Raw genomic sequence first — 141,601 nt, 5'->3', positions numbered from 1 at the left:
TCACAGAATCATAGAACGTGTTGGGTTGGAAAGGACCTTTAAAGGTCATCTAGTCCAACCCCCGCTGCAGTAAGCAGTAAGGAACATCTCCAACTAGATCAGGTCGCTCAGAGCCTCATCAAGCCTGGCCTCGAATGTCTCCAGGGACGGGGCCTCCACCACTTCTCTGGGCAACCTGGGCCAGGGTCTCACCACCCTCACAGCAAAGAATTTCTTCCTGATATCTAATCTCAATCTCCCTTCTTCCAGTTTAAAACCGTTCTCCCTCATCCTATGGTTCCCCTCCCTGATCAAGAGTCCCTCCCCATCTCTCCTAGAGCCCCTTTAGGGGGTGGAAGGGGCTCCAAGGTCTCCCCAGAGCATCTCTTCTCCAGGCTCAACACCCCCATCTCTCTAAGCTTGGGATGGGGGAGAGAACAGCACGGGTCAAAGTGAGAAAACTTGTGGGCTCAGACAAGGACACTTTGATAGGTAAAGCAGAAGCAACACAAGGAATTCATCCACTGCTTCCCATGGGCAGGCGGGCCTTTGGCCGTCTCCAGGAAAGCAGGGCTCCATCACACATAACGGATACTTGGGAAGACAAAGGCCGTCACTCTGTGCGTCCCCCCCTTCCTTCTTCTTCCCCCAGCTTTATATTGGGTGGGAAATTAACGGGAGGAAGTTGAACCGCTTTTTTAAAGAATATAATTTCGTCACCCTCAGCGTTCGATCCGCCGTTTCGGGCCTAGTTGGGAAATCTGTGCAGTTCGTTTAGCAGTAAAAGGTGGTAAATAGGAAAAAAAAAAACAAAAGCAAGATATCCAACTAATAACCAGAAAGCACTTAATCAACCCCAAAGTTTGGAGATATTTAGTCTCCAAACCGGCCACAGCACGTTGCTCGGTAAGACAAGCTTCCCTGAAACATAATTTTGGCAGTGGCCCCCCCAGAGAACGATCTCTTAATGGCGCGAGGTTCGTTTAGGCGGACTCTTGATCTCCCTTTTCCCTCCCACGGGCGACGAGACACTAATTATTTTCCACTCACACCAATTATTTCCACTGGAGCAAGCGGTTCCCCTTCGGATTATCGCTGACCTGGGCACGAGCCCATCCCAGAAGCCAAGCCGAAGGCTCCGTCTCACGTTATTAAACATCCCAAGACTTGAGCTCCTGAAATGATTTCTCAGCCTTTGGCGCTGGATTAATTAGTTAATGGTTTTCAGAGCGCTCTGGACGCGAGCGCTTTTGAAGTGCTGTTAGTGGTGAATCTAGAGCTGTCGACGCTAACAAAAAGCACGCACTTAACTCCTCGCGTTACTCTACACTTCTCACTTTAGTATTAATAAAAATACCTCTTTTTAGAACGCTTCTCTTGGAGGGCTCCGGCTGTCAAACGACTAAATATCCACACAAAACTGAGCGCAAAACTCCTCGTCAGCTTTTCTGCACTGGCAGCAAATTTGCCTTTTGTGCGGCTTTGACGGGGAGCATCCGTAGCGTCCCTGAACTCGCAAACGTGTCTCGCCCCAGGCGTGCGACTACCTGAGCAGCGAGCGGAATCAGCCGTGCAGGATTTTCTTGCCGTGCCGCAGAAGGTGACCCTGGGAAAAGAAGAGCAGAGAAATGAGCCTGGTTGTCACACCCAGCCAAGGGGGACGAGCCAGGGGACCCCCACCCCACCTCTGCCCTCGGGAGCGGGGCCGGGAGGGACCCTCCGCGCAGAGAGAAGGGGCCTGGCACGGATTTCATCTCGAGCCCTCTTCCCGAGCCCAAAGCCACACAACTCCCTCTCTTTCTCAGCCCCAAAACCAGCCACGCCAGCCCCTTTGCCAGCCCCGGCAGCAGGAGTCCCGCTCTCCGTGTCGGGCCCCAAACCGGCTCCCCCTCTCTGCTTCCTCCCCACCTCTGCAGCCCCCCTGGGCGACGCTGAGGCAGCGCAGCCACCCCACAGCCCAGCACCCCCAGGGCCCCACGGCCATGAAGATGCGCAGTGCCGCGTTACGGCAGGCGGATGTCCCGCGCGCGCGGTACGGCCGTACGGCCGGCGACTGCCCTCCACTAGCTATCCGGCTAGACACGGATTTTGATGCTTGAAGATCTCTTTCTAAATACAGCTTTCGACAATCTCTTCGTAGTCTGAACTCCTTGACGTAATAAAAAATGATAGAATCCTTAGAGACAGAAACAGGCTTTCTTTGCCTTTTAGGAACCCTACGGCACAGGCATTGCCACTTCTGCATCTATTTACACTCCTCAGAGAACACAAATTGGCTATTTACACTTCTACAGAATAGCTGCTAAACAGGCAGAGGTCTTTAGACTTAGATGTTGACACTTATGATACGGAACATCTAATTAGACTGGCTCTCTGTTTAGACATCGATGCTGACACTTGAATAGCTCTTCATAAATACAGCTTTTCCGAATCTTTTCCTAGTCTAAGCTCCTTGATAGCGTACAGAATCGGAGCATCCTTAGAGAGAGAGCTTTTTATTTTGATCTCCTTTGAGATACAGAAATGAATATTATTTTTCAATAGCTGTAAAAAGAAGAGCTTGTTCTCTATTCCAGTGCCTCGCACACAGAGTTCCAGGTCTGAATGTTTTTTAACAACCACACCCCCCGCCCCCCCTGCCCAACTTCCAGACATTTTGGGGCCTTGACCCGCCTCTCTTGGGGGGAACTCCGTGTAACCCCCACATCCCCCACTCACCTGCTCCTCCGCCGTGTGGGCCGGGGGATGGAGAGCCGGGGAGAGAGGAGGTGGGCGGAGGGGGAATGGCGGGGGCGGCTGAGCCGGCAGTACCTGGCCATCCCCGCCACCGCCGTCTCGCCTGAGCAGGCCTTGGCCGCCAGCGAGAGCAGCCTGGAGCATCGGCGAGCTGTCCTGGCGCCGGAGAACCTGGACCAGATTCTCTTCTTGTACCAAAACTTTGATTTTTCAGAATGAGTCAGGAACAGCAATGAGGCGCGGAGCAGGAATCCCCACGCCGAGCCTTTCTGGGGGCCGGTGGGGTTTAAATCAAGACCCGTGGTGGGGATTTGGGATGCTGAGTATTTTGCCAAATTCCTGCGGTTTCAGCATCGCTTTGGCAGCGAGAAGGCGTGAACGCACCGCTGCCTCCTGGCACTCGCTTTGTAAGCCTCTCCCCTCCGGAGCCAAACTGCTCAAAACTCCTCCCTTTAGATGGAATTAAAAAATCACTCAGTGCTGCAACATCCCACTTCTTTTTCTTTTTTTAAAAGGAAACAGCCCCCAGGTTTTTTTGGTTAAAAACTCCCAGTCCTCCCAGCTGGCAGGGCTGCCGCTGACTCCAGCCTTACTGGGAGGCCCGTCTTTGTTTTTGGAAGGCAGCCGGTTTCCCTTTGGAATCGTTAAGGGCTAGAGAAAAACGTTACTTTGAGGTTTATTTTGAAAAATACAAGCCTTGAGAAGCCAAAGAACGTTCCCACCCGCCTTCTGCTTTGGGGAAAGGAGTTTACGGAGGCCCAGACCTGAGGATTGGTCCTTTCAAGAGAAAAACAGAACCAAAATACAGATTTTTTTTTCTTCTACTGAACATGAATATTCAGCAAAAACGAAACAAAGTCATGAAAATCTGGTGGCCCAGAAACAAAAAAAATCAGCCTTTGTTACACTGTCGGTAGAGACAAGACACCTTTCTTTCCATTTCCTTCCTTCAACTAATCAAACCCTCCATGTTCCCTCCCAAACGCCACGTTAATTTATGCAAATAAGCACCAATCAATAAAATAAACACGCAAGGGGTGCTTTCAATATGACCGAGACGCCTCACGGCCACCCAACACCTTTAACCACCCCAATTCTGCTGCCCTGGAACCAGCGGAACGAGTTTTAAATCATTTAATTATTGTGCAAAGAGCTAGAGCGGGGCAAGAACTTTAAAATTCACCAACCAAATTTATTAAGTAAACAACAAAACACACGTGAAAACGAACTTTATCTCTGTCAAAAGGGTGCTGCAGTCCAGATCTTAAACACTGCGCATGACCATCAGGAAAAAACGTTGTTAAATATGATGACCGTTTTGGGGCTATTTCCCCTATTCCATCTTGTTTTAGAGCGGGGGCGACCGTGTGTTCTTGAATCCTCAAAGCCCAGCCGCTGCCCGGATGCAGAGAAAAAGGTGGGGTTTTTTAAGAAAAATGGTAAAAACTGACCTCGTGGTTGGTTTGGTGTCAGTTCCCAGGTGTTACAGGAGGAGGTCAGCGGAATGTGGGGTTTTTGTGGCTTCGCCACCCTTTGAAAACGCTCACGGGGCTTTTGAAACATCTTTTGGGCGATGGAGTCTCATGTGAGCGTTTCTCCCCTGGATCTTCTCAAGCACCCTGAAAGTTTGAAAAGAAAGGGATTTTTAAGTCTTTTTTTTTTTTAAATTTGCTAGACGAAGCTTCGTTATTCCTACTTTTGGGAATTCTTATGCTTTGCTGTGTGGTAAGACAGAGTTTCGGATGTCGGTGGTTCAACAAGACAGATCGTGGGGGATTAAAATATTGGAATTAACTGTGCGATCGCTTAAAATTAGTCTGAATTGAAACCCGAGGGATTTTGCTCGGTGCGGGTGAGTGGAGTGGGGAAGCCTCAGGCCGCAAATCCTCACGAAACTTGAGGGTTTTTTGGCCAAAAAGGAGAAACGCTGGGATTCTTGCGCAAGGCGGGGGGGCACCAGTTTGAACCTCAGGGCTCAGTGAAGGGTCTCCCCGACTCCGAAAACACTGATTTTTTGGGGGTTGAAAGTCAAATAAAACTGCCAAGCGGCCCTGGGGGAAGGGGAATCCTCGAGCTGCCCTCCCCCTCTGCCCCCCCCGGGTGGTTTTTGAGCCCCAAAACAGCCGGTTTTGAGAACACAAATGAAGAGCTGACCTTCCACACTTGCCACAGGGGAAAAAACCCGGATCTCCAGCACCGCTGTCCCAGCACCAGGAAGCACCAGGATTGATGGAGGAGCTGCCGTCATCGCGGGGCTTCTCTTCCCGAATCCCCAGCTTCGGATTTTCCTTGGGGATGATGCAGCGCCTCCTCTTTGCGCTGCAAAGGGCCTGTAAATCAGGTAAAAAACCAGCTTGAATCAGCTGTGGACGGCAAAGGAATTAGATTTTTTGCGCCGGAGGTAACATGATTTATCAGCCCAACCCCGCCCGGGTGGACTCTGAACACTAAACAGTCGAAAAAAAGCCACTTTAATTCAACTGGGAGGACCAGACCTGGAAAGAAAAACCATATTATTTCTCTATTTTAAGCGGAATAGTGCTTTCCTCGGCAAAAATCTATCCCAACGGGTTGAAAACATGGAATTCCGAAGCACCAAAGCGACATGGTGACCCCGTTTCTACCAGCAAAAAATTACGAATATTTCTGTGAACCAGATCCGCTGTTTTTTAAGGAATGTTTTCACAGATGGGTTCATGGAGCAGCGGAATCTGGCACAAAATCCCCTCCCCCCAGCGTTTTTTCTACCTCGTCTTCAGCCTTTTCCTCCTCCTCCGGGTCTCTCGGGCGCTTTTTCTGCATCAGGCGAGGCCGAGTGCAACCAAAACACATTTTTTTATTCCAGGTGTAATAATATTTGACGCATTGAGACACAGTTTTAGTCTGGATCTGCCAGGAGGAAAAGCAGAAACCATTTAATAAGGGAAACGTGGCAGTATAATATCGAAGGGGCAGATTGACGAGGATTCTCTCCTCCGGTTCTCGCAACGCAACGTCTGGGTGAGATCAGACAGAAAAGAAACCTTCATCTGCTAAAAAACGCCGTCAAGAAGAGTTTTCAGGGCAGAATTCTCCATTTCACACCATAATCTGTCATTATTCTTTTAATATCTCTGGTATTTTCTCCTAGAGATATTAAATATTCCCTTGTGATCACACATGAGAGCAAAAACATGTCTTGTACCAGTGCTTTTTTAGCAAGAAGAAGCATCCTGAGAACAGGATTCCAACCCACGACTCAAAATACAACTTTCTGGGTTAAAATTGCCCATGCTAATGAGCTACGCCTCGCTCTAATGGCTTTACCTGCTTCTGTATGAGGCGGAAATTCTTCTTATGGATGTAAAAAGCCTCTTTAAACAACTGCTCCTCCACTGGCGTCCAAGTATCCGAGCCTCGGAATTAACTAGCAACACGCAAATGATTAGAATAGGCATCCCCCGCCTCCAAAAGCCCCAGAAAGGGATTAAAATGACTCTTTTCCCCACCCCAAAGGAACATTTTTAAGACTCAATTCAATCAGAGCAAAAGGAACGGTGGGATCTGTTCTCCTCGTTTACCTGTGTAATGATAGTCAGCCAGGGGATGGGATTCGGGTCTCCGAGGCGGCCCAGCACGCAGCATCTCCGCTGCCTCCTGCGAGATTTAATAGGGAAAAAAGACTTCGATTCCTCCGGAGGAGGAGCCAAAAGGGAAATTCTCACAGCAGACGCCGAGGGATGTTAAATCCCTTCTTTGAAGAAGAGGGAGCAAAGCAGACCCGCTCGGGGCTCATCGAGGGCAGACCTCAGGTTTTATCTATTATCCCTTCATTTGGGAGTAATTCTATTCTCCAAATCATCCCAGAATCAAAACAAACTCTTAGTGATGCACCAGGAGAGGGGTCTGGAAGCCCAAGAGATGTTAATGAGGCGACAGGCAGCACCCAAGAACCTCCTGCGCCTTCAGCAAAGAGATTCCAGCCCGCGCAATAGGAAACTCGGAGCGACTCCCAGCTCAAACCAGTAACAAAGTCCGTTCTTAATTAGAAATTGCCGCTTCTTACCAGCACGTCGCCTTGTGCCTCGTGCAGGCAATGCAGAGCGAGCTCCGGGTTGACCCGTCCCCCCGTCCCGGCATTGGGAGAAGCCAAATTGAGCAGGTTTGTAACTACAAACGCAACAAAAACCGAGAAAAAGTCAAGTTTTCCTCGAGAAAAGGGGTGATAGGAGAGGGAGAGAAAACAGGATGAGCGCAGCAGAGGCCGGAAATGAGGAAAAGGCAGAGAAAAAAGTCCGATACCCCAAATATCTCTACTTTAAAAGCTCAGAGAGAAACCTCCCCTCTCCCAAGGATGCTGCAGATGAGGTGGGTTGGCTCCAAACGCCCATTTTTCATGGAAGACACTGCCAAGAACGTTGCCTGTTACTCTTTAGTCACTCTCCCACCAACACCCATCCATCTCCTTCCCTCGAACGTGAAGGCGGGGAAGAAAAGGAGGGAGGGAAGCCCAAAAAGGTGGATTTTTCAACCCCTCGTATCCCTGGGTGGGGTGAAAGTGGAAGAAAGGCGTTAGAAAAACCTTTCTCCTGCGTCTCCAGGTTGGTTTCAATGTCGCCCCAAGGTTTCCAGATCAGCCACGCTCCCTCTTCCTCCTCTTCCAAACGGGCTGGGTCCTGGAGGTCGGGAAGCTCCGCTTGGAATTGGCTGCCGACATTGACGCGCCTGAAAGTGTGAGGAAGAGGAGGTGAGGAAGGTAAGCGAGGAACAGCTCCGGCAGGATAAACACGTGCATATGTGAGGAGCTGTAACAAATATGGCCCCTATTTCCCAGGAAAACACTAATTGCTCTCCTCTAACAACTTCTCCAGCACCACCACGTTACTGTTCTGCCTCTGGAGTCCTCTTCGGCCCCATTGGGCAAGAAAATTGGGGTTTTTTCCTCCTCAAAACCTGTCCCAAGTGGTGAGGTTCACTCCGAGAAGAGCAGTGAGCCGCAAGAGCCACCACCGCCGAACACCAAGTGCTTCGTAATGTTGTGTAGAATGTGGGAGGCCGGCAACGCTCCATGACAGCGCTTTGCCAGGCATTTTGGCACATTTGTGGCCAACTTTGGCTCCAAAAACCTCCCGTTGAGGACTGGCCGAGCCACTGGGAGAAGGTCAATGTCAACTGTGAGGGCCCACGCAGCCCAGGCCTTGCACCAACCACATGCCAGCTCCTCAGTGGCGGTTCCCTTGTGCCCTGTTTTCCCAGAGTTTGCTCTTCTTCTGACGGCTGGGCACGCATTTTAGTGTTTCATCAGCCAAAACCCCCAAAATCCCTGGCCATTCTGCCCGGAAGGTATGAAAAAAAAAGCCTGAGAGAAAAATCATTCCGCCAAGACCATCCTTTAGCCTTCCTTGCCATCCTCAAGTATTTTTCATTGCGTGTTTTTAATGCTTACATTAAGTTGTTACCCCAAACTCGCACAATCAGATCAGGTCATGGATTTAGGAGGAACTTAAATCGCAACGCAAAAGTGATTAACGGCTTACCTACTTCCCATAAATTCCACCCAGCAGGCCCCTGGAACCTTTACCAAGTCCGTTACCAATAGCGTTAATTACCACCAAGCCCATTACTGCTGTGTTATTTGAATAGAATTGGGGAATTTAAGGGAGTCGTGACACTGAGCTACTAAACTGCTGACCGGTGGCTCACAGAAGCCATTCCAGCGTGGGATTTTTGCTAAATACACTCAAAAATCACTAAAATCACCACCCACCTCCTTCCCTGCTGGCAAATTCCTTGTCGTGGATGGTACCGAGATGGGAATCAGCCGGTGAAGCCACTGTGACGTCCCCCTGAAGGCATCTCAAATCTGGAGGGACGGTTTCCATCTCCTGCGTCCCCTGGCGATGGTTTCTGGGCACGAACAAGGGCACGGGGTGTATTTTCTGGCCTCCAAGTCCTTCGCATCCCAAGTCCCTTCCGAATTGTTTCTCCGTTAAAGAAAATGAGAAATCCTGTTAAATAACAAGCGCTCAAGGATTTCGTTTCCCTTGACTTGATGCTCCCTCCTTGCTTTGCGCCATCGCTCCCCGTGAAAACACCTGATGGCGACCTTTTTCGGTATATAACCACCCGACCGCAGTTCTTTCGGGCAGCAGGAAAGCCCTACCTCTGCCGTTTCCCATCCTCCCACCGGATCTACGCCTGCTGCTTTGTGGAGGACGAGCAGACAGGGTGGTGCATCCAGGAAGGCTTTGGTCTGGTGCTGGTGCTGCACGTCACCTTCCCCTGCAGGGCCACGTTGCTCTTGCAAAGGCAACTCTGGAGAGCAAAAACCCGTGCACCAAAGTGTCTTGTGGGAAGTGGACAAGAGCTAAAGCAAAAGCCACCCAAAGCCCTGCAGCACACAAGAGCCTTGCTTTCAGGGCAGGTGGCTGAAAAGGTGTGGAGCAGCCTTTGCCACTGCTCCCCCTTGGCTCCCCGCAGAAGGCAGGCTGTGGCTGTGGGGCTGCTCTTGCAGGCAGGCAGCCCAACAGCTTTTGCTGAAGAGACGAGGCAGGGGCTCCAAGCTGTGATGGGCCTGGAAAGCTGCAGGCGGCTGCTCGAGACAGCGTACCTTCTCCGTCCCCTCCAGCATGGCCTCCAGCAGCAGCAGCAGCAGCAGCAGCAGCAGCAGGTCCTCCTGAGGTGGGCTCCTCAGGTTTGTCCCAGCGCAGATGGCCAGGTTGGTGCAGCTCCTCCTGCTGGTGGACGCGTTGCGGCGGATGTGGCGCAGGATGGAGAGGAGCCGCTTCAGGAGGAGGCCTTTGGCCGCAGGCAACTTGTCGTCCACCCTGAGGGAACAGAAGACAACGTTAAGAAAGCAGGTGTTGCCCAGAGGCATGGCCGAAGCTCGGCCAAGGCAGGTGGGAGGCAGCGGCTGTGTTGCACAGCTTTGGCGGTGCTCTGAGGCAGCGGTCAGGGCTGCTGCTCGAGAGGCAGGCTGCTGGCCACACTTACGCTTTCAGCTCTTCCACTTTTGCCTGCTTGCTCGTCCTCTGCAGGGCTGGCATCCCGTGCTGGTAGAGGTGGCTGACGAGGAGCTTGGTGGGGATGCTTTGGAGGAAGTTGTGCGATGGCAAGGGCTCCTGCTTTTTCTTGGGTTTGTTCTTGGCTTTTTAACTGGCTTTGATTGTTTTTGATTGGTTTTCGTATTTTTTCGAGTTGTTTCTCGGCCAGTCTTGCCCAAACTTCCTTGTGTCAGTGCGGAACTCTTGTGCTTGTGCAAAGGAAGAGCTGTGTGTGCATCTCGAATGTTTCCAGGGCTGGGGCATCTTTGGTGCCCTGTTGCTATTGTGTGGGCATGGCCAGGGTGGGTCTGGCTTCTTCTTCAGCCACCCCTTGGTTAGCTGAGGCGAGGGCTAGCTGAGGACAGCCACCCCGCACTGGCTTTCTCATCCTCAGAGTGAAACGCTGCCAAGTCCAGGCCCCAATAACCTGGGTGGCGCTTCAGGGGAGTCCAAGAGTCTGTGGTGGTCTGCAGTGGTCTGCAAGGGTCTCCGGTGGTCTCCAACAGTGTCTGGAGGTCTCTGGCGGTCTCCAGCGATGTCTGGTGGTCTCCGATGGACTCTGACGGTTTCCAGCGGACTCCAGTGGTTTCCAGTGCGAGACCAGCAGAGACTGCCGGACAGCACCAGTGTCGGGTCATCTCCGGTGGTCTGCAACGGTCTGCGGCACTCTCTATCCATCTCCAGCCATCTCCAAGGGACTGCTGCTGGTACTATGGGGCTCCCGGCCTGAAGATGGCAGCCCCTTTCCTTGTGACATGTCCAGCCCGGCCCGGAGTGGGGGTCACGGGGACGGGGAGAGGAGGCTGAGCAGACTGTCAAGGAGAAAGAGCCAGCTTTGGAGATGGGCAGCCACGGGAGATCATCTGGGGCTCTCCCTTCCTCTGCCAAGAGCCCCCCAAAGAGCTTGTGTCCTTTTCCCAAGCTTGGAGAAGCTCCAGTGTTTGTGCCGTCTCCTCAGCAGCCCCATGCAGCACCTGGAAGCGCCACCATCCTGCTGCTTGGACTTCTTAGAAAACCCAGCTCCCCAGCCGGCGGTCAGGCACCTCTCTGCGCTCTGCACACCGACAGCTGAGCCCCAGCAGGGCAAATATCCACAGATAAAGAAGGGGCTATGCCAAATTCAAGCTTGTGGTTAATTCCAACATTTGAGTCACTTCCTTGCCATCTTTAAATGGCTACAAGAAGGCAGACCAGCAGCAGGCTGCCCCAGCAGGATCCGGCTCCTCTCCCTTGCTGTGGTGGATCTGATGGAACGGCCGTCTGAAAAGACTTTTCAATCAGAAAAAAAAACAGAAGTGGAGACTTTGGAATTCAGCCCATTTTTAAAACAAGAGGTCTAATACATCTTGGAGACATTTCCTTACTTCTCCTGACAGTTGTTTTCTAACAAACCAAGAAGGATTTTTAAAATGTTTTAGTCCTGTCTGCATTCATGCCCAAAAAACAACTTCACCTAACTTTTTCTTTTCAACTCCAAGCCAGTTGTCATCACTGATGAGGCTCAGGCTGACATCACTGGAGAAAAATCCCACTGGCTTCAAGGAAATCAAAATTTACCACTGATTCCAAAAGCCAAGAAAACCAACCACGGTTCCCAGCTGGGACGTGGCTCTGTGTCAGGACATAGAATCATAGAATCATGTTGCTGATGTTGGAAGGGACCTTTAAGATCATCAAGTCCAACCATTAACCTACCCTGACAAAAACCACTTCTAAACCATGTCCCTAAGTACCACATCTACCCTTTCTTTTAAACACCTCCAGGGATGGTGAATCCACCACCTCCCTGGGCAGCCTATTCCAATGTTTAATAACCCTTTCAGTGAGAAAGTGTTTCCTAATTCCTGACATAACTTGAACCCGTTTCCTCTTGTCCTATCACTCATCACTAGGGAGAAGAGGTCAGCCCCCATCTCTCTACAACCTCCTTTCAGGTAGTTGTAGAGGGTGATAAGGTCTCCCCTCAGCCTCCTCTTCTCCAGGCTAAACAATCCCAGCTCCCTCAGTCGTTCCTCATAAGGTTTGTCCTCCAGACCCCTCACCAGCTTTGTAGCCCTTCTCTGGACACGCTCCAACACCTCAATGTCCTTCTTGTAGTGAGGGGCCCAAAACTGAACGCAGTACTCGAGGTGGGGCCTCACCAGTGCAGGGGGATGATCACATCCCTAGTCCGGCTCACCACACTATTCCTGATACAGGCTAGGATGCTGTTGGCCTTCTTGGCCACCTGGGCACACTGCTGGCTCATATTCAGCCGGCTGTCAACCAACACCCACAGGTCCTTTTCTGCTGGGCTGCTCTCGAGCCACTCTGCCCCAATCCTGTAGCGCTGCATGCGGTCGTTGTGACCCAAGTGCAGGACCCGGCACTTGGCCTTGTTGAACCTCATACCATTGGTCTCAGCCCATCGGTCCAGCCTGTCCAGATCCCTCTGCAGAGCCAACCTACCCTCAAGCAGACCAACACGCCTGCCTAGTGTCATCTGCGAACTTACTGAGGGGGCATTTGATCCCCTCATCCAAATCATTGATAAAGATATTAAAGAGAACCGGCCCCAGCACTGAGCCCTGGGGGACACCACTTGTGACTGGACACCAACTGGATTTAACTCCATTTACCACCACTCTCTGGGCACGGCCATCCAGCCAGTTTTTTACCCAGCGAAGAGTACACCTGTCCAGGCCATGAGCAGCCAGTTTCTCCAGGAGAATGCTGTGGGAAACGGTGTCAAAAGCTTTGCAAAAATCCAGGTAGATAACATCCACAGCTTTTCCCTCATCCACTAAGTGGGTCACTGAGGAGAAATAACTGGACTCCAGATGATCCAATGTGAATCAACAGAAGCCGTTTATTAAGCACAGATCATCATCTTTTATACCCTGTGCTGTAGCCGTACACGCGACTCGCTTATTTCTGATTAGCTAGTTACACTGTCCACGCGCTGTGCATGCAGTTCGTTCACACATCAGATTGGTTGCAAGAATTCACATAGTAAATTGCTTAGTCATTAGCACAACATGTTTTCTACCTTCTCAGTTCTCGTTTTTCCCATGTACTAATTCCATCTTCTACCACCTGTTTTGCCCTTAATCTAATCTCTCACAGTAGAGAGGCTGGCTCACATGGCCATTTTCTCTCAGATACATTCCTACAATACCCCCTTTTTCTTCTTGAGCCAGCCAGACCTTATGCATGGCATTTTCTGTCATGTCAGTCACTTTGTGGAGAACACACGAGGCTACCATAATCAATAATAATATAACCAACAATAGCATCAGCCCTTGCTTTAGTAAGTCTGATAACCATCCCGTTATACCCCATGAGCTTAACCAATCATCGAAACCATTTTTGACCACTTTTAATTTAGGCATGTGATCCTTCAGATCCCATAACTGCTTATGAATGGATGAGGAGTGGTCAGAAAGATTCATACAACACATACCTTCAAAATCTTCACATCCATGACCCTGAGCTAATAGCAAAAAATCAATAGCCGCTCGATTTTGCAACGTAGCATGCCGAATGCTATCAGCATCAGTAAGCAAGCTAGATATGATTTCAGTTGTAAGGTTTATCTGTTTACTTGCCCAACACCCTATCTTATTCAACATATTTAATGCCGTTGCTGTTCCTAGCGAAGGAAGAATACTTAGCCCTATTCTTTGTCCGAGATTCGAAAATGTTATACGGTCGTCACAGGACGGAGTGAAGGTATGAACTGTTCTCTTGGCTCTGTGTTTACTGCGTGCTCTGCTCACTGTGTCTTTGGCCGTACGCAGGCCTCTGCTCGTAGATCTGCCACATCTCCCCCTTTTTTGTTTAACACCAGACCATTTATTAACAAGGTCGCCATGACTTGTGCTTCTACTCGTTGTGACGCTCTTAGCAGGTTATATACTAAACACAATTAAAAACAGAATCAAAAAGAACCCTGCTAAGGCAATAAATACCCAGATTCCTAAATTTAGCCCAGAAAGCCAATTTCTTTGGATTTACCCACGAGAAATCCTTTTGTAATATTTCAAATACATTGCGGTTCATTAAGTCTTGAATCTTTAGTATTTGAGCTTTTAGCTGATCATGTAAAGGACGAATATTTTGTTGCAACGACATGTCAAAAGCACCTTGGAGATGGTGTTTAACCATTTCTCAGCCATGTAGCAACGTATTCCAGGGGAGAGATGTAACACAAAGTCTTCGAGAGTTGTACTCCCAATCACAATACAGAGAAAGACGTGTTTTTAATGCATTTTGCCGATTCCCTATCCATATTACTGCTGTTTTATACCTTACTCGCGTTAAATTTACACAATAAGATTGATTACATTCTTGTATACTTGCACATTGAGCCAAAGCAAACATACGGATGAGAAGTACAGATCATTACAGAATTTTCTTGCTCACAACTTCTATTTGTTGCAGTATTATCTGTGGTTAGCATGCACCCCGACTTAAGGTGCTTATAATACACCTTCGGTTGTTCAGGCTATTCAACAGTTCTTACAAAATGTCGATCTACTGCTGTGGATGGCAAAGAAGACATGTTTACAAAATTTAAAACATGAGTTGCTTTATACAATCACTCTTGAGGTGTCATACCTACGGGATTCACCCTTTTTTGTTTAGCAAGCATGGTTTTTGAAGTTTGATGCATACGCTCCACAATTGCTTGCCCAGTCGGGGAATGGGGAATACTGGTGACACGTTTAATACCTCATATCTGTAAAAAAAAAGGCCTGTACTTTAGTGGACACATAAACTGGTTCATTATCAGTTTTTATAGTTTTCGGTACTCCCATGACTGCAATGCATTGCAACCAATGTCGAATAACATCACAAGCCTTCTCTCCTGTATGAGCAGTAGCTACAACAAAGTGAGAAAACAAATCAACTGAAACATGTCCAAATTCCGTAATGCGCGTAACATCGGATTGCCAAAGTTCATCAGGTGTAAGCCCTCGTGGGTTAACCCCCGCAAATGATGGCAGAGGAGCCAGCTGCTGACAATCGGCAAAAATACCCACTCTAATGCAGTCAGGCTCTTTGCGAGTGCATCATCCCACTGTCCTGTCAGGGCATAAAGTTGAAATTCTTGTAGGAAGGTGTCCAATGCGTCTTGCAGCAGTAGTAGACTATATCTTATCTGCAACATGCTGTAATGCCTTTGGAGCTGTTGGGGTTAATGAACATAGAACTTATGGGGGGGGCGGGGGCAGGCACAGTGCTTCAGGGCATCCCCTGTACCTTCAAAGTGCGCTCATGTCTCTCTCCCCCTCGCTCATGTCTCTCTCCCCCTCTCTGACCCGAGTCAGCCCCCCTATATCCTGCACTGGATTGAGTGGAGAAGTACAGGCTAGAGTCGCTGCATGCGTGGCCAGTGCATGCAGCAAGTCCCACCAGAGTCTCCTGCACTGGACTGAGTAGAAAAGTACAGGCCAGAGTCGCTGCACGCATGGCCAGCACATGCAGCAAGTCCCACCAGAGTCTCCTGCACTGGACTGAGTAGAAAAGTACAGGCCAGAGTCGCTGCACGCATGGCCAGCGTATGCAGCGAGTCTCACCAAACTCATGATCCAGCTTTGCTAACAGCAGCTGTCTGATACATGACCACATTGTTGTAATCCCTTCTTGTTATCTTCTTCTGTGAAGGTCGGGTTCTCACGGATACACACATAGTTTTTAGAGCAACATATTCTACAACTCGTACAAGGGTACGATGCAAAGCGGCATTTACAACTGATCGTATAATGCTTATTAAACACGGCAAACAGCGTACTAAACATAACAGACAAATTCCTTCCACATAGGCAATGAGTATAATTTGCTTCAACCAGCCCCACCCCCAAGTCCATCCAGCAAAGACATTTCACCCAGTGGTCTCCACAAGTTGCTGGTTCGGTCGGTGCAGTTCCTGCAGCTGGGCATGGATGGATTTGGAGTGGTCACTTAGATTCATACAATACAGTCCTTTAAAATCTTGACAACCATGTCTGTGAGCTGAAAGCAAAAAACCAGTAGCAGCTCTGTTTTGCAGCGTCGCATATCGAATACTATCTACGTCTAGCAATAACTCAGAAATAGCGGTACTAGTAGCATTGTTAAACTTAGCCTTGGCAGCAAGAGAGTCCTTGTTATCACGAATCCTTGGCAGCAAAAGAGTCCTTGTTAGCAAGAGCGCATGCGGACTCCCTGTTCTTGCTGGTACTGTGCTTTGATCTTTTTCCACAACAGGCCAAGATTCTCAAGCAGCTGGATAAGGTGTCTGTGAGTCCATTACAGGCTTATGTCGTCCAAATGTTTTTCTTGCCAGCACCCGAGACTGAATAACAATTGGTGTGATATATGTGTTTTCCAGCACCCAGGTGCGAGTCCCTTGAGTGTATTTACAATCCTCCTCGCCGATCTTCTGTTGCTTTCCCATATTCCACCCCCTTGCTCAAGAGACCGCTTCTGCTGGGTTCATTTTAGTCTCGCAGGGTATAACAGAGAGCAATCTACTAAGGCATGCAATAACATAGACACATATAGGAAAAAACCAAAAACTTATCTCTATGGTACTGCTTTGAATCAGGTGTCCTATTTCTCTTTTTCTGATGCTTTCTCGTAATGCGTATGGCATACTTTTGTGCTAACGTGGCACATTTCGAATCTAATTGGTCCTGTTTGGTTTCTTTTTTTTTTTCTTTCTTTTTCTTTTTTTTCTTTTTTTTTTTTTCTTCCATCACTTACGACTGACATAAAAGTCTGCCTTTGCAACAAGAGCTCAGTTTCTCATTTTTCCTTAAGTTTCTCATTTTCCTACAGAGCATCCTATAGATTTTGGCTCAACTCCTTTTCCCAATCAACCATGATCTTACAGACAAACAACAACCAGCGATACGCCCTGCACAGGCGAGCCGTTCCCAAGACCGTAAACATGTCGGCTGGTGAAAACTCCCCCAATATTTCAGGACTTCCATCGGTTCTACGGCCCATCCTGGTGTATCTACCTGGGGCGCGCTCGCCTTACGTCTAAACACTGTGTATATACAAACTTCTTCACTTGACGGAGTGTCAGCCCTAGTTGCATACGAGAACAGCACCACACCGGGCAGAACACCTGCTCAAGGGGAGTCACTAATGACACTGCACACAACAAAAGCAAACAGTAGCACAGATGCTGATCAGCAGGTGTAAGCTGGCGCCCACACACACTTACACAGCAGACTATAAAACCAGCACTTCTATCTCAGGGAGACGACTGGGGAGGGGAGGAGGTGAGGCGGGCAATGGCAGGAGCAAACAGCTCCGGCTCTGTCCTTCTCTGCTGACGTTCTGCCTCCTCCATCGGCCTCAGGTGGAGCAGAGGGGATCAGCAGGGGATCGTCCCAGACCTTCGGACCTGGCCTGTTCGATCCCCCTCCCGTGGGCTGTAATGCTGCAAAAGCCCCGGCTGCCGTGGCTCACTCCGCCTTCATATCTTGTAAGGTCGATAACACCAACCACCATGTCGTCGCTAACGGTGATGCCTCTTTGCCTCCGTTAACTTATCACTTCCCACAGTTTTTTCCCAACAGCCTCCCATATTTCTGGTTTAAAAGCTGTCTGGGGCTCTGGTGCGAATCCGTTCTCTCTGCACCATATTAACAACCTTCGGAGCATACGCTCATCGTATTTCACCCCTCTCTTAGAGACGATATGCAGGAGAAGTCTTAATATAGCCCCTTCTTCTTTTGTTACTTGTTGCCCCATCTCCCGCCCCGGGTGTCCGTGGCCACGTCGTCTGTTTATTCTGGATTGCCGCCCAGTCCGCCCGGTCTCAGTCCAGCTGAGCCGTCCTCCAGCCGGTGGATCTCCTTCTGGGTCTTCCGCCCCTCGCGTTCCATTGCTCAAGCCAAGCGCCGATCGGTATCACGTCGGGGTCACTATCTGAGGAGAAATAACTGGACTCCAGACAATCCAATGTGAATCAACAGAAGCCGTTTATTAAGCACAGATCATCATCTTTTATACCCTGTATATGCCACTTGCTTATTTCTGATTAGCTAGTTACACTGTCCACGCGCTGTGCATGCAGTTCGTTCACACATCAGATTGGTTACAAGAATTCGCATAGTAAATTGCTTAGTCATTAGCACAACATGTTTTCTACCTTCTCAGTTCCCGTTTTTCCCATGTACTAATTCCATCTTCTACCACCTGTTTTGCCCTTAATCTAATCTCTCACAGTAGGGAGGCTGGCTCACACGGCCATTTTCTCTCAGATACATTCCTACATGGGGATGCTCTTCTGTCCACCCATGCGTGTGCAGGACCTAAAAGTGGCACCTTTTGGCTCGCTGGCATTGCCTGCTATTAAGAAATTCCCGATGGCAGACCTGTACGTGTGTGTGCTTGGGTATTATTCAATTATTTTGTTTGCTCACTTTGTGAATCCCTAAATCAGTTAATGATTAAATGCTGCTAAAATTCAACCTCTCAATCTACCTTACATCATTAATAACTTTTGCTAAATCATAACCGTGTCAAGTATTTTCATCCGCGACACAATAGTTAAGGATGATTGCAGGTAGTTGCTAAGGAGAGGATCAAAGGGAATTGTTTGAAGGAACATCTGTAGCCTAATTATTTGGTCTACCTGGGACACTAAGACCTTAACTGAACATCTGATCAAGATGTTTCTCCCAACAATGCCACTTTGGCAGTGAATACCCAAGTCCAGGTGTCCTTGACTGAACCATCTTCATGATAATACTAAAAAACACAGCTGCAGGCCAAGAAGCCCCTTGCCCAGGTGAAGACCCTTCCTCCAGGCAGGAGCAGTGATTGAAGATATGAGACTGGTGTGTAAATTCCTGAGCAGCCCTTGTAACTGGGAGTGTACTGCCTTGTGACTTTGGTGTCTAAATACATGGAGGAAACCGGCATGGGCTGTGCTTGATGTGTGGGGATCCACTGAGCACCGGGGCCTGAATCAAATGCAGTCTGCATCAGTGGACAAGGGAAGAGCTACGGATATCACCTATCTGGACTTCTGCAAGGCCTTTGACACGGTTCCCCACAACACCCTTCTCTCTAAGTTGGAGAGATACGCATTTGATGGGCGGACTGTTCAGTGGGAAAGAAACTGGCTGGGTGGTCGCATCCAGAGGGTGGTGGTCAATGGCTCGATGTCCAGTTGGAGAGGAGTGACAAGCGGTGTCCCTCAGGGATCTGTACTGGGACCAGTGCTGTTTAATATCTTCATCAATGATTTAGACAGTGGGATCAAGTGCACCCTCAGCAAGTTTGCAGGTGACACCAAGCTGAGTGGTGCGGTCGACATGCCAGAGGGACGGGTTGTCATCCAGAGGGACCTGGACAAGCCAGAGAGGTGGGCCTGAGCGAACCTCATGAAATTCAAGAAGGCCGAGTGCAAGGTCCTGCACTTGGGTCGGGACAATCCTCCTTATCAATACAGGCTGGGGGTTGATGTGATAGAGCAGCCCTGCGGAAAAGGACTTGGGGGTCTTGGTTGATGAAAAGCTGAACATGAGCCAACGATGTGCACTTGCAGCCCAGAAGGCCAATCCCATCCTGGGCCGCATCAAAAGAAGCGTGGCCAGCAGGTCGAGAGAGGTGATTCTCCCCCTCTACTCTGCTCTCGTGAGACCCCACCTGGAGTACTGCCATTTAACCACAAAATTTAACACACCAAATGAGCGTTTAATTTCTACTTGGGGCTTTCATCAGGAAGTGAAAATCTAATCATGGATTTTCAAAGCATCTTATCAACACTGGGGATCCCTCCCGCAACAGAGAACGTGAGGTTGGCTGAGCCCAGCCTAAACAGAACCCAGCAGCCGCGCAGTGCTGGGAAAGGTCTTGCGCATCCCCATGCACTTCTCCTGGTCGATGAAGAGCGAGTTCGCTTTGATGGCCAGGTCATGCTGCAAGACCGACTTGGCACGAGCCAGCATTTGCAGGGTGTCCTCAGTGTCTCTCAGACGCTGCTGAAGGCTCTGGACCGTCTCATCAATTTTGTGGACCTCGTTGACAAGGCTGGAAAACAGTAAGGAACCCTGATTAACGGTCCCATCACGTGGGTGGTTTCGAGCCTGGTCCTGCTGAAGGGCGTCTTGGGCACAGGATCCTTTGTGCCCAGCCTCCTTTGTGGGTGCAGAGCTCTCCCAGCACCCAAAGGCTGGGATACCTGCTCATTCCTTTTGATTAGAGCAGAGCCCTTCTGGCAGGACTATTTAGGAAAAAAATCCCATGACTAGTTTTGTCATCCAGTGATGCTCCTGAGTGCTACTACCCGGGACTCCTCAAGGACCCTGCCGGCCCCGTGCTCCTGCCTTACCGGAGCTGGGCAGTGTCCCGGCACAGCTCCATGTTTGGTCTCCGTGTGCGCTCTTCCAGCCGGGTCTGAGCCACTTTGAACGGAGGTCCTTGGTCCCTCATGGCTTTTTGGATGGCTTCCATGTTCATCTCCATTTGGAAGATTTCCCGCAGCGTCTGCCGTAAAAAAGAAACACACAGATGAATGAAAAAATACCTTCTCAAGTGACAACATAATTTCCTTTTTCGCCTGTCTGTCTGCAGAAAAAACAAGCCTGTCTTTGCTGGTGCTGTCACGTCAGAGGAGGTGTTGGAGCAGTGATGGACACAGTGAGTTACCAGCTTCCCAAAGCTACTGCTTGCAGAAACTGATCATCCATCAATAGCAACTCAGAGAGGGAAGGTTTTTCAGGCATGAAAAATTTTCATTTTTCACTGAAGGACGTGGCACCAGCCCGCAACGCTGCCAGCCCAGTCTCCACTCAGTGAATCAATACGGTGTGGAGCACTTTTCAGGAGGCTTTCCATGAGACCCACTGGTCCGAGCCAGGTGTCCGTCACTGATCTCCACTTCCTCTGCTTGGCAGAGCAAGCACACGGATACCCGTGCAGCAACCACAGAGCACTGAGAGTGAAAGCACGTCCTTGGGGGAGAAGCAAGCCTGCGAACCCCCCGGCAGGCAGCCCAGCAGAGGCCCAGCAAAGACTCTCTGCAGGGCAGCCAGCGCTTCTGAAGTAACTCCCAGGAGATGCAACCAGCGGTGGCCTTTTCTGCTGGAAATCCCTGTGCTGCCAGGCTGCCAGCTAGGATGCGCTAGCAAAAGACAGGATCCCTTGAGATGAAATCACAGTGCCAGCTCCTCCTGCTCCAAGAAGAAAGTCCCCAGGACTTGGAGTTTCTAACAGAAAATGACACTATAACCAGCTTCCTGCGGCCACCGTTCCTCTCCTTGGGCCAGGTCTGCGTGGAGGGTCCTGCTTCGGAGGTGTCCCTGGGAAGTGACAGTGTCACACCCAAAGGGAGGGGTTCAGGCTACCTTGGCCAGGTGGGTCTGAATCTTGCGCTTGGCGTCGGCTGTCTCGGCGATGCGGCTGGTGAAGGCGACGTTCACCCTGTTGAACTGGCACCGCATCTCGTTGGCCGTCACCTCCAGCAGGTTCCTGGTGTTGTCCCGCAGCTTGGCAGAGGCCGCCCGTTCGCTCTGGGAGCGGAGGATGTTGCCATCCGTGAATTTGACCCAGGACTCCGGCACCGAGATCCTGGGAGGAAGGCGAGGCCCCTGGTAAGCCCCTGCTGCTGAAGCTGGACGTGGGCAGGCAAGGACCCTGCCAGCGAGCAGCGTGGGTCAAATGTAGCTTTAATCTACGCTTTTATTTTGACCATAGGTCGTGTTTTAGCCCCAGCCGGCAGCTAGGACCATGCAGCCACTCGTGCAGTTCTCCCCCTTTCCTCCAGAAGGGCAAGGAGAAGAAGGAGAATAGGAGGGGAAAGGGAAGGGAAAACTTGTGTGTGGAGATAAAAGACAGTTAAGTAGAAGAACAATAACAGAAAGGAAAAGAACAGCAACAATAGAATAAGAATGAGAATAATAATGATGATAATAATAATGAGCAGAGAGAAATGGCCCCTCTGAAGCCGGTGTCTCCAGGCAGGATGGACCTGCCTTTACAGTGGACTGGGGACCAGCAGCTCCCTGCCAGGGAAAGGCACCGCGCATCCCCGGGACAGCTTGCTGCTCGCGTGCCACCCAGCGTGCACTCACGTGGCATCGACCCGCTCCACCCCTCGGTAGTAGCTGATGCCGTGGGAGGTGTTCCTCAGGTGGTGGCACTTGTCATCGATGCGGTGGGCCGCCTGCTTGTTGGCCAGGTCTCTCTCCAGCTCGTGCTGGGCCACCCTGTTGGACCTTCAACATGCAAACAACAGCCATCGGTGGGGATGTACGGGTGGAACGGCTTCCTCCCCGTTCCACTTCCCCGCAGCTCCCGCCCGGGCAGCTCTGTCCTCCCATGAGCATCACCGCCCGCTTCCCATGGAGCCTGCGTGGGTTTTACAGCTGCGGGGTGTGGGTAGAGGTCGGGGTCTGCTGGGGGTTCACATCCCAACTGCAAAGGCCCATCAGCCCTACGGCATGAGATAAGGAGCTTCTCCTTACGTGAGCTGGGCTTTTGCCTTATCCAGGTACCCCTGCATCCTCTCCTGGCACGACCTGATGACATCCACTTCCTGGGCAAAGGCAAAACATGTAATGATGTCATCTCTTTTATTAGACCAACTAAGAGAGCTGCTGCATGGGGGAACACCGTTCCCTGGCCCAGCGGGTTTTGGGGGTTGGAAAGGTTGAGCACCTCACCAGCAGTAAGGAGCCAGGTAGGGAACAAGGCTGCAAAGCCTCCTCGGGGCAGTTTAGGTAAAAATAGCTTTCACACATGATCTGAGTTGCCAAGCTTACTGTGAAGAGCTGTTTCTCCACGTCATCATGGACGAGGTCAATGCCCATCCTCTTCTCCCGCTGAAGCAAGCACTCCTGAGCGACCTGTTGGGGACATGCCATGACTGTTGGCTGCAGGGGCAGGGTTCTCTAGAGGGATAGTCCCCATCTCAAGATGGGACAAAAACGGAAGAAAAAAGTGCCCCGGGCAGCTGGTTTAGCTGACAATGAGCAGCCGAGCTGCAACATCAGTGTTAAAGCAACGTGAGGGAGCACACGTGTCCCTGGTGCAACCGCAGCTGAATGCAGGGCCCTGTGTCAGCCTTGATGCTGACCTCGCCAGAGCCTTGTAGCAAGACCTGAGCTTGTGTCTCCCAAACCAGGATTTTGGATGAGCTGCTTATAAAAATAGTGGGTTCTGATGGGCTCAGAATGTGCTGATAGGAGATGCAGCAGATGGCAAGGGATTTGTTGATCACTAACTAATGGTCTCTTCCTAAAAGCTTTCTAGATGTTACGGAGCTGCAGTGAAACTTAACTGGACGTCTGAGTGGCTGCAGATGTTTCAGCAGTGGGCTACAGCTTGCAGGCCACTGCACAGGGTGCTTACCTGGAGAGGGGCCTCCGTCTCGGCCAAGGCTCTCTCCAGCCTTTTCTTCAAGTCCGTGAGGGCGTTGGTCTCCCCGATCATCTCACCCAGCTCACGGCAGAGCTCCGATTTCCAAAATCCAATATCATGGACACGAACTCCCAGGTTTTTGGTGCTTTCTCCTTGTGTTTTCTCTGTCTGCTGATATTTATCCTGAATCATGCGGGAGGTATCAACTCTCAGACGCTCCGCGTTGTGCTGGCAAGTTTCTGACTCTCTGTAGTTGGTCAGGTTGGACCTGTGCCAGTCCTCAGGGGTGTACCGGGTGATGAAGGTTGTTCTGTTGGCAATGACAGGAAGCTTCTTGCTGGCGGTCATCCCCTGGGAACTTTTGGAAAAGGGAGCCAAAGTTGGGTTGATGGCAGCTGGTTTGTAGTAGGTGCTGGGCATCCAGGGGAGGCCGGAGCTCTGAGGCAGCGGGTAGTAAGGAAAACGGGCCTTATAGCTTGAAGCCATGGCACTGATGGCAGGCAGAAACTTGCTAGGTGTTGATCGTGGATGGGCGTACGTTGCCGTTAAGGGAGATCGAACAGGCTGCATTCTTGAACACTGCTCTTCAGGTACGTGTCCTGCACAGAGGAGCAGAGAGAAGACAACCGCACTCAGTAAGCTCCTGCACTTGCCTTCCTTCTTACAGCAACACGTGCAACTTGGAACACAAACAGCGATGCACACAGCACCTACACATTGCCTGCACAGGCCTAAAACTCTTGTAAGCAAATCCCTTCTGACAGCGTCCCAAGCATTTGTATGGATGCTCTTTCTAGAGAAAGATCTGACTTTGTTGCTCATATCTCGCATCAGGTCTTGAAATGGGGAAAAAAACAATCATGGCTGCTCAAGAGAGTGACAGATATTGTGCCCTCATTTTCCTTCAGTCTGTCAGTCCCGTGAAACTGTAGCTGCTGATTCTCTGCTGTTCATCTGCTTCTTTTGGCTGGGTTTGGTATCTGCTGATCTTCTAGTACTCCACATGACATTTTCTCTTTCAAAGTGCCATTACCAGCCCCAAGAGCTGCGTCCCTTTGGACACACAGCTGCTACCAGCCCAGCGCGATTTGTGGGTGAGGGACTCCATCCTCATCCCTCCATATTCACTTGCATTAAATGCTCAAGTGAGCAGTCTGCAGGTGAGCAGAGCTTTGCAGGACTATATCCAAATTTGAACACACACACACACACACCCCCCGTCCCCTCCCCCGGAATCTATTTCAGCCTCAAAAGAACAGCCATCTCTGTCTTGCAAAAGAAGAAAAATGTCCATGGCTCACCTGATGTAAAATCACTGCGCTTGGAAAGGAGATATCCCACCAAGTCCTTTCAGAGGGCTTTGTAAACACCAGCCTTGCAGTAGCCCTAGGAGGAATGGCCACACGTGAAGATTTTGATACCAAGAACTGTGGGTGCTATTGCTCTTTTCAGATTGAGGTTATCAGTCAGTTGTTATCAGAAACATAATGCAGAGGGCCACCAACTGCACCTAACACACCGAATGTGAGGACAAACACTCAGGAGGGTAAGTTATGCTCGGTGGGAAGCTCTTGTAAGGTTGCAAGTGTCACCCATGGGCAGGAATAAGTCCCTGTGGCTGCCGTAGCCAGCTGGACGTGCCCTTCTCCTAACACCATCCCATCCCCACTGCTCCCAGCCTGGCTCAGAGCCCCAGTGAAAGATTAGGACATAAGATCCCTGGATGGGAGTGGGGTAGGACATAAAACTTGCGCTCAATCCTATTCGTAACAGCACGAAAGCCACTCCATTCCTTTAAAAATGGCGTGTTTGCAGGGAATAAACCTGCCCGTAACAGTTTGATGCATTCAGAAGAACACTGTCTCCAAATGCAGCTACTAAATAAATGAACAGCGAATGCAGGAGAATAACGGGTCCTTTAGTTAGGGCAAATCCCAGGAAAATCAGGATGAGTCAGAGGGCACAAGTGCACAGCCTGCAGCTGGGAAATCACTGAACTTTGAGGACTCCAGTTACAAGCCTTGCCCAGTTTTGGCCATGCTGGCATGGGCTGCCCCGGGGCCTGACTTGAGAGCAGCAGCAGAGCCGCGGGCACCGAGTCTCGCCCCAGGATCCAGCCTGGCCGAAGAGGCTGTGGGACAGGCAGCGGGAAACTCTCACCCTCCAAAGAAAGCTAAAAAGCTTTCACAATCACGACCCTGCGAGCCAGTTTGGCAGAACTGAGGGAGAAATGTCTGTGCTCAGGTCCAACAAAGACCACTGTGAGTGCCAGTTCCCTTTTGTTTAGGAAAGAGAGGAAAACCCCTTGGGAATGGACCACAGTCACCTTTCCCTGCATTTCCAGCTGAAGTAAAAGCCCCTGCATCCCTCTGGGGATAAGCCATCCCAGGGTGACACTTTCTGCCACCCCTGAACACAGACACACGATGGGAGCCCCCGACCACCTACTTTGGGTACGTCTGGGCAACAGAAGAGGTACTGGGGAGCATTAGGAGAAATGCTTGGTTTTTCAGTCCTCCCCTCCCAGCCAAAGTACATACTCACCCTGAGCCTCCAGAGGCTTGCGGGTGCCTGGCGGGGGCTGCTACTCACTGTGGTGCTCTCGGGTTCGGTGGCAGCACTGCCAGACACGGCAGCATCCCCAGTGCCGTCCGAGACACAAAACCGGGGCAGCGTTGCCAGGGGCACAGGGTGCTCAGTGACCTCACGCATCCTACTGCCTGCCCTGGACAACCTATTGGCCCTCGCTGTGCAACTCAGTGCACACTCTGGGCAACCTAGTGCCCTTCCTGGGCAACTTGATCCCACCCTGGACAACCCCCGGTGCCATCAGTGGGCAACCCAGTACAGCCCTCGGGCATCCGCTCTGGCTAGCCTAAGGGGGTTTCTCTCCAATTTGGGAAAACACCCACCAGGTCTGCTGTGAGCACCTCTGTGGCCCACCGTATCCAGAGGAAATGTTTGCATTTGCTTCACCTTACCGCGTTAGATTAACTGTGAGCCCTGTGGATGGCTCATCAAATACTCAGCGCATACATCTGTCTTCTCACTGCCTTTCTCAGCTTCCTCTCCTTTTTCCAGCTCCTGCGCTCTGTGCACACGCTCACATGGAGCTGGCCTCCATGAGAAAGCCATGCCTCTGCTGCCAAACATCTGCCTTTAAAGGGAACTCCAACTCTTTCGTGTAGACACACGATTGATTTCACTTTAAAAGACATGTCTTCCTTTAGCCAGGTGAAGAATCAACTTCATCAAACCGAAACGAAAAGTTCAGCACACACGTTGCTTTTCTATAGCTAAACCAGAGAAAATAATTGCAATTAAAGCAAGCCGACCTCTGCCCCTCCGCAGGACACGCACACCCCCTCGGACCAGCCCTGCTCTCTGCTCCTTGCACGCTCCCAGCTCCATCTACGCCCGCTCTCGCTCTCTGCCCGGAGCCAACCGTGTTGAGGTGAATCACTGCATGACCAGGGACACCACTAATTGTTGCAGCAACCACACCCTTTTTGAAGTAGTTGCTAAATCCAGCAATAATCGTTAGATAATATTGTAAATGGCCCACGGGTGCTCTGCAGAGCACACAGAGCAGGACTTCCAGGGCAAGCACCCATGAGCACCCTGATGCAGAGAGACAGCAGGGGACACCAAAATGGATGAAGCTTTGGTCCCACCAGAGCATCCGGAGCAGCTTTTCAGGTGAAGGGCTCGTGACGTACCTAAAAGCTACAAAGTCAAGGAGAACTGGCCTGGGTAAAACAGGCAAATTCACACGCTCAGTGACCCTCAAGCAAGAAGTTATCAACTGCACACAGTAGTAAGTGGTCCCCAAATCCCTCGTGCTCTGGGTACCACACCAAAGTAAGTAGGCTATTTCCATCATCTCCACTTCTTCAAGTAATTAAACTGGGTTCCCTAATTGTGACTACAACTCCAAGCACCGCAAATTTACTAAAACTACAAAACTGCCATTCCTGGTTGTGCTGGGGCATATCCAGTTCTGACGGACACCTGAGAACACAGTTTATCCCAAAGCCTCCAGAATTTTAGCTCAGAATCCGAAAAGGAAAACCAGGGTGAAACCGTGAGGCTGATGTTAAGCAGGGGGGCCAATTTCCCACACGTCACCCAGGTTTGCCTCGTTGACTAAACTGCAATTTCAGGAGATACATTCAGATACCCGAGTACAAAAATATCCTGCCAAAAGCTGTCCATCTTTCTGTCGCAGCTCTACATTCTGGCTGGCTGTTAATCCAGCATTCCTCTGGATCATAAGCTGCCCGTCTGAAAATACCCAGATCCAGGTCTTTTACAGCAGCCGTCATGAGTCTACACGGACCCACAACATTGCCCAGTCGCAGCAGTTTTACGCCGCTTTTGAATATTCCTCTCTCTCCTGTCAACACCGTACCTGCCCAAAAGGGATCCAGTGTCTAGTCAATAGCGGAATCATTTCCAAAAGTCACAGGAATTGATGGAGCATTAAAAGAAAATTAAGCTGTGTGTGGTGCATCCCGTGCTGTCACGCCGAAGGACAAGGATGCTCACAGGCAGCGCAGGCTCCCGTCTGGTCCAGGGCTACTTGAGGGCTTCAAAGAGGCTACAAGACCTGATCTACAGCAGGCTCCATCTGGCCAGGAAACACAGGAGACTTTCACGGGTTTTCCTGGGCTTCCTGCATTCTAGTGAAAACGATGAGTTGTCCATAAAGCATGGAGGGCCAAGGAGTCTGGAGGTGAGGCCTGGGCTGCTTTGAGCTCTGCACATGGCCAGTGGAAAAAGATGGTTATAGCCATGACTGAGCCCCCGGCTGCCAGAGCAGAGGCTGGGACTGGCTGGAGGAGGGCGGGGGGGTTGGGCACCAAAATTGGAGGAGAGGGAGGAGGAGAGGAGGCTGAGCAGACTGTCAAGGAGAAAGAGCCAGCTTTGGAGATGGGCAGCCCCGGGAGATCATCTGGGGCTCTCCCTTCCTCTGCCAAGAGCCTCCCAAAGAGCTTGTGTCCTTTTCCCAAGCTTGGAGAAGCTCCAGTGTTTGTGCCGGCTCCTCCACAGCCCCGTGCAGCACCTGGAAGTGCCACCATCCCACTGGTTGGACTTCTAGAACACCAAGTCTGCTGGCAGGCACCTCTCTCTCATGTTCCATCTGATTTTTATCCTTGGAATACTGTGGTCCACTTAGACCACTCCAGATGGAGTCCGCGGTGCCTGCTAATGAAAATGAAAAAGCGGGGTAGAAGAGGAGGGTTTCTTCGCCTGCAAGTGGCAAATATGTCCAGGCTGTTACAGCAAAAGGCCTTTTCTGACTGTATCCTGAGCAGCCTTCAGAAAAAGGTTAATTCTGGCATGTTTTGGGGAGAGGAATGGTGCTCAGACTAACAGGCAAGAGGAGGAAAGCCGCTGGGGTCTCTGCACGCTGAACCCTCCCCAAGGTGTGCTCCAAAAGGCACCGACGGGCCATTTTGGTTTGGGGTTTGAGCCAGCGACAGCTGGGATTGTCACCTGCGTCCCCAACAGTGATGTGCCAGCCTCTCACTTTTCCCCGAAATCCCACGGCTTCTCCCTGACCTTTGCCTCACGCAACTACAGCCCAAGGCACAATGGCTTTGCATCAGTCCTGGGAGATGGAGGGGGGTGAAGCGCAGTCAGGGAATTGTTACCTGAAATAAAAGCTCTCGAAACCAAAAGTAGTTTAGAGAGGAGATAGTGCTTTATTCGACGTCAGGTGCCAGGGGGAAAACCCACAAATCTAGCACACCTTACCGGGGATATTCACCCATTATTTATACACAAAATAGTCTCATAATTCCGCCTGCCTAATACATAAGCCACCTAGGCTTACATAGCCATCTTTTTCCACATGTGTGTTAAACTGTGCTGCTTCAGCTAAACACTTCTGCGCAAGCGTGAGCTTCTCGGTGGTCGTTTGGGTAAGGAGACCCTTCCTCACATTATCCTTTTGAGGTATTGAGTCGTCTCAGGACAGTAAACGTCTACTGTAAGTTTGCCAACTTCTTGAGGATGCTAAGGATGTTCCTTGAAGTAGCCACGGCTCTGTCCTAACGGGTACAGGAGTACATACGTGATGCATAAAAGAGCCTTGAAGTGATTAACGACTTCTTGTTATCCCATCCTGGGTGACGAGCTACTTCTGTTTGTCTCCTCATTATCACTGTCTGTAACATCAGCTCAGCGAGCAACTGTTTTCTCACACAGTCAGAAGGTCAGGAATGAGCTATTTTCTCACACAGTCAGAAGGTGGGTAAGAAACAAGCAACATTTTCGTGAGCATACTGTTCTGAACAAAGCAGAGGCCTGTCTGCGGCCACAGGCGGAGGCTCGGGAGGGGCGGCGCGGCCTGTGCAGCCCCCGCCCGGGCAGCACCTTCCCCGCCCGAAGGCCTGTGAGGGCGGCGGCCCCCGGGCAGGCCGCTGCCGAGCCCGGCCCTCGCCTGCTCTCCGCCAGGCCCAGAGCGCTGCCCAGCGAGCCCTCCTCCTTCTCCGCAGGCCTCGGGCTGCCGGGCGGGCTTGCGGGGCCACCAGCCGGCTGGGGCGGCCGTCGGGGCTGCAGCCCCCGCTGCCCTTGCCGCGCCAGCGGCCGCTGCCGGGGGCCGGCGCTGCTCAGGGGCAGCTCGTCGGCGGCTTCCCGCCCCTGTCAGCCACCGCCGGGGAGCGCCGGCCCCCCCCGGCTCTCGGCCGCCCCTCGGGGGAGCACAGCCGGCCGGGCCCTCCGCAGGCACGGACCGCCCGAGGGTGCCGGGGGAGCGGACACCCCCTCAGGCAGCCGGCGGCCACGGGCAGAGGCGGGGGAAGGCGGCGGCCCTGGGCTGCGGGGCCGAAGGGGGAACGCGGCCCCCGGGCACCCCCCGCCCGGCCCGGCCCGGCCCGGCCCGGAGCCGGCGGCAGCGGCGTCCTCTGGGGCAGCTGGTGCGGGAGCGTCGGGGCCGGGGCGGGAGCGGCTTTTCTCCGGAGGCAGCGCGGCTCCGCTGGGCCTGCTGCTGCGGTGGGTGACAGCCTCTGCTTTGCCGGGGTTTTGCCTTCTCCCCCGCTCCTTTCTCCTCCCTTGCTGCAGGCGGCACGGTTTGGATTGCTGCAGGCATTGCCCGGCGCCAGCTCGCCTTGTGCCGGTAAGTTATTCCCAAACAGCCCTTAATGCGAGGGGGAAATGGTACTTGAGAGGTAGCTCCTCTGGGGGTGGAGGATGGGAGGGTGTTTGGGTCCATTTGTCAAAGAACTTGTAGCTTTCACGTCAAGGCAAAGACAAATGACTGAGGAAACAAAGCCCGTTCTCAGGTAGACATCTCTTGAGCACATAAAAATGAAAAAAGTGCCCCAGCTCTGTGCTTTTGCCTGCTTTTGTTAGCACGGATTATTTTCCCTTGAGCAAGCAATTCTTAGATAGATAAACATATTCTCTTGCTGTTGGAGAAGGTCTGTCAAAGTCTGCTCCTGTCTTGTTCTGTTGACAGCAATATTTCTGGGCATGTTTCTGTGGCTTGTTCTGAGAAGTTTCCTTTCTGTTCCTTCTCTCATTAGAAACAGGAGCAAATAGCCCTTTGTACATCTTTCTCAGATGCTAATTGTCTGTTTGTTTTCTCCAAGTAGTTTTATGTACTTCATTGACATCTGCGAAGGTCTTCCTAAAGTCCACTGTTGTGAGTGAGATGTGAATTGGAGCCTAGGGAAATAGGCTTACAGAAAAATGTTGTCACTTCTTGAGTTAGTGTTAGGATGTGCTCTGAATTGGGAATTCCGTGGGTGATCTTATGAGAGCAAGGACGACAAATGTACTCCCTGAGACATTCTTCGATTAGTGTATGGCACAGCAGGCATCCACAAGTCCATTGAATTTTTTCTGCTGCTATTGTACGTGTTCTATGTAGAAACATAAGTTAGCAATTTGCAGGGCTTCCTGCAGACTAACTTTGGCTAGATCTAAACTCAAGAGAGCAGAAATCATTTTAAAATTGTTTTTTAAATTTTTTTCTCTTGTTGTGTTTTGTTTTTTTTTTTTTTTTTCTTTCCTGGGCTTTTAATTGGGTTTTATGCCCTGCTGGGGCAGGGAAGGATGTGAGGAGGGACGAGGAGTTTTGGGACTGGTTGTTGGAGCAGTTTGGAGAGTGCAGTTTGTTGTTTGTGTGCAGTGTCTTAGGGCAAAGTGAGGCTTGTCAAAGGGGCAGGTGTCTGTGTGTTTTTCCAAGAGCCTTGCTGTGCCCAAGTGAAACTGGGAGGATTCCCTGCGCAGGCTGCTCTGCCCCGACTGCCTGTCTCCCTGGGCTCCATTCCGTCCATCCCTCTAGATGTTAGAAAGCAAGCCAGCTTCCATCCCATTTTACTTTTTCCTTGAAATCCAAGAGAAAAAAGATGGCTAATGTATGTGTAACCATATGTTACAGATATGTATGTGTAACCATGCATGGATGCAAATTGCCCTTGAGTACCTTTGAGGTGACAGCGATTCTACTTCCTTGCCCTTGTGAAATGAGGAAAGTTTTTTGTGCTTTGTCTGAGTGTGCTTGGGTCCCAGTTTCACCAACTAAGGATGGCGACAAGCTTGTGATTGGTGTGGGAGGAAGTTCTTGTTTCTTGATTGCTCTGCTCTATGGAAAACTTGTTTTGCAATCCTTTACATGGTGGAAACATTCAACTTGCTGGGAAAACCTGGGAGGTGGAAATGTATGTTTGGCTGAAATCTCTTCTTCCTGGAGGCTCGTGTTCATGTGCATGTAGCGTTTTTAAGGTGAAAGTGCCAGGGAAATGCTGCTTTTCAAAGGTCTTTGTGTGATGGGAAGTGGCAGTCCCTGTGCAGGTTAAGCTGCCCCGTGCTCCCTTTGGAACTCCCTGTCCTAATCTCTCTCCCTCTCAGCACCATTACCGATGGTTCTATTTGCTCAGTTTGTGTGCGTCTGGAGGAGAAATGTTTCCTTTTTGAGGCCAGGCACATGATCCGAAGAGGCTGATCATTTCTGACTGTGCCTAAGGATTGAGTTTGTCGATGAACAAAGCGAGAGGCTTGCTGTGATTGTTGCTCTGCATGTCTTTCTTGCTACTCGTGCTCACAAACCCAGGAGAGCAGATTTTGTCTCCGAGGGCTGAAGTTTAGAATTGCAGCTGCTTCTGTTTCTTCAGACAGTAGTTGCAGAGGAGTTCCTGTGCTCTTGTGCCGTAAGAAAATGCTGCTGTGGCTTTCCTGTTCCTCTCTCTTGAAAGGTTGTCCATGAGGAGTGGAATAGAGAGGAGTGTTTTTTGAAAGTCATCTAGAAGGGAACCAGAGCAAGAGGAGCAGTGTGGTGACTGGGTCCAGGCTGGCCACAGAAATGCAGTTGCCCTTTTGTGTACTGCCTTTTGACCAGGGAAGTGTGTACCTTGTGGCAATGAACTGTTTTGTTCTTGTGTCTTGATTTTCAGCCTTGTGGGAGTTTGTCGTTCATCAGAGGGCACCGGCACCTTTGCAAGCTCCAAAAGAGGCAGGTCTCATCAGAAGACCTCAGCGGACAGCCCACAAGCCCATGTATGGCGCATTTTCCTGGAGACTGACTTGGATTCTGCACTTAGTTGCTTCTAACCCGACCTGTCCTTCTGACTGCGAGCAGACTGTACTGGTAAGGTGCTGAGACATCTCTGGCTAATTGTGCAGGTGCGTCACTGGTAGCCTTCTTTGAAAGGAGGTCTGGGAGAGGTGTCTGTGTGTGGGGTGAGTCTGCTTTTGGGGAGGGGAGAAGGTTTCTCTGCCTGCACAAGAGCAACATCCCTGGCGCAAAGGGTGCGGGGGGAATGCCTAAGCACCACTCCTGCTGTGGATTATAGCATCTCCTTGTCTTTGTCCCTAAAGTCTGTCTGGTTTTTTCAGGCTGTGAAATGAAACTCTCAATTTCTGGGAGCTTTTTGCGCTCTCTCTTGATTGCAGTGTGGTGTTTTAGCTTGAGCGCTCTGTGCTCTCTGTCTGCTCTGCCTGAAAATGCACCTGAAAGGAGTCTGCCTGGTTTGTACGCCTATGGGTGAGGTGGCCAGCTGGCCCTTTCCGTGGGGTGGCTGGTGGTGGATGGCCAGAGTGATGGTCATCAGGAATTCCTGCTGTTGGTACTTGCCCTGTATCTGCTTGGGTCCAGGGGTGGAGATGGTGATTTCTGTGGCATCTCTGGGGTCTGGCTCTTGCTGCGAGACCTTTGATGTTGCAGGGGTGGGCTGCTGTAAGCTAAGTAAGCAATCTCTGACAAGAGCACAGTGCTAGTTCTTGTGTGGCCAAAAGCCTGGCAATATTTTCGTGGAGTGCTGCTCACTTGCTTCTGGGATGGTCTGCCTTGTCAGTGCTGCCCAGCTGGTCTAGAAATGACATCCATGGCTTGCTCTCCGTGGCAGTGAAGTGCAGCCCCCAGAACTGCCTCCCAATCTCCGTTGGTCCTGCCTGGCAGTGGAAGCCCATCAAATGGAGTGCAGCTAAGAGTGATGTGGAGTGCCCTGCTTCCAGCAGGGAGAGCAAGGCTGCTGCTGAAGGGACAAGCTGTGAGGATGATGAGAGAGCCAAGGAGCAGAAAGGAAGGATTTCCCAAATGCTGGAGTGCTTGTCACGTGCCACTCCCAGGAAAGAGGTGGGGTAAGTGACTTCAGGTTTGTAAATTGCCAACAGTGCAGACTAAGGTGAGGTAAATCTCAAGGTCCATCTAGAGCCATTTATTAGCTGCCCCAAATGATTAATATAGGTCTTAACAAGTCCAGAGAATTGGTTAGGTATATGAGAAATGCTGGCAAATGGTGAGGTATGCATTGTGTTCCTTAGCACCAGGCATAGGAGAACTTATGGCAAGCGTTACTGAAGGTGGTCCTTAAGGTGGTTACTCAAGAACTCTAAGAGCAAAGAGAAAGTGGGGGATAGAGAAAGGCAAAGCCAGAGCAAAAGCCAGAGATGAAGAGATGGCCGGTGCTGGTTGCAGTGTCTTTTTCAGGGAATCTTCCCAGGCATAATCTTCTTTCTTGGGAAGAATCTTGCCAGGCTGTATCTTCTTTTGTTTCTCCTTTGATCCCCGCTAGGGGCACTTATTTTCCCCTTTGATGTCTGCTGCATTAGCATGGTCCACCCCTCTTGCCAAGGACAGCCTTGTGTCAGGTTTCTCCCTTCTCCCAGGTGATGTGTAGCATGATTTGGGTGGAGAGAGGAGTGCCATAGTCCTACATGTTGAGCATGATGTCTCTAATCTTCATCAGCATATGCGGGGGTGTGCGCTTTCCTATGCATTTGGCGGCTAATGAAGCCAAGGTCACTTCTCGGACACAATGGCCTTGAGAACTAGCAAGCTCACCACACGAGTGGCAGAACTATCCTGTCTTCACAGGGCATGTCTCTTTTAGTTTTGACAACGAATGCTTGTTAGGAGTGAAAGCTTTCTAAAAATCGAATTTTACCCGTTTCTTCCCGGCATACAGGGGTAGCTGAAGTCCTTGCAGTTCCCCCCCGTGGCATGCCGATTGCTTTTTATGGAGTCACTTTTTCACCTTCTTTTTTTCTTTTCCTTTCTGGGTCTGGCATTCTTGAGCTGTGGTAATGGATCTAGTCCCCAAAGTTTGTACTATTGTTTTCCTCTTTACGCGTTACCCTTTTGCCCCTTTTGTTTTGCGCTTCATGAAGGCTAGTGTGATTGGGTTAGAATCATGTCAACTGAAAGCTAAGCCTTCTTGCTTGAGTGCCACCACATAGCTAAGTACAGACAGAAAATTGCCAGGTTTTGTTTTGGTTTTTCTTTTTATTGGTAGCTCAAGTAGAGCAAGTTATTAAACCGCTTTGGAAATAGACCTGAAGTCAAAATTACAAATATGTTAACTTTCTCTTAAACTACTTGCAGCGCAGTGTTGCTCAGCTCAGAATATTGAGTTTGAGTTTTGGTATTTGATGATCCCTATAGCTACAGATGGATGCTTTACACATAGCAGACAGGACCCTGAAGAGAAACTCACAGGAGTTTTTCACGCAGGCCGTGGTTCTGCTGTTGGATGTGCACATGAAACCTTACTGAAGTCGCAGGGTTTTTCAAACGGGTGGTTCTCAGTTAGTTGCAGGCTGAGGAGTTCTGTTGCGTAGCGATGAAAGCGTGCTCTGTGATTCAGTGAGAGCAACTGGTATTTCTGTCAAATACCAAGTGGGTAAAGTTGCAGTCGTAACACTGTAGGGAGTGAGCAAGGAATGAAAACGCACGGGGAAAAAGGACTCTCTGAAATTTGTCAATGCTAATGTCAGCTCTGCTGCACAAGGCAAAGTGTTGTTTTCCTCCCCCATGAAAACTGGCACTCTGCGGGACAGGATGTTTTATGTGCTGCTGTGCGTGATGTGAATAGCAGAATACTAAGCCCATCAGACGATATTGATTTCCCCCCACACTCCCAAAGCTATGATTATTACTGGACATGGATGCTGTTGATAATCCCTGTTTCCCTTGAAACAACAATACTACCAGTAAGGCAGTATTATTTACATTTTTTTCTGCTCTTGATTTACCAATCTTTTTATTTTCCTTCACGTTTTAAGATTGAGTTGTTAGATTGAGTTGTAGTTATGACAGTGATTTGGTTTAATGGTCTTTTTGATTTAGCTTCAGTACGCTTTGATTCGGGAGCATTCAGCTATTGAAATCTTCCCGGGAGGGATCACGTGGGGTCCGTGGAATGTCAGCATGTGCACATGGGTGCAGACACCCACGCACACACATACACACCTTAAGACTTCTGGAAACATGAGACAAGAGGTCATTTCCCAGGGACAAAACTGGCATGGTTCTGCAAAGCTTGTTCTATGCCAATAAAAACTGACACGACTAAATACTTGGTGAGATTTTGTTATTAGCTGTAGCAGAGAGTTGATACTGGAGGTGTGATTCTGTATTGGACACCAACAGGCTACCCTCAAGAAGCGCTCAGTTCCTGCAGAGTTCTGATCAAAAAGGAATAATTCAGGCTGGCAGAGAGCTCTGTTCATCCCTCCTCCTGCTGAGCGCAGGGCGAACTTCAGAGTTAGGCCAGCTAACTTGAACATTATTTGTTCTATCTTTATTTTATTATTTATTGATTGATTATCAGGTGATTTTTTTCTATATTTATCAAATGATCTTTCTTTTCTGCTGCCTTGCACCATTGTATGAATGATAAAGTTGCCAAAGTCCCTACTGGAGTCCGCCTGTGGTTTGTTTCTGGGTGCTGGTCTAAGGTGGAAGGCTGAGAAGGCATTTGGATCCCGAAAGCATTTTGCGGCATCCGCTGGTGGTGACGAGACCAGGTGGGCTGTGAGAGAGGGGACTGAATGCCCGTGGCCATTGTGTGAAACTTGAGGAATTGTGGCAATTTATGGAGTGTAATAAATAGCCAGATCCCTTAAACAGAAATGGCACTTATTTTATGATAGGGACAAAGTCAATAAAGCAAAAGCACAGCGCTGGGTGCATGACTCAAGTCAGAGGCACACCAGCTAACACTTCAACCATGTCTTATAGACATTGAATATTGCATACGTATTCACTCTTTTAGACAGAGTAATTGTTGATAATGATTGATTATTATTAGTCCTTTTTCCCTTCTATTTGTGCGTTTCCTTCTGAATCTTCAGTTCCCTTTTCCCATGCGTCTGTTTCCTTCTGGTAGGATCAGCTCCCTTTTCCTATGCATCTGTTTCCTTCTGGTAGGATCAGCTCCCTTCTCCTATGCATCTGTTTCCTTCTGTTAATCACTTGTGGAGTCTTTTGGAGAAGTTCTCTTTTGTTTCTCTCGGATGTTTTTCTTCATGATGTTTTTCTTCATAGCTGCTGTTAGTTGTTATCTTTGAGGTTTCTCATGTTTCCTAATTTACTAAAGGTTAGTTATCCTTATAAGTCAAAGATTTATAGCCTTGTTATTGTGGCGAAAGCCAACAATACCTTCACTATTTTTCACATGGAGACATTTCCTTGTGGAGAGCAACAGAGTGGGAAGGGCGGCAGCCCCTGTGTTCCCATCACTTGGAGTCTGTACCACTGCGGAACCTCGCTGGCGTCTGCCCCCTTTGCAGGGTGTCTGGCTCTGCGGTTAAGCATACGTGCCCGCATCATCTAAAATGGCCTTTTTCTCCAAGGCCTGTTCTTTGAAGAGAAGTCGGTGAATTACTGCTTTAGGTCCCGAGTAATATGTAGCAATAGAATGACCTTATAAGAAAGACTAACTCCAGTAGGAAGCAGAAATTTGTGTTCTCTCCCCGGGGATCAAGCATGCATTATATCTTAAATAGAGTTGTTAGAGGGAAAGGCTTGTTTGCTTGTATTGTAGGGAATGTCCAATTGCATCCAATGAGCTTGTTTGCAATTTCTAGTCGTGTATATTGCCATGAAAATCAATGATTTTAACTGTTAAACACAGGAATTACACTTTGGGCTGGATTTCATTGAAACTTAGTCTGATGGCTTAGTTTTGCTGAGAGTGTGTCAAATTGCCATCAGTTCACTTTCTGAATAGGTTCCTGAGTTTTAGGAGCCCTAGACCAGAATAAAGTTAGGAGCTGCTTGCAGTATGGCTATACTGCCACCAAGTATTTCTCAGAAATGAGGTGGTAGGCAGTCAATCTGCTTTTTCCTGAGTCTAAAAGAGTATTTGAGAACAGGCTTTACCAGAAGAGCTGCTTTGATTGGTTGCATAAGAAGTTGGGAAAAAAGACTGATGAATTGCCTTGGAAATGAGAAGATAAACTTTGGCTTTCTAAGCAAGTTGTGCAGGCCCTGAGGATTCAGCTGTTCTCAGGGAATTTAAAACTTTGCAGTAGGTGCTAATAGTTTGGAAAGTTAAGTCCCTTAAGTCAAGGCTTTCAGAGCCTTAGTTGGACAGGTCCTGAAAAGATCTTTATGGGCTCTTCCAGCGCCCTTCCCACTGCCCAATTGTGATTGAAGTTCTGAGTTGGAGCGTTTCCTAATGACATATTTGGAAGGAGTCAGGCCCTGTATGTCTTAAGACCTGATCCAGACTGCCCGATTCTGATAGAAATTGTGTCAGTTGCTGCTGATGGTGTCTGAAGTAAAGAGGAGTTAGGTCAAATTTGCAACTCATACAGATGCATACTCCAGACCTCCTGTGAGAAGCTCAACTGATCCCTGCTGCCCTGTTTTGGGCCGTTAGTTAATGAAAATGCACTGAAGGCTGTAGTTAGTAGGAGTCCTGCAATGTTGAGTACTGGGAATGACATTCTAATGGTGAGCAAATGGATCCCCTTTTTCTCCGCAAATCGCTGAAGCAGGGCAGTTTTCCCTTGGGGCGGTTCTGCTCTGACAAGTGACTGGATGGAAAGAGCTGCCCAAGTGCAGCAGCCCTCCTGCCTGTGTGTGTTCAGAACTGCCTTTTTGCACCTTGCTGCTCCTCAGCCTGTTAGCAATTTATCTGCAACTGCCTCAGCTGTGAATGAATGAGTGCTGTTTCATTCTAGCCCCTATGGCCACGGTGCCGAATGGGGTTTCGTATTGTGTCTCTGAGCACAATAAAGCTGGGAGAGTGTTAAAAAAGAGAGAACTGGAAGCATATGAAAATACAGGACTAAGCGATGGAACAGTGTGGCTTGTTTTGCTCTAAGAGGGAGAGAGGTGATGTAGCAAATAAAAGAAAAAAGCAACTCACCCCAAAATAACCCCCCAAAAGCAAACCCGACCCAAAAGCCCTGATGTTTTTACTTATGCACGGAGCAAACTTGCTATGAAGTCCCTGAGGTGGCCCAAGAGCGTGAGCTGAGTGTGTTCCCTGGTTTGCTGCAAGCCCTGGTCTCCAGGAGCCTGTGCTGGCTACCTGCCAGTCCACTCCATGGCTCCAGGTGGGAGCAAGGCAAGGTGTGAAAAGAGAGTTGACAGCATGGCCCTCTCCCTGCTGGCTGTGGGCTTGAAGACCTTAAAGGCAGAGGGGCTCAGGAGCTCACAGAGGTATTCTTTTCTGTAGAACCAGTTTTCACAGCAAAGCTCCACTTGCATCTTTTATTCCTGTCATTAAGACGAAGCTTTTTTCTCACGAACCAGAGATGTGATGCTGCTTCTGTGCACATTGGCAAAGAAGACTCGCATTTGAAAGCTCTCATACTTCTTCTGTGATGAGGAAGACTCAGGAAGCAGGTAGAAGAGATGAGCCCAAGGCTTGTGTCGTGCCAAAGAGAGTAGGGGTGGAAGCTGTGGGAAATCAAGCTCTCCTTTGCTGCTGTGAATACCCAGAGTAGCAGTAGTGAATTGGGTGTGGGAGTTAAGCAGGGTGATTTCCAAGGTGGTATTGGGGAAGGAAAGTGTAATAAACAGCCACATCCCTTAAACAGAAATGGCACTTATTTTATGATAGGGACAAAGTCAATAAAGCAAAAGCACAGCGCTGGGTGCATGACTCAAGTCAGAGGCACACCAGCTAATACTTCACCCACGTCTTATATACATTGAATATTGCATACGTATTCACTCTTTTAGGCAGAGTAATTGTTTATGATGATTGATTGTTATTTGTCCTTTTTCTCTTCTATTTGTGCATTTCCTTCTGGCAGTTGTTTCTGAGGATAGATGATCTTCAGTTCCCTTTTCCCATGCATGTGTTTCCTTCTGGTAGGATCGATTATCATCAACTCCCTTCTCCCATGCATCTGTTTCCTTCTGTTAATCATTTGTGGGGTCTTTTGGAGAAGTTCTCTTTTGTTTCTCTTGGATGTTTTTCTTCATGATGTTTTTCTTCATAGCTGCTGTTAGTTGTTATCTTTGAGGTTTCTCATGTTTACTAATTTACTAAAGGTTACTTATCCTTATAAGTCAAAGATTTATAGCCTCGTTATTATGGCGAAAGCCAACAATACCTTCACTATTTTTCACAAAATGAACATTTCTCCTCCACATGGACACAAATTGAGGAAATAACTCTAGTGGTAATGTGGGGACTTAAAAAGTGAAAAAAAATGCTCTCCTCTCTTCTTAGGCACTTTGGAGGCTGCATGCAGACTCCTGTGTCCCCTTCTGGTGAGGGGCTGCGGCACAGGGCACACAAGGGCAGGCTGAGGGAACTGCCGCTGTGCAGCTGGCAGGAGAGAAGCCTCAGGTATGGCTCTCATGCCTTGAGAGACTTGAGTCATGCACCCAGCCCTGTGCTTTTGCTTTATTGACTTTGTCCCTATCATAAAATAAGTGCCATTTCTGTTTAAGGGATCTGGCTATTTATTACACTTCTGAGCCCAGGCCCATGATCTATAGATGCTAAACATTTCTGACTGTGCCTAAGGATTGAGTTTGTTGATGAACAAAGCGAGAGGCTTGCTCTGTTTGTTGCTCTGCATGTCTTTCTTGCTACTCATGCTGACAAAACAACTACAACAGGTTTTCCCTGGCCCTCCCTTCCCTCCTTCCCCTTCCCTCCTTCCCCTTCCCTCCTTCCCCTTCCCTCCTTCCCCTTCCCTCCTTCCCCTTCCCTCCTTCCCCTTCTCCTTGCTTCCCAATGAGTCAAATCATGATGAGCCTGAAATGCCAGAGATTTTTCAGCTCCAAAACCACTTGCAAAGCCAGAGCAAAAGCCAGAGGTGAAGAGATGGCCGGTACTGGTTGCAGCGTCTTTTTCAGGGAATCTTCCCAGGCATAATCTTCTTCTTTCTTGGAAAAATCTTCCCAGGTATGGTGTTCTTTCTTGGGAAGAATCTTGCCGGGCAGTATCTTCTTTTGTTTCTCCTTTGATCCCCGCTAGGGGCTCTTATTTTCCCCTTTGATGTCTGCTGCATTAGCATGGTCCATCCCCCTTGCCAAGGACAGCCTTGTGTCAGGTTTCTCCCTTCTCCCAGGTGATGTGTAGCATGATTTGGGTGGAGAGAGGAGTGCCATAGTCCTACATGTTGAGCATGATGTCTCTAATCTTCATCAGCATGTGCGGGGGTGTGCGCTTTCCTATGCATTTGGCGGCTAATGAAGCCAAGGTCACTTCTCGGACACAATGGCCTTGAGAACTAGCAAGCTCACCACACGAGTGGCAGAACCATCCTGTCTTCACAAGACAGGTCTGCCACGCTTTCAGGGGCCAGAAGCGTTAGCCTTCTGAGTTCTTTGAAGGCCAGGCCTGCGTTATTTCTTTCCTTGTGGGTGTTTGAGGCCTTCCATTGAAGGCTTGGAGGGCCTTCTGCCCCTCGTCGGGGAATTTGCAGTCCGTCTCATACAGTGCTCCCTTCAGCATGGGTGGCTATAGCTTTGCAATGGGTGAGCCTGATTTCCTTCCTCTTCTTCCCTTCCTTCTCTCCCTCCTCCTTCCTTCCTTCCTCTCTTTCCTTTCCTCCTCTTGGCAGGAAGGAGAGGGAAGAGACAGCTGTTGACAGCTGCCTTCTGTCAAGAGATGCCTTTCAACTGTGGAGATGCCCTGCAGCTCTTGTTGGGGTTTGTGTTGCATTCTGCCTCCTGTATTTTCTTCCGCCCCAGAAACTCGCCTTTGCTAGGCAGCCGCTCTCGATCCTTTTGCTGGGTTTCGGTACGAGTTGCCTGCGCACTTTGGTTTTGGAGCCTTCCGTCAGGCAATCGTGGGCATGAGGATGGCAGGTTTCCAAGTTGCCAGCTGCGCTTGCTTGGGATGAGCCCAGAACATAACCCTTGGGAGCCTTGGCTTTGTTTCCAAGCTTTCTTGGTTGCCTTAGCACGTGTTTTGCACTTTTCTGTCAGCTGTTGCCATTTCTGCATTTGTGTCAAAGCATCTGTAAGGGTTCTTGTTGCCTCTCCAAGAGAAAAAGTCAAATTGGTGGGGCAGGGAAGGAAGGCAGGGAATGGGTTCAAGCTGCATCAGGGTAGGTTTAGGCTGGACATTAGGAAAAAATTGTTCAGAGAAAGAGTGGTCAGACACTGGAATAGGGTGCCCAGGGAGGTGGTGGAGTCACCATCCCTGAATGTGTTTCAGACTCATTTAGATGTGGTGTTAAGGGATATGGTGTAAGGGAGAACTTTGTAGAGTGGAGTTGATGGTTGGACTTGATGATCCCAAGGGTCTTTTCCAAGCTAAATGATTCTCTGATTTTATGTGAGGAGGGACGAGGAGTTTTGGGACTGGTTGTTGGAGCAGTTTGAAGAGTGCAGTTTCTTGTTTGTGTGCAGTGTCTTAGGGCAAAGTGAGGCTTGTCAAAGGGGCAGGTGTCTGTGTGTTTTTCCAAGAGGCTTGCTGTGCCCAAGTGAAACTGGGAGGATTCCCTGCGCAGGCTGCTCTGCCCCGACTGCCTGTCTCCCTGGGCTCCATTCCGTCCATCCCTCTAGATGTTAGAAAGCAAGCCAGCTTCCATCCCATTTTACTTTTTCCTTGAAATCCAAGAGAAAAAAGATGGCTAATGTATGTGTAACCATATGTTACAGATATGTATGTGTAACCATGCATGGATACAAATTGCCCTTGAGTACCTTTGAGGTGACAGCGATTCTACCTCCTTGCCCTTGTGAAATCGGGAAGGGTTTTTTGTGCTTTGTCCGAGTGTGCTTGGGTCACAGTTTCACCAACTAAGGATGGCGACAAGCTTGTGATTGGTGTGGGAGGAAGTTCTTGTTTCTTGATTGCTCTGCTCTATGGAAAACTTGTTTTGCAATCCTTTACATGGTGGAAACATTCAACTTGCTGGGAAAACCTGGGAGGTGGAAATGTATGTTTGGCTGAAATCTCTTCCTGGAGGCACGTGTTCATGTGCATGTAGCGTTTTTAAGGTGAAAGTGCCAGGGAAATGCTGCTTTTCAAAGGTCTTTGTGTGATGGGAAGTGGCAGTCCCTGTGCAGGTTAAGCTGCCCCGTGCTCCCTTTGGAACTCCCTGTCCTAATCTCTCTCCCTCTCAGCACCATTATCTGTCTGGTTTTCCAGGCTGTGAAGTGAAACTCTCAATTTCTGGGAGCTTTTTGCGCTCTCTCTTGATTGCAGAGTGGTGTTTTAGCTTGAGAGCTGTGTGCTCTCTGTCTGCTCTGCCTGAAAATGCACCTGAAAGGAGTCTGCCTGGTTTGTACGCCTCTGGGTGAGGTGGCCAGCTGGCCCTTTCCGTGGGGTGGCTGGTGGTGGATGGCCAGAGTGATGGTCATCAGGAATTCCTGCTGTTGGTACTTGCCCTGTATCTGCTTGGGTCCAGGGGTGGAGATGGTGATTTCTGTGGCATCTCTGGGGTCTGGCTCTTGCTGCGAGACCTTTGATGTTGCAGGGGTGGGCTGCTGTAAGCTAAGCAAGCAATCTCTGACGAGAGCGCAGTGCTAGTTCTTGTGTGGCCAAAAGCCTGGCAATGTTTTTACCGTGCAGGGTTGCACACCGGGTTCATGAGCAGCTCCCAAAGGATGAGATTCAGATTGCAGGTCCCTTCCCTGTAGGAAGTGAGCAAAGAATGAAAAGGCACGGAGAAAAAGGACACTCTGCAAGTTCTTCATGCGAATGTCAGCGCTGCTGCCAAATTAAAAGTGATGTTTTCCTCCCCCATTAAAGCTGGCGTTCTGCGGGAGAGGATGTTTTACATGCTGCTGTGCGTAATGGGTAGAGGAGAATACTAAGCCCACTTAGTTGATATTGATTCCCCCCCGACTCCCAAAGCTGTGATTATTACCGGGCCTGGATGCTGTTGCTAATGGGCATTCCCTTGATATATACTCTGGAACGGGATCTCTGGGATTTTCAGACTTTTTTATTTGCCCTTATTTGCTGGCACTGTACCACATTTTATTAGTCTACAGGACTTCCCTACCCCTCTTCCCCTTCTATTTCTTCTTCCCTTTCCCTTTCCTTCTGGCAAAAAAAGACATTGGAAAAGAGTTACAGAGGAAAGTTGCAACAAAATCGTGTCACCTCAGACAAATCTTACACATTAACAGCGCTTGCAGGGGGCTTGGCATGTGCAAATACTCAGAAGTGAATTGCAAAATTACCATTCCAACTCTGCTGTCACGGGCAGGGACAACTTCCACCAGACCAGGTTACTCCAAGCCCCGTCCAGCCTGGCCTTGAACACCTCCAGGGATGGGGCATCCACAACCTCCCTGGGCAACCTCTTCCTGTGTCTCACCACCCTCACACAAAGAATTGCTTCCTCGTATCTGATCTAAATCTCACCTCTTTCAGTTTGAAACCGTTCCCTCTCATCCCATGGCTCCCCTCCCTGATCCAGAGCCCCTCCCCAGCTCTCTTGGAGCCCCTTTAGGGACTGGAAGGGGCTCTAAGATCTCCCCGGAGACTTCTCTTCTCCAGGATGAACACCCCCAACTCTTGGCAGCGTCAGAAGTGTGCGAAGCCCAATGATGTGTGTCCCCCCACAACCCTGCCGAGGGCCCCAGGGCATTACTCACACCGCACACGCGCTCGCCCATCAGCACGGGAAAGAGCAAGCTCGTCACCTCCAAAAGGCCATTTCCTAAGGAGAAGCGAGGCCCAGCTCCCACACAACTGCTCATGCAGAGCACAGTGTGAACAGGCTGTTCCTCCCCAGGGGCTGGTCTCAGAGAGCCTCCTGGGGGCACAAGGACACGAGCCCCGGCTGAAGGGCCAGAGCCCAGGAGGTGACCCTGTAGACAGAGGGGACGGGGGCTGCTACGCGTACAATTTCCCCACCCCCTCAGACACAGAGGCTTTCAGCAGCCACAAGCGCTGCCAAGCGACCAGCAGCAGGTGTCCCCCGACGGGGTTTACTCCACACCAGTCCTTGGCGGGTTGCGGAGAGGACAGAGAAGGCACCAGGTAAGGTGTTCACAGCAGCATCACCCTGCTCCTTCCATCACACCCCCGAGCCCCCTCTGCTTAACAGGGATGTCCCAGGAGGACCTGGGTAGTGTCCTTACCCCACTCCCCCCTCTGCAGGGCTTGTTTTCTGGTTCATTGGGGTTTTTTCCCCCAAAAAAAACCCAAATTCTGCTTTTGTACTCAGCAGAGCACAGGGTCAGCCTCAAAACTGCAGCCCCCAGACAGCGAGAACCGAAGGGAAGGGGAAAGGACAGTTCGAGCATTCAGCTACTGCGTCCTAGCGGTAATAAACAGCTAAAATCTTCCACGTCCTCCGGGAGCCCGGGAAGATGAAGTATCTCCTGGAGGGACAAACCACGACACATTGCCTTTGCAATAGTTCTTCCTTTGGAGAATCTCCTCTGATTTGGGGACGGATTAAGCTCATCAGTTTGAAAGCAGAGAGCGATGTGGCTGCTGACCCACACCACAGCCAAACCACCGCGTCAGCCGGCCCAGGAGAGCAGACCTTCAGGCGAGGAGCAGCACCGGGAAGGCTGATCCCACCCACGGCGACAGAGGGCATGGCCCCAAAATCACCAGCTTTCCCCCAAAGCTGAGGAGAGGAGAGACCGCATCAGCGGGCAGGAATCGCCTCCCATGATGGTAACTGCCATTACAGAGACAACACCACACGGTCATTTATACAAGCGTTCCAACACGGGGCTTCCAAACCACCTCTTGGGCAATTTTTCCTCTACGATGGTCAAGGAAAGACCTGAAATCCCACTCCAGCTCCGGAGTGTAAGCTAGAGGGGGGGAAAAAATGAAAGGCTTGTCCCTTCAAGATTTTGGGACAATCGCTTGGAGGTTCTGATGCTCTGATACCCAGCCTGGCCAGAGTCGTCTTCCTCCAGAGACTGTGAGTGAGCTAAAACCCACATTGATATGTCAACCTTTTCTTCAATGACCAAACAAAAAAAATAAAAAATCACTCTCATTACCAGATCAAGTTTCATTCCAGTAAGGCTCTTCAAATAATTTAAATATTTATTTTAATAAAAATAAATAAATACTTCTCTTTTCACATTATAAAACTCCCTGGAGACAGAAAAAGACCAAACCAACCCCAACCACAGGGGTTTCTCTCCCAAATCAAAGGACGGTAAATGCTTTCTTCTGATGGTCATCACAAATCCACTTGTAGGCATCAAGTAGATGGTAGATTATTCCAGAAACAGAAGAAAACTCTCTTGGAGGAAACAGTAGTTCAGCACCTTGTTGTTGGGATGAGAAGTTCAGCTCACACCACTGTTGCCACCACCAGATGAGTCCCATTTGTCCATAACGTGACCACGTGTGCTGTGAGAGAAGTTCAGCTCATGCAACTCTTGCCACCACCAGATGAGTCCCATTCGTCCATAAGGTGGCCACGTGCGCTGCGAGGTGGGAGCAGCCCTCTCTGCGATGGAAGTTCACAGCATTTCTTCTTAAGCTTTCCCTTGGCCAGGTGACACCAACCTTTCCAGCTTGCACTTAAGGTGTGTTAGCTAATTTCAAAGAGAGTTACTGTCTCCAAAATAGGGGCAGGTGGGGGCTGGGGGGGCAAATAATCTTAACCACTACTTCTTAACCTACAGAGAAAAACTCTTTCCTTAACCTACAGGGAAAAACTCTTTCCTTAACCTACAGGGAAAAACTCTTTCCTTAACCTACAGAGAAAAACGTCCAACAACAATAAGGTATGAGAAAAATAACTAGAAGAAGGGTTACTCCTGTAGTGCGGGTCTCACAGCAGCTCTTGGTGGAGGATTTCCCACACCATCTTCTTACGGAAGTAAGGCATGTGGGTCTGAAAAGAAAAGAAAATCCATGAAATACACCTCATGGCAGAAAGAGACACAAAATACCCATAAACACCCAGTTAATTCTTTACTATGAAGTTCCTTTTAAGAACTGTCAACACTTGCCCTTCGGGTACAGCCTGGCTTTCACCCACACAGCTCCTAAGAGGGTGACATGCCACCAAAACCAGATCTCCTTGACTACACAACAGCTTACAAGCACTTTCACAGAAGAGCACTGCCTTGGAAAAGAACCAGTGTCTTCATTGGTCAGAGGCTGAGACCCATTTCTCCCAAAGATCCAAAGGCCAGATCCCACAAACCCACTGGCTGCGGTATCTCCCCCAAGCGGGATCTCACTGGGAGCAGACACCTCAGCCGCTGCGTAACTTCCCTGGCTCTTGGCTCTGTATGGAAGAGGCTGGAGCTGTTTAGAACCTTCACTCACCTGTGTAAAGGTCATCGGTCTGTCTCTCGAGATGTAGTCTGCGTATTTGCAGATGAAAACACCGCAGTCGCTTCCGTTCGATTGCTGAGGGATTTCCTAACGAATGCAAAGAAGATGGAGAATTTGCCTCTACCTTCAAGGAAAAGCAACTTGGAAGTAGCACCCATTACCAAAAATACCCTAACCAGACACTCCTGAACTTGCACCATCCCCAATAACCGCTCCCCAACACAAGGAACACACCCCAGGAACTGCACATCATCCCTCCCCTCGGCTTCCTGCGCTCGGATGTTACAATCCAAATTCCTCGCAGGCTGATAAGGGACAGCAGGCTTCCTCCCTGCAAGGTGTCTTGAGGTTTGTACTGTGTCTTTCTGAAGTGACGTTCCTTAAATCGAGTCTTTAGGTGCTGCTTTTCATTATTAACTTGTTGAGAAACATCAGCTCAACCCCTTGCTTTGTCACGTGCCAGGATTTGGGCTGCAAACCAGAAGCCTACGTGCTCTGACAACTGCTAAAGAGACTTGAAATTTGACTTGTGAAATGGGGGCAAAGCCAAATTCACCTTCACGTGGCAGAGGAAAAAAAAAAAAAAAAAACCCAACAAAGTATTCAGCCAGCAAGGAGAGGCACTGCTCAAAGATTTCATCCGAAAATTCATCTGCTGAGATTTCATCCCAGCATGGTTTCCTGGTCCTCTTGCAGCCCGATGTGGTGCCATAAGAAGATGCTTATGGCTGTTCTCTAAAGTCCTGGCCTTATGAGAAAGCGTTAAGAGCTCTGTGACAAGGAGTTCTAGTTCACATTTCAAGTGCAAGTAGTGTTCGCTCACATGGGGCTCCATGCTGTGAATAGTCCACTCTGAAGCATTCAGCTTCACATTTCTTTTTTCGCGGCTTTCTTCTTGCAGGTATTTGCTGTTTAAAACAAAAGAAAAATCACTCTTCATCGCTGTAATTTAGTCCGAGAAAAAAACAGCTGCTGAAAGATCCCAGGAAGACGAATGGCAGGAGAGTAAAGTGTCAGAGGATCCTCAGAGCAGCTGATTTAAGGCATTGGGTGGAAAAATCCAAATCTTGAATTTACAAACACTGCGAGAGGCTGTGAGCTAATGACCAGCAATGAGACCGACAATTCCAACAGAGGCTTCCACAAAAGCCTAAGTTCATTGCTTAGTAGAGGTCAAAAAACCCCAAATCACATGTTATCAGAGGAAGAACAGAAAAACCAAGCGAGGAACCCTCATGTCGTCATTCCACCCTGTGCCTGAATCCCACAGACTGCGTGCACCTCCGGAAGAACAAATACAAAAGCTTTTGGGCCAGTACCTCTGGCCGAGGAAGTTTCCAGGCCACCACTTGCTGGAAAAAAGGACTGGATGCAGACCTGTTCTTATACCCTTTCCCAGGCAGCTGCTGTTAACTGGTCAGGAGAGCACCGCACTAAACCAACGCTTGGTTTCTCTCTGAGGGGCCGCTCTCCTTGCTCTTGGGCTACAAAGCTGTTGCATTAAGGGTTTTTACTCCTTCTGCATCAGTGGCAGAGACTTCTAAGGATGCCTGCTGGCACAACAGGAAAACCTGTCCCCGTTCCATTGGAGAGGTGTGCGTGCCAGCCGACACAGCTGGAAAAGCTTGCTACACGGTACCTGTCTTGAGCGAGAATGTCAGAATGACAAAGAACACCCAGTGGCATCTTGAAACACTTCTTCCCTGAAACGCTTCCCTTTCGTCAACAGCCCGGTTTTATCGATCACTAACGCAGTTGGTGCCCCTGTGCCACGGGGCTACCATGTCTTTGTCTGGGATATAGGGGGAAGGTGGCAGAAGCCAGGCATCCAAGACACTGGCTGGAGGGGACGACGTGAGACTAGATAAGGAGTCACTGTCAGACAACTCGCAGCAAGCGAATCCAAGATTTCTGCTTTGTAATCCACAAGAAATGGGAAAACTTGCAGCCGTGTCACAGGGGCAAAATCCAAAACCCTTCTCCTAATTCACAACACAACAGCACTGACTGAGCAGTTACTTACAGCAAAGTCTCACAAATCTGGTCCCCTTCTTGTCCCAGGGAGTCGTAGTATTTGACCGTCTTCTTTCTGGTGTCGATGACCTGTTATTAAAAGGTGACTGTTAGACAAAGCGCAACCTTCTGCTGCACAAACCTCAATGATTTTTCTTGCTGGCTTTTTCTCCCCACCCAACTCTAAATAACAAGCCCGTTTGACTCACCGCTAGTGTCCAGTGCAAGCGCAAGTTAATGGGCACTAAGATGATGTCCTTGTGGAAGAGATCCACACGCCTGGTCCATCTTCCTACGGCTTCGTAGCCCCCAGAAGTAAGTTTTTCATAAAAGAATGAACTAAAAGCGTGGACTGATGGATATCCTTCTTTCTTACTTCTTTCCATCACAAGAGCCATGTAGAAATTAATGACCTGTACCATAAAGAGGAAGCTTGAGATGTAAAATAAGACACTAGCTTACCAAATGAAAAGCACAGCAACGTCTCTTTTCTGGCCACCCTGAAGTACGCAGCTGAGAGAACTCCAGCCTCAGCTGTCAGCTTTTGTTGTGAGAATTTCGCACTTGGTTACAGTTGTTTGTCAAACTGCACTTTGGTAAAAACACCTGCCACCCACTCCAAGAACCTAGACTAACTCCTGGAAGCTGCACAAGACAAGTAAAGGAACTGCCAGAAGCACTGGACCCTTCAGTACCTAAAATAAGAACTGTGCAGAGATTTCTGGGCTCTGCAGTGCAGCTCATCAAATCACTTTGCAAAGACTTCTGTACACCCTGAAGGGGTGTTTTGAAATAAACGCTCCGTTAGAAGATCCCTGTGCTGCAGCTACTTTTACCTCATCGTTTAGCCAGCAAAGGTTCCTTAGGGTGCGGATGTCCTTGCGCGTGACCCTTAGTTTGAAGACACTGCTCATGATCTCATCCGGCTCACCTTTGCCTAATGCGGCAATGACCTCTCTCTCCATGGCCTGAAATGAACAATTAAATGGGGAAGGACTTGTGAAACAGAGCATCGAGCATGCCAACCTGTGGGCAGCTTTCAACTCAAACACGGCCTGGAAATGAAGCTCAGGTGACAGAGCAACCGCCTTTGCTGGGTTTCGGCTAGGTTAGCAAGCGCCCCTTTTTTATTGCTTGGTTGGTTTCAGCATCTTAACCTAGAACTTTAGGGCCCAGGTTTGCCTCAATTTGTTTTCGCCAAGGAAGCTGAGATAAAACGCAGGGACTGGCAAACACACAGCAAACGCCTTTCCCATGTGGTGCTGCAGCCCTCGCAACGCTGAGGTTTAAGCCAACCGCAGCAGGCATTCTCCATGCCAAGGCAGCTGAGTCAGGAGCCTGAAAGAATGTGAGGGTGGGGGAACTTCAAGGGACCTGAAGCACCAGCAAAGGGGGAAACTGAGGCAGCTACACTGCAGTCAGGCAATCGGGAGCCCAGGCTGTGCATGCAACTGGTTGCAATTTGGACGTTTCCATCTAAGTCTGCCTAAGGAATGCAAATAAACCACTAGGTCTGCTAGTATAAAATACTCTGAACTGCAAGAGCATCTTCTTCTCGGTTGAACGTGGGCTAGCAGGATAAGAAAACCCCTGGTTTTCCTTGTACTGAGCATCACCCCGCAGACGTTGTAAACTCTGGACTTGCTAGCCCTTTCCAAGTCAATCCTCAAGAGGCAAAAAAGGGGGCGCTCAGTTAGACTGCAACTCCCAAGAACAAAAGCAGCCAAAATTCAGACAAGCAGGGGAACCTCAACTCCCCCTCCCTGTTGCATAGCGTAACTAAGTGAACTCCTGTGACCACTGCTACACGCAGCGTAACCATGCCCAGTGTGCATCCACGGCTCGGTGAGATCCTGAGGACGTAAGCACGCAGGATGCTCAGGTCCCCCACAAGCAAGGCAACACCAGGGATCAGGAAAAGCTTCTCTTTCAAGTTCTATCTTCATGGTAGGACAGGTTGAGAGGCAGATCCCATATAACTGTAGGAATCAGGTTAGCACTGCTCTGGGAGACTGCTGCTAAACCCAGACTCATTTTTGCCCGAGTAACAGAAGCCCCACAAACCCTTAGGTTAGAGCGCAACTGAAGGAGTGCGTGGAGCATAAGATGCTTAAATCCTGTAAATCCTTCAAACCAGCTTTAGTGCTGACCTTTGCACCGGGAAGTCACAGCCGCAGACACTCCCTAACAGGTTAAACCCAAGTTCTTCAGATTTCAAAAAGCCTGAAGAACCACCTATAACAAATGGGGTTCCTTGCAGCTGTGTCACAGCCTTCAGTTTTGTCCAACAGCCTGTCAGCTACGGTACCTCTGTGAGCGGAGTAAAGCCGCCTGCTCTTTTTTGCAGCCTTGGGAGTTTCTTCTCTTCCGCATCAAGGGCAGGTGACTTTTGGGCCCCAGCAGGTGCCAGAGGTACTCGGGATAACCCATCTTCTGAGGTCTGAGCTCCATGCTGTTCCTGTTAGACAAAAGGACGTCAAGCTAGCAATCCAGCACAGATTTTTTTCTAGGGGATAGTACAGAAGATCTTGCTCAGGTCTAAAACCGGAAGGGCTTTTGTACACACAGCCAACCAGCAAACTCCAAAGTTACTTTTTGTCGAGGACTGCATTCCAACTGCGCACCCATGGAGTGCTGCACTCAAACTAAACGGAGGCAAGAGAGCCAGAAAGTTAGTTTGCCTTGGAGCAGCATTAAGAACCCCAGCAAAGCCTCCACGTGTAGGCAGCAAGTTGAGATTGAGATTACTATTTCTGATTTCCATGACTAAAATTTAATTTTGATCTCAATCCTGACCAGGGATGAAAGTCAAAGAGATGTACTTCCTATCTCACAAAACAAGACACGACTAAAGACACCACAGGCCAGCTTTGCAGGTAACTAAGCCTGTGCGGTAAAGGCTTTGAGGCTGTACCCAGCTCATTAAAGGGGAAGAAGAAAAATAGCGGGAAACCCTTTGTGATAGTGCTACTCAACAAATCATGTTCCCGCTTTCCTTGGGGAAAACGACCCGCACAAATAGAGATATTGTTGAGTAAGTACTGAAAGTGAGGAGCGCAAAAATTTCTCATCACCAATAGCTAAATTTTCCTAAAAACCAAAATAATGAATATCACAAGCTTACCCCTGCAACAGCTTGTTTCACTGCTGCATCCTGTTCCAGAGACTCTTCTGCTGGTGGGGAGCCCCTGCGAGGAGACGGGGAGAGAAAGAGAGAGAGCAGTGAGCTGTGTACCTGTACTTTCCCACGGAATTCTCAAGAATTCACCTTCGGGATAAGAAATGCTTTTTCAAGGCTCCTGCTGACTGGAGCCCCGGTTGCACATGTGTGACAACATCCTCTCAGCTTCCAGCATGATTCTTTCGGAGCAGCAAGACTGGGATAGAATGAAGCGCTGGGAGCTTTGTAAATTCCTTCCCATCTACCTGTGCAAGACTCCTTTGGTTTCTCTTGATCAGTTTCATTCTTTGGAAAACAGGGAAGCAACCAGCACTTCCTCTGTCAAGTGCTCTGGGATCTACTGGGGATAAAGGCTGCGTGCCAGGGCTTATACTGCAAGGTATAACATGAACGTCTGCAACTCTACCTGCAGCCAAATCGAGTTAGCTTACGGAAACTAAGACCAGCACGGGGAACTACAAATGGGACACCTACAGGATATTTACTTGCCTTCTGTAGGCTAGTCAAGAGAGTGACTGTCCCCATTTGGAGGGAATTATCAGTAAAACCAGGCACACTCTGAAGAGCAAACAAATGCACAGACATTAAAGTTGTCCGTATACATGTGCCTTCTTCAAAACCAAGAATTTGCCTTGTCACCAAAGACCCCCTTTTCCAGGAGGGAGACCTACTACAGACTCTCACGGTATTCTCCCCTTTCAGTCCAGCGTGGTAAGAGTAGGCATCACAAGCTTTGTCAAATGACTTCCCTTGGTAGTTAAAGCCACAAAAAAAGGCAAGAAAACGTTCCTTTTACTTGAACCCATCCTACTCTCTCAGTTCCTTTCTTTCCTTCTCTCCCCTCAAGCTTAGGTGAACCACTGACAATTTAAGCACACAACAGTGCTGCACGGCTAAATAGAGCACTAGTGTTTCAAGCGGGGAGAAGAACAGGGACGGAAAGAGACACGCATACAGAGCCAAAAGAAACAAGAACCACGATTAAAAGAGACTCTACCTGGTCATAAGCTCTCCCTGAGACGGCTCTGGGCAGCAAACGTCTAGCCATTTGATATCTGCACAGAAAACCAGCAGTATTAAAAAAGTCAACTTTCAATTTCACTTTTCAAGTCAAAAGAAGTACAGAAGCCAGAGTTTTCTAAGGTAGGTGAAACCTAAGAAAGATCAGGCATATTAAATACTTCTGTAACATGCGATACCTGTCCTTCTCTTTTTTGCTTCAGTCTCAGCAGGATCGTCCGCAGGTGTACAAATGCTGAGGAAAGAACACACAGAACAGTGGTTTGGAACTTCCTTCAGCTTCTGCCAGGCTGACTCCCCTTCACAGGACCCAAACTTCCAAAGTTACTTTTCATAGCCCAAAGGTTTCCCCCTCCGAGCGCCCCTGGCATCATCTCAGGCACACACACCCAACCGCCACCGCTGAGCATCCCCCACCGACACCCCCCAAACGGACCACTCACACAGAGCTAATTATCCCACTACAGCATATTAGGCTTCTCTGCCTCATTCTGTTAACGCTTTCTAACCTTTGACATTTGTTCCCATCACCAAAAACTCGCGGAAGTTAATATGTCACGTTTCCTTCTTTCCTCAAGGAAAGCAGCGTACCAGCGATTCCTAAGCCATCCATCAGTCACTACACCGAGTTGCAAAGAAAAGACTAAGTAGGACAGGAAAGAAAAGGTGGGAAAGCAACTCATGCATACACCCACTTCAATAACTCACGGCTATATCAGTGCCCGTGAACTAGGTTTTGAAACGATTCTCGGCTGCACCCTTTCTTATTAAGCCTAAGTCCAAATACTAGATCAGTTGATAACAACGATAAAATCCAGTAAAACTTTGTACTTTGGGAATGGAGCACAAAGGTTGTTCCCGGCTGGTTTTTTCCTCTGCTTGCCTCCCAAAATGCCATGACAGACGGCAAGGATTCTTGCAAGAATTCTTTGGTCTTTCTTACACAAAATAATTTCTTTTAAACTGTTATGCCCCCGAACCCTGCTGGAACCCCTGCGAGCCCACGCCGAGCCCCGCCGCCCCGCAGGGGGGACTCTGGGCGAGCAGAGGGGCCGAGCCCAGCCCAGCAGCGTGGCGGGAACCCCAGGGCGAGACACCCCCCTGCGCCCCAGCCCGCAGAGCGGCTAACGGCTCAAGCCCCTCAGGCCGAGGCGGTGGGGCCGAGGCTCCCGCTCCCCGCAAGCAGGCCCCGGGGGGGTTCCGCAGCCCCCACAGCCGGGGCAGGCCGCGGGCGACGGGCTTGGGCGATGGGGCGATGGGACGGGGCGATGGGACGGGGCGAGGCCCTCGGGCAGCCCGGAGGCGGCGGGGCGGCTCGCTGACCTGGGCGGCGGCCTCTCGGGCGGCGGCGAGACCCTCGGGCGGCGCGGGGCGGCGGCGAGGAGGGCGCCGAGGGCCCCCAGCAGCCATGGCCACAGAGGCCTCGCGCCGGCACGCGGCGGAAGGGCGTCCGGCCCGCGAGCCCGGCGCCGCCTCCCTATTGGCTGCCGGGGAGCGCCCCCGCCCCTGCGAAATGGAGGGGAGGGACGGGGAGGTGGCGGGGCGCGCGCATGCGCGGTGCCATCTTGGCGCTGCCTGAGGGAGGCGGTAGCGGCCGCCCAGCCCTCCGCCGCCTCCTCCCCGCTTGGGCCGGGCCTGTGCCGGCCTGCCTCCGGCCAGGTGAGGAGCCTTCCCTCCCAGAAAGCCCCGAGCCGAGGCCTGGACGGCCGTGGAGGGGGACGGGCTCGTTTCCCTTTAGGGAGAGGCCCCACAGAGGCCCGGGGGGCCCGTCGGAGGCCGGAGGGGCCCCACGGAGGACCCAGAGGCTGGAGAAGCCGTTCCGCCTCCCGCAGGACGGAGGCGGGCATCACGGGCCCTTGCGCGCCCCCTGCTGCCTCCTGTGCTCCCCGGCGGTGAGGGAATGGCATTGCCGGGCTTACCCAGCGCTATGGAGGTAGCGCAGCCACCGCTTTTTGCCCATCCGCTGGGGAGCTGCGGTGCCTGCGCCCGGCTCCGCCATGGCAGCGGTGCAACTAGGGACGCGGACGCGGCGTTCGACCATGGTGACGAAGCGTGATGTAGCGGCGGCCAAGGGCCCGCTGCAGGGAGCCCGGCTAAAGCGGCCGCTGTGGGGCTGGCAAGCAGGCTGGCGAGTGCTGGGCTGGCTCCTGGTGGCCTCGGCTGGCTCTCGGGGGCAATCCCTTGCCCTGCCCCGCTGTTAAAGGGGGTTTTTTGATACAGTGCTTCCTAATGGTTTAAGAGCTGTTGCCTCTGGGGAGAAATGTGCACGTGTTGCTGCAGCCACGTCCTGGAGAGACTTTTCTCTCCTGGAGGGGCACATGAGGTGCGAAAACGAATTTTGAAGTCTAAGAGGAGCAAAGGGGGCAGATGAAAGGGCTCAGGGCAGGAATGGCCGTTTGGGGCAGCCCTTGTCACAGGAGGTCCCACTAGCTTTTTATGCCTGCAGGGAGTCTTAAGTGATGGTGGGGTCTGGTTTAATGAAAACGACCTTCCTTGTTCCTTTAGGAACTTAATTGCTGCTTCACTTATACTTCAGGGCTCTGGCCAAGGAAGATGCCTGAGCGCTGGACGCAGAAGTGGATGTGGCAGAGGGCTTGCAGGCAGGCTGCAGGCAGGGTGGGCGGTGGGAGCAGCCCCGCAGAGGTCAGGGCAGCCCCATGCAGGGCCTGCGACTTGGAGATGAGTTGCCTTCTCCCTCCCTCTCCTCTGCCCATCCCGTGTGTCTTAGCTGAATCCTGCATCCGAGAGCTGGAGGGGGCGCAGGGCGTTTGTTTGAGTTCCTGGGTAAGGAAAGATGCGAGGGTTTTCTCGCTTTAGCTCTGTGAAGCCAAAACTCACCTGCAACGCTCCTGTTTCTGTCCACAGCGGAGAGAAAGCCAGAGCGCTGAACCCACGGGACAATATTCCAGGAAAGGGGGAAGGGTGGTCTTTTGGGGAAGGGCTCTTCCCTGCCCCCAAGGCAGATGTGTCCCACGTGAGACTCGTACAGCTGCCCTGTGCCACAGGGTGATGCTGAGGCTTCTCTCCTGCCTTGGGACCCCCTACCCTGGGCACAGGTGTGGAGCCAGCCCTGGGGCTGCAGGATTCCTCTGCCAGGCATGTCCCCCCAGCCGCAGTTTCTCCCACCCTGCAGCAGAACCCACCACAGGACAATTCTCAGAAAAAGATGAGAAATCTTCTCTGGGGACTGTGTTTGTTATTCTAAAGCAGCTCCTCTGTGCTTCCTGGTAACACCACTTCCTTGTCCTCACCAGGACAGGGGTTTTAATGCTGTTAAATGATTTTAAAACACCTGTGTGAATGGCTTTGTGTGTGCTGGAAAAGTACCTGACAGTGATGGCAGGGTCAGTGTGGCTGCGGTGCCCGTCCAAAGGTTTTGTCCCAATCGGATTCCTTTGTGCGTGGTGTTTGGTGTGGAGACTGTTGTGATCTCTAGACGTCAATAACCAAACACATAAAAAAGTGACAGTTTCATTAAATTAATGCCACCAGACTGAGAGTCTTTCTTTTTGGAGTGGAGTCTCTTGTTGCACCGTACATTAAATGTTTTTTTTTTTCCCTCTCTGGCAAAAAATTCCCATTTTTCTAAAGGCAAATACAACAACAGCTGGATGTGCCAGAGGCTGTACGTCGTAATTCCTGGCATGTCTTTACAGTGCAGTTTTACATCAGTTACATTTCTCAGTGCCTGTGATTTATGCAGCTGATGGTCAGGACTTAATTCCTTACTGCGCCTTTGAGCTTCTTGCTCAGTACATTGATGTGTAATGACTCAAAATTAGGATATTTGGTGCACATAAATCCGGAATCCCGTTACCAGACATTGACATGTTTACATGGATTACTGGAGTCCCATCTCCGATCCGATAGCGAATGCAGATCATTCCAGAATCTGAGCTCATTAATTGTGCGTTACCCAAAGTCTCCGCCTTTAGAGCAGCTTCAGTGTGAAAGCAGCTTCACACAGCTGGATGCTGAAGCTGCATATTTCAAATTAGTGGCACAACAAACTGAACAATTAACTTTGGGGCTGGAGGAAGGGTTGGTAATTTTAGCTATACCCCTAATTTTAGGTATGGAAAGCGTAATATACTTAACCTGGCATTTCAATCTCTTTATTTCGCATGTGTTCGGGATGATGCCGGGTGGCACAGCGCTATCCCAGGCTCCAGCGCTGCGACTCCCCACAGCGCGCCTTTGCTGGGGCTTTCGCTGGCTAATCTTGGCGGTTCTTTGCCTTGGGCACCTTCCCCCTAAATATGAGTCCGTTTGTCAACAAAGCTGCCTCATGACTCGTGTGTGTTTAGCCGGTCAGCCCGTTCTGTACAGTCGCTCTCTGTGGAGTGGGATCGCACGCGGCAGCAGAAGCGGTTGGAAAAACAGCTTATATTTCACGCCGGGTAGCTCTGAGGCTGAAACTCGCTCGCTCTTTCCCACTGCCCCAGTTCAGCAAGGTCACGCGTTACAATGCGGCGCCTGTAGTTAAGGTGCATTCATAATACTGGTTCACACCGGTTGCATTTTTCGTTCCCTGTAATTTACAGAGCTGCAGGTGACGTTCACGGCTTCGCTGTGGATTATCCCTTTTGGTTTCCTGCTCGGGACGGGAACAGCTCTCAGCACCTCTCTGTCCCGTTTATGGTGCATCGTAGCCGGTGGGCTGTATTTCACCCAAGCGCCGTGTCTACAGCGTGCCGGGCTGGGGAACCTCACGCGCATGCCAACAGGGCACCTAAAGGCACATGGTGGGAGCAGAGATGACTTTCCTTTGAGGACCTCGCAGCTTGTCCCTGCTTCCCACCCCAAAACGGGCACTCCAGGAGGCAGACTCCGTCTCGTGGCCAAGCATGGGTCTGGGCGGTCTTACTCGGGGTGTAAAATCGCAGACCGTGAACTCGGCTCCTGCCTGAGCTGAGCAGGGCACATCTGAATTGCTGCCCGTCTTCTCCCCTGCCCACCAACCCCTCCCAGACGTTCCTCCTTCTCCACGGGCTGTCGCGGTGGTGTTTGTCACTCAGCTCGGAAGGGACACCGCCATCACCACCACTTTGTGGACCGAGAAGGACTAGGAGTGCTGGGCAGGGGTCCCTCAGCTTCCCGCCACCATTGCCGTGGCAGGGGCTTGCATGGGGGTGGCACATCATCTCACCGAAGCCCGGCTGCAGTGTCTGGTCCACATCTGATCTGGGCTGGGAGGATGGGTTTGGGGGAGGCGTGCGGAGACCCTGTTCTGTCCTCCCAGTGTCACCAGAGAGGTGGTCAGCACTCCTGGAGATGGGCTCTGCTCCCTCCCCTGCTGCGTGGTGCGAGGCAGGGAAGGGCGAGGACCTTCAGGGCAGCCACAGGGGGCTTCCTGGGAAAGCCCCGCTTGTTTGGGAATGTCTCAGCGGTCCTCTGTGGGTGGCAAGTTCTTCCTGTAACTGCTCCAACGTAACTCCCTCTTCTGCTCTGAGAAACCCACAACAATTTATTGTCGTTTAGACGGTTATTCTCTCACCCGATGACCCCTCCCCACCCAGGAAGGGGAACTGGGAAAAAAAAAAACGAATGTATCTGAGAGAAAATGGCCATGTGAGCCAGCCTCCCTACTGTGAGAGATTAGATTAAGAGCAAAACAGGTGGCAGAAGATGGAATTAGTACATGGGAAAAACGAGAACTGAGAAGGTAGAAAACATGTTGTGCTAATGACTAAGCAATTTACTATGTGAATTCTTGTAACCAATCTGATGTGTGAACGAACTGCATGCACAGCGCGTGGACAGTGTAACTAGCTAATCAGAAATAAGCGAGTCGCGTGTACGGCTACAGCACAGGGTATAAAAGATGATGATCTGTGCTTAATAAACTGCTTCTGTTGATTCACATTGGATCATCTGGAGTCCAGTTATTTCTCCTCATCTGGCGGTCTCCGGTGCTCTTGCACTGGAGACCACTGGAGTCCGCTGGAAACCTCCAGAGTCCATCAGACACCACCGGAGACAGCCAGACACCGCTGGAGACCACCAGAGACCTCCAGACAACGTTGGAAACCACCGGAGACCCTCACAGACCACTGCAGACCACCACAGCCTCTCAGACTCCCCTGCTGCGCCACCCAGGTTATTGGGGCCTGGACTTGGCAGCGTTTCACTCTGAGGATGAGAAAGCCAGTGCGGGGTGGCTGTCCTCAGCTAGCCCTCGCCTCAGCTAACCAAGGGGTGGCTGAAGAAGAAGCCAGACCCACCCTCGCTGTGCCCACACAATAGCAACAGGGCACCAAAGATGCCCCAGCCCTGGAAACAGTCAAGATGCACACACAGCTCTTCCTTTGCGCAAGCACAAGAGTTCCGCACTGACACAAGGAAGTTTGGGCAAGGCTGGTCAAGAAACCACTCAAAAACCAACGAAAACCAATCACAAACAATCAAAGCCAGTTAAAAAGCCAAGAACAAACCCAAGAAAAAGCAGGAGCCCTTGCCATCGCACAACTTCCTCCAAAGCATCCCCGCCAAGCTCCTCGTCAGACACCTCTACCAGGACGGGATGCCAGCATCTACCCATGCAGAAGAGGTGGCACCATTTCCCGAGGGCTGGTGGAGGGGGCATGGGAAAGAAGGGCCCATGCAACCCTGGACTATCAACAAAAGAAGTGTTTATTGGTGGGAGATGTTGCAGGCGACCCTGCAGGATGGCCACAGACTTTTTCTTCTCCCACCTAAGTTGGGTGCACAGGCTTGGCTGCCCATAGGGAGGTGGCCCGGTGGCTCCTGCGAGGCCGTTGGTGCCATCTCATGGAAGGAGCCAGGGTGTGCTGCTGTCGTGCCACATCATCCCTGTGCAGCTGCATCCACTTCCATGGGTTCCTCCATGTCTCCAGGTTAGTCCACCTCCATGGGTTCTTCTTGATCTTGAGGTCGAGCCACTGCCACAGGCACCACGCTGCTCCCTGCTGTATTGGCAGACGTTAGCCACACGCCACGCCTTGCTGGATTGACACGCGTAGCCTGCGCATTGTTCTTCAATGCTGCCAGGTGATGCCCATGCCTGGGTCTCACACCATTCCCTGGCAGGCAGACGCGCTCGGGCTGCACCCCGTTACCTGCTGGGCCTAAAGCCAGGCACTGCATGCCGTGGATGGCCGAAGCCAGGAGGATGGGGCTCATGCCATGAGGCCTGATCTTCTTCCTCCTCCTCCTCCTGCGCTGATTGCGCTTCCTGCTCCTGGCAGGTGCCTTCCTCCTCCACACTTGCAGGGCGCAGCTCTGGGGCATCCCACGCCAAGGTGGGCAGCCATCTGCCTTGCTCCTCTTCCTTCCAGCCATGCTTGGCATGGGAGGGCCAGGAAGCTCAGCAAACTGGGGGCCAGCTGCACAGGCCCCTGCTTTTATAGGTGCCCAGCAACAGGCAGTGAGGTGGCTGCTGACATCAGGAGCCCACTCTGATGTCGATTGTGACTCATGCCTGTGGCCAAATACAGCAGGTTTGGGCATGGGGGGCCTGTGGCCTGAAACGTGCCCAAATGCTGGCAGAAGGATGAGGGCCCATGGGGCTGAGGGCCCCTTCCCTGGGGCTTGCTCCGCTCTCCCATCATGCTTGCCCAGGAGAAAGGCTGTCCCTTGGAGACAGGGACCATCCTCCAGCTCCCCTCATCACCCCTGGCCTCCAGCCCCCTCCTCGTCCCACACATTCACAGAAGGAGAAAGCTTGGAAGGCACCTCTGGAGATCAGCTACTCCAACCCCCCTGACAAAGCACGTTCAACTAGAGCAGCTTGCACAGGAACACGTCCAGGAGGGTTTTCAGTGTCTCCAGACAAGGAGACTCCACCACCTCCCTGGGCAGCCTCTTCCAGTGCTCTGACACCCTCAAAGTAAAGAAGTTCCTCCTCATCTTTACATGGAACTTCCTGTGCTCAAGTCTCTGCCCGTTACCCCTTGTCCTCTCACTGGGCACCACTCAAAAGAGCCAGGCCCCATCCTCCTGACCACCCGCCTTTCAACTATTTAGAAGCATTGAAAAGATCCCCCCCCAGTCCTCTTTTTTCCAGACTAAAAAGACACAAATCCCTCAGCCTTTCTTCCTAAGAGACATGGTCCAGTCTCCTCATCAACTTTGTAGCCCTTTGCTGTACCCTCTCCAGCGGTTCCCTGTCCTTCTGCAACCGGCGAGCCCAGAACTGGACACACCACTCCAGAGGCGGCCTCACCAGGGCAGAGTAGAGGGGGAGCATGACCTCCCTCCATCTGCTTGCCACGCTCTCCTGGATGCACCCCAGCATGCCATTGGCCTCCTTGGACACAAGGGCACATTGCTGCCTCACGGTCATCCTCTTGTCCACCAGGACTCCCACGTCTCTTTCCACACAGCTGCTCTCCAGCAGCTCAGCCCCTAACCTCTACTCCTACGTGGCCTTATCCCTCCCCAGGGACAGCACCCTACACTTGCCCTTCTTCAATTTCAGAACGGTTCTCTCCGCCCAGCTCTCCAGCCTGTCCAGGGCTCGCTGGATGGCGCCACAGCCTTCTGCTCTGTCAGACACTTTTGGGGCATCACTCACTCACTCACACTTTTGGATCATCAGCAAACTTGCTGAGGCTGCACTCTAGCCCTTCCTCCAGGTCAGTGAGGAAGAGATTGAACAGGACTGTGCCCACTACTGACCCCTGGGGAACACCACTTCTCACTGACCTCCAACTAGACCCTGTGCCCCTAAACGCGACCCTCCGAGCTCTAGCTTTCAACCAGTTTTCAAGCCACCCCACTGTCCGCTCATCTAACCCACACTTCCTAAGTTTCCTTTGGAGGATGCCGTGGGAGAACGTGGCAAAAGGACCCCCTATTACAACTCTTGATTCCATCAAAGCAATCCTAAGACTCTTCACACATTTGTTTTACAATTGACAGAACCCTCTTGGCTTTGGCCATGTTATCACCTGCTACCATTCACTTCTGAGGATTTGCACATGCCAAGCCCCCTGCAAGCGCTGTTAATGTGTAAGATTTGTCTGAGGTGACACGATTTTGTTGCAACTTTCCTCTGTAACTCTTTTCCAATGTCTTTTTTTGCCAGAAGGAAAGGGAAAGGGAAGAAGAAATAGAAGGGGAAGAGGGGTAGGGAAGTCCTGTAGACTAATAAAATGTGGTACAGTGCCAGCAAATAAGGGCAAATAAAAAAAATCTGAAAATCCCAGAGATCCCGTTCCAGAGTATATATCAAGGGAATGCCCATTAGCAACAGCATCCAGGCCCGGTAATAATCACAGCTTTGGGAGTCGGGGGGGGAATCGATATCAACTAAGTGGGCTTAGTATTCTCCTCTACCCATTACGCACAGCAGCATGTAAAACATCCTCTCCCGCAGAACGCCAGCTTTAATGGGGGAGGAAAACATCACTTTTAATTTGGCAGCAGCGCTGACATTCGCATGAAGAACTTGCAGAGTGTCCTTTTTCTCCGTGCCTTTTCATTCTTTGCTCACTTCCTACAGGGAAGGGACCTGCAATCTGAATCTCATCCTTTGGGAGCTGCTCATGAACCCGGTGTGCAACCCTGCATGGTAAAAACATTGCCAGGCTTTTGGCCACACAAGAACTAGCACTGCGCTCTCGTCAGAGATTGCTTACTTAGCTTACAGCAGCCCACCCCTGCAACATCAAAGGTCTCGCGGCAAGAGCCAGACCCCAGAGATGCCACAGAAATCACCATCTCCACCCCTGGACCCAAGCAGATACAGGGCAAGTACCAACAGCAGGAATTCCTGATGACCATCACTCTGGCCATCCACCACCAGCCACCCCACGGAAAGGGCCAGCTGGCCACCTCACCCAGAGGCGTACAAACCAGGCAGACTCCTTTCAGGTGCATTTTCAGGCAGAGCAGACAGAGAGCACACAGCTCTCAAGCTAAAACACCACTCTGCAATCAAGAGAGAGCGCAAAAAGCTCCCAGAAATTGAGAGTTTCACTTCACAGCCTGGAAAACCAGACAGATAATGGTGCTGAGAGGGAGAGAGATTAGGACAGGGAGTTCCAAAGGGAGCACGGGGCAGCTTAACCTGCACAGGGACTGCCACTTCCCATCACACAAAGACCTTTGAAAAGCAGCATTTACCTGGCACTTTCACCTTAAAAACGCTACATGCACATGAACACGTGCCTCCAGGAAGAGATTTCAGCCAAACATACATTTCCACCTCCCAGGTTTTCCCAGCAAGTTGAATGTTTCCACCATGTGAAGGATTGCAAAACAAGTTTTCCATAGAGCAGAGCAATCAAGAAACAAGAACTTCCTCCCACACCAATCACAAGCTTGTCGCCATCCTTAGTTGGTGAAACTGGGACCCAAGCACACTCGGACAAAGCAGAAAAAACTTTCCTCATTTCACAAGGGCAAGGAAGTAGAATCGCTGTCACCTCAAAGGTACTCAAGGGCAATTTGCATCCATGCATGGTTACACATACATATCTGTAACATATGGTTACACATACATTAGCCATCTTTTTTCTCTTGGATTTCAAGGAAAAAGTAAAATGGGATGGAAGCTGGCTTGCTTTCTAACATCTAGAGGGATGGACGGAACGGAGCCCAGGGAGACAGGCAGTCGGGGCAGAGCAGCCTGCGCAGGGAATCCTCCCGGTTTCACTTGGGCACAGCAAGGCTCTTGGAAAAACACACAGACACCTGCCCCTTTGACAAGCCTCACTTTGCCCTAAGACACTGCACACGAACAACAAGCTGCACTCTCCAAACTGCTCCAACAACCAGTCCCAAAACTCCTCGTCCCTCCTCACATAGAATCAGAGAATCATTTAGCTTGGAAAAGACCCTTCGGATCATCGAGTCCAACCATCAACTGCACTCTACAAAGTTCTCCCTTACACCATATCCCTTAACACCACATCTAAACGAGTCTTACACACATTCAGGGATGGTGACTCCACCACCTCCCTCAGCACCCTATTCCAGTGTCTGACCACTCTTTCTCTGAACAATTTTTTCCTAATGTCCAGCCTAAACCTACCCTGCTGCAGCTTGAACCCATTCCCTGCCTTCCTTCCCTGCCCCACCAATTTGACTTTTTCTCTTGGAGAGGCAACAAGAACCCTTACAGATGCTTTGACACAAATGCAGAAATGGCAACAGCTGACAGAAAAGTGCAAAACACGTGCTAAGGCAACCAAGAAAGCTTGGAAACAAAGCCAAGGCTCCCAAGGGTTATGTTCTGGGCTCATCCCAAGCAAGCGCAGCTGGCAACTTGGAAACCTGCCATCCTCATGCCCACGATTGCCTGACGGAAGGCTCCAAAACCAAAGTGCGCAGGCAACTCGTACCGAAACCCAGCAAAAGGATTGAGAGCGGCTGCCTAGCAAAGGCGAGTTTCTGGGGCGGAAGAAAATACAGGAGGCAGAATGCAACACAAACCCCAACAAGAGCTGCAGGGCATCTCCACAGTTGAAAGGCATCTCTTGACAGAAGGCAGCTGTCAACAGCTGTCTCTTCCCTCTCCTTCCTGCCAAGAGGAGGAAAGGAAAGAGAGGAAGGAAGGAAGGAGGAGGGAGAGAAGGAAGGGAAGAAGAGGAAGGAAATCAGGCTCACCCATTGCAAAGCTATAGCCACCCATGCTGAAGGGAGCACTGTATGAGACGGACTGCAAATTCCCCGACGAGGGGCAGAAGGCCCTCCAAGCCTTCAATGGAAGGCCTCAAACACCCACAAGGAAAGAAATAATGCAGGCCTGGCCTTCAAAGAACTCAGAAGGCTAACGCTTCTGGCCCCTGAAAGCGTGGCAGACCTGTCTTGTGAAGACAGGATGGTTCTGCCACTCGTGTGGTGAGCTTGCTAGTTCTCAAGGCCATTGTGTCCGAGGAGTGACCTTTGCTTCATTAGCCGCCAAATGCATAGGAAAGCGCACACCCCCGCACATGCTGATGAAGATTAGAGAGATCATGCTCAACATGTAGGACTATGGCACTCCTCTCTCCACCCAAATCATGCTACACATCACCTGGGAGAAGGGAGAAACCTGACACAAGGCTGTCCTTGGCAAGGGGGGTGGACCATGCTAATGCAGCAGACATCAAAGGGGAAAATAAGAGCCCCTAGCGGGGATCAAAGGAGAAACAAAAGAAGAAGATACTGCCCGGCAAGATTCTTCCCAAGAAAGAACACCATACCTGGGAAGATTTTTCCAAGAAAGAAGAAGATTATGCCTGGGAAGATTCCCTGAAAAAGACGCTGCAACCAGCACCGGCCATCTCTTCACCTCTGGCTTTTGCTCTGGCTTTGCAAGTGGTTTTGGAGCTGAAAAATCTCTGGCATTTCAGGCTCATCATGATTTGACTCATTGGGAAGCAAGGAGAAGGGGAAGGAGGGAAGGGGAGGAAGGGAAGGGAGGGCCAGGGAAAACCTGTTGTAGTTGCTTTGTCAGCACGAGTAGCAAGAAAGACATGCAGAGCAACAAACAGAGCAAGCCTCTCGCTTTCTCCATCAACAAACTCAATCCTTAGGCACAGTCAGAAATGTTTAGCATCTATAGATCATGGGCCTGGGCTCAAAAGGAACATTTCTCCTCCACACGGACACAAATTGAGGAAATAACTCTAGTGGTAATGTGGGGACTTAAAAAGTGAAAAAAAATGCTCTCCTCTCTTCTTAGGCACTTTGGAGGCTGCATGCAGACTCCTGTGTCCCCTTCTGGTGAGGGGCTGCGGCACAGGGCACACAAGGGCAGGCTGAGGGAACTGCCGCTGTGCAGCTGGCAGAAGAGAAGCCTCAGGTATGGCTCTCACTGCTCATCTGCCACAACACTGACATTGCTTTCTGTGAAAAACAGTGAAGGTATTGTTGGCTTTCGCCACAATAACAAGGCTATAAATCTTTGACTTATAAGGATAACTAACCTTTAGTAAATTAGGAAACATGAGAAACCTCAAAGATAACAACTAACAGCAGCTATGAAGAAAAACATCATGAAGAAAAACATCCGAGAGAAACAAAAGAGAACTTCTCCAAAAGACTCCACAAGTGATTAACAGAAGGAAACAGATACATAGGAGAAGGGACCTGATCCTACCAGAAGGAAACAGATGCATGGGAAAAGGGAACTGAAGATTCAGAAGGAAACACACAAATAGAAGGGAAAAAGGACTAATAATAATCAATCATTATCAACAATTACTCTGTCTAAAAGAGTGAATACGTATGCAATATTCAATGTATATAAGACATGGTTGAAGTGTTACACCCAGCGCTGTGCTTTTGCTTTATTGACTTTGTCCCTATCATAAAATAAGTGCCATTTCTGTTTAAGGGATCTGGCTATTTATTACAATTTGGGGGCTCGTCCGGGATAATTCACTTGGTCCCAGTGGGCTCCGAGACCCCGAGCAGGAGGTGCACCCCACCGATTTCGGCGGCCTGCTCGGAGGACTTCCTGGTGCCTGTTGAGACTCCAAGCTGATAATCCCACGAGAGGAGGGACTCATAAAGCAAAAGGGGTAAGTCTCCCCAGGAAAAACCGCGGTAGCCCATAATTCTTGTGCACGAAGACCCAGGCAAGAAAACAGGACTGTAAGTACTGCTTGGTTGGGCGGGTTTGGGGCTTGATTGCTGTGTGTGTGGAACTCAGACCGGACAGTCCGGATCTGGGGAGCGAGTGTGGAGTCTTTCTAACCGCGGTTCCAATCTCCCACGAGGGAATTGGCCAGTAAAGAGACGAAGCGTCAGAGATTGAGTGAAAGACAGCCCCGGGAAAATTGGGTGCTTGACTGCTCTGGTGAGCGGAAGACAGCCCCAGGGAAAAGGGGAGCGGGAAAGTGCCGGCAGATATACCCCAAGACAGTCCTTTGGGGATAAAATTGGCTAATTGGAATATTGATCCGGATACTAAAAATAAGGATAAAGTTAAAATGATTCAGTATTATATGACAGAATGGACAAAGGAACCTATACGAGCAGACCATTTGTATTGGCCTAGATATGGGTCCTTTCAAGGGTGGATGTGCCAGGCTTTAGACCTTTATGTAAACTTTAAAGAATCATTCAGCCCAGAGGAGAGTGAATATGCCTCCTGCTGGAAAGGGGAGATTTGGCCAAAAGGAGTTAGTACCTTTAAAATATCTGAGATCTCAAGGGAAGAAAAGGAGAAGCAGTGGGATCCTCTGGAAGTTTTGTCCCCTCCCTACCACCTCCCTCCAACAGCCCCCCCTTCTCCTGGAAAAGAGCTGACACCTAGTGCTAGGAGAAGGTCGGACAGCTCTCAGAGGTTAATTGAAAAAGTATCACTTACAAACTCTCCTAGGTTACGGCAGAAAACTTCTGTTAAAGTCAAGGAATCGGAAGACCAAGACACGGTGCAGGAAACACCAGGAGTTACTTTATTCCCCTTAAGGGAAGTACCCCTGGGGGGAGCACAAGGGGGGGATAGGATTTGTAAACGTTCCTTTGACGCCCACTGAAGTCAGGAACTTTAAAAAGGAATTAAAAGGGTTACTGGAAGATCCAATAGGCCTATCAGAAAAATTAGACCAATTCCTAGGCCCTAATATTTATACCTGGGAGGAAATGCAGTCAATAATAAGTATAATATTTTCTCCCGAAGAACGGCAAATGATTAGAACAGCTGGGATGAGAATGTGGGAAAGGGAAAATCAGCAAGGCCCACCTGGGGACCAGAAGATGCCAATAGTACACCCAAATTGGAATCAAAATGATGTAGAGGGTCACAGGAACACGAGTGATTATCGAAATTTAATTATTAAAGGTTTAAAAGAAGCCGCTCCTAGAGGGCAGAATGTAACCGAAGCATTTGATGGGCAGCAGGGAAGGGAGGAAACCCCGACCGAATGGCCTGAAACGCTGCGACCTGACATGAGACAGTGCTCAGGAAGAGATTCAGAGAGTCCCGCGGGGCAAACATTACTGAGAGTTCCATTTGTTACACACGCCTGGCCAGACATTCGAAGAAAATTAAGAGAAACTAGAGGACTGGCAGGATCGGGGCCTGAACGAATTATTGAGGGAAGCTCAGAAAGTATATGTACGAAGAGATGAGGAGAAGGCTAAAGCAAAAGCTAAAATCATAGTAGCCACCATGAGGGAAGGAAATATTCAGAAAAATCCCAGGGTGATGGGGGGGATGGGACGGAATCCTGAGAGGCGGGAGGAGACTTTTAGAGGGAATCAGATCCCTCCCAGAAGGGGACCATCGGGAACTGAGAAAAGGAATGAAGGAAGTGGATGTTTCTATTGTGGGAATCTTGGGCATTTTAAGCAGGAACGTCCTCAAAGGGATAAAGATCAGAATATGTTTAGAGAAATTGAGGATTAGGGGTGTCAGGGGCTCGACCTCCTGGAGGATAGCTATCACCTTGAGCCCTTGATAAACCTAAGAGTGGGCCCCAGGAGGAAGTATTAGAATGTCTAGTAGATACAGGAGCTGAGCGAACTTGCGTTTGTAACATACTTAAAGGATGCGTTATAAGTAAAGAAGTAATTAATGTAATGGGAGCAAAGGGGGAAAGTTTTAAAGCCCCGGTGATCAAGCAGGTGGTTTTTGAAGGTAATGACAAAATAGGTGTAGGGAATATCTTGTTAGTGCCTGGAGCTGGATGCAATCTGTTGGGAAGAGACTTGCAGATCCAGCTGGGGGTTGGAGTAATCCCCGAAGAGGGCAAAATGATTGCAAAAATATTAAGTCAGGAGGACGAATCCAAAATTAATCAGCAAGTTTGGGCTGCAGCGGACATATAGGTTGGTGCAAGACTTACGGAGATGAATAAGAGAACTTTGACTTGGTACCCTGTTGTACAAAACCCTTATATCCTTCTGAGCAAAGTTCCCCCGGAACACAGCTCATTTAGTGTAGAGGATTTAAAAGATGCGTTTTGGGCATGTCCCCTGGCTGAGGAAAGTTGAGATATCTTTGCTTTTGAATGGGAGGACCCAAACACTGGACGTAAACAGCAGCTTAGACGGACAAAGCTACCTCAAGGGTTTACGGAGTCTCCCAACCTGTTTGGACAGGCTCTGGAGGAGCTGTTACAATCTTTTCACACCCCTCCGAAAACTCAAATCACTCACTTATGAAGGAGGGGAGGCTAGTATTAAACAATATGTAATGCAGACTGCAAAGAACTTGGAACAACTAGGAAATAAAGGGTTGCTCCCACAAACTACCCTGTTGGATTTTAAGATCCCTAACACTAAAATTGGAGAACGGGTTTTAGTAAAAACATGGAGAGAGCAATCTTCAACTCCCCAGTAGGAGGGTCCCTTTCAGGTGCTGTTGACTACGGAAGCTGCAGTACGGACGAAGGAAAAAGGGTGGACTCACGCCAGCAGAACAAAAGGACTAGTAGAAGAACCTAGAGATTGGACTCTGACTTCAACTCCCAGGGACACCAGACTCACCTTAAAACGCCAACCAACGCGGTGATGTATGGGAGAGGAACTGAATAACAACTTAGAAATCACAGAAACTTGGGAAGTGAAACCAGAACTTTATCGTTGGTTTCAGGTACGGCCGGGGCAAACCTTAAGGAAAATTAAATATCCTCCTTGAGGAAGAGCACTCCCATTACAGACAGGAGGGTCGGGGTTGTATAAAACTGAAAACTCTCTGTTTGCACTTGCATGCGATTTATATAAAGAAGATAGTCGGCTATATCCTAACCTTGAGGAAGAACTACAGCCCCCTCCAGTACCCTGTAGTATAGCTTGTCTGATACATCCCTGTGCTAGACATCATAGTTGGGTAAAGTGCGAATGCTTAGGTTGTAAGCAAAATTGGTATTACCATTCATCCCGAAGACATCCCTTCTGTTTAAATTGCCGGAAGCAAAATTCGAGTTTGGCTCAAACTCGGATATGATATACCAATATCGTAACATTAATTTGCGGGTGGGAATTGCTAGTGCTGGTTTTGTGGGAAATTCCTGAAGAATGGTGGGAAACAGTGGTCTCTAACTGTAAAAACCGATTGGCTTGGAAAAAGAGATAAGAACCCTACCTGCTACAAGAGCCAGGGATACCAGATCAAAAGAGGATGGAGGGCAAGACCAGGTTGGCCACTGTACTTGCTGCCAAGAAGAATGATTTCTCGGCTGTTGGAAGCACCCCAATAGGCATGAGAGGCAGGAGTATAAGCCATACTGGACCTCCACTCCTCATATTGTTATTAGCGGTATCCTTAGTATCCAGTAACGAATGCATGAAGTGTTACCAGCAGGTCTCCTGGAATAGGAAGATGGTTTCCACGATGACAGTGCATTCGCATATCAACAGCCGCTGTTATAACTGCCATGAGTTAACAGTGTGCAAATACGACCAACATGAATATTGGGTTGGGAAGAATTTAGGAATAGCTGGAACAAGACTAGGAGTACATTGTCCTAGAGGGGAGCAATGGCTCTGCTTTACTAAAGCCGGGCATTGGGACATATCAGATGGAGGTGGGGTACAAGATATGATAAAAGCCAAAATAGTGAGGACTGCTATCTACCAAAACCAATTAGCCTTAGACTACTTACTGGTGGAAGAAGGGAGCGTTTGTGGAAAATGGAACACTTCAGATTGTTGTTTAAAGATAGATGATAATGGGGATGCAATATTGGAAATAACAGAAGAAATCCGGAAAATTGCGCATGTACCGGTTCAAAAATGGGAATCTATGTTAAATGATAATTGGTGGAATAACGTTTTTGGGGGAACCTGGTGGAAGAAACTAGGCTACGTTCTCTTATGTTCAATTGCTTGTTTATTATTTCTTCCTTGCTTAATCCCTTGTTTTATACGCTTAATTATAAGAGTAGTCCAAAGCACACAAGTAGTTTCCATACCCAAGAATCCAAAATTGGCAGCCTCAGGCTCAACTAAAAAGATAATGGTATTAAGGAACATAAGAAATGCTCCACAACAATTGGAAAAAGCAGAATTGATCTATGAACAAAACAAATGGATTAAGCAAAATGAAAGTTATGGCTCAAGCCAAATGTAGTATAAAAGACAAAAAGGGGGAATTGTGAAAAATAGTGAAGGTATCGTTGGCTTTCGCCATAATAACAAGGCTATAAATCTTTGACTTATAAGGATAACTAACCTTTAGTAAATTAGGAAACATGAGAAACCTCAAAGATAACAACTAACAGCAGCTATGAAGAAAAATATCATGAAGAAAAACATCCGAGAGAAACAAAAGAGAACTTCTCCAAAAGACTCCACAAGTGATTAACAGAAGGAAACAGATGCATAGGAGAAGGGAGCTGATCCTACCAGAAGGAAACAGATGCATAGGAAAAGGGAGCTGATCCTACCAGAAGGAAACAGACGCATGGGAAAAGGGAACTGAAGATTCAGAAGGAAACACACAAATAGAAGGGAAAAAGGACTAATAATAATCAATCATTATCAACAATTACTCTGTCTAAAAGAGTGAATACGTATGCAATATTGAATGTCTATAAGACATGGTTGAAGTGTTAGCTGGTGTGCCTCTGACTTGAGTCATGCACCCAGCGCTGTGCTTTTGCTTTACTGACTTTGTCCCTATCATAAAATAAGTGCCATTTCTGTTTAAGGGATCTGGCTATTTATTACACTCCATAAATTGCCATAATTCCTCAAGTTTCACACAATGGCCACGGGCATTCAGTCCCCTCTCTCACAGCCCACCTGGTCTCGTCACCGCCAGCGGATGCCGCAAAATGCTTTCGGGATCCAAATGCCTTCTCAGGCTTCCACCTTAGACCAGCACCCAGAAACAAACCACAGGCGGACTCCAGTAGGGACTTTGGCAACTTTATCATTCATACAATGGTGCAAGGCAGCAGAAAAGAAAGATCATTTGATAAATATAGAAAAAAATCACCCGATAATCAATCAATAAATAACAAAATAAAGATAGAACAAATAATGTTCAAGTTAGCTGGCCTAACTCTGAAGTTCGCCCTGCGCTCAGCAGGAGGAGGGATGAACAGAGCTCTCTGCCAGCCTGAATTATTCCTTTTTGATCAGAACTCTGCAGGAACTGAGCGCTTCTTGAGGGTAGCCTGTTGGTGTCCAATACAGAATCACACCTCCAGTATCAACTCTCTGCTACAGCTAATAACAAAATCTCACCAAGTATTTAGTCGTGTCAGTTTTTATTGGCATAGAACAAGCTTTGCAGAACCATGCCAGTTTTGTCCCTGGGAAATGACCTCTTGTCTCATGTTTCCAGAAGTCTTAAGGTGTGTATGTGTGTGCGTGGGTGTCTGCACCCACGTGCACATGCTGACATTCCACGGACCCCACGTGATCCCTCCTGGGAAGATTTCAATAGCTGAATGCTCCCGAATCAAAGCGTACTGAAGCTAAATCAAAAAGACCATTAAACCAAATCACTGTCATAACTACAACTCAATCTAACAACTCAATCTTAAAACGTGAAGGAAAATAAAAAGATTGGTAAATCAAGAGCAGAAAAAAATGTAAATAATACTGCCTTACTGGTAGTGTTGCTGTTTCAAGGGAAACAGGGATTGTCAACAGCATCCATGTCCAGTAAGAATCATAGCTTTGGGAGTGTGGGGGCGGGGGGAATCAAAATCGACTGAGTGGGCTTAGTGTTCTGCTATTCACATCACACACAGCAGCACATAAAACATCCTGTCCCGCAGAGCGCCAGTTTTCATGGGGGAGGAAAACAACACTTTGCCTTGTGCAGCAGAGCTGACATTACCATTGACAAATTTCAGACAGTCCTTTTTCCCCGTGCGTTTTCATTCCTTGCTCACTCCCTACAGTGTTACGACTGCAACTTTACCCACTTGGTATTTGACAGAAATACCAGTTGCTCTCACTGAATCACAGAGCACGCTTTCATCGCTACGCAACAGAACTCCTCAGCCTGCAACTAACTGAGAACCACCCGTTTGAAAAACCCTGCGACTTCAGTAAGGTTTCATGTGCACATCCAACAGCAGAACCACGGCCTGCGTGAAAAACTCCTGTGAGTTTCTCTTCAGGGTCCTGTCTGCTATGTGTAAAGCATCCATCTGTAGCTATAGGGATCATCAAATACCAAAACTCAAACTCAATATTCTGAGCTGAGCAACACTGCGCTGCAAGTAGTTTAAGAGAAAGTTAACATATTTGTAATTTTGACTTCAGGTCTATTTCCAAAGCGGTTTAATAACTTGCTCTACTTGAGCTACCAATAAAAAGAAAAACCAAAACAAAACCTGGCAATTTTCTGTCTGTACTTAGCTATGTGGTGGCACTCAAGCAAGAAGGCTTAGCTTTCAGCTGACATGATTCTAACCCAATCACACTAGCCTTCATGAAGCGCAAAACAAAAGGGGCAAAAGGGTAACGCGTAAAGAGGAAAACAATAGTATAAATTCTGCGGACTAGATCCAACAGCCACCTAGAACCAACAAATAGGCAACACCCCCTTCCTGGCCCTGGGCCCTCTCTTCCTGCCCTGCAGTGGAAAAAAGCACATCAGTTATTTCCATTTCTCTCAGCAAGACTGAAAGCTTTTCATTGCACTTTCCACCCAACTCCTTGCCCCAGCAGCAACTTGGAAAATCACCTGCACAAATCAAGCGCATCACAGACAAAGGCTCCAGAGACTGCAGATGCTCTAAAGACTTCTCTAGGAAACGCTTCAGTGCATCACGCTTAGAGAAAACCTTGACCACGGCGGCTCTCAAATACTTTTGCAACACTTCCCTGACAACCTCCAAAGGTTTGCACAGACGTTCAGCTACCAACTGCCTTTCAAGTCAAGAAAGCCCACTCAAGGCAGCAGGCTTTCAGACATCCATTCCACACATCTCCTAGAGCTCAGGGGCCACCACTGCTCTGGCAACCACCTGCTGGGCAAGCACACCTAAACATGGGCCTCTGCACACACCCACCTGCCCACCTCTCCTCCTGCCTTTCACAGACAGCTCTGCAGCACCACAGAAGAAGGAAGCAAGTACATTCAAGAGCTCCTTACACTCAAGGTGTGCTTTGAAAACATTGGCCAGACATTTTGCACAAGGCCACCCACCACAATCAAGGGAGCTCCTGCTTTTTTCAGAGAAAGAGAGAGGGCGCGGGGCTGGGGGTGGGCGGGGGTGAAGAGATCAAGAAATGAGCAGACACAGAAATGACACTATTTTCTCCTTTCGACACAACTGGTCCAGGCCAGGGACGGAGAGCACTGCTGGGGGAGAAATCTGGGATGTGTCTCTTTCCAGGCGGCACTTGTGAAGAAGGATCGCTTTACAGCAATTGCTTTATTGCAAACACCGTTCCCCCTTCACCTCCAATGAGTAGAAAGTAGCTCTAAATATCTAAGGAAGGTGGAAGAGGCACTTGGAGTTGAAACTGAATTACGTGGTACCGGCTGAACAAGTTGTCTACTCTCTCCCCTTTCCCAAGGGGAAATTTGACAGGACTCATCACTCGGCATCACTGTGACAAGTGCAGCAGGAGGCACAAAATCAACAGAAAGAAGACAGAGGGTCATGCAGCAGCATGCCTATTCACTCACATCTAACACTGCAAAAGCTGTACCGTTCACAGCTTCCCTGAGAAACAAAACTAAGAGGAGGAAGGAAAACAGCACTTTTGATGTCACCCTGCCACAGGGACCTGCAATCTGAACCTCATGCTTTGTGAGCTCCTCATGAACCTGGTGTGCAACCCTGCATGGCAACCTCTCACTCCAAATAACTCTGACAGAGGAGGGGGGCAGCCCCAAACACCCCTTGTCTTTATGGATGCCAAGATACAGGCAGCAGAGCACAGCTGTCAACAGCAGGCAGCACTGACAAGGCAGACCATCCCAGAAGCAAGTGAGCAGCACTCCACGAAAACATTGCCAGGCTTTTGGCCACACAAGAACTAGCACGGCACTCTTGTCAGAGATTGCTTACTTAGCTTACAGCAGCCCACCCCTGCAACATCAAAGGTCTCGCGGCAAGAGCCAGACCCCAGAGATGCCACAGAAATCACCATCTCCACCCCTGGACCCAAGCAGATACAGGGCAAGTACCAACAGCAGGAATTCCTGATGACCATCACTCTGGCCATCCACCACCAGCCACCCCACGGAAAGGGCCAGCTGGCCACCTCACCCAGAGGCGTACAAACCAGGCAGACTCCTTTCAGGTGCATTTTCAGGCAGAGCAGACAGAGAGCACAGAGCTCTCAAGCTAAAACACCACACTGCAATCAAGAGAGAGCGCAAAAAGCTCCCAGAAATTGAGAGTTTCATTTCACAGCCTGAAAAACCACACAGACTTTAGGGACAAAGACAAGGAGATGCTATAATCCACAGCAGGAGTGGTGCTTAGGCATTCCCCCCGCACCCTTTGCGCCAGGGATGTTGCTCTTGTGCAGGCAGAGAAACCTTCTCCCCTCCCCAAAAGCAGACTCACCCCACACACAGACACCTCTCCCAGACCTCCTTTCAAAGAAGGCTACCAGTGACGCACCTGCACAATTAGCCAGAGATGTCTCAGCACCTTACCAGTACAGTCTGCTCGCAGTCAGAAGGACAGGTCGGGTTAGAAGCAACTAAGTGCAGAATCCAAGTCAGTCTCCAGGAAAATGCGCCATACATGGGCTTGTGGGCTGTCCGCTGAGGTCTTCTGATGAGACCTGCCTCTTTTGGAGCTTGCAAAGGTGCCGGTGCCCTCTGATGAACGACAAACTCCCACAAGGCTGAAAATCAAGACACAAGAACAAAACAGTTCATTGCCACAAGGTACACACTTCCCTGGTCAAAAGGCAGTACACAAAAGGGCAACTGCATTTCTGTGGCCAGCCTGGACCCAGTCACCACACTGCTCCTCTTGCTCTGGTTCCCTTCTAGATGACTTTCAAAAAACACTCCTCTCTATTCCACTCCTCATGGACAACCTTTCAAGAGAGAGGAACAGGAAAGCCACAGCAGCATTTTCTTACGGCACAAGAGCACAGGAACTCCTCTGCAACTACTGTCTGAAGAAACAGAAGCAGCTGCAATTCTAAACTTCAGCCCTCGGAGACAAAATCTGCTCTCCTGGGTTTGTGAGCACGAGTAGCAAGAAAGACATGCAGAGCAACAATCACAGCAAGCCTCTCGCTTTGTTCATCGACAAACTCAATCCTTAGGCACAGTCAGAAATGATCAGCCTCTTCGGATCATGTGCCTGGCCTCAAAAAGGAAACATTTCTCCTCCAGACGCACACAAACTGAGCAAATAGAACCATCGGTAATGGTGCTGAGAGGGAGAGAGATTAGGACAGGGAGTTCCAAAGGGAGCACGGGGCAGCTTAACCTGCACAGGGACTGCCACTTCCCATCACACAAAGACCTTTGAAAAGCAGCATTTCCCTGGCACTTTCACCTTAAAAACGCTACATGCACATGAACACGAGCCTCCAGGAAGAAGAGATTTCAGCCAAACATACATTTCCACCTCCCAGGTTTTCCCAGCAAGTTTAATGTTTCCACCATGTGAAGGATTGCAAAACAAGTTTTCCATAGAGCAGAGCAATCAAGAAACAAGAACTTCCTCCCACACCAATCACAAGCTTGTCGCCATCCTTAGTTGGTGAAACTGGGACCCAAGCACACTCGGACAAAGCAGAAAAAAAAACTTTCCTCATTTCACAAGGGCAAGGAAGTAGAATCGCTGTCACCTCAAAGGTACTCAAGGGCAATTTGCATCCATGCATGGTTACACATACATATCTGTAACATATGGTTACACATACATTAGCCATCTTTTTTCTCTTGGATTTCAAGGAAAAAGTAAAATGGGATGGAAGCTGGCTTGCTTTCTAACATCTAGAGGGATGGACGGAATGGAGCCCAGGGAGACAGGCAGTCGGGGCAGAGCAGCCTGCGCAGGGAATCCTCCCGGTTTCACTTGGGCACAGCAAGGCTCTTGGAAAAACACACAGACACCTGCCCCTTTGACAAGCCTCACTTTGCCCTAAGACACTGCACACAAACAACAAACTGCACTCTCCAAACTGCTCCAACAACCAGTCCCAAAACCCCTCGTCCCTCCTCACATCCTTCCCTGCCCCAGCAGGGCATAAAACCCAATTAAAAGCCCAGGAAAGAAAAAAAAAAAAAAAAAAAAAAAAAACAACAAGAGAAAAAAATTTAAAAAACAATTTTAAAATTATTTCTGCTCTCTTGAGTTTAGATCTAGCCAAAGTTAGTCTGCAGGAAGCCCTGCAAATTGCTAACTTATGTTTCTACATAGAACACGTACAATAGCAGCAGAAAAAATTCAATGGACTTGTGGATGCCTGCTGTGCCATACACTAATCGAAGAATGTCTCAGGGAGTACATTTGTCGTCCTTGCTCTCATAAGATCACCCACGGAATTCCCAATTCAGAGCACATCCTAACACTAACTCAAGAAGTGACAACATTTTTCTCTAAGCCTATTTCCCTAGGCTCCAATTCACATCTCACTCACAACAGTGGACTTTAGGAAGACCTTTGCAGATGTCAATGAAGTACATAAAACTACTTGGAGAAAACAAACAGACAATTAGCATCTGAGAAAGATGTACAAAGGGCTATTTGCTCCTGTTTCTAATGAGAGAAGGAACAGAAAGGAAACTTCTCAGAACAAGCCACAGAAACATGCCCAGAAATATTGCTGTCAACAGAACAAGACAGGAGCAGACTTTGACAGACCTTCTCCAACAGCAAGAGAATATGTTTATCTATCTAAGAATTGCTTGCTCAAGGGAAAATAATCCGTGCTAACAAAAGCAGGCAAAAGCACCGAGCCGGGGCACTTTTTTCAGTTTTATGTGCTCAAGAGATGTCTACCTGAGAACGGGCTTTGTTTCCTCAGTCATTTCTCTTTGCCTTGACGTGAAAGCTGCAAGTTCTTTGACAAATGGACCCAAACACCCTCCCATCCTCCACCCCCAGAGGAGCTACCTCTCAAGTACCATTTCCCCCTCGCATTACGGGCTGTTTGGGAATAACTTACCGGCACAAGGCGAGCTGGCGCCGGGCAATGCCTGCAGCAATCCAAACCGTGCCGCCTGCAGCAAGGGAGGAGAAAGGAGCGGGGGAGAAGGCAAAACCCCGGCAAAGCAGAGGCTGTCACCCACCGCAGCAGCAGGCCCAGCGGAGCCGCGCTGCCTCCGGAGAAAAGCCGCTCCCGCCCCGGCCCCGACGCTCCCGCACCAGCTGCCCCAGAGGACGCCGCTGCCGCCGGCTCCGGGCCGGGCCGGGCCGGGCGGGGGGTGCCGGGGGCCGCGTTCCCCCTTCGGCCCCGCAGCCCAGGGCCGGCGCCTTCCCCCGCCTCTGCCCGTGGCCGCCGGCTGCCTGAGGGGGTGTCCGCTCCCCCGGCACCCTCGGGCGGTCCGTGCCTGCCGAGGGCCCGGCCGGCGGGCGGCTGGGCTCCCCCGAGGGGCGGCCGAGAGCCGGGGGGGGCCGGCGCTCCCCGGCGGTGGCTGACAGGGGCGGGAAGCCGCCGACGAGCTGCCCCTGAGCAGCGCCGGCCCCCGGCAGCGGCCGCTGGCGCGGCAAGGGCAGCGGGGGCTGCAGCCCCGACGGCCGCCCCAGCCGGCTGGTGGCCCCGCAAGCCCGCCCGGCAGCCCGAGGCCTGCGGAGAAGGAGGAGGGCTCGCTGGGCAGCGCTCTGGGCCTGGCGGAGAGCAGGCGAGGGCCGGGCTCGGCAGCGGCCTGCCCGGGGGCCGCCGCCCTCACAGGCCTTCGGGCGGGGAAGGTGCTGCCCGGGCGGGGGCTGCACAGGCCGCGCCGCCCCTCCCGAGCCTCCGCCTGTGGCCGCAGACAGGCCTCTGCTTTGTTCAGAACAGTATGCTCACTAAAATGTTGCTTGTTTCTTACCCACCTTCTGACTGTGTGAGAAAATAGCTCATTCCTGACCTTCTGACTGTGTGAGAAAACAGTTGCTCGCTGAGCTGATGTTACAGACAGTGATAATGAGGAGACAAACAGAAGTAGCTCGTCACCCAGGATGGGATAACAAGAAGTCGTTAATCACTTCAAGGCTCTTTTATGCATCACGTATGTACTCCTGTACCCGTTAGGACAGAGCCGTGGCTACTTCAAGGAACATCCTTAGCATCCTCAAGAAGTTGGCAAACTTACAGTAGACGTTTACTGTCCTGAGACGACTCAATACCTCAAAAGGATAATGTGAGGAAGGGTCTCCTTACCCAAACGACCACCGAGAAGCTCACGCTTGCGCAGAAGTGTTTAGCTGAAGCAGCACAGTTTAACACACATGTGGAAAAAGATGGCTATGTAAGCCTAGGTGGCTTATGTATTAGGCAGGCGGAATTATGAGACTATTTTGTGTATAAATAATGGGTGCATATCCCCGGTAAGGTGTGCTAGATTTGTGGGTTTTCCCCCTGGCACCTGACGTCGAATAAAGCACTATCTCCTCTCTAAACTACTTTTGGTTTCGAGAGCTTTTATTTCAGGTAACAATTCCCTGACTGCGCTTCACCCCCCTCCATCTCCCAGGACTGATGCAAAGCGATTGTGCCTTGGGCTGTAGTTGCGTGAGGCAAAGGTCAGGGAGAAGCCGTGGGATTTCGGGGAAAAGTGAGAGGCTGGCACATCACTGTTGGGGACGCAGGTGACAATCCCAGCTGTCGCTGGCTCAAACCCCAAACCAAAATGGCCCGTCGGTGCCTTTTGGAGCACACCTTGGGGAGGGTTCAGCGTGCAGAGACCCCAGCGGCTTTCCTCCTCTTGCCTGTTAGTCTGAGCACCATTCCTCTCCCCAAAACATGCCAGAATTAACCTTTTTCTGAAGGCTGCTCAGGATACAGTCAGAAAAGGCCTTTTGCTGTAACAGCCTGGACATATTTGCCACTTGCAGGCGAAGAAACCCTCCTCTTCTACCCCGCTTTTTCATTCTCATTAGCAGGCGCCGCGGACTCCATCTGGAGTGGTCTAAGTGGACCACAGTGGTTCAAGGATATAAATCAGGTGGAACATGAGAGAGAGGTGCCTGCCAGCAGACTTGGTGTTCTAGAAGTCCAACCAGTGGGATGGTGGCGCTTCCAGGTGCTGCACGGGGCTGTGGAGGAGCCGGCACAAACACTGGAGCTTCTCCAAGCTTGGGAAAAGGACACAAGCTCTTTGGGAGGCTCTTGGCAGAGGAAGGGAGAGCCCCAGATGATCTCCCGGGGCTGCCCATCTCCAAAGCTGGCTCTTTCTCCTTGACAGTCTGCTCAGCCTCCTCTCCTCCTCCCTCTCCTCCAATTTTGGTGCCCAACCCCCCCGCCCTCCTCCAGCCAGTCCCAGCCTCTGCTCTGGCAGCCGGGGGCTCAGTCGTGGCCATAACCATCTTTTTCCACTGGCCATGTGCAGAGCTCAAAGCAGCCCAGGCCTCACCTCCGGATTCCTTGGCCCTCCATGCTTTATGGACAACTCATCGTTTTCACTAGAATGCAGGAAGCCCAGGAAACCCCGTGAAAGTCTCCTGTGTTTCCTGGCCAGATGGAGCCTGCTGTAGATCAGGTCTTGTAGCCTCTTTGAAGCCCTCAAGTAGCCCTGGGACAGACAGGAGCCTGCGCTGCCTGTGAGCATCCTTGTCCTTCGGCGTGACAGCACGGGATGCACCACACACAGCTTAATTTTCTTTTAATGCTCCATCAATTCCTGTGACTTTTGGAAATGATTCCGCTATTGACTAGACACTGGATCCCTTTTGGGCAGGTACGGTGTTGACAGGAGAGAGAGGAATATTCAAAAGCGGCGTAAAACTGCTGCGACTGGGCAATGTTGTGGGTCCGTGTAGACTCATGACGGCTGCTGTAAAAGACCTGGATCTGGGTATTTTCAGACGGGCAGCTTATGATCCAGAGGAATGCTGGATTAACAGCCAGCCAGAATGTAGAGCTGCGACAGAAAGATGGACAGCTTTTGGCAGGATATTTTTGTACTCGGGTATCTGAATGTATCTCCTGAAATTGCAGTTTAGTCAACGAGGCAAACCTGGGTGACGTGTGGGAAATTGGCCCCCCTGCTTAACATCAGCCTCACGGTTTCACCCTGGTTTTCCTTTTCGGATTCTGAGCTAAAATTCTGGAGGCTTTGGGATAAACTGTGTTCTCAGGTGTCCGTCAGAACTGGATATGCCCCAGCACAACCAGGAATGGCAGTTTTGTAGTTTTAGTAAATTTGCGGTGCTTGGAGTTGTAGTCACAATTAGGGAACCCAGTTTAATTACTTGAAGAAGTGGAGATGATGGAAATAGCCTACTTACTTTGGTGTGGTACCCAGAGCACGAGGGATTTGGGGACCACTTACTACTGTGTGCAGTTGATAACTTCTTGCTTGAGGGTCACTGAGCGTGTGAATTTGCCTGTTTTACCCGGGCCAGTTCTCCTTGACTTTGTAGCTTTTAGGTACGTCACGAGCCCTTCACCTGAAAAGCTGCTCCGGATGCTCTGGTGGGACCAAAGCTTCATCCATTTTGGTGTCCCCTGCTGTCTCTCTGCATCAGGGTGCTCATGGGTGCTTGCCCTGGAAGTCCTGCTCTGTGTGCTCTGCAGAGCACCCGTGGGCCATTTACAATATTATCTAACGATTATTGCTGGATTTAGCAACTACTTCAAAAAGGGTGTGGTTGCTGCAACAACTAGTGGTGTCCCTGGTCATGCAGTGATTCACCTCAACACAGTTGGCTCCGGGCAGGGAGCGAGAGCGGGCGTAGATGGAGCTGGGAGCGTGCAAGGAGCAGAGAGCAGGGCTGGTCCGAGGGGGTGTGCGTGTCCTGCGGAGGGGCAGAGGTCGGCTTGCTTTAATTGCAATTATTTTCTCTGGTTTAGCTATAGAAAAGCAACGTGTGTGCTGAACTTTTCGTTTCGGTTTGATGAAGTTGATTCTTCACCTGGCTAAAGGAAGACATGTCTTTTAAAGTGAAATCAATCGTGTGTCTACACGAAAGAGTTGGAGTTCCCTTTAAAGGCAGATGTTTGGCAGCAGAGGCATGGCTTTCTCATGGAGGCCAGCTCCATGTGAGCGTGTGCACAGAGCGCAGGAGCTGGAAAAAGGAGAGGAAGCTGAGAAAGGCAGTGAGAAGACAGATGTATGCGCTGAGTATTTGATGAGCCATCCACAGGGCTCACAGTTAATCTAACGCGGTAAGGTGAAGCAAATGCAAACATTTCCTCTGGATACGGTGGGCCACAGAGGTGCTCACAGCAGACCTGGTGGGTGTTTTCCCAAATTGGAGAGAAACCCCCTTAGGCTAGCCAGAGCGGATGCCCGAGGGCTGTACTGGGTTGCCCACTGATGGCACCGGGGGTTGTCCAGGGTGGGATCAAGTTGCCCAGGAAGGGCACTAGGTTGCCCAGAGTGTGCACTGAGTTGCACAGCGAGGGCCAATAGGTTGTCCAGGGCAGGCAGTAGGATGCGTGAGGTCACTGAGCACCCTGTGCCCCTGGCAACGCTGCCCCGGTTTTGTGTCTCGGACGGCACTGGGGATGCTGCCGTGTCTGGCAGTGCTGCCACCGAACCCGAGAGCACCACAGTGAGTAGCAGCCCCCGCCAGGCACCCGCAAGCCTCTGGAGGCTCAGGGTGAGTATGTACTTTGGCTGGGAGGGGAGGACTGAAAAACCAAGCATTTCTCCTAATGCTCCCCAGTACCTCTTCTGTTGCCCAGACGTACCCAAAGTAGGTGGTCGGGGGCTCCCATCGTGTGTCTGTGTTCAGGGGTGGCAGAAAGTGTCACCCTGGGATGGCTTATCCCCAGGGGGATGCAGGGGCTTTTACTTCAGCTGGAAATGCAGGGAAAGGTGACTGTGGTCCATTCCCAAGGGGTTTTCCTCTCTTTCCTAAACAAAAGGGAACTGGCACTCACAGTGGTCTTTGTTGGGCCTGAGCACAGACATTTCTCCCTCAGTTCTGCCAAACTGGCTCGCAGGGTCGTGATTGTGAAAGCTTTTTAGCTTTCCTTGGAGGGTGAGAGTTTCCCGCTGCCTGTCCCACAGCCTCTTCGGCCAGGCTGGATCCTGGGGCGAGACTCGGTGCCCGCGGCTCTGCTGCTGCTCTCAAGTCAGGCCCCGGGGCAGCCCATGCCAGCATGGCCAAAACTGGGCAAGGCTTGTAACTGGAGTCCTCAAAGTTCCGTGATTTCCCAGCTGCAGGCTGTGCACTTGTGCCCTCTGACTCATCCTGATTTTCCTGGGATTTGCCCTAACTAAAGGACCCGTTATTCTCCTGCATTCGCTGTTCATTTATTTAGTAGCTGCATTTGGAGACAGTGTTCTTCTGAATGCATCAAACTGTTACGGGCAGGTTTATTCCCTGCAAACACGCCATTTTTAAAGGAATGGAGTGGCTTTCATGCTGTTACAAATAGGATTGAGCGCAAGTTTTATGTCCTACCCCACTCCCATCCAGGGATCTTATGTCCTAATCTTTCACTGGGGCTCTGAGCCAGGCTGGGAGCAGTGGGGATGGGATGGTGTTAGGAGAAGGGCACGTCCAGCTGGCTACGGCAGCCACAGGGACTTATTCCTGCCCATGGGTGACACTTGCAACCTTACAAGAGCTTCCCACCGAGCATAACTTACCCTCCTGAGTGTTTGTCCTCACATTCGGTGTGTTAGGTGCAGTTGGTGGCCCTCTGCATTATGTTTCTGATAACAACTGACTGATAACCTCAATCTGAAAAGAGCAATAGCACCCACAGTTCTTGGTATCAAAATCTTCACGTGTGGCCATTCCTCCTAGGGCTACTGCAAGGCTGGTGTTTACAAAGCCCTCTGAAAGGACTTGGTGGGATATCTCCTTTCCAAGCGCAGTGATTTTACATCAGGTGAGCCATGGACATTTTTCTTCTTTTGCAAGACAGAGATGGCTGTTCTTTTGAGGCTGAAATAGATTCCGGGGGAGGGGACGGGGGTTGTGTGTGTGTTCAAATTTGGATATAGTCCTGCAAAGCCCTGCTCACCTGCAGACTGCTCACTTGAGCATTTAATGCAAGCGAATATGGAGGGATGAGGATGGAGTCCCTCACCCACAAATCGCGCTGGGCTGGTAGCAGCTGTGTGTCCAAAGGGGCGCAGCTCTCGGGGCTGGTAATGGCACTTTGAAAGAGAAAATGACACGTGGAGTACTAGAAGATCAGCAGATACCAAACCCAGCCAAAAGAAGCAGATGAACAGCAGAGAATCAGCAGCTACAGTTTCACGGGACTGACAGATTGAAGGAAAATGAGGGCACAATATCTGTCACTCTCTTGAGCAGCCATGATTTGTTTTTTTCCCCATTTCAAGACCTGATGCGAGATATGAGCAACAAAGTCAGATCTTTCTCTAGATACAAATGCTTGGGACGCTGTCAGAAGGGATTTGCTTACAAGAGTTTTAGGCCTGTGCAGGCAATGTGTAGGTGCTGTGTGCATCGCTGTTTGTGTTCCAAGTTGCACGTGTTGCTGTAAGAAGGAAGGCAAGTGCAGGAGCTTACTGAGTGCGGTTGTCTTCTCTCTGCTCCTCTGTGCAGGACACGTACCTGAAGAGCAGTGTTCAAGAATGCAGCCTGGTCGATCTCCCTTAACGGCAACGTACGCCCATCCACGATCAACACCTAGCAAGTTTCTGCCTGCCATCAGCGCCATGGCTTCAAGCTATAAGGCCCGTTTTCCTTACTACCCGCTGCCTCAGAGCTCCGGCCTCCCCTGGATGCCCAGCACCTACTACAAACCAGCTGCCATCAACCCAACTTTGGCTCCCTTTTCCAAAAGTTCCCAGGGGATGACCGCCAGCAAGAAGCTTCCTGTCATTGCCAACAGAACAACCTTCATCACCCGGTACACCCCTGAGGACTGGCACAGGTCCAACCTGACCAACTACACAGAGTCAGAAACTTGCCAGCACAACGCGGAGCGTCTGAGAGTTGATACCTCCCGCATGATTCAGGATAAATATCAGCAGACAGAGAAAACACAAGGAGAAAGCACCAAAAACCTGGGAGTTCGTGCCAATGATATTGGATTTTGGAAATCGGAGCTCTGCCGTGAGCTGGGTGAGATGATCGGGGAGACCAACGCCCTCACGGACTTGAAGAAAAGGCTGGAGAGAGCCTTGGCCGAGACGGAGGCCCCTCTCCAGGTAAGCACCCTGTGCAGTGGCCTGCAAGCTGTAGCCCACTGCTGAAACATCTGCAGCCACTCAGATGTCCAGTTAAGTTTCACTGCAGCTCCGTAACATCTAGAAAGCTTTTAGGAAGAGACCATTAGTTAGTGATCAACAAATCCCTTGCCATCTGCTGCATCTCCTATCAGCACATTCTGAGCCCACCAGAACCAAATATTTTTATAAGCGGCACATCCAAAATCCTGGTTTGGGAGACACAAGCCCACGTCTTGCTACAAGGCTCTGGCGAGGTCAGCATCAAGGCTGACACAGGGCCGTGCATTCAGCTGTGGTTGCACCAGGGACACGTGTGCTCCCTCATGTTGCTTTAACGCTGATGTTGCAGCTCGGCTGCTCATTGTCAGCTAAACCAGCTGCCCGGGGCACTTTTTTCTTCCATTTTCTTCCCATCTTGAGATGGGGACCGTCCCTCTAGAGAACCCTGCCCCTGCAGCCAACAGTCATGGCATGTCCCCAACAGGTCGCTCAGGAGTGCTTGCTTCAGCGGGAGAAGAGGATGGGCATCGACCTCGTCCATGATGACGTGGAGAAACAGCTCTTCACAGTAAGCTTGGCAACTCAGATCATGTGTGAAAGCTATTTTTACGTAAACTGCCCCGAGGAGGCTTTGCAGCCTTGTTCCCTACCTGGCTCCTTACTGCTGGTGAGGTGCTCAACCCTTCCAACCCCCAAAACCTGCTGGGCCAGGGGACGGTGTTCCCCCACGCAGCAGCCTCTTAGTTGGTCTAATAAAAGAGATGACATCATTACATGTTTTGCCTTTGCCCAGGAAATCGATGTCATCAGGTCGTGCCAGGAGAGGATGCAGCAGTACCTGGATAAGACAAAAGCCCAGCTCGCGTAAGGAGAAGCTCCTTATCTCATGCCGTAGGGCCGATGGGCCTTTGCAGTTGGGATGTGAACCCCCCGCAGACCCCGACCTCTACCCACACCCCGCAGCTGTAAAACCCACGCAGGCTCCATGGGAAGCGGGCGGTGATGCTCATGGGAGGACAGAGCTGCCCGGGCAGGAGTTGCGGGGAAGTGGAACGGGGAGGAAGCCGTTCCACCCGTACATCCCCACCGACGGCTGTTGTTTGCATGTTGAAGGTCCAACAGGGTGGCCCAGCACGAGCTGGAGAGAGACCTGGCCAACAAGCAGGCGGCCCACCGCATCGATGACAAGTGCCACCACCTGAGGAACGCCTCCCACGGCATCAGCTACTACCGAGGGGTGGAGCGGGTCGATGCCACGTGAGTGCACACTGGGTGGCACGCGAGCAGCAAGCTGTCCCGGGGATGCGCGGTGCCTTTCCCTGGCAGGGAGCTGCTGGTCCCCAGCCCACTGTAAAGGCAGGTCCGTCCTGCCTGGAGACACCGGCTTCAGAGGGGCCATTTCTCTCTGCTCATTATTATTATTAGTATTATTTTTATTCTTCTTCTCATTCTTATTCTATTGTTGCTGATATTGTTCTTCTATTTAACTGTCTTTTATCTCCACACAGAAGTTTTCCTTCCCTTTCCCCTCCTATTCTCCTTCTTCTCCTTGCCCTTCTGGAGGAAAGGGGGAGAACTGCACGAGTGGCTGCATGGTCCTAGCTGCCGGCTGGGGCTAAAACACGACCTATGGTCAAAATAAAAGCGTAGATTAAAGCTACATTTGACCCACGCTGCTCCCTGGCAGGGTCCTTGCCTGCCCACGTCCAGCTTCAGCAGCACAGGCTTACCAGGGGCCTCTCCTTCCTCCCAGGATCTCGGTGCCGGAGTCCTGGGCCAAGTTCACAGACGGCAACATCCTCCGCTCCCAGAGCGAACGGGCGGCCTCTGCCAAGCTGCGGGACAACACCAGGAACCTGCTGGAGGTGACGGCCAACGAGATGCGGTGCCAGTTCAACAGGGTGAACGTCGCCTTCACCAGCCGCATCGCCGAGACAGCCGACGCCAAGAGCAAGATTCAGACCCACCTGGCCAAGGTAGCCTGAACCCCTCCCTTTGGGTGTGACACTGTCACTTCCCAGGGACACCTCCGAAGCAGGACCCTCCACGCAGACCTGGCCCAAGGAGAGGAACGGTGGCTGCAGGAAGCTGGTTATAGTGTCATTTTCTGTTAGAAACTCCAAGTCCTGGGGACTTTCTTCTTGGAGCAGGAGGAGCTGGCACTGTGATTTCATCTCAAGGGATCCTGTCTTTTGCTAGCGCATCCTAGCTGACAGCCTGGCAGCACAGGGATTTCCAGCAGAAAAGGCCACCGCTGGTTGCATCTCCTGGGAGTTACTTCAGAAGCGCTGGCTGCCCTGCAGAGAGTCTTTGCTGGGCCTCTGCTGGGCTGCCTGCCGGGGGGTTCGCAGGCTTGCTTCTCCCCCAAGGACGTGCTTTCACTCTCAGTGCTCTGTGGTTGCTGCACGGGTATCCGTGTGCTTGCTCTGCCAAGCAGAGGAAGTGGAGAGCAGTGACGGGCACCTGGCTCGGACCAGTGGGTCTCATGGAAAGCCTCCTGAAAAGTGCTCCACACCGTATTGATTCACTGAGTGGAGACTGGGCTGGCAGCGTTGCGGGCTGGTGCCACGTCCTTCAGTGAAAAATGAAAATTTTTCATGCATGAATAACCTTCCCTCTCTGAGTTGCTATTGATGGATGATCAGTTTCTGCAAGCAGTAGCTTTGGGAAGCTGGTAACTCACTGTGTCCATCACTGCTCCAACACCTCCTCTGACGTGACAGCACCAGCAAAGACAGGCTTGTTTTTTCTGCAGACGGACAGGAGAAAAAGGAAATTATGTTGTCACTTGAGAAGGTATTTTTTCATTCATGCACGTGTTTCTTTTTTATGGCAGACACTGCGGGAAATCTTCCAAATGGAGATGAACATGGAAGCCATCCAAAAAGCCATGAGGGACCAAGGACCTCCGTTCAAAGTGGCTCAGACCCGGCTGGAAGAGCGCACACGGAGACCAAACATGGAGCTGTGCCGGGACACTGCCCAGCTCCGGTAAGGCAGGAGCACGGGGCCGGCAGGGTCCTTGAGGAGTCCCGGGTAGTGGCACTCAGGAACATCACTGGATGACAAAACTAGTCATGGAATGTTTTTCCTAAATACTCCTTCCAGAAGGGCTCTGCTCTAATCAAAAGGAATGAGCAGGTATCCCAGCCTTTGGGTGCTGGCAGAGCTCTGCACCCACAAAGGAGGCTGTACACCATGGCTGTACACCATGGCCTGATGCCACCCCGTGAGGGGCTGGGTTTTTCCCACTTGGGTAAACCTCATCTTCTCTCCTGCCTGCTTCCCAGCAGTTGGATGTGCTCAGTTTTTTAGGATAAGCCTTTACTCTCCAAGAGGCTTGCGCTGAGAGCACTTAGGTCCTTCCTTTTGGGGAACCTCCAGGAAGGGTGCACCCTCTGGAGAAGGAGTAAGGGCTGTCCTCACCTCCCCTGGGGACAAACCCTTTCAAGGACATTGTGAGCTCTGTGGGATTGCACCCCGAGGGGCTGTGGAGGAGCAGGCTGCCCTGAGTGCCCAGCAGCACCTCCTGTGAGGCACTCCAAACTTCACACCTCCTCCAGGGAGCCTGCTGGGCAAGACTCCAGGTGAAGCCTTTTAGAAGCAAGTGAAACCCAGCCCCAGAGCCTGTTTAGCATCTCGCACACCATTGTTTTCTCCATCCTCCGCTTGTTTCCCATTCAATTTTCGCCTCTCCCAGCTGTCCTGTTTTGCTGTGTGTGCATCCGTGGGTGTGGGCAGGACCCCTGCACAGGGAAATCCAGGAGGGGGACCCAACAAGCCTGCAAAACCAAAGGGGAACAGGACACCACAGCTGCTCATCCCTCTTCTCGGTGGCACGAGCTGCTCTGGGAGACGTGCCTGCGCGTTGCCAAAGCCTTCGCGCAGACCTAGCCATGCCTCCCCGCTGAGGTCTGGAGGAGCTCTGCCCTCAGCTTTCCCATGCATCTGCCAGAAACGGGGGGGTCCGAGTTAGTCTGAGCGCGCTGAAGGGGGAAATCCTGTGCCCAAGGCGCCCTTCAGCAGGGCCAGGCTCGAAACCACCCACGTGACGGGACCGTTAACGAGGGTTCCTTGCTGTTTTCCAGCCTTGTCAATGAGGTCCACGAAATCGATGAGACGGTCCAGAGCCTTCAGCAGCAGCTGAGAGACACCGAGGACACCCTGCAAATGTTGGCTCATGCCAAGTCGATCTTGCAGCATGACCTGGCCGTCAAAGCCAACTCGCTCTTCATCGACCAGGAGAAGTGCATGGGGATGCGCAAGACCTTTCCCAGCACTGCGTGGCTGCTGGGTTCTGTTTAGGCTGGGCTCAGCCAACCTCATGTTCTCTGTTGCGGGAGGGATCCCCAGTGTTGATAAGATGCTTTGAAAATCCATGATTAGATTTTCACTTCCTGATGAAAGCCCCGAGTAGAAATTAAACGCTCATTTGGTGTGTTAAATTTTGTGGTTAAATGGCAGTACTCCAGGTGGGGTCTCACGAGAGCAGAGTAGAGGGGGAAAATCACCTCTCTTGACCTGCTGGCCACACTTCTTTTGATGCAGCCCAGGATGGGATTGGCCTTCTGGGCTGCAAGTGCACATCATTGGCTCATGTTCAGCTTTTCATCAACCAGCACCCCCAAGTCCTTTTCCGCAGGGCTGCTCTATCACATCAACCCCCAGCCTGTATTGATAAGGAGGATTGTCCCGACCCAAGTGCAGGACCTTGCACTCGGCCTTCTTGAGTTTCATGAGGTTCGCTCAGGCCCACCTCTCTGGCTTGTCCAGGTCCCTCTGGATGACAACCCGTCCCTCTGGCATGTCGACCGCACCGTTCAGCTTGGTGTCACCTGCAAACTTGCTGAGGGTGCACTTGATCCCACTGTCTAAATCATTGATGAAGATATTAAACAGCACTGGTCCCAGTACGGATCCCTGAGGGACACCGCTTGTCACTCCTCTCCAACTGGACATCGAGCCATTGACCACCACCCTCTGGATGCGACCACCCAGCCAGTTTCTTTCCCACTGAACAGTCCGCCCATCAAATGCGTATCTCTCCAACTTAGAGAGAAGGGTGTTGTGTGGAACCGTGTCAAAGGCCTTGCAGAAGTCCAGATAGGTGATATCCGTAGCTCTTCCCTTGTCCACTGATGCAGACTCTGCATTTTATTCAGGCCCCGGTGCTCAGTGGATCCCCACACATCAAGCACAGCCCATGCCGGTTTCCTCCATGTATTTAGACACCAAAGTCACAAGGCAGTACACTCCCAGTTACAAGGGCTGCTCAGGAATTTACACACCAGCCTCATATCTTCAATCACTGCTCCTGCCTGGAGGAAGGGTCTTCACCTGGGCAAGGGGCTTCTTGGCCTGCAGCTGTGTTTTTTAGTATTATCATGAAGATGGTTCAGTCAAGGACGGCTGGACTTGGGTATTCACTGCCAAATTGGCATTGTTGGGAGAAACATCTTGATTAGATGTTCAGTTAAGGTCTTAGTGTCCCAGGTAGACCAAATAATTAGGCTACAGATGTTCCTTCAAACAATTCCCTTTGATCCTCTCCTTAGCAACTACCTGCAATCATCCTTAACTATTGTGTCGTGGATGAAAATACTTGACACGGTTATGATTTAGTGAAAATTATTAATGATGTAAGGTAGATTGAGAGGTTGAATTTTAGCAGCATTTAACCATTAACTGACTTAGGGATTCACAAAGTGAGCAAACAAAATAATTGAATAATATCTAAGCACACACACGTACAGGTCTGCTGTCGGGAATTTCTTCATAGCAGGCAATGCCAGTGAGCCAAAAGGTGCCGCTTTTAGGTCCTGCACACGCATGGGTGGACAGAAGAGCATCCCCATCCATACAGCTAATGTGTATCTCACTGCATACAGGTGGAGAGGTGGGTGAGAGAGAGAGAGACTAGCCTATAGCTAAAATTTCCCTTTCTCAGATTTAGGGTAAATACTCACGATGCCTCGGCGTTCCTCAACGGGCGACAGTTGAGGCTTGAGAAGGGTCTTCTCCCGCCCCAGCCTCGAGGCGTCAGCCTGAGAGGTACCTCAACTCAGGGCGGTTACTGGCCACAGCCCGCTGCGATCCAGAAGAGCTCAAAGGGTCTTTACTAGAATCGCTACTTACAGGATCCGAGACAATTGACTTTTGTCAGGTACTTTTCCACTCCGGCCCGACTCGGACGATGGTTACGCACCCCCAGAGCTTGGTAGGTCTTGAGGGTCCTGGTACTCCCCGGCCTGTGGCCACGATCCATACGGTGTCAGGAGCGATCCGTTGAGGTTATCATCTTCAAACAGTAGGAGCCGTGGGGACTGGGCACACTACTGTGCTCTGCTCTGTGGCTCTCTACCTTCTCTTTCATGTTACACCGTTGTGTCACGTTCTGCGGCCCAGGCTGGGAGGGAGATCACGCCAAGTACCGAGTGGCCTGAAGGATGGCGGGGGTGGGGAGCTGCACCACCACACTATGGAGCCAGTACATAAAACTTGATTAACTACAGAGCCATGGTTAACTTTAAATTCGATGACAGATAGCAATACTTCCCCGCTCCGCTTTCCCGGCTGCCAGCCTTGATGAGCATCCTCACCCTCAGCGCATCGGCGGCCACTCTTGGGTCCCTGGATGAGGCTGAAAGAGGGGCCAGACCGGGGACTGCTGAAGCCAAAAGTCTAAAACTGAATTGCTTGGGCAAAAAGGTAGCTGAAAGCTGGTTTAGCTCTGTATCCTCTGTAGGTGCGACAGAGCAGCTTGCAGCGGGTTGGCTCCTTTGATAAGGGAGTGTTGCGTGAAAGGGGCAAAGCGGTTTTGGCAGAAAATAGACCCCCTTGCGTTCTAACGCTCCTCACCGAGGTGGGAGGCTAGGTGCGGCCAGGTTTAAGTTCTGAGTGATGCCCAATTCGCCACTAGCAGTCCAGTCGTGTTTAATATGTATTAAACTGTTATGATTTGGAAACACTAATAGTGGACTGCACCTTCAGCCTAGTCGTGCTCATGAACTAGCACGGCCACTCTCGAGTCTTTGGTCGCGTTCAGTGAGAAACCGGAACGACTAGCTGCTTAAACAGTGCAGTTTATTTAAACAACACATCTGTAGGTTCTTAGGATTGCCGGTGAGAAACACACTGTCTGCAAAGCACGTGCAAAGAAAGGTGTTGTTCAATATACAAAACGCGCGACAAAGTTATAAACAGTACAGCCTGGCTACAACTGTAGGAGAGAGATTCTCTAGAGAGATTTCTAAGTTTCCCGAGGAAGCACTCGGTATAGTCCAAGTCTTACCAAAGGCGTCCCTGTGGGGGGGAAGGAAGGCTCAGCCCGTCGACTGATCCCGGAAGTCGGTGATGGAGTCCTCCTCGCCTTGTTCACGATGGTGACTTCCCTGATATCCCCCCTCTCTCGGGCTATTTTTATACTATTTTTCATGTTCAAAGTGGAGTTTGAGTGACCTGAGTCATGAATACTTTTATTATGATTGGTGTGCTCAAGGAGGAGTGGTCGCACCTTGGAGGCGGGTAGCCTCTGGGATGGAGGTGTGTTTTGGTACGTTATAATGAGCAAAGTTCCCACAAAGGACAGCATTTCATCAACATTTGATGAAATGTTGGCTCAGGGTAGCGAGTAGGCAAAGTGCCGAGCAAAGCTGGGGGAAAAGGTAAAGGCAGCAGGAAAGGGTAGAAAAGCTCTCCCCTTTTATGGGGTCCCCATCGTTCGGAGAAGTCCTTGTGGCCACCTGCGCTACGGCGGGGGCTGCAGCCCTTCAATCGGATGGGGCTGGGGAGTCGAGGGAAGCTCCTGGCGCCGTGGTGCCGAGAGAAAGGAGAGCTGCCCATAGCAGAGCTGCACGCTGCCCAGAGCTGGGTGGAGAAGAGCGTTGCTGTCAGGTCTTCAAACTCCCTTTACCTTTCCACAAGGACAGCTTGGCACCTCTGGGGAGCACAGGCCCATTGGTGCAATCAGAGTGAATTGCCAGAGGAGAAGACATGGCTGTAGGCAGCATTTCCGCTGAGCTCCTCACAGGTGCAGCAGTGGGTACAACTCTCTCCCCCCCGTAGTAAACAGCCCCTCATCTTCCTACAGCGAGAGGGGATAGCCACCAGACAGGAGGATGTAGGCACAGGGCTTCTCCTCCCTTGGAGAGTCTCCAAAGTAGAGAGATCTTTTCTCGGAGTGGGAAATAAGCCAGGAATTAGGCTACACCTCACGGGTTTGGCAATGCCACCCTGTGTGCGTGAGGAGCTCGGGAGGGCGTTCGTCCCTGCTGCTCTCTCCTGCCCCGTTCATGCTCTGGAACATGGTTCTTACAGCTTCAACGGCCCTCAGGCTTTTACGACCTGGGAGATCCCTACTGTCACCTGCTGCGCACGGAGTACAACAGCCTGCACGACCCGTATCTGCAGGAGTATCACAAGCGCAAAGACAACTTGCAGAGGCTGCAGAGACAGGGCCTGGTCACCAGTGAGGGCAGAGTAGGTTTGGACGTCATCGGGCTGATAGAAGCGGTTCCCTGGGAGCAGGGATCCCCCTCCTGCAGAGGAGCAGCTCCCCTCGGCTGGGCTGGGGCTCTTTCGGGGAAGGCAGTCTGCTGGCTTGACTGTTCCTGGGGGTTTCTCCCCTCCTCTCTCCATAGGTGGTCTGCACTCTGAAGGAGTTCAACGAGTACAGGCAGTACCTGACCACGCTCAAGCTGCGCGCCCAGCAAGTGTCCAGGCCAGAAGAGGTAGGCAAAGCCGAGCGTTGGTGGGCACCGGTCAGCGGCACGGTGCCGAGGGCTGGGGCTTCACTTGCTGCGTGCTGGGGAGGCGGTCGGTGCAGCAGAGGCGAGGGCTGTGCTGGGGGGGCCGGGCGGTGTGGCGGGGAAAGGACTACCGGGCTCGGAGCTGAGCCGGCGCGAGGTGCTGGGGTGGGCATGGGCAGCCACGCAGAGTCCCGAGGGAAGCCTTTCTCTTCTGCCCTCGTGGCACGGCTGAAGCAGAGCCCTGGCCTGCGCCCGCGTGAAGCCTCGGCACGCAGGGGTGCGAGCGCTTGTCCAGGCAACAGCGAGCCACAACCTGGTGTCTCCTTCTCAGGAAAGGCTTCGGCAACACCTGACCAAGTTGAAGGATGCCCCCAAACCGCCGGGAGCCATCAACACTTCTCGCCTGGCCCAGCCGCCGCTGCAGGCTCGAAGCCCAGCTTGCCCACCTCCACCCAGGAGCTCCAGGATCTCCCTGATGTCAGGGCGATGCAGCAGAGCGGGATCAGATCTGGAGGAAGGCCACACCTTGCCCCAGCATGAGCGGGGACAGGAAGGTGCCAAGCTGCCCAGGAGGGTCAGTAGCGACGCTGACTCTGACACGTCCTTAGACAGCACTTTGAGTGTAAGGACCAGGTCACGTTGCATAGTCGACTCTGTATTGCAGCGGATCTGTCAACGTGGGCCTGCACTGTCCCCCGAACCGAGTTCCGGGAGGGGTGTCACAAAACCAGACACACCACGAGATCCGAAGCAGTGCTGTCCCGCTAAGGACACCCTCTCCTCCATGGGCCCGCAGTGGTCCCGCCAGCCCGTCCCTCCAGCGGGTCTCAAGCCCCCTGCCCAGACAGGAGCCCGGCGCAGATCACTGCGTGTAAAGCCTGTCGGAGGCGAGCCCCAGCCGCCCGCGTCAGAAAGGAGGGCGTTCGTGGGAAGGCTTGTGGACGATGTCCTGAGGAGGTGTGTGGCAAGAAAGGTGTAGAGCCCCTGGGCAGCAGAGACAGACCTTACCCGCTTGTGTTGCAATAAACAGTTTACTCCCCCGTCTGCGTCTGTCTGGGCATCTTCCCTGCAACGCTTTCCCTCTTCTTCCTCCCTCCTACAGCCTGGGTCAGGCAAAGACCCAGCTTTTGTCTCGTTTGGGAAGCTTTGCGGCCGGGCTATCGGAGGGGCTGGTCCAGCCCTGTTAAGCCTGGGTTCTGGCGGTCTTTGTGTTGAGATCTTGTCTCCAGGGCTCTTTCTCCTCAGACCAAGCAGCCCTGCACGAAACCCTTCTTCTGGCCGCTCCGGGGACGGACGGTGGCGTCTCCCCCTGGGGACTGCTCTGCCACATGTCCTTTGGGTCTCCTCGCTCCGCAGCGGGGAGGCAGCTCTATTGTGGAGGCCCAGAATGGTGCAGGTGAGCAGGGTCGAGCAGCCGGTGCCAGGGCTCACCCAAAGGGAGCCGCAAGCCGGGAATGGGAAAAACCAGGGCGGGAGGAGATGTCCCTAAATCAGGGTTCTTCACCCGCTGCGCAAAAACCAATCAACGCACTCAGTCAGGAGATTTGTCTTGATTTCAGTTCTGCAGAATCGGGTGCCGGGCGTTTAACAGCAGCCAGCACACCACACGCCGTGGACAGTCCCAGGTTTATAGTGACAGGATAGAGCCGAGGGGTGAGCTACAGCTCCCTTACCGTCCCTCATCATCCCTGTGCATTCAAGCCCGTGTTTGGAACGTTTTGGGAGCTGCCCCCGGGCGCTCGGGAGCGGCGGCCCCGCCCGCTCCTTCATTAGCCGCGGCCACAGCCGCTCCTCAGCGGCAGCCGGAGGCGGGCGGGGAGCGCTGCCGGCCACGGGGGTGCGGGCAGCGGCAGCGGCGGGGCTGGAGCCCGGTCCCCATGCCGATGCCGATCCCGATGCGGATCCCGATCCCGATGCCGATCCCGGTGGGGCGGCGGCGGGGCAGGGCCGTGCTGCTGCTGGCCCTGGGGGAGGCTGCCCGGGCGGGGGTCGGGCTGCGGGGTGCCCGGGGGGGGCTGTGGGGTGCCGGGCTGGGGAGGGGCCGCTCCCCGGGGTGCGGAGGCGGGGGGCGATGCGGGTCCCCTCTCGCTGTGGCTGGGTCGGGGCCGTGCGTGTGCGGCCGGTGGGTGCCGGCTGCCGGTGCCGAGCTGGCCGCGTCCCCCCGGCTGTCCCTGCCCCGGGCCCCGGGCCGGGGGTGCCGGTGCTGGCTGCGGGGTGCCCCGGCTGCCCTCGCACGGGCTCCCTGCCCCGGCGGAGCGGCGCTTTCGGGCTCTCTGCAAAGGCCAGCGGGGCTGGGCAGGGGCGAGGGGCGGCGGGAGGTTGGTGCGTGTCCTGCGTGGAAGGGGCAGCTCGCCGTGCCCGGGTGGCACCGGCACGGTGGTGGCCCCGGGGTGCCCAGGTGAGCCCGGGGGGGAGGTGGGCTCTGTCCCCCGAGGTCTGGGCGCTCACGCCGACCCCGTCGGTGGCTGGCAGGGCACCTGGCCGGGCTGCTGGCATCGGGCACCGCCCGCTTTTACCAAAATGCCGGCATTTTCCGAGGCGTCTGGGACTGCGTCCTCCAGCGGGGGGAAACCGTGGCCGCGTACGAGAAGGCGGATGGCGGGGAGCTGCAGGGCTTGCACCGAGTCCGTGGGTGAGTGCGGCCCCAGGCCGGGACCCCCTGCCTGTGCCACCCCGCGGCCACGGTCCCTGGAGGAGGGCGGGTTGGGGGTTATCTGTGGGGCACGGCCAGCGTGGCTTTTTGGCATTGCCCCTGTGCCGGGTGCTGCTGGCGGAGCTCTTCTCCTCCGGCGCTCCTGGGTGCCACCGGTCTGTGCGGATGCACACGTGCTCCCCGTCTGGCTCCGATGGAGCCCTTCCCTTCCTCCCGAAGCCGCAGCGCTCGCGGTGTCCCACATTTGCTGTCCCCGGTTGGGAGCGCACGGCTTCCTGCCGATAAAATTGCCTGAGCATCCTTCTTCTTTATCTTATATTGATGTGGGCATGAACAGTGTTTCTTGAGTGTCATTGGCAATTATTTGGTTCTATCCTATTAAATCTATTAATATTTCAGCCCTTGTGTTTCCTTGCTTTCCCCAATTCCCTTTCCCGGTTGGGGAGGGTCATCAGGTTCAAGAATAATTGTCTGAACAACACTAAATTGGTATGGGTTTTCTCAAACCCGACGTCGAATAAAGCAATGTCTCCTCTCTAAACTACTTTTGGGTTCAAGAGCTTTTATTTCAGGTAACAGTTTTGGCGACCCAGACGGGACTTTGCATATAGGCTTGGCGTTTGACGGCTTCTCATCACTGCGGGGAATCACAAGCGGAACTCCAGCGCGCACCGGACCTCTTCTCTCTTCTCCGGGGACTTCCCTGGTGACTCCCTGTCGGGTGGTGAGTAACCAGCGGAGCAACCAGTTGAGATATTGCATGGTAAAAATTGAAAATTGTGTGGTAAGAACTGCATGGTAACCCCCCCGAGTAAATCGTCCCAGAAGGGGTACGTGTCGGTGGGTGAATTGCTATTTGCAGCTGCTGGGTTGGTTCCTTTCCTGCGCTGGTACGGTGGCGACCGGAGCAGGTAAAGGGTCGGAATAATGGGAAATGTTTCATCATTCTGGGAAGGGGGAATTGCAAAGGCTTCTCCCTTAGGATGTATTTTGAAACATTGGGGAAAATTTGGGAAAGATCCCCTAATGCGGAAGAAATTGATTGAATATTGTAATCAATGGGGGCCTTCCAATGTGTTGGAAGATAAGGAACAATGGCCAAAGAATAGCACGTTAAAGTATAATACCATATTGCAATTAATGTTGTTTTGTAGAAGGGAAGGTAAATGGGATGAAGTTCCCAATGTTGATTTATTTTTAATTTTTTTTACCTAAGAAATGACTGTAAGAGCAGAAAAGATTGTGGGTTAATAGTTAAAGATACTAATGTGCTGGCATTAGAACAGGAAACTGTGAAATCAAGATTGTTGAAGCGATGTTGTCCGGCTTGTAGTATTGACAAAAGATGTAATAAGTGTAAAGAGGAGGATGAAGTGGAAGAGGAAGATAGTCAGTCGCTGGTGGCAGCACCGAGAGAGGAAAGGAGAAGCTGAAGAAGGGATAGAGGATGGGCAGCGTGATGATGAGCTGTGGCTGGTGGTACTGGGCGAGGCGGGGGAGCGGTGCTCCAGGAAAAGGCAGATTTAAAAGCTTGGAAGGAAATGTCAGGAATTTACGGAGAATATGTGCAGAAGGCGGCTCAGGGTCTACAATAGAAAAGAGACAGGGCAGAGAGCAAGTGAGGAATGGTCGGTTGTTAACAGCAGCTATTGCAGAAGGAAATCAAGGAGGCAGGAGATGGAATGGGAACAGAAGGAACCAAAACGTAGGGGCAATAGATGGGAATTTTTGCCCCGCTCTGGAAAAGAATCAGTGTGCGCTTGGTAAACGAAAGGGACATTGGAAGGGAGAATGTCCCCAGAACAGATTTCAGAAACGATTTCCCTAAAACATGGAACAATCCCAGGGTAACAGGGTTTCTCACTCTGGACCAGAATTCCGAGTGACGGGGACCAGGAAAAATAAACCAGAAAGTGTCCTCAACGGAACCCCTGGTTACCCTGAAGTTGGGGAATGAAAAGGTAGAATTTTTAGTGGAAACAGGAGCAGCGTGCTCCGTTTTGAATTCTTGTAAAGGAAAACTGAGCAGTGAAAATATGTCTATTATTGGTGCCAGAGGGAACAGAGAAATAAGGCTTTTCTTTCAGCCTATGAAATGTGGATGTGGATCTCGAGCCTGTGTGCATACGTTCCTGTATGTACCCGACTGCCCTATGCTGTTATTGGGAAGGGATTTATGAAGTAAACTTAATGCTCAGATTGCATTTGAAGATAATCATATCCATGTGCAAATACCAGAAGAAAAAGCGTTGGAGGCGCAAGTCTTCTTATTCCAGCAAAACCAAGATGTGCAGACATCTACAGTCCCGGAGGAGTGATGAATGCAGTGAATCCTCTCGTATGGGAAGCGGGAACGCCGGGACGATCTAAAGCAGCAGAACCGGTAAAAACTGACTTAAAGCCGAATGCACGACCGGTAAGACGAAAACAATATCCAATAAAATTAGAAGGAAAAAGAGGACTTGAACCATCGATAGAAAAGTTTATTAAATACAGACTGTTGCGGGAATGACAATCAGAATATAATACTACTCCGTAGTGGCTAATCCGTACACTCTGCTGACCACTATAAAGGAAAGAGATCAATGGTTTAAAATGTGGCAGTAACCTTGTTACAGTACGTGGACGATATTCTCCTGGGGACACAGACAGAACCTGATTGTGTGCAACATACGATTGATCCCTTGAATTTTCTAGGAGCAGCTGGATATGGAGTATCTCAGAAGGCGGCTCAAGTGGTGCAACAAACTGTTGTTTATCTGGGTTTTACGGTTACGCAGGGAGAACGGAGCCTGGGAATGGAGCGGAAAGAAGCAATCTGTCCAATGCCTGAACCAAACTCTAAACAGGAGCTGAGAGCGTTTTTGGGAATGGCCGGATGGTGTTGCCTGTGGATCATTGATTTTGGCTTGTTAGCGCCTCGGACTGCCAAACCTGGAAAAACCTTTGGAGTTATTTGTTTACGAGAAACACTGTATTGCTTTGGGAGTACTGATTCAGAAGACCGGATCCTGGAAAAGACCGGTAGGATATCTTTCCAAGCAGCTGGACCAAGTAAGTCAAGGTTGGCTTCTTGTTTGCGGGCGGTGGCAGCGACCGTAACGCTCATGCAAGAGGCGCGGAAGTTAACCCTGGGGCAGAAGCTGGTCGTTCAGGTACCACATGCGGCGGCTACTGTTTTAGAGCAAGAGGGGGGGCATTGGTTGTCCCCTTGCCGAATGAGGAAATATCAGGCTATTTTATTAGAACAGGATGATGTAGAATTAAAAGTGACTTCAGTGCTGAACCCAGCAACCTTGTTACCTTTAGCGAGTGAGACAGAATTAGAACGTGACTGTCTGGTAACAATGGAACAGGTTTATTCTAGTCGAGCGGATTTAAAGGATGAACCTATAGACTCAGCAGAAATGAATCTATTTGTGGACGGGAGTGGTTTTGTTGCTAACAGAACTAGAAAGGCAGGATATGCTGCAGTCCTAGAAGAAGAAGTTATAGCGGCAGAAGCACTCCCTCCAGGAACTTCAGCACAAAAAGCAGAATTAATTGCATTAATCAGAGCTCTGGGAATAGCAGCTGGGAAACTTGCGAACATAGGGACTGACTCGAGATGTGCTTTCAGGGTGTTACATGCACACGGAGCATTGTGGAAGGAAAGAGGTCTCCTGTCTGCTCAAGGAACACCAGCTAAATACGGAAATGTAATAAAGAAGTTGTTAGAAGTGGCGCAATTGCCTAAACAACTTGCTGGGATGCACTGTAAGGCTCATCAATTTGGCAACTCTTTCATCGTTACAGAAAACCGAAAGGCGGCTCTGACTGCTGGGCAAGCTGCAGAAAAGAAAATCCTGGGGACGTGGCCTGGAAGATCCCAACATTTAAGTCAGCCTCCCAAGTCTACAGGAAGGGACGAGCAATTAGCTAAGTTGTTAATGTCCGGTGAGGATGACAACGGATGGTGGATGGCCAAGGATCAGCGTGTGATATCACCTGAGAATCTTGGGAGAGACATTTCAGAGAAAACTCATAAAGAAACCCATTGGGGAATGGAGGCTTTAGTAGATAATACTCAGACGTAAGCTTTGGGAGTGGGAATGACTAGTATTGCAAACAGTGTTGTAAACAGATGTGAAATATGTCAGAAGAATAATCCCCGCAGTGAGCCGAGACCCCCACCAGGAGCAATAAAGAAAGGAAACACACCAGGGGATTACTGGCAAATTGATTTTTCTGAGCTTCCCGGGCAAGTCGGGTACCGGTGTTTGTTGGTTCTAGTGGGTACTTTTTCTGGATGGCCTGAAGCTTTTCCCTGCCGTACCAGCCAGGCACGGGAGGTAGTGAAGGTGTTACTGAGGGAAATTATTCTGAGGTTTGGAATCCCGACGGGAATGTCATCAGACAGGGGACCACATTTTGCGGCAGAAGTGGTTAGGACTTTAGGAAGGGCTTTAGGGGTAAAATGGGATTTGCATACCCCTTGGAGACCCCAATCGAGTGGGCAAGTAGGGAGAATGAATCAACCATTAAAAAGACAGAGGAGCAAGATTATTTTTTTTCTGATTCCGTTTCCGGCTGCATTGCTTTGCAGGCTTGACTTGACTGTGTAGCCACGAGCCCTAATGTCAGCATTGGGGATGGAGAAGAAATACCAGGGGCTTTCGCAAGTAATGGGACTTGCTATTTCAGCAGCAAAGCAAAGGTAGGGGGGGAACGGGGGGAAAAAAGTCCCCACTCAAATTCCCTTTCACAGCTTATACTCCATAGTGGGATTAAACTCTGGAAACTCTTTTTAACTAAGAGACTCTAAGTTATTGGACGCTACTGATACTTCAAATACTGGAGTACGCTTCAGATACCATCGGTACGCTGTAATAATTGCCACGTTTTTCCAAGTCGCTTTGATTGTGTTTTCATTCATGGAAATTGTGCTCACTGGAGTGCACGTGATTCAGGCATGGAAGGGTCGGGAAGAAGACTAGTTAAAGGAAAAAATAGTGAGTCTCATTGTGTGAATTAGTTAATGGTGGTGGTGATTACTTGGTACGTGTCTGGTCAGAAATTGTTTAATGTGGTAGTCATGTCTTTTGTTTCGTTGGTTGTTTTTTTTAATCAGAGTAACTTGTATAGTATAAATGCTCAATTTATAGATCTACTTACAAGATACTCAACACATCTATTTTTTAAAATGCTGATTTTTCTTACTAAGTTGTGGAGGAAGAACTAAGGAAGCAGTTTGAGAAGGCTGGAAACAATCTGACAGCTTGATGCCACCAAAAGGATCGGTCGTTCTTTGTGTTCCTCCTTCATCAGCTGCCCTTGATCTGACGTTTTGTTGGGCTGCTCAGTGCCCGAAGCTGTCAGAAAATCGTTTGCTTTTTGCTGCTGGACTAGTCTCCTGCCGGCTTGGTGGCACGGAGTGAGCCCCAGGGCCAGTGCAAGCGGCAGAGGTGGTGGGAGGAAGCTGGGCTTCCGTGCATCTTGTCTGTGAGTTTGATTTTTGGAGTGTGGAAACTGTCATGGGAAGGGGCTGCTCTGCTTTCCCTCCCAGTGGATTCCCAGCGCCCCCAGCAGTGATCTGCTCTGGTGATGGTGTGCTTCAGGGGGAGAGAGGCAAAAGCTGTTCCTTCTCTGTTGGATCAATTGCTAAATCGAGTAGCAGGGAGGTGGAAGGAATGGGAATGGGAATGGTCCACTTAGTAATTTTCCCTTGTGTCTCACTCGCACCATCCTCTGTTATCCCTGACACGCTGCTTCCGTCCATGGAAACCTTTTGTGTCCACTGTCCCCAAAACAATCCTGCTGCCCTGGCATTCCCTGCCGTTGGAGTAGGTGACTGTAACGCACCTTTAGGAATGTGCTTAAAAACGTCATCCTTGCAGCATTGCACGTTGTTTTCAATATGCTGCAAGTATGGAGAGAATAATTTGGAAAGACACAAGCCTGGAGTTCAGGGCTTCCACCTCAATTCCAGTAATGCCCAAGGAAGGGGAAGAACTGTTGGTAACCATCAAGGGATCTGGTGATTTTTAAAATGTACGCTTCACAGATTCAAGGTTAGAATAAAATGGTTGTTTAATAGCAAACACCAGTCGTGACCTGCTTACCAGCAGAGTTTGAATATAGGGAGGATAAAGAAGTCTGGTTTTTCTTCTTTTTTCTTCCATATTCATTACAGGAGCCTAGTTTGGCAAAAGAGCAAAAATTAGGCGAAGAAAATGGATGAAGCACAACCAAATGAGGTAGCAGAAACTCTGCAGTTTCAGTGAGCTGTGGGAGCGGCTTGTACGAGCCCTCAGTATGTGTCAGGATAATGGGGCAGAAACTGATTTTGGAGCGATGCAGGCTCCTGGTGTTTGAAATTTTAGGTAGGGAGGATTTCCTGGGGCTTGGGCGGGGGGGTAAGAGCTTTGACATTTTAGGGGTTGTGACCAGTCTTAGTGATACCCGGAGCAGGTGAGGTGCCAGGAACTCCTTCGAGGCTGCAAGTAATGAAGAAGTGGCATAATCCTGTAAAACGTGGTAGATTGAAGAGAGAGGTTTCAAAGACTGGTGATCTGGAAACAAAACTGTGGATGTTTAAAAACTGGAAAATGTTGTAAAGTCCAAAAGAGCTGAATGAATCTAAGCCAGCTGTTTAATTTTCTGTTTCAGGTACACATCTATTTCTTCTCAGATCACAGGTGTCTCGCTTCCACATCCATCTTAACATAATAGAGCAAAGATTGTTCTAAAAATATATCAAAGAGATGGAGACTTCAGTCATTTGCTTATGCTAATATGATTTCTCTACTGATTTCTTCCAAGCTTATTACCTTCTAAAAGCTAAAAAGGGGTGTGGGGTATGTTGATGGGCAAGAGTCTCCGTGCTGCTTCCCTCCAGTCGTGCACTTCTCGTGCCCTTCTCAGTGTCAGACCACCTGTATTTCGACGTGCTGCCTCCTGCCTTGCCTGCTTCTGCCAAGAGGGTTACGTTTTATGAACAGAAGGATTTTTCCCCAAAGGAAGAACAGCCTTAGTTTCGGTTTTTAGCCCTTCTTTAATCTGGCTTTGTCTAACTCTTTTACAAAGAGTTGAAGACTTCTTACAGCTCAATTAATACATGAACTCAGAACTCATGTCTGTGGATTGTTTTCTTTTGAAGGTAATCATGCGTTTAGGTTAAACTTGTTGTTTGTAACCTAAATTAGTTCTCCATATTTGCACTGCCCTTTGCAGGGTTAATATGTGAGGTGGCCACAGTTTAGAACACCTCCTTAAATATTTTGACGGAGAAGAATACGGCCTTGATTCTCTTGCTCTTGGTATTAATTGAAAATCTGCTTTATCCTGCCAGTTGTGTCCCCCGCCGTCCCCACAGTGTCCTATGGTAGGCAATTGTAAATGGTTGAACTTGAAGTGGTTTGGCAGTGGTTTAAGCACGATTAAATTTTGGTTTAGCAAATGAATTTCTGAGTGCTTAACATAGAGTGCCCATTAGGGTGAATATCCAGGTTTAAGAGATGCTACAAAGATAAACCAGGTGATTTTTGAAAAAAATCTGGTACTCCGGTGTCATGAGTGAGCATTCTTGATCAGAATTGACACAAAATTTAGAACTCTTGGTCTTTAGGAACAAATAGAATTCTGCTGCTGAATTTTAAATGGTCTTTAATCTCTTGAAAGAAAGAAAACCTTCTAGTGTGTTCAAACCAAGTGTTTAAGCCACGTGACTGAAGTTAAGCTTTATGCTGATTAAAAACAAAGTCTAAAAGGCTAATTAGGTTCTGTCATTACCAAAGAAGCTTACAAGTAAATAATGGAGTAGATGGGGTGTTATTTTAGAACAGTGTTTGAGTGTGTTACACAGAATTGCGTTTTCGGTCGGTGCAAAATGATGATTTGTTTGGAAGTGTGAAGCCTGCATACAGAATGCGCCTTGTGCAGGTGTGTGTATCTGTGTCTCTGTGTATTTATGTGTATAGTTGTCTGTATGTATTTATAACCATTCAGTAGAAATGAGAAAGTTTGCTGCAGAGTTCTCTCTCCGTTGCTGGCTGCCATCCTGAGCGCTCCTTGCCCCGGTGCCGGAGCCCTGAGCCCTTCCCTTCCTCCCGAAGCCGCAGCGCTCGCAGGGTCCCCCCTTGGCTGTCCCTGCTGGGAGAGCACGGCTTCTGCTGATGGAATGGGCTGGGAATAGTCCTTGTGCATTTTCTGTTGGTATCGGGATCAATACTGGTTCTTTAGTGTTATTAATGTTAATTGTCTAGTCTTATTCTGTTAAATCTGTTTGTATTTCAGTCCTCGCGTTTCCTTGTTTTTTCCCTGTCCCCTTCCTGGGTGGGGAGGGGTCATCGGGTGAGAGAATAACCGTCTAAACGACAATAAATTGTTGTGGGTTTCTCAGAGCAGAAGAGGGAGTTACGTTGGAGCAGTTACAGGAAGAACTTGCCACCCACAGAGGACCGCTGAGACATTCCCAAACAAGCGGGGCTTTCCCAGGAAGCCCCCTGTGGCTGCCCTGAAGGTCCTCGCCCTTCCCTGCCTCGCACCACGCAGCAGGGGAGGGAGCAGAGCCCATCTCCAGGAGTGCTGACCACCTCTCTGGTGACACCGGGAGGACAGAACAGGGTCTCCGCACGCCTCCCCCAAACCCATCCTCCCAGCCCAGATCAGATGTGGACCAGACACTGCAGCCGGGCTTCGGTGAGATGATGTGCCACCTCCATGCAAGCCCCTGCCACGACAATGGTGGCGGGAAGCTGAGGGACCCCCTGCCCAGCACTCCTAGTCCTTCTCAGTCCACAAAGTGGTGGTGATGGCGGTGTCCCTTCCGAGCTGAGTGACAAACACCACCGCGACAGCCCGTGGAGAAGGAGGAACGTCTGGGAGGGGTTGGTGCGCAGGGGAGAAGATGGGCAGGAATTCAGATGTGCCCTGCTCAGCTCAGGCAGGAGCCGAGTTCACGGTCTGCGATTTTACACCCCAAGTAAGACCGCCCAGACCCATGCTTGGCCACGAGACGGAGTCTGCCTCCTGGAGTGCCCGTTTTGGGGTTGGAAGCAGGGACAAGCTGCGAGGTCCTCAAAGGAAAGTCATCTCCGCTCCCACCATGTGCCTTTAGGTGCCCTGTTGGCATGCGCGTGAGGTTCCCCAGCCCGGCACGCTGGAGAGACGGCGCTTGGGTGAAATACAGCCCACCGGCTACGATGCACCATAAACGGGACAGAGAGGTGCTGAGAGCTGTTCCCGTCCCGAGCAGGAAACCAAAAGGGATAATCCACAGCGAAGCCGTGAACGTCACCTGCAGCTCTGTAAATTACAGGGAACGAAAAATGCAACCGGTGTGAACCAGTATTATGAATGCACCTTAACTACAGGCGCCGCATTGTAACGCGTGACCTTGCTGAACTGGGGCAGTGGGAAAGAGCGAGCGAGTTTCAGCCTCAGAGCTACCCGGCGTGAAATATAAGCTGTTTTTCCAACCGCTTCTGCTGCCGCGTGCGATCCCACTCCATAGAGAGCGACTGTACAGAACGGGCTGACCGGCTAAACACACACGAGTCATGAGGCAGCTTTGTTGACAAACTGGCTCATATTTAGGGGGAAGGTGCCCAAGGCAAAGAACCGCCAAGATTAGCCAGCGAAAGCCCCAGCAAAGGCGCCCTGTGGGGAGTCGCAGCGCTGGAGTCTGGGATAGCGCTGTGCCACCCGGCATCATCCCGAACACATGCGAAATAAAGAGATTGAAATGCCAGGTTAAGTATATTATGCTTTCCATACCTAAAATTAGGGGTATAGCTAAAATTACCAACCCTTCCTCCAGCCCCAAAGTTAATTGTTCAGTTTGTTGTGCCACTAATTTGAAATATGCAGCTTCAGCATCCAGGTGTGTGAAGCTGCTTTCACACTGAAGCTGCTCTAAAGGCGGAGACTTTGGGTAACGCACAATTAATGAGCTCAGATTCTGGAATGATCTGCATTCACTATCGGATCGGAGATGGGACTCCAGTAATCCATGTAAACATGTCAATGTCTGGTAACGGGATTCCGGATTTACGTGCACCAAATATCCTAATTTTGAGTCATTACACATCAATGTACTGAGCAAGAAGCTCAAAGGCATAGTAAGGAATTAAGTCCTGACCATCAGCTGCATAAATCACAGGCACTGAGAAATGTAACTGATGTAAAACTGCACTGTAAAGACATGCCAGGAATTACGACGTACAGCCTCTGGCACATCCAGCTGTTGTTGTATTTGCCTTTAGAAAAATGGGAATTTTTTGCCAGAGAGGGAAAAAAAAAAAAGCATTTAATGTACGGTGCAACAAGACACTCCACTCCAAAAAGAAAGACTCTCAGTCTAGTGGCATTAATTTAATGAAACTGTCACTTTTTTATGTGTTTGGTTATTGACGTCTAGAGATCACAACAGTCTCCACACCAAACACCACGCACAAAGGAATCCGATTGGGACAAAATCTTTGGACGGGCACCGCAGCCACACTGACCCTGCCATCACTGTCAGGTACTTTTCCAGCACACACAAAGCCATTCACACAGGTGTTTTAAAATCATTTAACAGCATTAAAACCCCTGTCCTGGTGAGGACAAGGAAGTGGTGTTACCAGGAAGCACAGAGGAGCTGCTTTAGAATAACAAACACAGTTCCCAGAGATTTCTCATCTTTTTCTGAGGATTGTCCTGTGGTGGGTTCTGCTGCAGGGTGGGAGAAACTGCGGCTGGGGGGACATGCCTGGCAGAGGAATCCTGCAGCCCCAGGGCTGGCTCCACACCTGTGCCCAGGGTAGGGGGTCCCAAGGCAGGAGAGAAGCCTCAGCATCACCCTGTGCCACAGGGCAGCTGTACGAGTCTCACGTGGGACACATCTGCCTTGGGGGCAGGGAAGAGCCCTTCCCCAAAAGACCACCCTTCCCCCTTTCCTGGAATATTGTCCGGTGGGTTCAGCGCTCTGGCTTTCTCTCCGCTGTGGACAGAAACAGGAGCGCTGCAGGTGAGTTTTGGCTTCACAGAGCTAAACCAAGAAAAACCTTGCATCTTTCCTTACCCAGGAACTCAAACAAACGCCCTACGCCCCCTCCAGCTCTCAGCTGCAGGATTCAGCTAAGACACACGGGATGGGCAGAGGAGAGGGAGGGAGAAGGCAACTCATCTCCAAGTCGCAGGCCCTGCATGGGGCTGCCCTGACCTCTGCGGGGCTGCTCCCACCGCCCACCCTGCCTGCAGTCTGCCTGCAAGCCCTCTGCCACATCCACTTCTGCGTCCAGCGCTCAGGCATCTTCCTTGGCCAGAGCCCTGAAGCAGAAGTGAAGCGGCAATTAAGTTCCTAAAGGAACGAGGAAGGTCGTTTTCATTAAACCAGACCCCACCATCACTTAAGACTCCCTGCAGGCATAAAAAGCTAGTGGGACCTCCTGTGACAAGGGCTGCCCCAAACGGCCATTCCTGCCCTGAGCCCTTTCATCTGCCCCCTTTGCTCCTCTTAGACTTCAAAATTCGTTTTCGCACCTCATGTGCCTCTCCAGGAGAGAAAAGTCTCTCCGGGACATGGCTGCAGCAACACATGCACATTTCCACCCCAGAGGCAACAGCTCTTAAACCATTAGGAAGCACTGTATCAAAAAACCCCCCTTTAACAGCGGGGCAGGGCAAGGGATTGCCCCCGAGAGCCAGCCGAGGCCACCAGGAGCCAGCCCAGCACTCGCCAGCCTGCTTGCCAGCCCCACAGCGGCCGCTTTAGCCGGGCTCCCTGCAGCGGGCCCTTGGCCGCCGCTACATCACGCTTCGTCACCATGGTCGAACGCCGCGTCCGCGTCCCTAGTTGCACCGCTGCCATGGCGGAGCCGGGCGCAGGCACCGCAGCTCCCCAGCGGATGGGCAAAAAGCGGTGGCTGCGCTACCTCCATAGCGCTGGGTAAGCCCGGCAATGCCATTCCCTCACCGCCGGGGAGCACAGGAGGCAGCAGGGGGCGCGCAAGGGCCCGTGATGCCCGCCTCCGTCCTGCGGGAGGCGGAACGGCTTCTCCAGCCTCTGGGTCCTCCGTGGGGCCCCTCCGGCCTCCGACGGGCCCCCCGGGCCTCTGTGGGTCCCCCGCGAGGTCCCTCCGGCCTCTGTTGGACCCCTCCGGCCGCCCCTCCGGCCTCTGCGGGGCCTCTCCCTAAAGGGAAACGAGCCCGTCCCCCTCCACGGCCGTCCAGGCCTCGGCTCGGGGCTTTCTGGGAGGGAAAGCTCCTCACCTGGACGGGGGCGGGCCGGCACAGGCCCGGCCCAAGCGGGGAGGAGGCGGCGGAGGGCTGGGCGGCCGCTACCGCCTCCCTCAGGCAGCGCCAAGATGGCACCGCGCATGCACGCGCCCCGCCACCTCCCCGTCCCTCCCCTCCATTTCGAAGGGGCGGGGGCGCTCCCCGGCAGCCAATAGGGAGGCGGCGCCGGGCTCGCGGGCCGGGCGCCCTTCCGCCGCGTGCCGGCGCGAGGCCTCTGTGGCCATGGCTGCTGGGGGCCCTCGGCGCCCTCCTCGCCGCCGCCCCGCGCCGCCCGAGGGTCTCGCCGCCGCCCGAGAGGCCGCCGCCCAGGTCAGCGAGCCGCCCCGCCGCCTCCGGGCTGCCCGAGGGCCTCGCCCCGTCCCATCGCCCCATCCCATCGCCCCATCGTCCAAGCCCGTCGCCCGCGGCCTGCCCCGGCTGTGGGGGCTGCGGAACCCCCCCGGGGCCCGCTTGCGGGGAGCGGGAGCCTCGGCCCCACCGCCTCGGCCTGAGGGGCTTGAGCCGTTAGCCGCTCTGCGGGCTGGGGCGCAGGGGGGTGTCTCGCCCTGGGGTTCCCGCCACGCTGCTGGGCTGGGCTCGGCCCCTCTGCTCGCCCAGAGTCCCCCCTGCGGGGCGGCGGGGCTCGGCGTGGGCTCGCAGGGGTTCCAGCAGGGTTCGTGGGCATAACAGTTTAAAAGAAATTATTTTGTGTAAGAAAGACCAAAGAATTCTTGCAAGAATCCTTGCCGTCTGTCATGGCATTTTGGGAGGCAAGCAGAGGAAAAAACCAGCCGGGAACAACCTTTGTGCTCCATTCCCAAAGTAAAAAGTTTTACTGGATTTTATCGTTGTTATCAGCTGATCTAGTATTTGGACTTAGGCTTAATAAGAAAGGGTGCAGCCGAGAATCTTTTCAAAACCTAGTTCACAGGCACCGATTTAGCCGTGAGTTATTGAAGTGGGCGTATGCATGAGTTGCTTTCCCACCTTTTCTTTCCTGTCCTACTTAGTCTTTTCTTTGCAACTGGGTGTAGTGACTGATGGATGGCTTAGGAATCGCTGGTACGCTGCTTTCCTTGAGGAAAGAGGGAAACGTGACATATTAACTTCCGCGAGTTTTTGGTGATGGGAACAAATGTCAAAGGTTAGAAAGCGTTAACAGAATGAGGCAGAGAGGCCTAATATGCTGTAGTGGGATAATTAGCTCTGTGTGAGTGGTCCGTTTGGGGGGTGTCGGTGGGGGATGCTCAGCGGTGGCGGTTGGGTGTGTGTGCCTGAGATGATGCCAGGGGCGCTCGGAGGGGGAAACCTTTGGGCTATGAAAAGTAACTTTGGAAGTTTGGGTCCTGTGAAGGGGAGTCAGCCTGGCAGAAGCTGAAGGAAGTTCCAAACCACTGTTCTGTGTGTTCTTTCCTCAGCATTTGTACAGCTGCGGACGATCCTGCTGAGACTGCAGCAAAAAAGAGGAGGACAGGTATCGCATGTTACAGAAGTATTTAATATGCCTGATCTTTCTTAGGTTTCACCTACCTTAGAAAACTCTGGCTTCTGTACTTCTTTTGACTTGAAAAGTGAAATTGAAAGTTGACTTTTTTAATACTGCTGTTTTTCTGTGCAGATATCAAATGGCTAGACGTTTGCTGCCCAGAGCCGTCTCAGGGTGATCTTATGACCAGGTAGAGTCTCTTTTAATCGTGGTTCTTGTTTCTTTTGGCTCTGTGTGCGTGTCTCTTTCCGTCCCTGTTCTTCTCCCCGCTTGAAACACTAGCGCTCTATTTAGCCGTGCGGCACTGTTGTGTGCTTAAATTGTCAGTGGTTCACCTAAGCTTCAGGGAAGAGAAGGAAAGAAAGGAACTGAGAGAGTAGGATGGGTTCAAGTAAAAGGAACGTTTTCTTGCCTTTTTTTGTGGCTTTAACTACCAAGGGAAGTCATTAGACAAAGCTTGTGATGCCTACTCTTACCACGCTGGACTGAAAGGGGAGAATACCGTGAGAGTCTGTTGTAGGTCTCCCTCCTGGAAAAGGGGGTCTTTGGTGACAAGGCAAATTCTTGTTTTTGAAGAAGGCACATGTATACGGACAACTTTAATGTCTGTGCATGTGTTTGCTCTTCAGAGTCTGTGTGGTTTTACTGATAATCCTCTCCAAATGGGGACAGTCACTCTCTTGACTAGCCTACAGAAGGCAAGTAAATATCCTGTAGGTGTCCCATTTGTAGTTCCCTGTGCTGGTCTTAGTTTCCGTAAGCTAACTCGATTTGGCTGCAGGTAGAGTTGCAGACGTTCATGTTATACCTTGCAGTATAAGCCCTGGCACGCAGCCTTTATCCCCAGTAGATCCCAGAGCACTTGACAGAGGAAGTGCTGGTTGCTTCCCTGTTTTCCAAAGAATGAAACTGATCAAGAGAAACCAAAGGAGTCTTGCACAGGTAGATGGGAAGGAATTTACAAAGCTCCCAGCGCTTCATTCTATCCCAGTCTTGCTGCTCCGAAAGAATCATGCTGGAAGCTGAGAGGATGTTGTCACACATGTGCAACCGGGGCTCCAGCCAGCAGGAGCCTTGAAAAAGCATTTCTTATCCTGAAGGTGAATTCTTGAGAATTCCGTGGGAAAGTACAGGTACACAGCTCACTGCTCTCTCTCTTTCTCTCCCCGTCTCCTCGCAGGGGCTCCCCACCAGCAGAAGAGTCTCTGGAACAGGATGCAGCAGTGAAACAAGCTGTTGCAGGGGTAAGCTTGTGATATTCATTATTTTGGTTTTTAGGAAAATTTAGCTATTGGTGATGAGAAATTTTTGCGCTCCTCACTTTCAGTACTTACTCAACAATATCTCTATTTGTGCAGGTCGTTTTCCCCAAGGAAAGCGGGAACATGATTTGTTGAGTAGCACTATCACAAAGGGTTTCCCGCTATTTTTCTTCTTCCCCTTTAATGAGCTGGGTACAGCCTCAAAGCCTTTACCGCACAGGCTTAGTTACCTGCAAAGCTGGCCTGTGGTGTCTTTAGTCGTGTCTTGTTTTGTGAGATAGGAAGTACATCTCTTTGACTTTCATCCCTGGTCAGGATTGAGATCAAAATTAAATTTTAGTCATGGAAATCAGAAATAGTAATCTCAATCTCAACTTGCTGCCTACACGTGGAGGCTTTGCTGGGGTTCTTAATGCTGCTCCAAGGCAAACTAACTTTCTGGCTCTCTTGCCTCCGTTTAGTTTGAGTGCAGCACTCCATGGGTGCGCAGTTGGAATGCAGTCCTCGACAAAAAGTAACTTTGGAGTTTGCTGGTTGGCTGTGTGTACAAAAGCCCTTCCAGATTTAGACCTGAGCAAGATCTTCTGTACTATCCCCTAGAAAAAAATCTGTGCTGGATTGCTAGCTTGACGTCCTTTTGTCTAACAGGAACAGCATGGAGCTCAGACCTCAGAAGATGGGTTATCCCGAGTACCTCTGGCACCTGCTGGGGCCCAAAAGTCACCCGCCCTTGATGCGGAAGAAAAGAAACTCCCAAGGCTGCAGAAAAGAGCAGGCGGCTTTACTCCGCTCACAGAGGTACTGTAGCTGACAGGCTGTTGGACAAAACTGAAGGCTGTGAAACAGCTGCAAGGAACCCCATTTGTTATAGGTGGTTCTTCAGGCTTTTTGAAATCTGAAGAACTTGGGTTTAACCTGTTAGGGAGTGTCTGCGGCTGTGACTTCCCGGTGCAAAGGTCAGCACTAAAGCTGGTTTGAAGGATTTACAGGATTTAAGCATCTTATGCTCCACGCACTCCTTCAGTTGCGCTCTAACCTAAGGGTTTGTGGGGCTTCTGTTACTCGGGCAAAAATGAGTCTGGGTTTAACAACAGTCTCCCAGAGCAGTGCTAACCTGATTCCTACAGTTATATGGGATCTGCCTCTCAACCTGTCCTACCATGAAGATAGAACTTGAAAGAGAAGCTTTTCCTGATCCCTGGTGTTGCCTTGCTTGTGGGGGACCTGAGCATCCTGCGTGCGTACGTCCTCAGGATCTCACCGAGCCGTGGATGCGCACTGGGCATGGTTGCGCTGCGTGTAGCAGTGGTCACAGGAGTTCACTTAGTTACGCTATGCAACAGGGAGGGGGAGTTGAGGTTCCCCTGCTTGTCTGAATTTTGGCTGCTTTTGTTCTTGGGAGTTGCAGTCTAACTGAGCGCCCCCTTTTTTGCCTACAGAGGATTGACTTGGAAAGGGCTAGCAAGTCCAGAGTTTACAAAGTCTGCGGGGTGATGCTCAGTACAAGGAAAACCAGGGGTTTTCTTATGCTGCTAGCCCACGTTCAACCGAGAAGAAGATGCTCTTGCAGTTCAGAGTATTTTATACTAACAGACCTAGTGGTTTATTTGCATTCCTTAGGCAGACTTAGATGGAAACGTCCAAATTGCAACCAGTTGCATGCACAGCCTGGGCTCCCGATTGCCTGACTGCAGTGTAGCTGCCTCAGTTTCCCCCTTTGCTGGTGCTTCAGGTCCCTTGAAGTTCCCCCACCCTCACATTCTTTCAGGCTCCTGACTCAGCTGCCTTGGCATGGAGAATGCCTGCTGCAGTTGGCTTAAACCTCAGCGTTGCGAGGGCTGCAGCACCACATGGGAAAGGCGTTTGCTGTGTGTTTGCCAGTCCCTGCGTTTTATCTCAGCTTCCTTGGCGAAAACAAATTGAGGCAAACCTGGGCCCTAAAGTTCTAGGTTAAGATGCTGAAACCAACCAAGCAACAAAAAGGGCGATTGCTACTTTAGCCGAAAGCCGGCAAAGGCGGTTGCTCTGTCACCTGAGCTTCATTTCCAGGCCGTGTTTGAGTTGAAAGCTGCCCACAGGTTGGCATGCTCGATGCTCTGTTTCACAAGTCCTTCCCCATTTAATTGTTCATTTCAGGCCATGGAGAGAGAGGTCATTGCCGCATTAGGCAAAGGTGAGCCGGATGAGATCATGAGCAGTGTCTTCAAACTAAGGGTCACGCGCAAGGACATCCGCACCCTAAGGAACCTTTGCTGGCTAAACGATGAGGTAAAAGTAGCTGCAGCACAGGGATCTTCTAACGGAGCGTTTATTTCAAAATACCCCTTCAGGGTGTACAGAAGTCTTTGCAAAGTGATTTGATGAGCTGCACTGCAGAGCCCAGAAATCTCTGCACAGTTCTTATTTTAGGTACTGAAGGGTCCAGTGCTTCTGGCAGTTCCTTTACTTGTCTTGTGCAGCTTCCAGGAGTTAGTCTAGGTTCTTGGAGTGGGTGGCAGGTGTTTTTACCAAAGTGCAGTTTGACAAACAACTGTAACCAAGTGCGAAATTCTCACAACAAAAGCTGACAGCTGAGGCTGGAGTTCTCTCAGCTGCGTACTTCAGGGTGGCCAGAAAAGAGACGTTGCTGTGCTTTTCATTTGGTAAGCTAGTGTCTTATTTTACATCTCAAGCTTCCTCTTTATGGTACAGGTCATTAATTTCTACATGGCTCTTGTGATGGAAAGAAGTAAGAAAGAAGGATATCCATCAGTCCACGCTTTTAGTTCTTTCTTTTACCAAAAACTTACTTCTGGGGGCTATGAAGCCGTAGGAAGATGGACCAGGCGTGTGGATCTCTTCCACAAGGACATCATCTTAGTGCCCATTAACTTGCGCTTGCACTGGACACTAGCGGTGAGTCAAACGGGCTTGTTATTTAGAGTTGGGTGGGGAGAAAAAGCCAGCAAGAAAAATCATTGAGGTTTGTGCAGCACAGGGTTGCGCTTTGTCTAACAGTCACCTTTTAATAACAGGTCATCGACACCAGAAAGAAGACGGTCAAATACTACGACTCCCTGGGACAAGAAGGGGACCAGATTTGTGAGACTTTGCTGTAAGTAACCGCTCAGTCAGTGCTGTTGTGTTGTGAATTAGGAGAAGGGTTTTGGATTTTGCCCCTGTGACACGGCTGCAAGTTTTCCCATTTCTTGTAGAAAACAAAGCAGAAATGTTGGATTCGCTTGCTGCGAGTTGTCTGACAGTGACTCCTTATCTAGTCTCACGTCGTCCCCTCCAGCCAGTGTCTTGGGTGCCTGGCTTCTGCCACCTTCCCCCTATATCCCAGACAAAGACATGGTAGCCCCGTGGCACAGGGGCACCAACTGCGTTAGTGATCGATAAAACCGGGCTGTTGACGAAAGGGAAGCGTTTCAGGGAAGAAGTGTTTCAAGATGCCACTGGGTGTTCTTTGTCATTCTGACATTCTCGCTCAAGACAGGTACCGTGTAGCAAGCTTTTCCAGCTGTGTCGGCTGGCACGCACACCTCTCCAATGGAACGGGGACAGGTTTTCCTGTTGTGCCAGCAGGCATCCTTAGAAGTCTCTGCCACTGATGCAGAAGGAGTAAAAACCCTTAATGCAACAGCTTTGTAGCCCAAGAGCAAGGAGAGCGGCCCCTCAGAGAGAAACCAAGCGTTGGTTTAGTGTGGTGCTCTCCTGACCAGTTAACAGCAGCTGCCTGGGAAAGGGTATAAGAACAGGTCTGCATCCAGTCCTTTTTTCCAGCAAGTGGTGGCCTGGAAACTTCCTCGGCCAGAGGTACTGGCCCAAAAGCTTTTGTATTTGTTCTTCCGGAGGTGCACGCAGTCTGTGGGATTCAGGCACAGGGTGGAATGACGACATGAGGGTTCCTCGCTTGGTTTTTCTGTTCTTCCTCTGATAACATGTGATTTGGGGTTTTTTGACCTCTACTAAGCAATGAACTTAGGCTTTTGTGGAGGCCTCTGTTGGAATTGTCGGTCTCATTGCTGGTCATTAGCTCACAGCCTCTCGCAGTGTTTGTAAATTCAAGATTTGGATTTTTCCTCCCAATGCCTTAAATCAGCTGCTCTGAGGATCCTCTGACACTTTACTCTCCTGCCATTCGTCTTCCTGGGATCTTTCAGCAGCTGTATTTTTCTCGGACTAAATTACAGCGATGAAGAGTGATTTTTCTTTTGTTTTAAACAGCAAATACCTGCAAGAAGAAAGCTGCGAAAAAAGAAATGTGAAGCTGAATGCTTCAGAGTGGACTATTCACAGCATGGAGCCCCATGTGAGCGAACACTACTTGCACTTGAAATGTGAACTAGAACTCCTTGTCACAGAGCTCTTAACGCTTTCTCATAAGGCCAGGACTTTAGAGAACAGCCATAAGCATCTTCTTCTGGTACCACATCGGGCTGCAAGAGGACCAGGAAACCATGCTGGGATGAAATCTCAGCAGATGAATTTTTGGATGAAATCTTTGAGCAGTGCCTCTCCTTGCTGGCTGAATACTTTGTTGGGTTTTTTTTTTTTAATTCCTCTGCCACGTGAAGGTGAATTTGGCTTTGCCCCCATTTCACAAGTCAAATTTCAAGTCTCTTTAGCAGTTGTCAGAGCACGTAGGCTTCTGGTTTGCAGCCCAAATCCTGGCACGTGACAAAGCAAGGGGTTGAGCTGATGTTTCTCAACAAGTTAATAATGAAAAGCAGCACCTAAAGACTCGATTTAAGGAACGTCACTTCAGAAAGACACAGTACAAACCTCAAGACACCTTGCAGGGAGGAAGCCTGCTGTCCCTTATCAGCCTGCGAGGAATTTGGATTGTAACATCGGAGCGCAGGAAGCCGAGGGGAGGGATGATGTGCAGTTCCTGGGGTGTGTTCCTTGTGTTGGGGAGCGGTTATTGGGGATGGTGCAAGTTCAGGAGTGTCTGGTTAGGGTATTTTTGGTAATGGGTGCTACTTCCAAGTTGCTTTTCCTTGAAGATAGAGGCAAATTCTCCATCTTCTTTGCATTCGTTAGGAAATCCCTCAGCAATCGAACGGAAGCGACTGCGGTGTTTTCATCTGCAAATACACAGACTACATCTCGAGAGACAGACCGATGACCTTTACACAGGTGAGTGAAGGTTCTAAACAGCTCCAGCTTCTTCCGCACAGAGCCAAGAGCCAGGGAAGTTACGCAGCGGCTGAGGTGTCTGCTCCCAGTGAGATCCCGCTTGGGGGAGATACCGCAGCCAGTGGGTTTGTGGGATCTGGCCTTTGGATCTTTGGGAGAAATGGGTCTCAGCCTCTGACCAATGAAGACACTGGTTCTTTTCCAAGGCAGTGCTCTTCTGTGAAAGTGCTTGTAAGCTGTTGTGTAGTCAAGGAGATCTGGTTTTGGTGGCATGTCACCCTCTTAGGAGCTGTGTGGGTGAAAGCCAGGCTGTACCCGAAGGGCAAGTGTTGACAGTTCTTAAAAGGAACTTCATAGTAAAGAATTAACTGGGTGTTTCTGCGTATTTTGTGTCTCTTTCTGCCATGAGGTGTATTTCATGGATTTTCTTTTCTTTTCAGACCCACATGCCTTACTTCCGTAAGAAGATGGTGTGGGAAATCCTCCACCAAGAGCTGCTGTGAGACCCGCACTACAGGAGTAACCCTTCTTCTAGTTATTTTTCTCATACCTTATTGTTGTTGGACGTTTCTCTCTGTAGGTTAAGGAAAGAGTTTTTCTCTGTAGGTTAAGGAAAGAGTTTTTCTCTGTAGGTTAAGAAGTAGTGGTTAAGATTATTTGCCCCCCCATCCCCCGCCTGCCCCTATTTTGGAGACAGTAACTCTCTTTGAAATTAGCTAACACACCTTAAGTGCAAGCTGGAAAGGCTGGTGTCACCTGGCCAAGGGAAAGCTTAAGAAGAAATGCTGTGAACTTCCATCGCAGAGAGGGCTGCTCCCACTTCGCAGCGCACGTGGCCACCTTATGGACGAATGGGACTCATCTGGTGGTGGCAAGAGTTGCATGAGCTGAACTTCTCTCACAGCACACGTGGTCACGTTATGGACAAATGGGACTCATCTGGTGGTGGCAACAGTTGTGTGAGCTGAACTTCTCATCCCAACAACAAGGTGCTGAACTACTGTTTCCTCCAAGAGAGTTTTCTTCTGTTTCTGGAATAATCTACCATCTACTTGATGCCTACAAGTGGATTTGTGATGACCATCAGAAGAAAGCATTTACCGTCTTTTGAGTTGGGAGAGAAACCCCTGTGGTTGGGGTTGGTTTGGTCTTTTTCTGTCTCCAGGGAGTTTTATAATGTGAAAAGAGAAGTATTTATTTATTTTTATTAAAATAAATATTTAAATTATTTGAAGAGCCTTGCTGGAATGAAACTTGATCTGGTAATGAGAGTGATTTTTTATTTTTTTTGTTTGGTCATTGAAGAAAAGGTTGACATATCAATGTGGGTTTTAGCTCACTCACAGTCTCTGGAGGAAGACGACTCTGGCCAGGCTGGGTATCAGAGCATCAGAACCTCCAAGCGATTGTCCCAAAATCCTGAAGGGACAAGCCTTTCATTTTTTCCCCCCCTCTAGCTTACACTCCGGAGCTGGAGTGGGATTTCAGGTCTTTCCTTGACCATCGCAGAGGAAAAATTGCCCAAGAGGTGGTTTGGAAGCCCCGTGTTGGAACGCTTGTATAAATGACCGTGTGGTGTTGTCTCTGTAATGGCAGTTACCATCATGGGAGGCGATTCCTGCCCGCGGATGCGGTCTCTCCTCTCCTCAGCTTTGGGGGAAAGCTGGTGATTTTGGGGCCATGCCCTCTGTCGCCATGGGTGGGATCAGCCTTCCCGGTGCTGCTCCTCGCCTGAAGGTCTGCTCTCCTGGGCCGGCTGACGCGGTGGTTTGGCTGTGGTGTGGGTCAGCAGCCACATCGCTCTCTGCTTTCAAACTGATGAGCTTAATCCGTCCCCAAATCAGAGGAGATTCTCCAAAGGAAGAACTATTGCAAAGGCAATGTGTCGTGGTTTGTCCCTCCAGGAGATACTTCATCTTCCCGGGCTCCCGGAGGACGTGGAAGATTTTAGCTGTTTATTACCGCTAGGACGCAGTAGCTGAATGCTCGAACTGTCCTTTCCCCTTCCCTTCGGTTCTCGCTGTCTGGGGGCTGCAGTTTTGAGGCTGACCCTGTGCTCTGCTGAGTGCAAAAGCAGAATTTGGGGTTTTTTTGGGGAAAAAACCCCAATGAACCAGAAAACAAGCCCTGCAGAGGGGGGAGTGGGGTAAGGACACGCGTGTGCGGTGTGAGTAATGCCCTGGGGCCCTCGGCGGGGCAGGGGACACACACACTCCCCATGGGGCTTCGCACAGTTGTGACGCTGCCGGCTGCCCCGTGAGGTGGTCCTTGCTCACAGGAAGGCCGTGGAGGGGGCTCAGCCCCCAAGGCTGGCTCAGACCTGGCCTCGCATGGCCAGTGACCACAGGTCTACCAGGAGCAGAGTCATCCTCGGCTGGGGATGGCGGGGGGACAGCAAAGGTGAAAACTGATGCTCTTTTGGTGATTGCTCATGCTAGAGGCAGGGAGGGGATTTCTTTTGTTTCCAAAACACGTGGGCGTGACGAGTGCCGTGATTTGGTGCTTTGAAGTGTTACAGGAGCGGCACCGGAGCCTTCCCCCCTCGGGGGCCACCTCTCCGTGGCACTGTGTCCCTGGTGCCCGATGGGTGGGAGGGAAAGAGCACAGCTCTAGGGACCGTGGGGGTTCCCGTGAGACCCCGCATTTGGAGCACTGCATCCAGCTCTGGTGCCACCAAGAGCAGAAGGACACGGAGCTGTTGGAGCGGGGCCAGAGGAGGCCCCGGAGATGCTGGGAGAGCTGGAGCCCCTCTGCTGGGAGGACAGGCTGAGGGAGTTAGGGGTGTCCAGCCTGGAGAAGAGAAGGCTCCGGGGAGACCTTAGAGCCCCTTCCAGTCCCTAAAGGGGCTCCAGGAGAGCTGGGGAGGGACTCTGGATCAGGGAGGGGAGCGACAGAACAAGGGGTGCTGGTTTCAAAGGGAAGGAGGGGAGATTTAGATAAGATCTCGGGCAGAAATTCTTTGCTGTGAGGGTGGTGAGCCCTTCTCTGGCCCAGGTTGCCCAGAGAAGCTGTGGCTGCCCCATCCCTGGAGGTGTCCGAGGCCAGGTTGGAGGGGGCTTGGAGCAAGCTGGTCTGGTGGGAGGTGTCCCTGCCCATGGGATCTCTCAGATGATCTTTAAGGTCCCTTCCAACCCAAGCCATTCTCTGCTTCTCCGATTCCATGAAAGACAGGATCCTGGCCTTGGCCCCGCTCGGCTGGGCAGGACCCCCTTTTTTTCCTCATCAGCCTGTAATTTTTTAACTTATCGCAGCATCAGAAGGAGCTGTGGAGGTGATAAGTACTTTAAATTTTTAACCTTCCCTGGAGGTGGCAAAAAAAAAAATGTTAAAGAGAACGTAATAATTCTGAGCACGAAACTGCAGTGTCTGGCTTGGAATATGGCCTTTTCTCTTTCAGATTCACTATGAGAAGCTTTAATAGTACAAGTGTTTCTACTGCAGTGGAGATGAGGTTAGGAAAATTTGGTTCCCAGGAGGTTAAAAATGCTCCATGGAAATGAATGCTGAAAGACAGGGATGAGAGAAGAGACTCGTACCGCCCCCGGTATCACCTCTCCGCTGATGTCTTCATGTCCTTCTTACAACTGTTATGTTTTTAGGGAGGTACTATTACTTCTGACTCGCTCAAGGTGGATTTCTGTGTGTTAGTTTTTTTATAACAAGTTGATGTAGTTGCTATTGTGCAAGTCAACTGAAAACCAGTTCCAGACGGCAGCCGAACTTTAGTAAAAGTTTGCCAGGATAACCTGCGCTGTATTTCCAATCAGAAGGAGTGGAAACACGAAGACCTTTCGAGCAAAGTCTTTTTGAAACAGAATTGTGCAGGGTACGATAGGACAGCAATTGCTATCCCACCTCCTTCCCTAGTCTCTGCTTCTCTGTTCTTCCTGCTTCCCTATTCTTCCCTTTCCTATACTTTGATTTCAAACAAAAAATAATAAAATCATGTGCGGGCAGTCTTCACCAAGGCTTAAAATGAGTGATGTCTGAACTTTTGTGAGTCATAACTAGGTAAGGTGTATGTGTGGCGGTGTGCTCTCCCCTTTTGCCCCCCCGGCTCCTGCTCCAGCCACGGCCATCAGCGGGAGTTGTTATGAGTTGCACTTGAACTGTGGGAGATGGCTGGCAACATAACCAAAACACTGTCTGGAGTGGGAACCTAGGTACCCTGTTCCCATGAGAATATGACTATAGGTCCATTATCTTACTCCATAAATAGTGGACAGCCCAAGAGCCCTTTGAGCTCTCCTGCACGGCAGCGGGCTGCACGACAGGATCTCCCCTTGAGTGGGGACGCTCGCTTAAGGTTCTTCTCCTCGAGGTTGAGCGATTCCTTGCCGCAACAGATTCTCGGTAAGTGACTGATAGCATGCTAAACTTTGAAATCTTAGCTAAGTGATCTAAGGATTGATTGCGCGTATAGAATCCTTTAGACATAAACTGTTGACCAAGTCTGGGACTGGGATTGGATCCAGCCGCACCTCGACTCCTCTCTGAGAAGGAGTTTAGAAAGCAAGGGGGTCCTTTCTGAACCTCGTGACTCAACGGGAGGGTCTCCCTGAGAGCTTGTCTGGCCCTGGCCTCTATGCAGTGAATAACCCAGTGTACCCTGGCATCGAATCTCGTAAAACACTGTCGCATTCACTGCTAACTTTGTTACATCGCTGTTTTATGTTAATAAACGTTTCACTACTCTCTTACAAGTGAAGTTATTCACTCCGCCCGGGACACCTGGCGTCGTCGGCAGGATGTCAGGAGTTATCACTGATTATTTCCGGAGGCATGGAGTGAACCCGAGCCCCAGATTCTCAGAGGAATGGGCTCGTGGTAATTGGTACAATTGGGAAGTCGTTGAAGAGTACTTGAAAGCGATTAGGGGCCCTCCAAAGGATGGAAAAGATAAGGGAGTAATCTGTAAAATGTTGGGCCCTTGTTTAGAAGCCGGTACCAAGACAGGGAGAATAGAAACAGGAGAGAGCAGGAACTAGAGAAGGAAACAGAGAGCAGGAAGGCAGCTGAGTTACTGATATCTTTTAAAAATGAACAGCTGCAAATACGATTGCAGGAAGGGAAGGAGAAAAGGCGGAAATTGGGAGATAAGGTGGAAATGATGCTTATGCAGGCTCCCCACCCCCCTGACATTGTACAGATTAGGAAACTGATAGTATCCCCTGAAGATTGGGACGGAAACATTTGGGATGATCCCGATGACAGCGAGTCAGAAGAAGACGTTCCTTTGTTCCCCACAAATCCTCCCGAATACGAAGCCAGAGCCATTGTTAAAACAGAAGTAACTGCGGGACCTCGGGGTACTGTGAGAAACAAGTTCCGGTCCGAATGAAATAGGCTCAGGCAGAATCCTCTGTGAAGCACATTTTTATTCACGTTCTTGCAAGAGCGGGTGACCTAGCAAGCAGGCACCCTTCCAGTTCTTGAAACACACCTTTTTATTCCCTAATCCCGGGTGAATTTTTCCCTCCCCTGTTTCCCATTGGTTGGGTACTCCAGGGTTCACAGTCTGTCCGAGGCGCCTAAAATTCTTCCCGCATGTCCTGTCTCTGTTTACTTCTCTTTATGCTACACCTAAAGGGATTCTCTGACTAGTTTATTTCTTTCCTTTTTGGTAAAAGATTGCTCAATGTCATTAGCCCTGGTTAAATGTTTGACTGCCCTTCTAGACACTAATCCAGGAGGAATCAGTTTGTCCTGTTGTCTGTGTGATAAGAGATGTTCTACGAGCCTTTGCTGGAGCCTCTTTGTCTTAGTCATTCCCTTATCATGCCACCTCTGAGGGAAACGGTTTTTCTCCTCTGCAAAAGCAATAACCTGCCTTTCTTACAATTTCCCCCTTTCCTTTTTCATAATCTTATTGTCTTTTGCATTTCTAGGGCATGTTTGCATATGAGGCCTCTAGAGCCGACAGCATGATGTTACATTCCTCTTCTTGAGTGTTTTTATTTTCTTCTAGATGAAGCATTTTTCCAGGGTATGGGGGAGGGTCTGCTTCCATTCGTTTCATTAGGGAGTTTCAATTAATCGTTGAACTAATCCTCACACACAGGGAATGATACAGCATCCTACAGCCACTAACATTCCCGCTACCATTACAAGAGAAGGCAATATTGATACCACCCTACCTTTCCATTTCCCAAACCAGGAATCCAGCCAACTTGTCAGTGAGGTGTCTATTCCAGAGTTCTCAGCTAACTCATCAGCTAGAGTGGTGAGCCCTTGAAGGGCTTTAGTTACAGTACCATCTGGAGCTGCATTGTTGGGATGAAGGTACAGCACCGATTCCCTGACGTTACACACACACCTCCCTTCTCTGCTAAGATCGTGTCCAGGGGGATCCTGTTTTCCCATGCCATTCGGCTGGTTGCATCCAATTGTTCAGCTATTCCTTTCAGTGCATCTCCGGTATAATTAATAAACCTCTGTTGGTTATAGTAAATATAATTTATCCAGTCTACATTTTTGTTTATAGTTAGCCACCAGAAAAAGACAGACTCGAATCCTGCTCCAATCTGATCCCTTGCTTTGTGTTCATCTGGGACTCCTCTAGGGACTCCAATGGAATCTATATATATCCGTTCATCAAAGGATACACCCAAACTTCTTTTTACTCTATTGCCTGGTCTCAGGGTTCCTGTTCCTTTTTCAAATGCTAGGGTGAATGGTATTGCCAATTGTACCATTCCACATGTACCTTTCCAGTTAGCCGGCAACACAGATCGCAAGGTCTTCCCTCCACAACACCACCAGAGATCCGCCCGAGGCACTCGTATCGCTGAGTAGTTTCCTTTTACACCCTTGGTCACATTCAGAGTTTCAGTGCACAGGGTAAATCCCCCCACAGGTCTGGCAGCCTTCACACCCTGCCGTGAGAGGCACGCTGGATGGTTGCCAATTGCTGTGGAAAATGCTGGTGGCACTTTAACATCTCTAGATTCCAAGGCAGGAAACAGTAAGGAAAGTGAATGACAGGTCTCATTTCCCCAGGCGGTCCTTTCTTGGTATAACGCTATCATGCACCACATCCCTACGGAATCTTTCGTCCACCCTAAGGGAAAAGGGACGATCTGCGCTGTGGGCCTTCCTGGGGCACAAGCATAGCAATTGCTTTCGTTCAAACTACTAACAGTATATTTTACCCATTCTACCCAAGCATTTGTCTCACCGTACCCTTTCTCAATCCCAAATGTTTTTCTAAAATCTTTAATCTCAGTAACCGTTACCAAAGCTGGATCATTCAGTGGTTCCCACTGTTGTATTACTGGGAGTTTCGTAGTCATAGTTGTCCCTTCTGCTTAACTGCTATTTTCCAGTGTGTCTATTCTAAATCTTCCCCTTGGATCTCTTCCAGACACATCTGCTCCTATTCCATACATCAGGTTAGCCGTATCATCCCCCTGGGTTATAGTTATCAACAGAGGATTACATTCAAAAAGGCCACACTCTGGGGAAGGTGATCCTTATCGATGGCCCACCCTCCAATTTGGGTGGTCCACCACACTTCACTCCATTGGTCACAAGGTGTAGCCTCGTGGTATCCCTCTGCGACCCTCCAAGTTTCTGGGCACAGGTACTTGTTTTCACCACTCAACCATCTTTGGGCCTCTAGATTCCCACACTTCAGTACTTGACTGGCATCGAAGTGTCCAGTCTGTGGGGTATTTCCTGTAGTGATATTTATGATAAGTCTAACCGGGTAATCTGGGTGTGCACTTTGTATGTGATCTAGGCGTACAACACCGCCCCTATGACCAGTATCATCGCAAAATGCTTCTTAAAATTCATGCCGTACACAGATTTATATCTCCCGACTGGATCATCCTGCCCCAACCTACGGCTTATTGTCTCTTTAGGGTTACTCGCAGCGGGCAGTCAGTAGAATGTACAGTCCGCTGTTCCACTGGATCTGTTGGCGGGGGTTCAGCTGGTCCTTTTAGCTGAGTGTAGTGAGTCCAACCCCTGTCGGCCGTCCTCGCTGCAGTCTCAGTGGTCAGTAACACTTGGAACGGGCCTTCCCATTCTGGTTGGAGCTTGGTTTCCTTCCAGGATTTGATCAAGACCCAATCTCCTGGTCGGAAGGCATGGACTGCAAATTCCAATGGGTGGAGTTTGAGCAAGACGTCCTTTATTTCTGAGGGGAGAGAAAGAAGACGACAACCCCAGTATACAGTTCTTAAGAAACACATCTTTAGTTTCAAAAGTGGGCACCTTCTCTGTTACCCAATAAGGTAGTTCAAAAAGCATCTCATAGGGCAAGAGACCTGTATCTTTTCTAGAAGTCTGGATCCTCAACAATGCTATTGGTAAACATTTAGTCCATGGTAATTTGGTTTCTAAAATCAGTTTCAACAATGGTCTCTTAATGGTCTGGTTCATCCTCAACTTTTCCTGATGATGGGGGATGCTAGGGGACATGAAATTCCCACACTATCCCTAAACTTTCCGCAATTCCTTGAAGGATTTTAGAAGTAAAATGACTGCCCTGATCTGAGTTTATAGTCTCCACTAACCTGTATCTGGGAATAATTTGTTCTAGTATTATCTTAATTACCCCAGCTGCAGTAGCTGACACCAAGGGGTAGGCTTCCACCCGTCCAGTAAGGCAGTCCACTAGGACTAAAAGATCTTTTCGCCTGCCTGTTGGTGGTAGTTCAGTGAAGTCTACCTGTATACTTTGGAACGGTCTCAAGCCGGGCTCTCCTCCTCCTGAAAAGTGCTTTCTCAAGGCTTTCTTGTTTACTTTCTTACAAATAATACATCCCTCACAAATTTGTTTGGCTATTGCGTATATGCCGAAGCACCTGTACTTCCACAAAACTATTTGCACATTGCATGCGTTCCCCAATGGCTTCCCTGTTGTCACACTGTCACTGTTTCTCTCATTGTTTGTTGACCATTTCCCTTCCATCAGGCAGAATCCATTTACCGCATTGCTCCACTGCCCCTGCTCCTGTCATTGCTTCTCCTGCCCCAAGGCCGCCTCTTTTGCCACCTTGTCCACTAATCTGTTTCCCCTTGCGGTAATTGAATTGTCTCTCTGGTGACCTTTAACACGTAAAGCTGCTATTTCACTTGGTATTAATATATTAGCTAACACCTGCTGTGTAAGTTCTTAGTGTAAAAGTTCTTTCCCTTTGCTATTTATTAGTCCTCGTTCTTCCCGAATCTTACCAAACGTATGCACTACCCCAAGGGCATAACAAGAGTCTGTATATATTGTTCCTTCCCCTTTCTCCAATTAATTTAAGTGCCTGGCTTAAGGTATACATCTCACATATTTGAGCGGACCATGCACTAGGTAATTTTTCAGATGCTTTTACTTGTTGGTGTCGCGTTAAAAGGACTGTAGTTTCGATACTTGTCTGTCAGAGTCCCGGGACTTTCACTGATTTACTGTCAGAGTCCCACCAAAGGATTTTCATTGAATCAGATTCACAAATAATCAAAATCAGTTATTTTATTGAGAGCGACAGAACAGATTTGAGATTGCCGTTGATAAATTCGCTAACTACAATAGTGCTAATTACTTAAGGTTAACATTGCTAGCAAAAATAATGATAGTACAACAACCCGGGGTAACATTCACCAGAGGGTGAAAGGCGCAGCGCTTACCCAGAAGGGCGTCCCTGCCTGGGGTGGAGGAAGAGAACGCAGCCCATGGACTGGTCCGTCAGGTATCAAGTTTCTTCTCTCCCAATTTAACAGTCACTTTCCCCATCCTTTTATCCCCAAAATTACAAGGTTTCCCTACCCTAGGTGACGTGTAGTATGATTTGGGTGGAGAGCTGAGTGCTATAGTCATATATGTTTAGCATGATCTCTAAAATCTTCATTAGCATATACGGGAGTGTCAACTTTAATATGCATTTCACAGGTAACGAGGCAAAGGTCAATTACCAGACACGGCAGCCTCTCAAGGAAACAAAGAGCTACACAAGGTCTCTGTTATCTTGATTTTACTGTCTCTGCTGACGAAAAGCAGGGCTGTCCTGGCTCCCCAAGACTACCCCGTCATTTATGTATCCTGTGATGGCCAGACAAGCCTTCACTCCCCTGGGCTGCACAAGAGAGAGCAAAGCCAGTCTTAATTGCTCTTTGAGCACAGAGGCTTCACCTCCTTATCCAAATTCCACAGTTGACTCACTCCATTTACCACCGCATATCCAGTACACCTCTTTCCTTCTATCACTCTTGGAGAACCCTCTACGAACAAATGAAGACCCCCAGATAGGGGTTCTTCCCTTAAGTCAGGTTGTATCTTAGTCTGGTACTCAATTTACATCTAAGCATTCCTGTGTAAGTTCTTCATCCTTTGCCTCTCTCTCTCTCTATATATATATTTATTTTTTTTTCAATGGGGCAGCCACAGCTTCTCTGGGCAACCTGGGCCAGAGAAGGGCTCACCACCCTCACAGCAAAGAATTTCTGCCCGAGATCTTATCTAAATCTCCCCTCCTTCCCTTTGAAACCAGCACCCCTTGTTCTGTCGCTCCCCTCCCTGATCCAGAGTCCCTCCCCAGCTCTCCTGGAGCCCCTTTAGGGACTGGAAGGGGCTCTAAGGTCTCCCCGGAGCCTTCTCTTCTCCAGGCTGGACACCCCCAACTCCCTCAGCCTGTCCTCCCAGCAGAGGGGCTCCAGCCCTCCCAGCATCTCCGGGGCCTCCTCTGGCCCCGCTCCAACAGCTCCGTGTCCTTCTGCTCTTGGTGGCACCAGAGCTGGATGCAGTGCTCCAAATGCGGGGTCTCACGGGAACCCCCACGGTCCCTAGAGCTGTGCTCTTTCCCTCCCACCCATCGGGCACCAGGGACACAGTGCCACGGAGAGGTGGCCCCCGAGGGGGGAAGGCTCCGGTGCCGCTCCTGTAACACTTCAAAGCACCAAATCACGGCACTCGTCACGCCCACGTGTTTTGGAAACAAAAGAAATCCCCTCCCTGCCTCTAGCATGAGCAATCACCAAAAGAGCATCAGTTTTCACCTTTGCTGTCCCCCCGCCATCCCCAGCCGAGGATGACTCTGCTCCTGGTAGACCTGTGGTCACTGGCCATGCGAGGCCAGGTCTGAGCCAGCCTTGGGGGCTGAGCCCCCTCCACGGCCTTCCTGTGAGCAAGGACCACCTCACGGGGCAGCCGGCAGCGTCACAACTGTGCGAAGCCCCATGGGGAGTGTGTGTGTCCCCTGCCCCGCCGAGGGCCCCAGGGCATTACTCACACCGCACACGCGCTCACCCATCAGCACGAAAAAGAGCAAGCTCGTCATCTCCAAAAGGCCATTTCCTAAGGAGAAGCGAGGCCCAGCTCCCACACAACTGCTCATGCAGAGCACAGTGTGAACAGGCTGTTCCTCCCCAGGGGCTGCTCTCAGAGAACCGCCTTGGGGCACAAGGACACGAGCCCCGGCTGCAGGGCCAGAGCCATGGAAACAGAGGGGATGGGGGCTGCTACGCGTACAATTTCCCCACCCCCTCAGACACAGAGACTTTCAGCAGCCACAAGCGCTGCCATGCGACCAGCAGCAGGTGTCCCCCGACGGGGTTTACTCCACACCAGTCCTTTGCGGGTCGCGGAGAGGACAGAGAAGGCACCAGGTAAGGTGTTCACAGCAGCATCACCCTGCTCCTTCCATCACACCCCCGAGCCCCCTCTGCTTAACGGGATGGCCCAGGAGGACCTGGGTAGTGTCCTTACCCCACTCCCCCCTCTGCAGGGCTTGTTTTCTGGTTCATTGGGGTTTTTTCCCCAAAAAACCCCAAATTCTGCTTTTGCACTCAGCAGAGCACAGGGTCAGCCTCAAAACTGCAGCCCCCAGACAGCGAGAACCGAAGGGAAGGGGAAAGGACAGTTCGAGCATTCAGCTACTGCGTCCTAGCGGTAATAAACAGCTAAAATCTTCCACGTCCTCCGGGAGCCCGGGAAGATGAAGTATCTCCTGGAGGGACAAACCACGACACATTGCCTTTGCAATAGTTCTTCCTTTGGAGAATCTCCTCTGATTTGGGGACGGATTAAGCTCATCAGTTTGAAAGCAGAGAGCGATGTGGCTGATGACCCACACCACAGCCAAACCACCGCGTCAGCCGGCCCAGGAGAGCAGACCTTCAGGCGAGCAGCAGCACCGGGAAGGCTGATCCCACCCATGGCGACAGAGGGCATGGCCCCAAAATCACCAGCTTTCCCCCAAAGCTGAGGAGAGGAGAGACCGCATCCGCGGGCAGGAATCGCCTCCCATGATGGTAACTGCCATTACAGAAACAACACCACACGGTCATTTATACAAGCGTTCCAACACGGGGCTTCCAAACCACCTCTTGGGCAATTTTTCCTCTGCGATGGTCAAGGAAAGACCTGAAATCCCACTCCAGCTCCGGAGTGTAAGCTAGAGGGGGGGAAAAAATGAAAGGCTTGTCCCTTCAGGATTTTGGGACAATCGCTTGGAGGTTCTGATGCTCTGATACCCAGCCTGGCCAGAGTCGTCTTCCTCCAGAGACTCTGAGTGAGCTAAAACCCACATTGATATGTCAACCTTTTCTTCAATGACCAAACAAAAAAAATAAAAAATCACTCTCATTACCAGATCAAGTTTCATTCCAGTAAGGCTCTTCAAATAATTTAAATATTTATTTTAATAAAAATAAATAAATACTTCTCTTTTCACATTATAAAACTCCCTGGAGACAGAAAAAGACCAAACCAACCCCAACCACAGGGGTTTCTCTCCCAAATCAAAGGACGGTAAATGCTTTCTTCTGATGGTCATCACAAATCCACTTGTAGGCATCAAGTAGATGGTAGATTATTCCAGAAACAGAAGAAAACTCTCTTGGAGGAAACAGTAGTTCAGCACCTTGTTGTTGGGATGAGAAGTTCAGCTCACACAACTGTTGCCACCACCAGATGAGTCCCATTTGTCCATAACGTGACCACGTGTGCTGTGAGAGAAGTTCAGCTCATGCAACTCTTGCCACCACCAGATGAGTCCCATTCGTCCATAAGGTGGCCACGTGCGCTGCGAGGTGGGAGCAGCCCTCTCTGCGATGGAAGTTCACAGCATTTCTTCTTAAGCTTTCCCTTGGCCAGGTGACACCAACCTTTCCAGCTTGCACTTAAGGTGTGTTAGCTAATTTCAAAGAGAGTTACTGTCTCCAAAATAGGGGCAGGCGGGGGATGGGGGGGCAAATAATCTTAACCACTACTTCTTAACCTACAGAGAAAAACTCTTTCCTTAACCTACAGAGAAAAACTCTTTCCTTAACCTACAGAGAGAAACGTCCAACAACAATAAGGTATGAGAAAAATAACTAGAAGAAGGGTTACTCCTGTAGTGCGGGTCTCACAGCAGCTCTTGGTGGAGGATTTCCCACACCATCTTCTTACGGAAGTAAGGCATGTGGGTCTGAAAAGAAAAGAAAATCCATTAAATACACCTCATGGCAGAAAGAGACACAAAATACGCAGAAACACCCAGTTAATTCTTTACTATGAAGTTCCTTTTAAGAACTGTCAACACTTGCCCTTCGGGTACAGCCTGGCTTTCACCCACACAGCTCCTAAGAGGGTGACATGCCACCAAAACCAGATCTCCTTGACTACACAACAGCTTACAAGCACTTTCACAGAAGAGCACTGCCTTGGAAAAGAACCAGTGTCTTCATTGGTCAGAGGCTGAGACCCATTTCTCCCAAAGATCCAAAGGCCAGATCCCACAAACCCACTGGCTGCGGTATCTCCCCCAAGCGGGATCTCACTGGGAGCAGACACCTCAGCCGCTGCGTAACTTCCCTGGCTCTTGGCTCTGTGCGGAAGAAGCTGGAGCTGTTTAGAACCTTCACTCACCTGTGTAAAGGTCATCGGTCTGTCTCTCGAGATGTAGTCTGTGTATTTGCAGATGAAAACACCGCAGTCGCTTCCGTTCGATTGCTGAGGGATTTCCTAACGAATGCAAAGAAGATGGAGAATTTGCCTCTATCTTCAAGGAAAAGCAACTTGGAAGTAGCACCCATTACCAAAAATACCCTAACCAGACACTCCTGAACTTGCACCATCCCCAATAACCGCTCCCCAACACAAGGAACACACCCCAGGAACTGCACATCATCCCTCCCCTCGGCTTCCTGCGCTCCGATGTTACAATCCAAATTCCTCGCAGGCTGATAAGGGACAGCAGGCTTCCTCCCTGCAAGGTGTCTTGAGGTTTGTACTGTGTCTTTCTGAAGTGACGTTCCTTAAATCGAGTCTTTAGGTGCTGCTTTTCATTATTAACTTGTTGAGAAACATCAGCTCAACCCCTTGCTTTGTCACGTGCCAGGATTTGGGCTGCAAACCAGAAGCCTACGTGCTCTGACAACTGCTAAAGAGACTTGAAATTTGACTTGTGAAATGGGGGCAAAGCCAAATTCACCTTCACGTGGCAGAGGAATTAAAAAAAAAAAACCCAACAAAGTATTCAGCCAGCAAGGAGAGGCACTGCTCAAAGATTTCATCCAAAAATTCATCTGCTGAGATTTCATCCCAGCATGGTTTCCTGGTCCTCTTGCAGCCCGATGTGGTACCAGAAGAAGATGCTTATGGCTGTTCTCTAAAGTCCGGGCCTTATGAGAAAGCGTTAAGAGCTCTGTGACAAGGAGTTCTAGTTCACATTTCAAGTGCAAGTAGTGTTCGCTCACATGGGGCTCCATGCTGTGAATAGTCCACTCTGAAGCATTCAGCTTCACATTTCTTTTTTCGCAGCTTTCTTCTTGCAGGTATTTGCTGTTTAAAACAAAAGAAAAATCACTCTTCATCGCTGTAATTTAGTCCGAGAAAAATACAGCTGCTGAAAGATCCCAGGAAGACGAATGGCAGGAGAGTAAAGTGTCAGAGGATCCTCAGAGCAGCTGATTTAAGGCATTGGGAGGAAAAATCCAAATCTTGAATTTACAAACACTGCGAGAGGCTGTGAGCTAATGACCAGCAATGAGACCGACAATTCCAACAGAGGCCTCCACAAAAGCCTAAGTTCATTGCTTAGTAGAGGTCAAAAAACCCCAAATCACATGTTATCAGAGGAAGAACAGAAAAACCAAGCGAGGAACCCTCATGTCGTCATTCCACCCTGTGCCTGAATCCCACAGACTGCGTGCACCTCCGGAAGAACAAATACAAAAGCTTTTGGGCCAGTACCTCTGGCCGAGGAAGTTTCCAGGCCACCACTTGCTGGAAAAAAGGACTGGATGCAGACCTGTTCTTATACCCTTTCCCAGGCAGCTGCTGTTAACTGGTCAGGAGAGCACCACACTAAACCAACGCTTGGTTTCTCTCTGAGGGGCCGCTCTCCTTGCTCTTGGGCTACAAAGCTGTTGCATTAAGGGTTTTTACTCCTTCTGCATCAGTGGCAGAGACTTCTAAGAATGCCTGCTGGCACAACAGGAAAACCTGTCCCCGTTCCATTGGAGAGGTGTGCGTGCCAGCCGACACAGCTGGAAAAGCTTGCTACACGGTACCTGTCTTGAGCGAGAATGTCAGAATGACAAAGAACACCCAGTGGCATCTTGAAACACTTCTTCCCTGAAACGCTTCCCTTTCGTCAACAGCCCGGTTTTATCGATCACTAACGCAGTTGGTGCCCCTGTGCCACGGGGCTACCATGTCTTTGTCTGGGATATAGGGGGAAGGTGGCAGAAGCCAGGCACCCAAGACACTGGCTGGAGGGGACGACGTGAGACTAGATAAGGAGTCACTGTCAGACAACTCGCAGCAAGCGAATCCAACATTTCTGCTTTGTAATCCACAAGAAATGGGAAAACTTGCAGCCGTGTCACAGGGGCAAAATCCAAAACCCTTCTCCTAATTCACAACACAACAGCACTGACTGAGCGGTTACTTACAGCAAAGTCTCACAAATCTGGTCCCCTTCTTGTCCCAGGGAGTCGTAGTATTTGACCGTCTTCTTTCTGGTGTCGATGACCTGTTATTAAAAGGTGACTGTTAGACAAAGCGCAACCCTGTGCTGCACAAACCTCAATGATTTTTCTTGCTGGCTTTTTCTCCCCACCCAACTCTAAATAACAAGCCCGTTTGACTCACCGCTAGTGTCCAGTGCAAGCGCAAGTTAATGGGCACTAAGATGATGTCCTTGTGGAAGAGATCCACACGCCTGGTCCATCTTCCTACGGCTTCATAGCCCCCAGAAGTAAGTTTTTGGTAAAAGAAAGAACTAAAAGCGTGGACTGATGGATATCCTTCTTTCTTACTTCTTTCCATCACAAGAGCCATGTAGAAATTAATGACCTGTACCATAAAGAGGAAGCTTGAGATGTAAAATAAGACACTAGCTTACCAAATGAAAAGCACAGCAACGTCTCTTTTCTGGCCACCCTGAAGTACGCAGCTGAGAGAACTCCAGCCTCAGCTGTCAGCTTTTGTTGTGAGAATTTCGCACTTGGTTACAGTTGTTTGTCAAACTGCACTTTGGTAAAAACACCTGCCACCCACTCCAAGAACCTAGACTAACTCCTGGAAGCTGCACAAGACAAGTAAAGGAACTGCCAGAAGCACTGGACCCTTCAGTACCTAAAATAAGAACTGTGCAGAGATTTCTGGGCTCTGCAGTGCAGCTCATCAAATCACTTTGCAAAGACTTCTGTACACCCTGAAGGGGTATTTTGAAATAAACGCTCCGTTAGAAGATCCCTGTGCTGCAGCTACTTTTACCTCATCGTTTAGCCAGCAAAGGTTCCTTAGGGTGCGGATGTCCTTGCGCGTGACCCTTAGTTTGAAGACACTGCTCATGATCTCATCCGGCTCACCTTTGCCTAATGCGGCAATGACCTCTCTCTCCATGGCCTGAAATGAACAATTAAATGGGGAAGGACTTGTGAAACAGAGCATCGAGCATGCCAACCTGTGGGCAGCTTTCAACTCAAACACGGCCTGGAAATGAAGCTCAGGTGACAGAGCAACCGCCTTTGCCGGCTTTCGGCTAAAGTAGCAATCGCCCTTTTTGTTGCTTGGTTGGTTTCAGCATCTTAACCTAGAACTTTAGGGCCCAGGTTTGCCTCAATTTGTTTTCGCCAAGGAAGCTGAGATAAAACGCAGGGACTGGCAAACACACAGCAAACGCCTTTCCCATGTGGTGCTGCAGCCCTCGCAACGCTGAGGTTTAAGCCAACCGCAGCAGGCATTCTCCATGCCAAGGCAGCTGAGTCAGGAGCCTGAAAGAATGTGAGGGTGGGGGAACTTCAAGGGACCTGAAGCACCAGCAAAGGGGGAAACCGAGGCAGCTACACTGCAGTCAGGCAATCGGGAGCCCAGGCTGTGCATGCAACTGGTTGCAATTTGGACGTTTCCATCTAAGTCTGCCTAAGGAATGCAAATAAACCACTAGGTCTGCTAGTATAAAATACTCTGAACTGCAAGAGCATCTTCTTCTCGGTTGAACGTGGGCTAGCAGCATAAGAAAACCCCTGGTTTTCCTTGTACTGAGCATCACCCCGCAGACTTTGTAAACTCTGGACTTGCTAGCCCTTTCCAAGTCAATCCTCTGTAGGCAAAAAAGGGGGCGCTCAGTTAGACTGCAACTCCCAAGAACAAAAGCAGCCAAAATTCAGACAAGCAGGGGAACCTCAACTCCCCCTCCCTGTTGCATAGCGTAACTAAGTGAACTCCTGTGACCACTGCTACACGCAGCGCAACCATGCCCAGTGCGCATCCACGGCTCGGTGAGATCCTGAGGACGTACGCACGCAGGATGCTCAGGTCCCCCACAAGCAAGGCAACACCAGGGATCAGGAAAAGCTTCTCTTTCAAGTTCTATCTTCATGGTAGGACAGGTTGAGAGGCAGATCCCATATAACTGTAGGAATCAGGTTAGCACTGCTCTGGGAGACTGTTGTTAAACCCAGACTCATTTTTGCCCGAGTAACAGAAGCCCCACAAACCCTTAGGTTAGAGCGCAACTGAAGGAGTGCGTGGAGCATAAGATGCTTAAATCCTGTAAATCCTTCAAACCAGCTTTAGTGCTGACCTTTGCACCGGGAAGTCACAGCCGCAGACACTCCCTAACAGGTTAAACCCAAGTTCTTCAGATTTCAAAAAGCCTTAAGAACCACCTATAACAAATGGGGTTCCTTGCAGCTGTTTCACAGCCTTCAGTTTTGTCCAACAGCCTGTCAGCTACGGTACCTCTGTGAGCGGAGTAAAGCCGCCTGCTCTTTTCTGCAGCCTTGGGAGTTTCTTTTCTTCCGCATCAAGGGCGGGTGACTTTTGGGCCCCAGCAGGTGCCAGAGGTACTCGGGATAACCCATCTTCTGAGGTCTGAGCTCCATGCTGTTCCTGTTAGACAAAAGGACGTCAAGCTAGCAATCCAGCACAGATTTTTTTCTAGGGGATAGTACAGAAGATCTTGCTCAGGTCTAAATCTGGAAGGGCTTTTGTACACACAGCCAACCAGCAAACTCCAAAGTTACTTTTTGTCGAGGACTGCATTCCAACTGCGCACCCATGGAGTGCTGCACTCAAACTAAACGGAGGCAAGAGAGCCAGAAAGTTAGTTTGCCTTGGAGCAGCATTAAGAACCCCAGCAAAGCCTCCACGTATAGGTAGGAGGTTGAGACTGACATGAATATTTCTGATTTCCACGACTAAAATGTAATTTTGATCTCAATCCTGACCAGGGATGAAAGTCAAAGAGATGTACTTCCTATCTCACAAAACAAGACACGACTAAAGACACCACAGGCCAGCTTTGCAGGTAACTAAACCTGTGCGGTAAAGGCTTTGAGGCTGTACCCAGCACATTAAAGGGGAAGAAGAAAAATAGCGGGAAACCCTTTGTGATAGTGCTACTCAACAAACCATGTTCCCGCTTTCCTTGGGGAAAACGACCTGCACAAATACAGATATTGTTGAGTAAGTACTGAAAGTGAGGAGCGCAAAAATTTCTCATCACCAATAGCTAAATTTTCCTAATAAACAAAATAATGAATAATACAAGCTTACCCCTGCAACAGCTTGTTTCACTGCTGCGTCCTGTTCCAGAGACTCTTCTGCTGGTGGGGAGCCCCTGCGAGGAGAGGGGGAGAGAAAGAGAGAGAGCAGCGAGCTGTGTACCTGTACTTTCCCACGGAATTCTCAAGAATTCACCTTCGGGATAAGAAATGCTTTTTCAAGGCTCCTGCTGACTGGAGCCTCGGTTGCACACGTGTGACAACATCCTCTCAGCTTCCAGCACGATTCTTTCAGAGCAGCAAGACTGGGATAGAATGAAGCGCTGGGAGCTTTGTAAATTCCTTCCCATCTACCTGTGCAAGACTCCTTTGGTTTCTCTTGATCAGTTTCATTCTTTGGAAAACAGGGAAGCAACCAGCACTTCCTCTGTCAAGTGCTCTGGGATCTACTGGGGATAAAGGCTGCGTGCCAGGGCTTATACTGCAAGGTATAACATGAACGTCTGCAACTCTACCTGCAGCCAAATCGAGTTAGCTTACGGAAACTAAGACCAGCACAGGGAACTACAAATGGGACACCTACAGGATATTTACTTGCCTTCTGTAGGCTAGTCAAGAGAGTGACTGTCCCCATTTGGAGGGAATTATCAGTAAAACCACGCAGACTCTGAAGAGCAAACACATGCACAGACATTAAAGTTGTCCGTATACGTGTGCCTTCTTCAAAACCAAGAATTTGCCTTGTCACCAAAGACCCCCTTTTCCAGGAGGGAGACCTACTACAGACTCTCACGGTATTCTCCCCTTTCAGTCCAGCGTGGTAAGAGTAGGCATCACAAGCTTTGTCAAATGACTTCCCTTGGTAGTTAAAGCCACAAAAAAAGGCAAGAAAACGTTCCTGTTACTTCAACCCATCCTACTCTCTCAGTTCCTTTCTTTCCTTCTCTTCCCTCAAGCTTAGGTGAACCACTGACAATTTAAGCACACAACAGTGCTGCACAGCTAAATAGAGCACTAGTGTTTCAAGCGGGGAGAAGAACAGGGATGGAAAAAAGACACGCACACAGAGCCAAAAGAAACAAGAACCACGATTAAAAGAGACTCTACCTGGTCATAAGATCACCCTGAGATGGCTCTGGGCAGCAAACGTCTAGCCATTTGATATCTGCACAGAAAAGCAGCAGTATTAAAAAAGTGAACTTTCAATTTCACTTTTCAAGTCAAAAGAAGTACAGAAGCCAGAGTTTTCTAAGGTAGGTGAAACCTAAGAAAGATCAGGCATATTAAATACTTCTGTAACATGCGATACCTGTCCTTCTCTTTTTTGCTGCAGTCTCGCCAGGATCGTCCGCAGGTGTACAAATGCTGAGGAAAGAACACACAGAACAGTGGTTTGGAACTTCCTTCAGCTTCTGCCAGGCTGACTCCCCTTCACAGGACCCAAACTTCCAAAGTTACTTTTCATAGCCCAAAGGTTTCCCCCTCCGAGCGCCCCTGGCATCATCTCAGGCACACACACCCAACTGCCACCGCTGAGCATCCCCCACCGACACCCCCCAAACGGACCACTCACACAGAGCTAATTATCCCACTACAGCATATTAGGCCTCTCTGCCTCATTCTGTTAACGCTTTCTAACCTTTGACATTTGTTCCCATCACCAAAAACTCGCGGAAGTTAATATGTCACGTTTCCCTCTTTCCTCAAGGAAAGCAGCGTACCAGCGACTCCTAAGCCATCCATCAGTCACTACACCGAGTTGCAAAGAAAAGACTAAGTAGGACAGGAAAGAAAAGGTGGGAAAGCAACTCATGCATACACCCACTTCAATAACTCACGGCTATATCAGTGCCCGTGAACTAGGTTTTGAAACGATTCTCGGCTGCACCCTTTCTTATTAAGCCTAAGTCCAAATACTAGATCAGCTGATAACAACGATAAAATCCAGTAAAACTCTGTACTTTGGGAATGGAGCACAAAGGTTGTTCCCGGTTGGTTTTTTCCTCTGCTTGCCTCCCAAAATGCCATGACAGACGGCAAGGATTCTTGCAAGAATTCTTTGGTCTTTCTTACACAAAATAATTTCTTTTAAACTGTTATGCCCACGAACCCTGCTGGAACCCCTGCGAGCCCACGCCGAGCCCCGCCGCCCCGCAGGGGGGGCTCTGGGCGGGCAGAGAGGCCGAGCCCAGCCCAGCAGCGTGGCGGGAACCCCAGGGCGAGACACCCCACTGCGCCCCAGCCCGCAGAGCGGCTAACGGCTCAAGCCCCTCAGGCCGAGGCGGTGGGGCCGAGGCTCCCGCTCCCCGCAAGCAGGCCCCGGGGGGGTTCCGCAGCCCCCACAGCCGGGGCAGGCCGCGGGCGACGGGCTTGGACGATGGGGCGATGGGACGGGGCGAGGCCCTCAGGCAGCCCGGAGGCGGCGGGGCGGCTCGCTGACCTGGGCGGCGGCCTCTCGGGCGGCGGCGAGACCCTCGGGCGGCGCGGGGCGGCGGCGAGGAGGGCGCCGAGGGCCCCCAGCAGCCATGGCCACAGAGGCCTCGCGCCGGCACGCGGCGGAAGGGCGCCCGGCCCGCGAGCCCGGCGCCGCCTCCCTATTGGCTGCCGGGGAGCGCCCCCGCCCCTGCGAAATGGAGCGGAGGGACGGGGAGGTGGCGGGGCGGTGGCGGGGCGCGCGCATGCGCGGTGCCATCTTGGCGCTGCCTGAGGGAGGCGGTAGCGGCCGCCCAGCCCTCCGCCGCCTCCTCCCGGCTCGGGCCGGGCCTGTGCCGGCCCGCCCCCGTCCAGGTGAGGAGCTTTCCCTCCCAGAAAGCCCCGAGCCGAGGCCTGGACGGCCGTGGAGGGGGACGGGCCCGTTTCCCTTTAGGGAGAGGCCCCGCAGAGGCCGGAGGGGCGGCCGCAGGGGTCCAACAGAGGCCGGAGGGACCTCGCGGGGGACCCACAGAGGCCCGGGGGCCCCCACGGAGGACCCAGAGGCTGGAGAAGCCCTTCCGCCTCCCGCAGGACGGAGGCGGGCATCACGGGCCCTTGCGCGCCCCCTGCTGCCTCCTGTGCTCCCCGGCGGTGAGGGAATGGCATTGCCGGGCTTACCCAGCGCTATGGAGGTAGCGCAGCCACCGCTTTTTGCCCATCCGCTGGGGAGCTGCGGTGCCTGCGCCCGGCTCCGCCATGGCAGCGGTGCAACTAGGGACGCGGACGCGGCGTTCGACCATGGTGACGAAGCGTGATGTAGCGGCGGCCAAGGGCCCGCTGCAGGGAGCCCGGCTAAAGCGGCCGCTGTGGGGCTGGCAAGCAGGCTGGCGAGTGCTGGGCTGGCTCCTGGTGGCCTCGGCTGGCTCTCGGGGGCAATCCCTTGCCCTGCCCCGCTGTTAAAGGGGGGTTTTTTGATACAGTGCTTCCTAATGGTTTAAGAGCTGTTGCCTCTGGGGTGGAAATGTGCATGTGTTGCTGCAGCCATGTCCCGGAGAGACTTTTCTCTCCTGGAGAGGCACATGAGGTGCGAAAACGAATTTTGAAGTCTAAGAGGAGCAAAGGGGGCAGATGAAAGCTCTCAGGGCAGGAATGGCCGTTTGGGGCAGCCCTTGTCACAGGAGGTCCCACTAGCTTTTTATGCCTGCAGGGAGTCTTAAGTGATGGTGGGGTCTGGTTTAATGAAAACGACCTTCCTTGTTCCTTTAGGAACTTAATTGCCGCTTCACTTCTGCTTCAGGGCTCTGGCCAAGGAAGATGGCTGAGCGCTGGACGCAGAAGTGGATGTGGCAGAGGGCTTGCAGGCAGGCTGCAGGCAGGGTGGGCGGTGGGAGCAGCCCCGCAGAGGTCAGGGCAGCCCCATGCAGGGCCTGCGACTTGGAGATGAGTTGCCTTCTCCCTCCCTCTCCTCTGCCCATCCCGTGTGTCTTAGCTGAATCCTGCATCCGAGAGCTGGAGGGGGCGTAGGGCGCTTGTTTGAGTTCCTGGGTAAGGAAAGATGCAAGGTTTTTCTTGGTTTAGCTCTGTGAAGCCAAAACTCACCTGCAGCGCTCCTGTTTCTGTCCACAGCGGAGAGAAAGCCAGAGCGCTGAACCCACTGGACAATATTCCGGGAAAGGGGGAAGGGTGGTCTTTTGGGGAAGGGCTCTTCCCTGCCCCCAAGGCAGATGTGTCCCACGTGAGACTCGTACAGCTGCCCTGTGGCACAGGGTGATGCTGGGGCTTCTCTCCTGCCTTGGGACCCCCTACCCTGGGCACAGGTGTGGAGCCAGCCCTGGGGCTGCAGGATTCCTCTGCCAGGCATGTCCCCCCAGCCGCAGTTTCTCCCACCCTGCAGCAGAACCCACCACAGGACAATCCTCAGAAAAAGATGAGAAATCTTCTCTGGGGACTGTGTTTGTTATTCTAAAGCAGCTCCTCTGTGCTTCCTGGTAACACCACTTCCTTGTCCTCACCAGGACAGGGGTTTTAATGCTGTTAAATGATTTTAAAACACCTGTGTGAATGGCTTTGTGTGTGCTGGAAAAGTACCTGACAGTGATGGCAGGGTCAGTGTGGCTGCGGTGCCCGTCCAAAGGTTTTGTCCCAATCGGATTCCTTTGTGCGTGGTGTTTGGTGTGGAGACTGTTGTGATCTCTAAACATCAAAAACCAAACACATAAAAAAGTGACAGTTTCATTAAATTAATGCCACCAGACTGAGAGTCTTTCTTTTTGGAGTGGAGTCTCTTGTTGCACCTTACATTAAATGCTTTTTTTTTTCCCTCTCTGTCTCCTGTATATGGCAAAAAATTCCCATTTTTCTAAAGGCAAATACAACAACAGCTGGATGTGCCAGAGGCTGTACGTCGTAATTCCTGGCATGTCTTTACAGTGCAGTTTTACATCAGTTACATTTCTCAGTGCCTGTGATTTATGCAGCTGATGGTCAGGACTTAATTCCTTACTGCGCCTTTGAGCTTCTTGCTCAGTACATTGATGTGTAATGACTCAAAATTAGGATGTTTGGTGCACGTAAATCCGGAATCCCGTTACCAGACATTGACATGTTTACATGGATTACTGGAGTCCCATCTCCAATCCGATAGTGAATGCAGATCATTCCAGAATCTGAGCTCATTAATTGTGCGTTACCCAAAGTCTGTGCCTTTAGAGCAGCTTCAGTGTGAAAGCAGCTTCACACAGCTGGATGCTGAAGCTGCATATTTCAAATTAGTGGCACAACAAACTGAACAATTAACTTTGGGGCTGGAGGAAGGGTTGGTAATTTTAGCTATACCCCTAATTTTAGGTATGGAAAGCGTAATATACTTAACCTGGCATTTCAATCTCTTTATTTCGCATGTGTTCGGGATGATGCCGGGTGGCACAGCGCTATCCCAGGCTCCAGCGCTGCGACTCCCCACAGGGCGCCTTTGCTGGGGCTTTCGCTGGCTAATCTTGGCGGTTCTTTGCCTTGGGCACCTTCCCCCTAAATATGAGTCCGTTTGTCAACAAAGCTGCCTCATGACTCGTGTGTGTTTAGCCGGTCAGCCCGTTCTGTACAGTCGCTCTCTGTGGAGTGGGATCGCACGCGGCAGCAGAAGCGGTTGGAAAAACAGCTTATATTTCACGCCGGGTAGCTCTGAGGCTGAAACTCGCTCGCTCTTTCCCACTGCCCCAGTTCAGCAAGGTCACGCGTTACAATGCGGCGCCTGTAGTTAAGGTGCATTCATAATACTGGTTCACACCGGTTGCATTTTTCGTTCCCTGTAATTTACAGAGCTGCAGGTGACGTTCACGGCTTCGCTGTGGATTATCCCTTTTGGTTTCCTGCTCGGGACGGGAACAGCTCTCAGCACCTCTCTGTC

The 141,601-nt window shown here is 50.5% G+C and overlaps 2 protein-coding genes across 2 annotated transcripts; one reads left to right on the top strand and one right to left on the bottom strand.

The window, feature by feature from the left end:
* Positions 1 to 19,540: 19,540 nt before the first annotated feature.
* Positions 19,541 to 23,657, bottom strand: LOC128906125 (tektin-3-like). The gene is made up of 7 exons (XM_054192987.1): positions 23,079 to 23,657; positions 22,490 to 22,573; positions 22,193 to 22,263; positions 21,800 to 21,943; positions 21,074 to 21,296; positions 20,059 to 20,213; positions 19,541 to 19,757 (listed from the first exon to the last, which is right to left on the bottom strand). Exons 1-7 carry the CDS (start codon positions 23,655 to 23,657, stop codon positions 19,541 to 19,543), a joined length of 1,473 nt encoding a protein of 490 aa, XP_054048962.1.
* Positions 23,658 to 33,601: 9,944 nt separating this feature from the next.
* LOC128906123 (tektin-3-like) lies at positions 33,602 to 89,643 on the top strand. The gene is made up of 9 exons (XM_054192985.1): positions 33,602 to 33,677; positions 83,939 to 84,023; positions 84,710 to 85,317; positions 85,823 to 85,906; positions 86,132 to 86,202; positions 86,452 to 86,595; positions 87,092 to 87,314; positions 88,175 to 88,329; positions 89,427 to 89,643. The coding sequence occupies exons 3-9, from the start codon at positions 84,739 to 84,741 to the stop codon at positions 89,641 to 89,643; spliced, it is 1,473 nt and encodes a 490-aa protein (XP_054048960.1). The 5' UTR covers positions 33,602 to 33,677; positions 83,939 to 84,023; positions 84,710 to 84,738.
* The last annotated feature ends 51,958 nt before the right edge of the window (positions 89,644 to 141,601 follow it).

Source organism: Rissa tridactyla, chromosome 2, assembly GCF_028500815.1.
Source record: "Rissa tridactyla isolate bRisTri1 chromosome 2, bRisTri1.patW.cur.20221130, whole genome shotgun sequence".
Taxonomy (NCBI): Eukaryota; Metazoa; Chordata; class Aves; order Charadriiformes; family Laridae; genus Rissa; species Rissa tridactyla.
Note: the sequence above shows the minus strand (reverse complement) of the source record. Positions and strands in the feature narration are given on the sequence as shown.

What these genes read in the sequence shown, in the direction of transcription:
- LOC128906125 (XM_054192987.1), bottom strand. Translation starts at nt 23,657, where the DNA reads ATGCAGCCTGTTCGATCTCCCTTAACGGCAACGTACGCCCATCCACGA. An exon ending in AGACGGAGGCCCCTCTCCAG is followed by an intron (nt 22,574 to 23,078) that starts GTAAGCACCCTG and finishes TGTCCCCAACAG; the next exon opens with GTCGCTCAGGAGTGCTTGCT. An exon ending in GTGGAGCGGGTCGATGCCAC is followed by an intron (nt 21,297 to 21,799) that starts GTGAGTGCACGC and finishes CCTTCCTCCCAG; the next exon opens with GATCTCGGTGCCGGAGTCCT.
- LOC128906123 (XM_054192985.1), top strand. Translation starts at nt 84,739, where the DNA reads ATGCAGCCTGGTCGATCTCCCTTAACGGCAACGTACGCCCATCCACGA. An exon ending in TGGAGAAACAGCTCTTCACA is followed by an intron (nt 85,907 to 86,131) that starts GTAAGCTTGGCA and finishes GCCTTTGCCCAG; the next exon opens with GAAATCGATGTCATCAGGTC. An exon ending in GTGGAGCGGGTCGATGCCAC is followed by an intron (nt 86,596 to 87,091) that starts GTGAGTGCACAC and finishes CCTTCCTCCCAG; the next exon opens with GATCTCGGTGCCGGAGTCCT.